The sequence below is a fragment of the Tachyglossus aculeatus genome, chromosome 11 (assembly GCF_015852505.1).
Source record: "Tachyglossus aculeatus isolate mTacAcu1 chromosome 11, mTacAcu1.pri, whole genome shotgun sequence".
Lineage (NCBI taxonomy): Eukaryota > Metazoa > Chordata > Mammalia > Monotremata > Tachyglossidae > Tachyglossus > Tachyglossus aculeatus.
In genome coordinates, this window is record NC_052076.1 from 48625915 (window position 1) to 48731556 (window position 105642).

General features: G+C 47.3%; 2 protein-coding genes across 4 annotated transcripts; both read left to right on the forward strand.

The window, feature by feature from the left end:
• The first annotated feature begins 3823 nt into the window (after positions 1 to 3823).
• SPIRE2 (spire type actin nucleation factor 2) lies at positions 3824 to 61253 on the forward strand. 3 transcript variants are annotated; one of them, XM_038753804.1, is made up of 15 exons: positions 3824 to 4191; positions 32375 to 32418; positions 37996 to 38364; positions 42221 to 42301; positions 43105 to 43269; positions 43715 to 43801; positions 44448 to 44571; positions 46028 to 46206; positions 47714 to 47930; positions 48631 to 48758; positions 54311 to 54445; positions 55060 to 55127; positions 55897 to 55924; positions 57822 to 57937; positions 58792 to 61253. In XM_038753804.1, exons 1-15 carry the CDS (start codon positions 3936 to 3938, stop codon positions 59012 to 59014), a joined length of 2220 nt encoding a protein of 739 aa, XP_038609732.1. In that variant the 5' UTR covers positions 3824 to 3935; the 3' UTR covers positions 59015 to 61253. The 3 variants fall into 3 exon arrangements, with proteins under 3 accessions (XP_038609732.1, XP_038609733.1, XP_038609734.1); XM_038753805.1 differs by having other exon boundaries at positions 47714 to 47891; XM_038753806.1 differs by having other exon boundaries at positions 46109 to 46206.
• Positions 61254 to 68385: 7132 nt separating this feature from the next.
• Positions 68386 to 96521, forward strand: TCF25 (transcription factor 25). Its single transcript, XM_038754066.1, has 18 exons — positions 68386 to 68574; positions 75149 to 75325; positions 76871 to 76945; positions 77586 to 77710; positions 78988 to 79053; positions 79912 to 79994; positions 81316 to 81446; positions 84867 to 84966; positions 85524 to 85617; positions 86971 to 87063; positions 88169 to 88274; positions 89903 to 90062; positions 90832 to 90919; positions 92294 to 92452; positions 93385 to 93475; positions 94255 to 94334; positions 95487 to 95559; positions 96232 to 96521. The coding sequence occupies exons 1-18, from the start codon at positions 68386 to 68388 to the stop codon at positions 96394 to 96396; spliced, it is 2055 nt and encodes a 684-aa protein (XP_038609994.1). The 3' UTR covers positions 96397 to 96521.
• Positions 96522 to 105642: the final 9121 nt, after the last annotated feature.

A 105642-nucleotide genomic window follows, 5' to 3' on the forward strand; every position in this document is an offset into this window, starting at 1 on the left:
CTCTGCCAATTGCTTGCTGTGTGACCTGAGGTGAGTCACTTAACTTCTCTGTGTCTCAGTTCCTCAACTGCAAAATGGGGATTAAATACCAGTTCTCCCTCCTACTTAGACTGTGAGCCCCATGCAGGACAGGGGCTGTGTCTGACCTAATGAATGTGTACCTAGCTTAGAACAGTGTCTGATACAGAGTAGAGCACTTAACAAATACCTTAAAAACAGCTCCAACAAGTCAGCAAAGGATCTCCCAGCAGGATTTTAATAAGGGTTGAATGGGTCTGCCTGTCTGTGGGCAAGTCTCCACATAGCTCAGAAGGCTAAAGATGTCTGAAGGTGGGGCTCCTCTCAGGCAATATACATTTGTTCATCGAGAACTGGGTCAGGCTTATTTTCCATGCAGATCGATCGTTGCTCCAAGGGTATTTTATGTCCATTTCACAGAGGGCTAGTACTGAAGCAGCGAAGTGGCGTGGCGTAGTGGAAAGAGCATGGGCCTGGGAGACAGAAGGTGCTGCTGTGTGACCTTGGGCCAGTCACTTCACTTTTCTGAGCCTCAGTTACCTCATCTACAAAATGGGGATTGAGACTGTGAGCCCCACTTGGAGCAGGGACTATGTCCAACCCAACTGGCTTATATCTACCCCAGCGCTTGCCTGACACATCGTAAGCGCTTAACATTCATTCATTCAATCGTATTTATTGAGCGCTTACTGTGTGCAGAGCACTGTACTAAGAGCTTGGGAAGTCCAAGTTGGCAACATATAGAGACGGTACCTAGCCAACAACGGGCTCACAGTTTAGAAGGGGGAGACAGACAACAAAACAAAACATGTGGACAGGTGTCAAGTCATCAGAACAAATAGAAATAAAGCTAGATGCACATCATTAAGAAAATAAATAGAATAGTAAATATGTACAAGTAAAATAGAGTAAGAAGTCTGTACAAACATATATACAGGTACTGTGGGGAGGGGAAGGAGTTAGATACCAGAAGTATTATTATTACTCTAACTGAAGTCAGAACTAGAACCCGGTTCACTCAGACTCACTTTCCGCCCTGTCAGTGTTGATCTCTTTCTGTCTTTCAATGTGGAAATAAAGTTTGACTAGTAGTTCTCTTTCTCATTCTCTTCATGGGTCACCTTCTGAGGAATCCCTCTCTGCAATCTCTCTTCTACTGCACAGTACTCTCCCATGTGCTTAGTACAGTGTTTGGCACATAGAAAGCTCGTGGAAGTAAACCCCTGTAGACTTAAAGCTAGTCACGGGCAGGGAACCGACTCATATTCTCCCAAACGCTTGGTACAGTGTTCTGCATATAGTAAGTACTCAATGAATGATCGACTAAGCACTCAATAAATACAATTACTTGCTTGATAGAAGCAGCGTGGCTTGCTGGAAAGAGTTTGGGAGTGAGAGGTCGTGGGTTTGAATCCCAGCTCTGCCACTTGTCAGCTGTGTGACTTTGGGCAAGTCACTTCACTTCTCCGTGCCTCAGTTACTTCATCTGTAAAATGGGGGTTAAGACTGTGAGCCCCAAGTGGGAAAGCCTGAAAACCCTGTATCTACCTCAGCGCTTAGAACCGTGCTTGGCACACAGTAAGCGCTTAACAAATGCCATTATTATTATTGATTGATTAACTGATACCAAATCTGTACTCTTAAGGAAGGGGAGTAGAGAGGATGCTCCTCATCCCCTCTCTTCCTAAGCATTACACATTTTTGAGATTTCCCCTTTACATCCTGCCATGTGCATGAGCAGCCCTACTGAGAGCTCACCTCCTCCAGGAGGCCTTACCAGACTGAGCCCCCCTTTTTCCTCTGCTCCCCTTCCCTCCCCATCACCCCCACTCCCTCCCTCTGCCCTACCCCCTTCCCCACCCCACAGCACCTGTGTATATTTTTACATATTTATTACTTTATTTCGTTAATGATGTATCTAGCTATAATTACATTTTTCTATTTTGATGATATTGACACCTGTCTACTTGTTTTATTGTCTGTCTCCCCCTTCTAGACTGTGAGCCCGTTGTTGGGTAGGGACACTCTCTGTTGCCTAACTGTACTTTCTGAGCTCTGCACCCAGTAAGTGCTCAATAAATACGATTGAATGGATGCAGGTGTGCTCGGGCTAGTGAAAATTTCTGCCTGTGCTTGTGAGCCCGGGGTTGGTGATTCTGTTAATCTGACTGTGTGCCTTTGTTTTGAGCGTCTCCCTCTGGGAGGCTGGCTCTAGGCCGCTCTCTTTGTTCGCATTTGGGCGGAGGGGCGCGATCTTAGTACAGTGCTCTGCACACAGTAAGCGCTCAATAAATACGATTGATTGATTGTACTTCCCAAGCGCTTAGTACAGTGCGCTGCACACAGTAAGCGCTCAATAAATACGATTGATTGATCTCTCTCTCTCTCTGTGTCTCCCCTTCCCTCCTCCCTCTTTCCCTCTCCCTCCTCCCGGCTGTGATTCCGTCTCTCTCTGCCCTTTCTTCGCAGCCTCCCGCCCCCTACATACCTGAATAATAATAATCATCATGATGGTATTTGTTGAGCGCTTATTATGGGACTCAGTTCCCTCATGTGGAAAACGGGGATGAAGCCCGTGAGCCCCAAGTGGGACAACCTTCTAGACTGTGAGCCCACTGTTGGGTAGGGACCGTCTCTAGATGTTGCCAACTTGTACTTCCCAAGCGCTTAGTACAGTGCTCTGCACACGGTAAGCGCTCAATAAAAACGAAAAAAAGCCGCTGATCACCCTGTAACCTCCCCGACGCTTAGAACAGTGCTTTGCACATAGTAAGCGCTTAATAAATGCCACCATCATCAGCTAAGCGCTTACAGCTCAGCCAGCCGGTCCCTGACCCGCCCGAGCTCTGGGCCGAGGGATGACACCTGTATATATGTTTGTACGTATTTATTACTCTATTTATTTTACTTGTACATATTTATTCTATTTATTTTATTTGGTTTACATGTTTTGTTTCGTTGTCTGTCTCCCCCTTCTAGACTGTGAGCCCGTTGTTGGGTAGGGACCGTCTGTATATGTTGCCAACTTGGACTTCCCAAGCGCTTAATACAGTGCTCTGCACACAGTAAGCACTCAATAAATACGATTGAATGAATGAATGAAGTGACTTGCCCAAAGTCACACAGTTCTAGACTGTGAGCCCGCTGTTGGGTAGTGACCGTCTCTATATGTTGCTAACTTGCACTTCCCAAGCGCTTAGTCCAGTGCTCTGCGCACAGTAAGCGCTTAATAAATATGATTAAATGAATGTTCTGTTGTCTGTCTTCCCCTTCTAGACTGTGAGCCCGCTGTTGGGTAGGGACCGCCTCTATATGTTGCCAACTTGTAATAATAATAGCGTTTATTAAGCGCTTACTATGTGCAAAGCGCTGTTCTAAGCGCTGGGGAGGTTACCAGGTGACCAGGTTGTCCCACGGGGGGCTCACAGTCTCCACCCCCATTTTCCAGATGAGGGACCTGAGGCCCAGCGAAGTTCAGCGACTTGCCCAAAGCCGCGATTTGAACCCACGCCCTCTGCCTCCAAAGCCGGGGCTCTTTCCACTGAGCCACGTGGACTTCCCAAGCGCTTAGTCCAGCGCTCTGCACCCCGTAAGCGCTCACTAAATACGATTGAATGAACGACCGAGCAAAAGGAGGAAGGAGATGGAGAGAGAGAGGGTGGCCCTGGCAGCGGCTGCTGGGCCTTTAAAGCGTCCCCTCCCTCGCCTGGCCATCCGTGACGTCTCGACGGCTGGGAGGGAGGGAGGGGCGGTGAGTTTAAATGCGGCCCCGGGGGCAGCGAGCTGGCTTTTTTGGCCTTCTCCTCCATCCCCCCGGGTAGGCCCGGGTGCCCTTGCCAGGCCTGCCCCCATCACCCGGGCTCCGCCCGTTGCTATGGAAACGCCCCGGGCCTGGAGGAGGCCATAATGGGCAAGCCATGGCCAGGCCCGGCGGGGGCTGCGGGGGGCCGGAGGCGGCCCCCTGGGAGCTGTCCCTGGAGCAGGTACTGAGCGCCTACGAGCAGCCCATCAACGAGGAGCAGGCCTGGGCCGTCTGCTACCAGTGCTGCGGGGGCCTGCGGCGGCGGCGGCGGGGGGCCCACCCGGCCTCCCTGGGCCGCATCCGGGCCACGGCCGATGTCCTCCTGCGCAAGGATGGCACCGTCAGCGCCCAGCTGGAGCCCGGCCCGGACGGTCAGTGCCACCCTCCCCTTGCAGCGCATTCAGTCGGTCCTGCCTTCGCTCCCTCGTCTTTATGCACGTCTGACAGCTGCATTTTTTTACCTCCTCCTTCCTCTCCCCATCCCCCCCGCCTTACCTCCTTCCCTTCCCCACAGCACCTGTATATATGTTTGTACGGACTCATTACTCTATTGATTTTACTTGTACACATTCTATTTATTTTATTTTGTTAATGTGTTTTGTTCTCTGGCTCCCCCCCATCTAGCCTGTGAGCCCACTGTTGGGTAGGGACCGTCTCTAGATGTTGCCAACTTGGACTTCCCAAGCGTTTAATACAGCGCTGTGCGTATAGTAGACTGTGTGCAGAGCCACCCTCCCCTTTCATCGGATTCATTCGGTCCTTCCTTCGCTCGCTCGTCTTTATGCACGTCTGACAGTTGCATTTTTTAGCTCCTCCTTCCTCTCCCCATCCCCCCGCCCCCCCCGCCTTACCTCCTTCCCTTCCCCACAGCACCTGTATGTATGTTTGTACGGACTCATTACTCTATTGATTTTAGTTGTACATATTCTATTTATTTTATTTTGTTAGTATGTTTTGTTCTCTGTCTCCCCCTTCTAGCCTGTGAGCCCACTGTTGGGTAGGGACCGTCTCTAGATGTTGCCAACTTGGACTTCCCAAGCGTTTAATACAGCGCTGTGCGTATAGTAGACTGTGTGCAGAGCCACCCTCCCCTTTCATCGGATTTATTCGGTCCTTCCTTCGCTCGGTCGTCTTTATGCACGTCTGACAGTTGCATTTTTTAGCTCCTCCTTCCTCTCCCCATCCCCCCGCCCCCCCCCCCGCCTTACCTCCTTCCCTTCCCCACAGCACCTGTATATATGTTTGTACGGACTCATTACTCTATTGATTTTACTTGTACATATTCTATTTATTTTATTTTGTTAATACGTTTTGTTCTGGCTCCCCCTTCTAGCCTGTGAGCCCACTGTTGGGTAGGGACCGTCTCTAGATGTTGCCGACTTGGACTCCCCAAGCGCCTAGTACAGTGCTCTGCACACTGTAGACTGTGTGCAGAGCCACCCTCCCCTTTCATCGGATTCATTCAGTCCTTCCTTCGCTCGGTCGTCTTTATGCACTTCTGACAGTTCCATTTTTTACCTCCTCCAGGAGGCCTTCCCAGACTGAGGCCCCTCCTTCCTCTCCCCATCCCCCCCGCCTTACCTCCTTCCCTTCCCCGCAGCACCTGTATATATGTTTGTACGGACTCATTACTCTATTGATTTTACTTGTACATATTCTATTTATTTTATTTTGTTAATACGTTTTGTTCTGGCTCCCCCTTCTAGCCTGTGAGCCCACTGTTGGGTAGGGACCGTCTCTAGATGTTGCCAACTTGGACTTCCCAAGCGCCTAGTACAGTGCTCTGCACACTGTAGACTGTGTGCAGAGCCACCCTCCCCTTTCATCGGATTCATTCAGTCCTTCCTTCGCTCGGTCGTCTTTATGCACTTCTGACAGTTCCATTTTTTACCTCCTCCAGGAGGCCTTCCCAGACTGAGGCCCCTCCTTCCTCTCCCCATCCCCCCGCCTTACCTCCTTCCCTTCCCCACAGCACCTGTATGTATGTTTGTACGGACTCATTACTCTATTGATTTTAGTTGTACATATTCTATTTATTTTATTTTGTTAGTATGTTTTGTTCTCTGTCTCCCCCTTCTAGACTGTGAGCCCACTGTTGGGTAGGGACCGTCTCTAGATGTTGCCAACTTGGACTTCCCAAGCGTTTAATACAGCGCTGTGCATATAGTAGACTGCGTGCAGAGCCACCCTCCCCTTTCATCGGATTCATTCGGTCCTTCCTTCGCTCCCTCGTCTTTATGCACGTCTGACAGTTGCATTTTTTAGCTCCTCCTTCCTCTCCCCATCCCCCCCGCCCCCCCCCCCCCCCGCCTTACCTCCTTCCCTTCCCCACAGCACCTGTATATATGTTTGTACGGACTCATTACTCTATTGATTTTACTTGTACATATTCTATTTATTTTATTTTGTTAATACGTTTTGTTCTGGCTCCCCCTTCTAGCCTGTGAGCCCACTGTTGGGTAGGGACCGTCTCTAGATGTTGCCAACTTGGACTTCCCAAGCGCTTAGTACAGTGCTCTGTACACTGTAGACTGTGTGCAGAGCCACCCTCCCCTTTCATCGGATTCATTCAGTCCTTCCTTCGCTCGGTCGTCTTTATGCACTTCTGACAGTTCCATTTTTTACCTCCTCCAGGAGGCCTTCCCAGACTGAGGCCCCTCCTTCCTCTCCCCATCCCCACCGCCTTACCTCCTTCCCTTCCCCGCAGCATCTGTATGTATGTTTGTACGGATTTATTACTCTATTGATTTTACTTGTACATATTCTATTTATTTTATTTTGTTGATATGTTTTGTTGTCTGTCTCCGCCTTCTAGCCTGTGAGCCCACTGTTGGGTAGGGACCGTCTCTAGATGTTGCCGACTTGGACTTCCCAAGCGCTTAGCCCAGTGCTCTGCACACTGTAGACTGTGTGCAGAGCCACCCTCCCCTTTCATCGGATTCATTCAGTCCTTCCTTCGCTCGGTCGTCTTTATGCACTTCTGACAGTTCCATTTTTTACCTCCTCCAGGAGGCCTTCCCAGACTGAGGCCCCTCCTTCCTTTCCCCATCCCCCCCGCCTTACCTCCTTCCCTTCCCCACAGCACCTGTATATATGTATATACGTTTGTGCGGATTTATTACTCTATTGATTTTTACTTGTGCATTTTCTATTTATTTTATTTTGTTAGTATGTTTTGTTCTCTGTCTCCCCCTTCTAGACTGTGAGCCCATTGTTGAGTGGGGACCGTCTCTAGATGTTGCCAACTTGGACTTCCCAAGCGCTTAGTACAGTGCTCTTCACAGAGCCACCCTCCCCTTTCATCGGATTCATTCAGTCCTTCCTTCGCTCGGTCGTCTTTATGCACTTCTGACAGTTCCATTTTTTACCTCCTCCAGGAGGCCTTCCCAGACGGAGGCCCCTCCTTCCTCTCTCCATCCCCACCGCCTTACCTCCTTCCCCTCCCCACAGCACCTGTACATATGTATATATGTTTGTGCGGATTTATTACTCTATTGATTTTACTTGTACATATTCTATTTATTTTATTTTGTTAGTATGTTTTGTTCTCTGTCTCCCCCTTCTAGACTGTGAGCCCATTGTTGAGTAGGGACTGTCTCTAGATGTTGCCAACTTGGACTTCCCAAGCGTTTAATACAGTGCTCTGCATATAGTAGACTGTGTGCAGAGCCACCCTCCCCTTTCATCGGATTCATTCGCTCCTTCCTTCGCTCGGTCGTCTTTATGCACTTCTGACAGTTCCATTTTTTACCTCCTCCCGGAGGCCTTCCCAGACTGAGGCCCCTCCTTCCTCTCCCCATCCCCCCCCGCCTTACCTCCTTCCCTTCCCCATAGCACCTGTATATATGTATATATGTTGTGCGGATTTACTACTCTGTTGATTTTACTTGTACATTTTCTATTTATTTTATTTTGTTAGTATGTTTTGTTCTCTGTCTCCCCCTTCTAGACTGTGAGCCCATTGTTGGGTAGGGACCGTCTCTAGATGTTGCCAACTTGGACTTCCCAAGCGCTTAGTACAGTGCTCTTCACAGAGCCACCCTCCCCTTTCATCGGATTCATTCAGTCCTTCCTTCGCTCGCTCGTCTTTATGCACGTCTGACAGTTCCATTTTTTACCTCCTCCAGGAGGCCTTCCCAGACTGAGGCCCCTCCTTCCTCTCCCCATCCCCCCCCCGCCTTACCTCCTTCCCTTCCCCACAGCACCTGTATATTTGTATATATGTTCGTACGGATTTATTACTCTATTGATTTTACTTGTACATATTCTATTTATTTTATTTTGTTAGTATGTTTTGTTCTCCGGCTCCCCCTTCTAGACTGTGAGCCCACTGTTGGGTAGGGACCGTCTCTAGATGTTGCCAACTTGGACTTCCCAAGCGCTTAGTACAGTGCTCTGCACATAGTGTACACAGTAGACTGTGTGCAGAGCCACCCTCCCCTTTCATCGGATTCATTCAGTCTTTCCTTCGCTCGGTCGTCTTTATGCATTTCTGACAGTTCCATGTTTTTTACCTCCCCCAGGAGGCCTTCCCAGACTGAGCCCCCTCCTTCCTCTCCCCCTCTTCCCCCTCTCCATCTCCCCCGCCTTACCTCCTTCCCTTCCCCACAGCACCTGTTTGTACGGATTTATTACTCTATTGATTATTTTACTTGTACATATTCTATTTATTTTATTTTGTTAATATGTTTTGTTTTGTTCTCTGTCTCCCCCTTCTAGACTGTGAACCCACTGTTGGGTAGGGACCGTCTCTAGATGTTGCCAACTTGGACTTCCCAAGAGCTTAGTACAGTGCTCTGCACACAGTAAGCGCTCAATAAATACGATAGAATGAATGAATGAATAAATACGATGGAATGAATGAATGCAGCCCTTCCTGAGTGCTTGGGCTATCCAAGTCGGCCACAGATAATAATAATAACGTGGCATTTATTAAGCGCTTACTATGTGCCAAGCGCTGGGCGGGGGAATACAAGGTCATCAGGTTGTTCCCCGGGTGGCTTAGTGGAAAGAGCCCGGGCTTTGGAGTCAGAGGTCATGGGCTCAAATCCCTGCCCTGCCACTTGTCAGCTGTGTGACTTTGGGCAAGCCACTTAACTTCTCTGGGCCTCAGTTTCCTCATCTGTAAAATGGGGATTAAGACTGTGAGCCCCCCGTGGGGCAACCTGATCACCTTGTATCGCCCCAGCGCTTAGAACAGTGCTTTGCACATAGTAAGCACTTAACAAATACCATCATCATCCCCATTCTCCAGATGAGGTCACTGAGGCCCAGTGAAGTGACTTTTCATCCATTCATTCAGTCGTATTTATTGAGCACTTACTGTGTGCCGAGCACTGGACTAAGCGCTTGGGAAGTCCAAGCTGGCGACATAGAGAGGCGGTCCCTACCCAACAGCGGGCTCACAGGCTAGAAGGGGGAGACGGACAACAAAACATATTAATAAAGTAAATAAAATAGTAAATATGTACAATCAATTGTACAAATTGTACAATTGTACAAATATGTACAATCAATCAATCAGTCATATTTATTGAGCACTTACTGTGTGCAGAGCACTGTACTAAGTGCTTGGGAAGTACAAGATGGCAACATATAGTACAAGTAAAATGAATAGAGTAATGAATCTGTGCAAACATATATACAGGTGCTGTGGGGAGGGGAAGGAGGTAGGGAGGGAGAGGAAGGACTCAGTCTGACTTGCCCCAAGTCACCAAGCTGACAATTGGTGGAGTCGCCATTTGAACCCATCACCTCTGATTCCAAAGCCCGGGCTCTTTCCACTGAGCCACACTGCTTCTCTGAGATGGTCCCTCCCCCACAACGGGCTCCCAGCTGTATCTAGCTGTAATTCTATTTATTTTGATGGTATAGACACCTGTCTACTTGTTTCGTGGTCTGCCTCCCCCTTCTAGACTGGGAGCCCGTTGTGTGCCGATTTGGACTTTCCAAGCGCTTTGTACAGTGTTCTGCACACAGGAAGCGCTCAATAAATACGATTGAAGTGTATCTAGCTATAATTCTATTTATTCTGATGGTATTGGCACCTGTCTACTTGCTTTGTATTGTGGTCTGTCTCCCCCCTTCTAGACTGGAAGCCCGTTGTGGGGTAAGGACCGTCTCTATGTGTTGCCGATTTGAACCTCCCAAGCGCTTAGTCCAGTGCTGTGCACACAGTAAACGCTCAATAAACAAAAATAAATAAATAAAGAGAAGCAGCTTGGCTCAGTGGAGAAGAGCCCGGGCTTTGGAGTCAGAGGTCATGGGTTCAAACCCCGGCTCTGCCAATTGTCAGCTGTGTGACTTTGGGCAAGGCATTTAACTTCTCTGTGCCTCAGTTACCTCATCTGTAAAATGGGGATTGAGACTGTGAGCCCCACGTGGGACAACTTGATCCCCTTGTAACCCCCCCAGCGCTTAGAACAGTGCTTTGTGCATAGTAAGCGCTTAATAAATGCCATTATTATTATTAATAATAATAAATACGATTGAATTAATGATGTGCATCTAGCTATAGTTCTATTTATTCTGATAGTATTAATACCTGTCTACTTGTTTTGTGTTGTTGTTTTCTGACCTCCCTCTTCTAGCGCTTACTGAGAAGACTCTCCTCGGGGTGCTTGACACATAATAATAATAATAATGGCATTTATTAAGCGCTTACTATGTGCAAGGCACTGTTCTAAGCGCTGGGGAGGATACAAGGTGATCAGGGTGTCCCACAGGGGACTCACAGTAAACGCTCAAATAAATGCGATTGAATGATGTGTATCTAGCTATAATAATATCTATTCTGATGGCATTGACACCTGTCTACTTTCGTTTTGTGGTCTGTCTCCCCCCCCCTTCTAGACTGTGAGCCCGTTTTGGGGTAGGGATCGTCTCTATCTGTTGCCGATTTGTGCTTCCTAAACGCTTAGGTCAGTGCTGTGCACACAGTAAGCGCTCAGTAAATACGATTGAATGAATGAATGATGTGTGCCTAGCTATAATTCTATTTATTCTGATAGTATTGACACCTGTCTACTTGTGTTGTCTGTTTCCCCCTTGTAGACTGTGAGTCCATCTAACTGTTGCCGATTTGTACTTCCCAAGCGCTTAGGACAGTGCTCTGCACATAGTAAGCACTTGATAAATACGATTGAATGAATGATGTGTATCTAGCTATAATTCTATTAATCAATCAATCAATCATATTTATTGAGCACTTACTGTGTGCAGAGCACTGTACTAAGCGCTTGGGAAGTACAAGATGGCAACACATAGAGACAGTCCCTACCCAACAGTGGGTTATTCTGATAGTATTGACACCTGTCTACTTGTTTTGTGTTGTCAGTTTCCCCCTTCTAGACTGTGAGTCCATTGTGGGGTAGGGACCGTCTCTGTTGTCGATTTGTACTTCCCAAGTGCTTAGGACAGTGCTCTGCACATAGTAAGCGCTCAATAAATACGATTGATTGAATGAATGACTGAGAGGGAAGGCTGCAGGCCCTTCCCGAACCGAGCAGGAAGCTCTCAAGTCTCTGCAGAGTTTGAGGTGGGGAGGAGGGAGGGCGATGCAGGGGTCGCGGGGGATTAGCATTCGTTCCGTCGTGGTTATTCATTCATTCCTTCATTCAATTGTATTTATTGAGCGCTTACTGTGTGCAGAGCACTGGACTAAGCGCTTGGGAAGTCCAAGTTGTCAACATCTAGAGACGGTCCCTTCCCAACAGCGGGCTCACAGGCTAGGAGGGGGAGACAGACAACGAAACAAAACATATTAACAAAATAAAATAAATAGAATAGTAAATATGTCCAAGTAAAATAGAGTAATAAATCTGTACAAACATATATACAGGTGCTGTAGGGCGGGGGGATGGGGAGGGGGGGAGGAAGGAGGGGGCTCATCCTTGCATCTCACTGATTCTTCCTCTTTGAGTCCTCGGTTGGGACATTGGAGGCCCAGAATTAGTGGCTTTACATCTTCTGGTGCTGCCCACTCACTTCATTCATTCATTCATTCAATTGTATTTACTGAGCGCTTACTGTGTGCAGAGCACTGTACTAAGAGCTTGGAGAGTCAAGTTGGCAACACATAGAGATGGTCTCTACACTACTGGTGCAGAGCACTGGCCTAAGCGCTTGGAAGGACAATTCGGCAACAGATAGAGACAGTCCCTACCCGACAACGGGCTCACAGTCTAGTAGCCCGCTTGGCTTTCCAGGGAAGGCAGGGGAATTGAGAATAATAATGATGGCATTTGTTAAGGGCTTACTGAGAAGACTCTCCTCGGGGTGCTCAACACATAATAATAATAATAATAATGGCATTTATTAAGCGCTTACTATGTGCAAGGCACTGTTCTAAGCGCTGGGGAGGTTACAAGGTGATCAGGTTGTCCCACAGGGGGCTCACAGTCTTAATCCCCATTTTACAGATGAGGGAACTGAGGCCCAGAGAAGTGAAGTGACTTGCCCAAAGTCACACAGCTGAAAAATGGCCAAGTCGGCATTTGAACCCATGACCTCCAACTCCAAAGCCCGGGATCTTTCCACTGAGCCATGCTGCTTCTCTATCCCACATCCCACACCCCTCCCCAAACCATCCCCCCACCCCACTCCATCTCCCCAAAGTTCTAGGCAACAGATTCCCTTAGCCCATCTTAATAATAATAATAACACTGCTCCAAGCGCTGGGGTAGATACAAGGTCATCAGGTTGTCCCACACAGGGATCTCGGTCTGCATCCCCATTTTACCCATGAGGTCACTGAGGCACAGAGAAGTGAAGTGACTTGCCCAAGGTCACCTACCAGACAGGTGGTGGGGCCGGAATTAGAACCCACGTCCTCTGACTCTCAAGCCCGGGCTGTTGACACTAGGACAGGCTGCTTCTCATGTCTTTCCTTGCTCCAAAGACTACAAATACTCATTCATTCAATCTTATTTATTGAGTGCTTCATTTATTCATTCAATCGTATTTATTGAGCGCTTACTGTGTGCAGAGCACTGGACCAAGCGCTTGGAAAGTACAATTTGGCAACAGATGGCGATGGTCCCTATCCAACTACTGAGAGCTCACCTCCTCCAGGAGGCATTCCCAGACTGAGCCCCCTTTTCCCTCTCCTCATTCATTCAATCATATTTATTGAGAGCTTACTGTGTGCAGAGCACTGTACTAAGCGCTTGGGAAGTACAAATTGGCAACATATAGAGACGGTCCCTACCCAACAACAGGCTCCCCACCCCACCACCCTACCTCCTTCCCCTTCCCATAGCACCTGTATATACATTTGTACAGATTTATTACTCTATTTTACGTGTACGTATTTACTATTCTATTTATTTTGTTAATGATGTGCATCTAGCTTTATTTCTATTTATTCTCATGACTTGACACCTGTCCACATGTTTTGTTTTGCTGTCTGTATCCCCCTTCTAGACTGTGAGCCCGTTGTTGGGTGGGGACCATCTCTGTTGCCGACTTGTACTTCCCAAGCGCTTAGTACATTGTTCTGCACACAGTAAGCACTCAATCAAGATGACTGAATGAATGAATCCAACAATGGGCTCACAGTCTAGAGGGGGGGAGACAGACAACAAAACCGAACAAGTAGACAGGCATCAATAGGATCAAAATAGAGAAGCAGCGTGGCTCAGTGGAAAGAGCCCGGGCTTTGGAGTCAGAGGTCATGGGTTCAAATCCCGGCTCCGCCAATTGTCAGCAGTGTGACTTTGGGCAAGTCACTTCACTTCTCTGGGCCTCAGTTCCCTCATCAGTAAAATGGGGATGAAGACTGTGAGCCCTCCGTGGGACAACCTGATCACCTTGTAGCCTCCCCAGGGCTTAGAACAGTGCTTGGCACATAGTAAGCGCTTAATAAATGCCATTATAATAATAATAATAATTATTATTATTATTATAAATAGGATTATAGATATATACACATCATTAATAAAATAAATACAGTAATAAATATGTACAAATATACACCAGTGCCGTGGGGAAGAGAGGGGGGTAGAGCAGAGGGAGGGAGTAGGGAGGATGGGGAGGAATATCTGAGCCGATTGTTCCCTGTAGGCTTTTGGTGGGGAGGGTGTGTAGAGGTGTTTTGAGCCTCTGTCCTTGGCTTCTGCAGTAGCCTCTCCTCCCAGCTTCTTCGCCCTCTAGGCTGCATAGCCATGGCTGTTGTGGTTCTTACTGCCCAAACATAAGCGTAGCCCTGAACCCGGACTTTCAAGAGGCAGAGGTCCCTGTCGGTAGGTTTGTCATCAGTAGTAATGACAAACATTATTAATAACAGGTGCAGTGGGGCTGCTTTTCATCCGCCAATGCCAGGGAGCTTGCAACCTCTTGTTAAAGCCTTCCGTGAGCTCAAGCGTAGCGTACTCCCCTCCTGCAGGAGATCAGTTTCTTCTTGCAACCTCTGACGGTCCTAAAAAGAAAAAAACAAAACATATTTATTACTCTATTTATTTTACTTGTACATATCTATCCTATTTATTTTATTTTGTTGGTATGTTTGGTTTTGTTCTCTGTCTGCCCCTTTTAGACTGTGAGCCCACTGTTGGGTAGGGACTGTCTCTATGTGTTGCCAATTTGTACTTCCCAAGCGCTTAGTACAGTGCTCTGCCCATAGTAAGCGCTCAATAAATACGATTGATGATGATGATCTCTTCTACGGGGAGGAATCTTCCTGGTCCAGAAAGCATGCTCAACCCAAATCTGCCTTGCTAGGGTCTAGTGTGGGGACTTCTATAAGGGAAAAATTTGGCTTCTCCCCTTTTATCCATCAACATATGCAAACAAATAAGCCTTTAAAATGTCCTCAGGTCTAGGCAATGAGACTAGGAGTAGTTGGAGCCATTTTTGTCTTAAAACAACAACAAAGAATGAGTGAACCTAGTGTGGGGCAGCTTTCATCCGACCCCCTAAGTTGATCTCACCTTTGGGGAACACAAAGACTGTTCTGTGTGTTTTGGAGAGGACGGCTGGAAGCTCTCCAGCACTGAAACCTGTAGGCTTAAAGAAGTCAACTCAAACAGGCTCCCGTGGAGGGATGGGAGAGGTGGGACAGGATGAAACCAAACCCAAGCCAGTCACAATGAAGTCGTGCTGTGGCCTCAGGCTGGAGACCTTAGTTCTATTCTTTCCTATTCTTTTCTCCATTTTCTATGAGTGTGTTTCTGGGCAATTCATTCATTCATCCATATTTATTGAGCACTTTGTGCGGAGTTCTGTATTAAGCACTTGGGGAAGTACAATACAACAATAAACAGACACAGTCACTGCCGATCTTTGACCCTAAATTAAGAAATCTGGAAACTCGTCATCTTTTTGCCCTATACTGGGTTATGGAAATAAAACTCCTCTAATGAGAGATTAAACAAGGCCCAGCATACGGTGAAGTGGTAAAGGGGCGACTCTTTGGTAACATAGAGACATCAGAAAACAATTTTAAGGGCAGAATTCTTGAGTTTTTAGTACCCAGGAAGATCTCCCGTGAATGACTTCTGAATGCCTGGGCTTTTCTCTGAAAATGCCACAGCTCTTTTATTAGAGAAATCTATCTCTGGGAGGTCATGGGTTCAAATCCCAGCTCTGCCAATTGTCAGCTGTGTGACTTTGGGCAAGTCACTTAACTTCTCTGTGCCTGTTACCTCATCTGTAAAATGGGGATGAAGACTGTGAGCCCCCCATGGGACAACCTGATCACCTTGTAACCTCCCCAGCACTTAGAACAGTGCTTTGCACATAGTAAGTGCTTAATAAATGCCATTATTATTATTATGTTCAGCCTGGCAGGTGTTCTTTCCAACATGTGTGCGAGGTTGTTGGTGCGCTGAGCTCATCCTCTCGGCCATCATTCTTTAAAATACAAAACTCGGATTAAATCAAGAGATTGTGATTGTGTAGTTTCATCAGTCTCTCTTTTGTTCCAACAAGATTAATGGTGCATCTGTGACCGAGAATCCAGCTCAGCAAACTGAATTCATCAGAGGCTACTGCTGGTAAACTTGGGGTGAATAAATTCAATTCAAATCTAGATCAGGGCCAAAGTTCAGTTTTGCTATCAGTAGTCTGAACTTCGCCCTTTATGGAAAAGGCTCTGCTCCCCACTGAGAGGTCTGGGCTCTCCTCTTCCCTTACTTCCTCCTCCCCTATGTTCAGGAAGGTTGATTTCATTTACTCTGCATAGCAATCCTCCTTTCGATGATCAGGTTTTTACATAATAAAATGAAATCCTTTAGTGGAGGCTGAGAATGTGCTTCCACTTTCCATCCATCACCCAGTCCACCTCTCCCTCCCCAGCTCCCCTAAATCTTCCCCCTCCAACCTGCTGTACATTTTATTCACTCTGAACTTTAATGCTCTTTAAGGTTGAACATTTCAGGTTACTATAATTTTTTAAAAAAAAATCGAAGTAGATGAAGCAAAGGAGAGAAACATGCCTTTTCTCACTTAAAAATAAAATTGTAATGCCTTATCCTAAACAATTGAATGAGTGAGGAAATCAGGCATGAATAACTGAGGTAGGAAAAAGTACATATTTACCTTTGTAGACTGTAATCTTTGATTTTTTTTTTTTTTTGCTTTCTTGTCTGTGCCTTAATTTTTCTACCTGTAAAAATGGTCTTATAGTTATCCATCTTAAAACTCAGTCATAAAATGGGCATATATCTGTCCTAAAAATCAAGCAACAGTATTTGAGTGCTCACTGTATGTAGAACACTTTACTAAGTTCTTAGGGCAGTACGTTAGAATTACCTGCCCTCGAGGAGCATTTTGATTTATAAAGTACTTGATGATTCTAGGATGAAATTAGAGGGTTTTTTTCTTTTCAATTACCATTAACAACTAAACTTGATTCAGAAGGTGGAAAAAGCCCACAGAATATTAAGAAAATTTTTTCGAGTGATGAAATTGAGTATGCTAAACGATTCACCTTCATTTAAAAAAAAATCTCTGGAGGTTAGAGGCATTTACAAATGAGCCTGTTTTCTGCTCTTGGGCTTTAGGACATGAAATTTCATGGAGATTTTTGTTTTTCTTTTTAAATGAAATGAACCCAGCTGTGTGGGAAGCCAACAGGTATCATTTGATGCTACTGCTATGTAATTCTGAGATTGGCTACTCAGTGGGTTGGAACTCAATAGCTCTTCCCAGCTGTCTGCTGAGCTACACCCTTTATGCAAAGTTAATTTGCTAATTTAATCAATCAATCGTATTTATTGAGCGCTTACTGTGTGCAGAGCACTGTACTAAGCGCTTGGGAAGTACAAGTTGGCAACATATAGAGACAGTCCCTACCCAACAGTGGGCTCACAGTCTAAAAGGGGGAGACAGAGAACAAAACCAAACATACTAATAAAATAAATAGAATAGATATGTACAGGTAAAATAAATGAATCCAGATTCGTTGATATGTCACACAAATCTGTAATGTAATTCTTTTTTTTTCCTGGATAGCCCAATCTGAGGGAAATATGTCTCTTGGTAAACACTGCAACAGCCACAGGCTCTCTATTACAGAAAGAACTTTGATCAAGTCTTGCAATTTTTCAGTCACAGTGGGAGTGGGTCCTATTCTCTGTTCACTGGGTTACTCGCCAAGAGAACCCCTTTTGGAGTGGTATCAATTGCCATCAGCCGAAACGGGGGCCCTGAGTCCTGCATCCCAGCTGGCTTTCATTTCCAGACAGGTGATGATGATCCTTGAGCAAGGAATGGAGAGCTTCCTCTCTTACCTCTCCTGACTTCCACGGCCCACCCCTCTCTCTGCCCAGGAAATCTACACACTATCTCTTCTGTCTGTCTGGTTTTGTCCTCTCAATTTTGTTCTTTTTCTCATCCTGCTTCCTACACCTGGAATGTCCTCTCTGCATTATGACAAGAGCCCCCTCTTCTCCTACAAAGACCTTTCCAAACCCACCTCCTCCTCCACAAAGCTTTCCCTCTGGAGCTGGAAATGAAGTGACGATTTTCCCCTCCCCCACTTCTATTCAGGATGCAACTCACACATTCCACAGTACAAACACTACAAATACCAAGGCTGGTATACAATGTCTTACAGTACAGCACTTATTTATTGGCTTATAGTCATGCTTTAGCGTCATCACTCTGAGGAGCAGCTGTAAGAGTGTTAATGTGGCTTTCCAGATAAGTGGCTTTTCCAAACCATCCGTTTTAGAATGCAAACTTATAGTGTGGAGTCCTGGATCTGTCATGTGTATTGTCACTGAATGCAGTCTTGATAATTAGTTCCCTCTGGGAACCACTATGGGATCCTACAGGTGCCATTTACTGAAATCCTGGGTGTCCAAGAGCCCTCACGGACCCCATTAGATCTTCTGGAGGGGCTGGCGGGTGGGCCAGCGTGTTGCTTGTTTGTGGTTGCATTGTACTCTCCCGAGCTCTTAGTATAGTGCTTTGCATACAATAAATATGGTTGAATGAGTGAATGAATGAATTTTCTATGTGCTGGGGTGGATAATAATAATAATGATGGCATTTGTTAAGCACTTACTATGTGCAAAGCACTGGAGGGGATACAAGCCCGCTGTTGGGTAGGGGACCATCTCTATATGTTGCCAACTTGTACTTCCCAAGCACTTAGTACGGTGCTCTGCACACAGTAAGCACTCAATAAATACGATTGAATGAATGAATACAAGGGGATCAGATTGTCCCACGTGGGGCTCACAGTCTTAATCCCCATTTTACAGATGAAGGAACTGAGGCTCAGAGAAGCTAAGCGACTTGCCCAAGGTCACACAGCAGACTGAGAGCTCACCTACTCCAGGAGGCCTTCCCAGACTGAGCCCCTTCCTTCCTCTCCCCCTCGTTCCCCTCTCCATCCCCCCCATCTTACCTCCTTCCCTTCCCCACTGCACCTGTATATATGTATATATGTTTGTACATATTTGTTACTCTATTTATTTTACTTGTACATATCTATTTTATTTATTTTATTTTGTTAGTATGTTTGGTTTTGTTCTCTGTCTCCCCCTTTTAGACTGTGAGCCTACTGTTGGGTAGGGACTGTCTCTATATGTTGCCAACTTGTACTTCCCAAGTGCTTAGTACAGTGCTCTGCACACAGTGAGTGCTCAATAAATACGATTGATGATGATGATGATGTGGCGGAGCCAGGATTAGAACCCACGACCTCCGACTCCCAAGCCCGGGCTCTTTCCACTGAGCCACTCTGCTTGGTTGGACACAGTCCGTGTCCCACATTGGGCTCACCATCTTCATCCCCATTTTACAGATGAGGTACCTGAGGCCCAGAGAAGTGAAGTGACTTGCCCAAGATCACACAGCAGACGAGTGGTGGAGCCGGGATTGGAAGCCAGGTCCTTCTGGCTTCCGGCCCCCTGCTCTATCTGTTTGGCCATGATATTTAGTGTTAGATGGCATTATCTACCTACAAATTATTCAACGGGACTAGGGCCTCCCCAGATCAAGGTTTGTGAGCTGGGACTCTACAGGGACCAGGGTAGAATTTGGGAGTATATAAATAATACTGACTCAAAGCACAATTCCACGAGAAGCTGCTTGGACTATAGGAGCAGCAGGGCAATCCAACCTCCTGCCTGATCATCCTTCTCTTTCTCATGGCATATTCTTTCATTCAATCGTATTTATTGAGCACTTACTTTGCGCAGAGCACTGTACTAAGCGCTTGGGAAGTACAAGTTGGCAACATATAAAGACAGCCCCTACCCAACAACGGGCTCACAGTCTAGAAGACTGTGAATGGCATAGTGAGTAGAGCACTGGCCTGGGCGTCAGGTCATGGGTTCTAATCCTGACTCCGCGACTTTTCTGCTCTATGACTTTGGGCAAGTCACTTCTGCGGGCTCTAGTTACCTCATCTGTAAAATGGGAATGAGACTGGAAGCCCCATGTGGAACAGGGACTGTGTCCAACCTGATTTGCTTGTACCCACCCCAGCGCTTAGTACAGTGCTGTGCACATAGTAAGCACTTAATAAATGCCATTATTATTATTATTATTACAGTGCCTGACATATAGTGCTTAACAAATACCATTATTATTATTACTTTTCTGTCCCTCTCCCAGATGGCCTGGTACTCAGGCCCACATTAGGAAATGCAAGCAGTAGGGTTTGCCAAAAACAGAAACTCAGGCAAAATAGACATCTAATTATTGTGGTATTCACTGAACATTTACTATGTGCTAAACACAAGACATCTGAGCTAGAAGTGAGTTTGGGGCTTTGATGCTGAAAAATCCCACAAAAAAACCCAACACGTTTTGTGGGCAGGGAATAATAGATCCACCAACTCTGTTGCACTGTTTTGTGGGAAGAGCTGGCTGCCCTCAGTGTGCTGGCTATTTAATGTTTCCAATCCTTAAAAACAATCACCATCATTAAGTTGATGTACATGGAGAGAATACAAATCAGGCAGTGATACATATATTTGTAATGGCAGGCATGTATACGGTGGATATCTTTATGGTGAGAGTGTGGGTGTTCGCAGACTGCGTGTGTGTGTGTATGAGAAATGGGTGTGATTGTGTATGATGTGGGTGTGGTTGTATTCTAGCTGGTATCCTGTTCTCACCTCTGACAGGTCAGTAGTTGACTTGATCACAATTTCTTCCTGAAAGCCCCTGGAAATTTTCTAGCATTATGATTCAGGTTCTTACCCAGGAGAGAACTTTACAGTTTTGACCAGTTCAGATTCAGTGTAATCTCTTGAGATCTAAATTCTTTACAGCAAACCTTGTTGGGAAGATTTGATTTATTGTCTGCCTCCCCCTATAGACTGTAAACTCTTTGTGGGTTGAGAATATATCTGCCAACTCTATTGCATTGTACTCTCCCATGCGCTTAGAGCGGTGTTGTACACACAGTAAATGTTCAGTAAATACTACTGATTGATTTGGCACAGTGGTCATATATTCTATATAGAGAGAAACAGCCTGGCCTAATGGATAGAGCACGGGCTTGGGAGCCAGAAAGACCTGGTTTCTAATCCCAGCTCTGCCACTTGTCCGTTGTGTGACCTTGGGCAAGTTACTTCTCTGTGCCTCCATACCTTATCTGTAAAATGGGGATTAGGACTGTGAGTCCTGCTACTTGGGACATGGACTGTGTCCAACCTGATTAGATTGTATCTACCTCAGTGCTTAGTACAGTGTCTGGTACATAGCACTTAAGGAATATAATTTTAAAACAAACATAAAGTCCTGGGGAGAAAATCTTCAGGAGATTCTGTCCCCAAAGGGACAGTTCTAGGTATTATAATGATAATAATAACTGTGGTAATTGTTGAAGTGCTTACTATGTGTCAGGCACTATTCTAAGCGCTAGGGTAGATACATGCTAATCAGGTTGGACACAGTCCCTGTCTCACATCGGGTTCCCAGTCTTAATCTCCATTTTACAGATGAGGGAACTGAGGCACAGAGAAGTGAAGTGAATTGCCTAAGGTCACACAGCAGACAAGTGGCGGAGCAGGGATTGGAACTCTGGTCCTTCTGACTCCCAAGCCCAGGCTCAATCTGCTAGGCCACGATGCTCAGCCGGTATATGGCAGTAGCAGGAACATATCCACGCCGAGAAATCCTAGGAAAACTGAAAAGTGAATCCATGAGGGGCAAAATTCCTTCTCTGCTGCATCCCAGAGCCAGCTCTGCAGGAGTCTCAATTCCCCACCATCCCTGCATGGATGCTCACAGGGAGTCAACCCCTGCCTCCTGCCCTCAAATCAGAAGAACCCCTTCAGGAACCTGTGTCTTTTTTGTCTCGATACTGGATGGGAGAGCTGTATCTGGAGTAGTTAGGGGAAGTTGTTTGCTTTTCCTGCAGTAGTGTTGAGTGGCAGTGCTTCCTACAGCCTCAGAGAACTGGTTGAGCCTGCCCAGGGATGGGCACCATTTATGTAAATATGCTGTTGTGGGACGTCGGGAGCTGACTAGGTGTCAGAAGCATGAAGACATTAGAGTTTCTTCTTTGATTTATTAAATCATTATGACTCCCTAGGGTCAGTTTGGCCTCCAAGCACAATTGATGAGGAGGGAGGGGTGACCTGGAATTGCATCATTTTAATCATCCATGCAAATGAGCACGTGCTTGGGGCCTAAGTGAAATCAGGCTGAGTCCCAAGGAACTCGGGCAGAGAGCTTAAAAGATAGTCCCCTCTTTGCCGGCGAGAATTTGGTGAATGTCGGGTCCCGTTAATGCTCCATTCAGTGCTGATTTAAGGATCCATAAAATGGCCACATGGTTAAATAATTGTTTAATTATCATGATAGTTTATTAAACTCTCCCTGCGCCTCCCGCCATCTAAGCTATTTCTGAGGAGTTGGGTCTTGAAGCTCTCTCATTCCTAACTTATCCACTCTCTTCTCCCACTACATCCCAGCTTGCACTCCTTGCTCCACTCTAACATATTCACCATGCCTCATTCTCATCTCTCCTGCCGCCAACCTCACTCATGTCCTCACCCTTCCCTCTGTCTGGAACTCCCGACCCCCCCCATCCCCTCCTCCGCCCATCAAGTTCAACAGAGTTTGGCTCTCTCCAACTTCAAAACCATCTCCTCCAGAAGGTCTTCCCTGATACATTTCTAGTCTCTCCAGGTTATATCTCCCGCCAGCTGCCACTCGAGCACTTCTACCCATCCTGGGCATCTCTAGTTCGGTGCTCTGCACGAAGTAGGTGGTCAGTAAATACTTCTGACTTTAGGGTGGACTTGGGAACGGCTTGCCTGGGACTTGGAATCCTTGGTGCCTCTGAGTGGGCATTAGGATTGGATTTTGCTGATGGTTTGGAAGCAACCTGCCTGCTCACCTACTTCCTTGAGCTCTGCCCGCTGTACGCATTATATTCCAAGACGCGGAGAAAAAGCAGCTCCTCCAAACAACGTCTGAGAGGCTTTTTGCTCACTCAGCAGGGAGCTGCCATGTGAGATTTTTTTTGCGGTCAGCTTCTGCCTGCTCCCAGGGTTTCTGCCCTTGAATTTTGTGCTAATCAGAAAGGGACCCAAGCTGAAGACACCCTCCTGCCCCCTTCACATCTGGGGCTGCCAGTGGCAGGGGGGTCCTGGGGCCTGTTTCTACTCTCCCTGGATCTACCTCAGGGCCAGAAATGGGCCCGAGGCAATTCCGTACCCCAGCACCTCAGGACGCTGGGCGGGGGCAGGCTAAATATCAATTCTAATATAATTCTCAGAACATCACCTTTCTCTTATCCACCAGTTTTTACCTGGTTTTTGTCACGATAATTAACACTGATAAATTTCTGGAGGAAAATTGAAAAAAATTAAAGCAGAATCAGAACCCTTATGTATAATAATAGTAGCTGATTTGCAGAGTAATTAAATTGTTGTTTTTTTCTGATGCATTTCGCATCAATTATCTCTTTAGCTTCCCTATGAGGCATCCCTATGAGGTAGAAAGAGGCAGATATTATCATCCCCATTTTGCAGATGAGGAAACTGAGGCATTATGAGGCTAAGTAATTTGACTGAGGTCACACGGCAGATCTGTAACAGCTGGAACCATCTGATTCCCAGGTCTGTGCTCTAGTCTTTCTTTCATTCATTCAATCATTTATTGAGCACATATTGTGTGCAGAGCACTGTACTAAGCGATTGGAAAGTACAATTCAGCAATTAAGAGAGACAGTCCCTGCCCACACCTGGCTTACAGTCTAGAAGGGGGGAGATGGGCATTAAAACAAGTAAGCAGGCATCAAAATAAATAGAATTATAGATATAGACATACAAACATAAGTGCTGTGGGATGGCAGGGGGGACGGACAAAGGAAACGAGTTGAGGTGATGTCGAAGGGAGGTGGAGCTGAGGAAAAGGGGGGCTTAGTCTGGGAAGGCCTTTTGGAGGTGAGCCTTCAGTAGGGCTTTGAAGAGGGGAAGAGTGATTGTTTGGAGGATTTGAGAAAGGAGGGTGGGCCAGGAGTCGACAGCGGGACAGGCAAGAAGGAGGCACAGTGGGAAGGTTAGCACCAGAGGAGCAGAGTGTGCGGGCTGGGCTGGAGAAGGAGAGAAGGGAGGGGAGGTAAGAAGGGGCGAGGTGTCGCTATATACCGTGCCATGCTGTTTCTCCATTTGGACTCCCAAACTTACACTCTTTGCTTCAGATCAAGTTGCCACCTCTATATTGGATGTGTATAGCCATAAGTCTATTCTGCGAGAAGCAACAGTGAGGAACTCTACCAAAGTTCAGTGCTAATAAAGCTAGGGGAAGGCCAGTATAAAAAGAAAGACAGAGAATTATTCAATCGACCGTATTGAGTGCTTACTTTGTGCTGAGCACTGGATGAAGCGCTTGGGAGAGTACAATATATGTGCAGAAAACTATATAGAGAGAGATATCTATATGTGTGTGTGTGTGTGTTTATACACACACAATTCAATACTAACAGAGTTGTAAGACACGTTCCATGCCCACAGTGGGCTTACAGTCTAGAGGAAGCTTTGTGTTTCAAAGGAAATATTAAATGTGCTTTAGGAGAGGACAGTTATAACCCTGACTAGTTCCTGGCTGTGTTCAAAAGTGAAGGGGAATATTTGAATTGAGGGGGAAATAGTGGATGTATGGGCTGGGGTCTTCTGTCTGACAGAGAATGAGCAGGCGGGGATTACCAGCAGGCTGTGGTCCTCAAGGCCGGGAAAATCCAAATGGGCAAGTGAAATTCAAGCAATTTTTTTTTTGGGGGGGGGGGGGGGAGAAGGCATAGAGCTCATTATTGGAAATTATGGTGAGAGAAGAGAGATTCTCAGTGAAACATTCTTATTTTCACTGCCCCTGTCTGCGAGGCAGCCATCTGGGCAGGGTGGCGGGGAGAGTGTCTCTTCCTCCTCCTCTCCCTTTTCCTCCTCCCTGTAGGAGTCTTGGGGATCACCCTTGAGGTAAATGTTGTCTTTCCTCTGCACCTGGAGAGGAAGAGAGTGTGCTCAGGTTGCAGAAGAAATTCTGTAGCCTTACGTGGTTGTTGGGATACTCTGCCCAAGGAAGGGGTGTTTGGCAACTCTCCAAAACAGGCAGAACGGGCCGGTCCAGCTTCAAAAAAAAAAAAGTGTGGTCCACTGTGGTGCTGGGATTAGGACCACTGCAGGGTATTTTCAGGAAATCAGTCTGACATTAGGGTGAAGCCAGGTTCACTTCAAGGTTAACCTAGCTATTCTGCCCATCCAGGCCGAAGAAGCTGCTGCACCTGACTTAATCTCTCCTTCTGTGTTGAGCTGGTCTGCTTATATTATCTAGCCTTGCTAAGGTGCAGGATGTTTTTATCTAGTCTGTTCTGGGGGAAGCTTTTATCCTTAACTACCTTCATGGAGGAGGATTGTTTTAAAACAAACTCCCCAGTCCCCTTTGCCTCTCTGTTTGCTGAAATCCATCCAGAATTTCAAAGCTGTTCTCTGTTTCCCTTTAATACGCAGTAGCATATTTCACTGCAGAGAAGAGGATGGAGTAAAGAGCCGCTCACTTGGAGCCTGCGTAGTTCAGGCCACCCAGCCCCCAATTGGAAGCTAGATGTTCCCTCATTCTGACTTACCGTATGACCTTGAATGAGTCCTTAGGTTCTCTGTGCCTCAGTTTCCCCCGGTTGGAACAACACTTACCGTCTTTCCCTATTGAAAGATGTAGGAATAGGAAATGAGAATCTGCAGTAACAACAGGAGGCAGTTTGATCTTGAGGGACCCAAACGCCGTGCACCGAATGGTGAATTGACCAGGTTCGATCCTGGCTCTGCTTATTACTGCTTATTTTCCCACTCCGATCCAAGGGGGAGCTTCTTTAAATTAGGACCAAAGTCTCTCTCTATTGTTGGGGGTGATGGGAGCCTCTGGGAAATCATCCAGAGGGCCCCCAGCTGAATGTCTCCGTTATCAGGGGAGAGAAACAGAGTGGGACTAGTTAGTGGCAGCCTCTCCTTTCTTCTCTTCTCCCAAGTGAGCGCAACTGAGCAGAGCTCTGGAAATTCTCCGGGGAAGGCATGGTTTCCAAAAGTTTCTATAGGCCTTCCCCCAGCCCTCAAAGCCCACATTGGCCACAGACGGACCCTTACAGCACGACTCTGGCAGGCTGTGCTTTCGGCTGCAGGAGGGAGGGAGGCAGAAAGGTTTCCAAACAAAACCATTTCTTCATATGCTATTCAAGGTGAGGCCTGAGACTCGAGGAGTCCGTTACCAGGGTTTGGAGGCTGAAATCTGGATCTTGGAGTGAGTTGGGGGCAGTGTCGGCTCAAGGCTGACACTGTTTTGTTGTCTGTCTCCCCCTTCTAGACTGTGAGCTCTTTGTTGGATAGGGACCGTCTCTATATGTTACCAACTTGTACTTCCCAAGCGCTTAGTACAGTGCTCTGCACACAGTAAGCGCTCAATAAATACGATTGAATGAATGAAAGGCATTTTGATGCTCTATACAAAAGGAAAGATCGCAGGAGGCGATTAGAAGGTGATTTGGAGTATAGAAGACTGGCTCCATTGCTCATCTTTCTACCCTTCCTTCGTAGAGAAGTCAACTGCATTCAAAACGAGACGAGATTCTCAACGGGCGATGAAGTGAATGAAAGCAAAGCGCGACTTTAATTGGATCAAAACTAAGTCCAATTCATTTTGAAAACATGGATGACATTTTGCTAATTGATTTTAATCTGGGGGAAATGAAATGCCATTCATTTAAATGTATGACTTTTATCACTAGCGTACTTATAAGAACGATAGTGTGCTATTCATCAGAGACAATGAGAGCAGTGAGCTTAAATAAAGGAAGCAGTGTGGCTCAGTGGAAAAGAACACGGGCTTTGGAGTCAGAGGTCATGGGTTCGAATCCCGGCTCCGCCAATTGCCAGCTGTGTGACTTTGGGCAAGTCGCTTAACTTCTCTGGGCCTCATCTGTAAAATGGGGATTAAGACTGTGAGCCCCCCAGGGGACAACCTGATCACCTTGTAACCTTCCCAGCACTTAGAACAGTGCTTTGCACATAGTAAGCGCTTAATAAATGCCATTATTAAAGGAAGGACCAGGTTCCCACTTCCGTGTCGGTCTTTCCCGGCCTCCTGTGGTTCATTGATAATTGCAGCTTTGATGAATCTGTTTGTCAACTCTGCTTGGGGCCCACTGTCCCATGTATTTTATATGTAATTACTGAATCACCTTGGCAGAGGAAGCACATGGCATCAGCAGCATTTAGAGGACATCTACTCTGTGCTAGGGGCTTGGGGACATAGACCAGAATTCTTGCTTTCTAGATGCTTCAATCTAATAGAGAAGCCTGTATGGGTAAATGGAGAACTTAGTTTCAGTTTGGGCCGAACTGTGTCCTTCTGGGATGTCTACCAACTCTGTTGCATCATATTCTCCCAAATATGTAATACGGTGCTCTGCTCACAGTAAGTGCTCAAAAAATGAGAAGCAGTGTGGCTCTTGTGGAAAGAGCCCGGGCTTGGGAGTCAGAGGTCATGGGTTCTCATCCCACCTCTGCCATTTGTCAGCTGTGTGGCCTTGGACAAGTCACTTAACTTCTCTGTGCCTCAGTTACCTCATCTGTAAAATGGGCATTAAGGCAGTGAGCCATACGTGGGACAACCTAATTACCTTGTGTTTTCCCCAGTGCTTAGAACAGTGCTTGGCACATAGTAAGTGCTTAACAAATACCATCGTTATTATTATTATTATTATTATTAAAAATGCCATGGATGGATGGATGATGGATGTGTGTTGACATCCTTATTTCCCGTAGCTTCCTTAGCATAGCCTGGAGTTATTGATTAACAGAAATGTCTGACTGCAGAAATTTTGTCATGCCTCTAGGGATATTGCCTAGAGTGTTTTCCTCTCCCTCCCCTCTTTATTTCATTGCTGATATGCCCCTGATTATAATCTATAATTAGCACTGCTTCTGAATCAGGAAAAAAGATCCACCATCAGCAAAAGTAGCATTTATAAGTAGCACCACTTTCCCATCATATCAATATCATCCAAATCTGTGCATTTATCTCTACCAAAAACACAGCCGCAGACTTCTCCTTCGATGTTGTCTTTCTTTTGAATATCACCCCGTGAAGGTAATTCCTTCCATCAGGGCCATACACCAACCCTACTGGGAAATGTCACTTCTCATGTCCGGTTTGTTTGTGTGTCTCTCTTCTTTGACTCTGTTCCCTTTATTGGACTAACGGATGGTAAAAATGGCACCTCCCCCTTGTTGATGATGAATGACCCTGAGTTCTTTTCTTCTGTTTTTGTCCAAATCCAACTGTGACCTGTTTGGCCTTTCAGTGGGGTCTTCAGGCAGCTCCTGAACCACAGTAGTGTGCTGTCTTATGTCTAGTTCTTCCCTTCACATGGAATAGCAATGCCACAGTGGACCAACTCTGAAGCTCTCAACTCTCCTCAGTGTCAATTTGTTCTGCCCTAAGTTTCATCTGATCAGTAGCATGTTGGTTGACACATATACCCCACTAACTTTACTTCAGTATATGCCTAACTAACTTTAAAGCCATGATTTTCCTCACAGGACATCTTCTGTTTTTTCCCGGACGTTATCTTAGTTAAGGGGTCATAGACCTCCATCACCCTTGATGACTTTCATGGCTACCTTAGGCTACTTATCAATTTAAGGTACTTAACAGGAGGCATTTTGAGGTAATCTTTTGGTGGGGTGGAAGGGCCCAGGCTCATTGAAACTTCACTCCAAGAACAAGTCAGAAAATCATGAACCTTTTGGAATTCCCTCCACTCACAGGAAAATACTGTATCCCGGCTCCTGACTGGCCAACCAGATTGGCCATCCCCAGCTGATTTCAATAACTAATTCCTGGCTCAGTGGAAAGAGCCCGGGCTTTGGAGTCAGAGGTCATGGGTTCAAATCCTGGCTCTGCCAATTGTCAGCTGGGTGACTTTGGACAAATCACTTCACTTCTCTGTGCTTCGGTTACCTCATCTGTAAAATGGGGATGAAGACTGTGAGCCTCCGTGATGATGATGATGATGGCATTTATTAAGCGCTTACTATGTGCAAAGCACTGTTCTAAGCACTTGGGAGGTTGCAAGGTGATCAGGTTGTCCCACGGGGGGCTCACAGTCTTCATCCCCACTTTTTTTTTACAGATGAGGGAACTGAGGCACAGAGAAGTTAAGTGACTTGCCCAATGTCGCCCAGCTGACAAGTGGCGGAGCTGGGATTTGAACCCATGACCCCTGACTCCAAAGCCCGGGCTCTTTTCCACTGAGCCACGCTGCTTCTCCCGTGGGACAACCTGATTACCTTGTAACCTCCCCAGCGCTTAGAACAGTGATTTGCACATAGTAAGTGCTTGATAAGTGCCATCATTATTATTATATGCAGTCTAATTCATTGTGCACATATCTTTAAATTATTTATTAGAAATTATTTATGTATTCATGTTAACAACTGTCTCCCCCCTCTAGACTGTAAGCTCATTCTGGACAGGGCAAGTATCTGCTAATTTTGTTGCTCTTTATTCCCTCTAGCACTTAGAACAATGCACTTAAAGCACATAGTAAGAGCTCAGTAAATACTATTGATTGATTGACAATGAATGATCATAGAAAGAGCATACATCGATGTATTTCTCTTTCAACCCTGATCAAGTTGGTTGCTGCTCTCCGCAAGGCAGCTATGACATAGTCTAAGCTGGCACCAACTTGATTCACCCTTTTGGGGTCACAGATTTGTGAGCAGGAGAGGCTTAGTCTCTGCAGCCTGGCAGTCAGAGAAATTAGGGATGAATTAGGATCTAGTGGGTCACATCTGGCTGAGCCTGTTGACCTGGATGCTTCTGTACTCGGGGTATTCCACTAACTTTACCCAGAATTAATTGAAACAACTGATACGATGGAATTTCAACCGTTCCCTCCTCACCACCAGCAACCATTTTTCAGAATGCAGCATGCTAAATAAGGCTGGACATCATTCGAGCATTTACTAGTCCCTTTCTCTTCTTCCCTTATCACTTAAGTGATCCATCTCCCCTTTCCTCCCAATCCATTTACTGCTCCCAGGTCCATTAACTCAATTGATTTATTCTTCTCTTGAAGTTGGTGGCTTTTTTTTCTTTTCCTGGATGTTGATGTTTAATGTGTACGGTAAAAAAATGTTTTTCCTTTGTTGACTAGATTGGCACCCCGTTTGCTTTTGTTCTTGGCATTCTCTTAGGTTCTCAATGACATTTGGAAAATATCTGGAGAGTCAGCAGATTCATTCTGCGGATGCATACGTGATCGTCTAGTGTAATTCTTACTGCTTGCTAGAGGCTGGCCGGACAGAAACTTTACCAAAGCTACAGCTCTTGATTTCCTCCAGAGAGGGAAACCTCACCTTTCTAAATCACTAATAATAATAATAATGTTGGTATTTGAGTGCTTACTATGTGCAAAGCACTGTTCTAAGCGCTGGGGTAGATACAAGGTAATCAGGTTGTCCCACAAGGGGCTCACAGTCTTCATCCCCATTTTACAGATGAGGGAACTGAGGCCCAGAGAAGTGAAGTGACTTGCCCAAAGTCACACAGCTGACATGTGACGGGGCCGGGATTTGAACCCGCAGCCTCTGACTCCAAAGCCCTGGCTCTTTCCACTGAGCCACGCAGCACTAGTTGACTTGAGGTCTGACTTGGAAGGATTGTTTGTACTGACAACATGGTGTAGCGGATAGAGCATGGGCGGATAGTGCATGGGCTTGGGAGTCAGAGGTCATGGGTTCTAATCCTGACCCTGCCACTTATCAGCTGTGTGACTTTGGGCCAGTCACTTCACTTCTCTGGGCCTCAGTTCCCTCATCTGTAAAATGGGGTTTGAGATTCTGAGCCCCATGTGGGACTGGGACTGTGTCCAATCTGATTTGCTGATTAAGAGAAGCAGCGTGGCTCAGTGGGAAAGAGCACGGGCTTTGGAGTCAGAGGTCATGGGTTCAAATCCCAGTTCTGCCACTTGTCAGCTGTGTGACTTTGGGCAAGTCACTTAACTTCTCTGTGCCTCAGTTCCCTCATCTGTAAAATGGGGATGAAGACTGTGAGCCCCACGTGGGACAACCTCATCACCTTGTATGCCCCCAGTGCTTAGAACAGTGCTTTGCACATAGTAAGCGCTTAATAAATGCCATTATCATTATTATTTGCTTGTATCCACCCCAGAGTTTAGTACAGTGCCTGGCAAATAGTCAGCGCTTAACAAATACCACAATTATTATTAATTTAGAGAAGTTGGCTGACCTTCCTGGTAGGCCAACTATAGTCTTGGGTAGCACCGTATCATATCTTAAATTGCAATCGTGAACTCTTGTCATCACTTGGAATTTTCGGTAGTGGCAAGCAAGGTCTTGGGCTTATCCTGAGCTGCAGACTCAGGACAACTGCCTTCTGATACTCGCTCCACCAATCAATCAATCAATCAATTTATTGAGCGCTTACTGTGTGCAGAGCACTGTACTTAGTGCTTGGGAAGTACAAGTTGGCATCATTGATCTGGCAAGAGTTTCTGTGCAAAGTGTGTATCTTTGTGCCTCGGTTGCCCCGTCTGTATAATTGTTTCCATTTCTCAGAGCTCCTCTGTTAGATTACAAGCTCCACCAGGGCAGGGAGTCACATATTACACTTCAGTGTTTCACAAGAACTTAGTCAAATGTTTTGCACACAACAGGTGCTGAATTCAGTCCTTTAATGTAGGGAATATGTGCCGAAGATCTGCACCTAAGCACAGCTGTTTCTTCTGATGTCACACTGCATCTCTCCAGAGGCATGCGTTCTGGGAAGAATAGTCCTTCATTTCCCAACAGATTTTTATCCACACCATTTTTTATGGTATTTAAGTGTGTACTGTGTGCCAGGCACTGTATTAGTAGTAGGGTAGATACAAGATAATTGGGTTGGACACAGTCCATGTCCCACATGGGGCTCAGAGTCTTAATCCCCGTTTTACAAGTGAGGTAACTGAGGCACAGAGAAGTGAAGTGACTTGCCCAAGGTCACAAAGCAGACAAGTGGCAGAGCTGGGATTAGAACCAGGTCCTACTGACTCCTATCCTCTGCCCTATCAACTAGACAACACCGTTTCTCTTTGTAGGGAAACTACACATTATGGGAGAACTAAGTGCACTCTTGTTCATCAGCAACTAACTTAATGACTCTATCAAGCTTTGAAAATATATCGCCATGGATCACTACTCAACCATTACTTCTTTGGCTTATTTTTTGGACGTCACCTAGTTGGGATGCTAATATGGCTAATTTGCACTAGATTAAACTCTCAAGTACAGGATGGGTTTAGGTTCTTCCTTTTTGAGAAGTCCATGATTCAGTGTTCAGGGACAGCAAAGAGTGACGTGCTCAAGGATGGTGAATGAGACCCCCTCCCCAGCCTGAAGACCTGTAAGTTGCAAGGCAAGCCATTTCCACCCCATTAAATTGTCAACTCCTAGAGGACAGTGATTATGTGTCTTGTGCTTCTGTTTACTTTCCAAGTGCTTACTAGTGCTGCATACTCAGCAGGTGGAGTAATGAAAACTCTTGTTGATGATGATTTAACTCTATTTCATTCTCCCACTACAGAATCCACAGAGATGGTGTCACCACCGGCCAACACTGAAGCTCAGGTATGTATCAGTGCTGTTCAAAGAACTTGGGCCGAGTCATAGGGCTATCGGACTCTTCTCTCTTGTTCACCCACTGCCTCCAGGCAAGAAGACACTCCAGCCATTCCACAGATCTCCAAGAGAGGCACTTCCCACACCTCCCACCTTCATCCTTCCAGTCAGGATGACTTTTCTTAAAGATAACATAAATTCCTCCGCCTGTGAATCAATTGATGGCATGTATTGAGCGCTTAATGTGTGCAGAGCACTGTACTAAGCACTAGGGAGAGTACAGTACAATAAAGTTGGTAGACATGATTCCTGCCCAGAAGGAGCAAGACCATTAAGGGCTTAGTAAATGCTGTGCACTCAGTAAGCGCTCAATAAATATGATTGAATGAATGAATCTGATCAACCTGTATTCTGAAGGTGGAGGGTGACTGGCCAGCCCTTGTGATTCATCTTGGATTGTCGATTCAGAGGACGAACAGTGGCCTGAAATCCCACAGGCAAGGCTGTATCTGAGAATGAGAAATCCCTAGAAATCCCTAGAAGAATCCCTGGACCCAGACTCCAGGGATGGGTTTGTTTGGCACTCTTCCAGAAGTTGGGCAACTTTGATTGGAATGGGGTCCCCGGGGAGGAAGAGGATATCAGAGGGGTCAATGAATAACGGTAAACACCGGATATGCAGGATGCTACTTGAGAGGAGCCGTCGGACCAGAAAACGTTTGACATGGGCCTCTGGTGATGCTTTTCCTTGCCACGATATTTGGCGAGAAGGAAAGAGCGGTTGCATGGGCTGTGGGTAGGACATTTCCAAGCTCGACAGCTGCAGCCTCACTTAACTGGGCTGTTTCCCAGCCTCCTGCCCTGAAGCTTTAGGGCCTCACCTGCTTCCCCGGCCCCCTCAGACAGAGAGGCTCAGGTGAAAGAGAAATTGACTGTGAGACCTGGACATTTGGTGGAAAAGGTGGGGTGGGGCCCAAGAGTGGCCCAACAAACAGCAACCTCCAGCACCTGTGCCCCAGGCAGGAGATGTGCCTCTCAATGGCCGGGACCACTGATGCTGGAAATCCTCTGAGGCCTCTCTGGCAGCCCAGGTCTAGTCCTAAAGGAGAAGTCCCTCCCTTCCCATCCACCCTCACCACGGAGGGTAGAGTTAGTAGAAAACAGGGAATCTAGCTCAGCTTCCAGTAGAGGTAGCCCTGCTGCTGCTTTTCTGCTGTTTCATTCCACCCACCTCAAATTTATCCAGGTAGGATTCTGTAGAGAAAGGCTTGATCCTGCCTGCTGCTGACAGGCAGTGGCTATGACAACTTCTCTTCATTCATTCGTTTAGTTCATTCAATCGTTATGTATTGAGTGCTTACTGTGTGCAGAGCACTGTACTAAGCGCTTGGGAAGTACAATTCAGCAACAAATAGGGACAATCCCTGCCCATAAAGGGCTCATAGTCTAGAAGGGGCGAGAGAGACATCAAAACAAGAAAACAGGCATCAGCAGCATCATTATAAATAAATAGAATTATAGATATATGCACATCGTTAATAAAAATAGAATTATAATTATAAATATGTGTGTATATATATATATATATATATATATATATATATATATATATATACACACACCCAAGTGCGGTGGGGAGGGGAGTAGAGCAGAGGGAGCTATTCGGGATGATGGGGAGGGGAGGGGGAGCAGAGGAAAATGGGGGGCTCAGTCTGGGAAGGCCTCCTGGAAGAGGTGAGCTTTCAGTAGGGCTTTGAAGTGGGGAAGAGAGCTAGTTTGGCGGATTTAAGGAGGGAGGGCATTCCAGGCCAGAGGTAAGACGTAGGCCAGGGCTTGATGGCGGGACAGACGAGAACGAGGCACAGGGCGAAGGTTAGCACCAGAGGAGCGGAGTGTGCGAGCTGGGAGTCAGTCAGTCAACTGTATGTATTGAGCACTTACTGTGTGCAGAGCACTGTATTGAATACTTGGGCGAGTAATAATTATTGCATTTGTTAACTACTTACTATGTGCCAAGCACTGTTCTAAATGCTAACCAGCTTACTCTAGAGGGACTACAATCTGCAGTCCCTTTTGATGTGACTCCTAAAGGGAGAGGAGGTGACGTTCCTGATATCATGAGTCAATAGTCGCTCTGTGTAGCTGCCAATTAGAGGATCAGTAGTGTGTGGACTTCACCCAGCGCCACTCTGCGCTCAGTAAACATGAATACTCCTATTACTAAGCAACGGATCAGTGTCTTCCTCTTGCTGCTGTTTCCTCCAGTCTAATTGGTTTGAAATCCAATGAATCCCTTTCCAATACCAATTAGCCTAGCTCGGTTCCCTCCCCCACGTTATTTTAAGGCCTCAAGCCTCTTTGCTTTTGACTCCCGGGGTTAGGATTCTGGAAATTCAGGGGCTGAGGTTAGGAAATGGCCTGAGAAGCAGGACGCATAAGGGGCAATCGTTCCCAGGCACATAGATAGTTAAGAGCGTCTGCTCAGTCTGAATTTCCTCTAGCAGATGCCCAGTTTTTCTTTTGCACAGGAGAATTCTAGCCATTTCACGGAAAGTCTCACTGCTTGGTTTTGTACTTTTCAAAACTCTACATTTTCCCCATTGGGTTCTTAATGAATATTACTACTGCTGTGACTACAGGGAATCTCTGAATCTTTGTAGGACAGTCACCCCTTCGGAAAGCTCAATGCCAGCTTTCATCCCCTGGGATGTGTGTCCTTCTTTTGAGAGAAAACTTGACCTTGGACCACTGGGGAGAAAAAGCAGGTTTCCAGTACCTCTTTTCCTAGTGTATCAGGTGGCCAGAGGACTGGCCCTTTGCAAATTGACTGGGAATAGGACTTTTTATGAGGTTCTTAGGTCCCGATTTGCCTCCTTTGGCCCATAAATTCAGTGACCCCCATCTAAGTGGTCGTTGACCTTCTCTTCTCCACTTTCTCCTTCATAGAAGGGATGCTCTAGGGAGATGGTCACGGCACTACTGTTGTCTCACCCAGATCTGGTTAGCACAGATCTGGTCTGCCCATTCCCTTCACACCCAAGCTTAGCTCAGGTTTCCACTTGGCTCCTACGATAAGCAAAGCCTCAGAAAACAAAGGCTGCTGGTCCACAGGGAGGGAGAGAAGAGCAGAGTCAGTCAGCCTGGTCATTTCAACTGAGCTTAAAGCTTTTTGCCTTTCTTGGCAGCACAGGGTCCTGAGGAGGAGGGAGGCCTGGTCTCTCTAACGTTATTAACTGGAGCAAGGCCGATCCTTTCTTTGGCCACTGAACCTGGTGGTAGGTTGGAAGGGATGCCTGAGGCCAGAGGTTGAGGGTCCACCTAAAAGATAAGTCAGACCAAGAGGCCTAGCCTCGGTAGAGAAGCAGTGTGGCCTAGTGGGAAGAGCACAGGCTTGGGAGTCAGAGGACGTGGGTTCTAATCTCCGCTCGGCCACTTGTCTGCTGTGGGACCTTGGGCAAGTTACTAAACTTCTCTGTGCCTCAGTTACCTCATCTGGAAAATGGGGATTAAGACTGTGAGTCCCATCTGGGACAGGGATTATGTCCAACCAGACTACCTCATATCAGCCCCAGTGCTTAGAACAGTGCTTGGCACATAGTAAGCACTTAACAAAATGCTATAATTATTATTATTATTATGCTGGACAGGAAACAAGGTTGGCCCCTATGCCCACCCTGGTGCTTAACCCATTCAAGATGAGGCCGGACTGTTGTTGTTATTATTATTATTACTATCCACAGGGAAAGTCAGGTCTGATTTTAGGTACCATGGTTTTGACCACACTATTGTGCCACTACAAGAGACAAGGAAATAAGCCCAACATTCAGCCTGGCATTGGCTGGCCCCTCCCGAGTAGCATCTGGAAAAATGGGGAGAGTCTCGAGTGTCTCAAGTGTGGAGAGTGAATGTCTCCTCAAGGCCAGGCTGAGGTCTAGGGCAGTGGCTGCGAAGAACAGGACACCTCTCTTGGCACTGTTCTGAAGATCTCAGTCTCCAGGTCTAAGCTTTCATTACGAAGGCTGCATGTCTCTCTGTCATTCTATCAATTAATCAGTAGTATTGAGCACCTATTGTGTCCAGAGCACTGTACTAAACATTAAGGAGAGTACAATAGAACTGAGACATGATTCTTGCCCTCAAGGAGCTTAGTCTAGTGGGTGAGAGAGCCACTAAAATAAATTACAGCTAGGAGGAAACAAAAGAGTGTAAAGATATCCACATAAGTGATATAGAAGGGTGGGGGTACCCCAGTGTTGAAGTGGTAGTCGGAGGGAGATGAGAGATTAGTTAGGCAAGGCCTCCTGGAGGAGATGTGACTTCAGGAGGGCGTTGAAGTTGGGGAGAGCAGTGAGCCTTTCACTTCCAGAAGTGAAAGGGGAGAGAATTCCTGGTAGAAGAGAGGGCACGAGCCACAGTTTGGAGATGGGAGAGATAATAATGAGGCAGAGCAAGTAGATTGACTTGGGAGGAGCTAAGCGGACGAGCTGGGTAGCAGTTGAAGAAAAGCAAAGATAATAATAATTTTGGTATTTGTGAAGCGCTTACTACGTGCAAAGCACTGTTCTAAGCGCCGGGGAGGATACAAGGTGATCAGGTTGTCCCATGGGGGGCTCACAATCTTAATCCCCATTTTTCAGATGAGGTCACTGAGGCCCAGAGAAGTGAAGTGACTTGCCCAAAGTCACACAGCTGACAAGCGGCAGAGCTGGGATTTGAACCCATGACCTCTGACTCCCAAGCCTGTTCTCTTTCCACTGAGCCATGCTGCTTCTCTAAGATCAGTACAGAGGAGAGAGGTGGAGCAAAGCAAGACTACAAGGACCCCATAACTATGGCATGAAGCTGAATCTCCCATCATCATCAATCGTATTTATTGAGCACTTACTGTGTGCAGAGCACTGTACTAAGCGCTTGAGAAGTACAAGTTGGCAACATATAGAGACAGTCCCTACCCAACAGTGGGCTCACAGTCTAAAAGACTGACTCAAGACAGTCATGACTCAGATAGAGAAACAGCCAAGAGTCAGAATATGGGGAGCTGGAAGAATGATTTAAGCAGCTGGGTTCCTCCACCCCATTATCGTGAGAAGGCAGAAGGGCAAGAAGCCCCTCTCTTTCTGGTCCAGGCATTAACCAAGGCATCCCTTGGATCCTCTGACAGGGCCGGCATCCTGCCCTTCTCCTTCTCCAGCTCTGATCATTCTCATCCATCAATCAGTGGTGTTTATTGAATGCTTAGTATGTACACGGCAATGTACTAAGTGCTTGGGAGAGTACAATACAACAGAATTAGCAGTCACTGTTCTCTGCCCATAATGTGCTTGTAATCTAGAGACTAGATGTCCTCCAGTGAAAGAAGTACACCTGGAAATCTAGGCCCTTCACCCCAGATGGACACCAAGACCTGTGTTTCATGTCCAGGGGAACAGACACACCCCCCCCCCCCCACCTCACCCAAATTTCTGGAACACCGCGACTAATGGGTTGGTAGAGTCCAGGTGACCTTTCCTTTCTTCCTTGTGCCAGCGTGTCCCTACAACTCCCATGTGGCTTCCAGCTGGTCACCCCCGCACCCTCTCTTTGCAGATGGTGCAATCTCTGGGCTTTGCCATCTACCGAGCCCTGGACTGGGGGCTGGATGAGAGTGAAGAGCGGGAGTTGAGTCCCCAGCTGGAGCAGCTCATCGATCTGATGGTCAACAGTGACTGCGAGGACAGCAGCTGTGGGGCGGCCGACGAGGGCTATGGCGGCCAGGAGGAGGAAGAGGAGGCGGCGGCGGCCAGCGAGGGTGGCCCCCGGGCCGTGCGCACCTTCGAACAGGTGATGAGGCTGTGCGCGGCCCGCCTGACCGACCCCCGGGAGGCACAGTCTCATTACCAGGCTGTGTGCCGGGCCCTCTTTGTGGAGACCGTGGAGCTGAAGGCTTTTCTCACCAAGATCCGGGAGGCCAAGGAGGTGAGTGGTCTGAGAAAGGATCAATCAATCATATTCATTGAGCACTTACTGTGTGCAGATCACTGTACTAAGCGCTTGGGAAGTCCAAGTTGGCAACATCTAGAGACGGTCCCTACCCAACAGTGGGCTCACAGTCTAGAAGGGGGAGACAGAGAACAAAACCAAACATATTAACAAAATAAGATGAATAGAATAGATATATCCAAGTAAAATAAATAAGTGGAGTAATATGTACAAACATATATACAGGGACCTCCTCAAAGGGCTGGAGGTCCAGCAGCTGCACATGGAATAATTTACTTTCTAATACTATGCCTGCTCAGTCCTCCCCTCCCACCTCCCTGATGACCCCTGATAGAGATCACTCAACTCTTCTCAGAGAACAGTGGGGTGGACACACTGATGGGCACTATCCTCCACCTAGCACTGTATTGCCAGAAGCCACCGGCACTCGAAAAAGGATTCCTTTCCTGGGAGGAGAGAATGGAAAGAGTGACCTTGACACCCAGACGCACTTTATATTCCCTTCCAGCTCACCCATTAACATAATCCCACCCACTAAGCACTGAAAAATTCACTCCAAAGCAATTACGTACATTATCCTTATACTACGATCCTTCCCTCCTAGTAGCCAGACATGCCATCCCCCAACCCATGGGCAACATCAGAGGAGTCTAGTAGAAAATTCCCTGGGCATCAGGGCAGGGGAGCTGGATTTGAGTCCTACCTCCACCACTCACTCTCTGGGGGACTTTGGACAAGTCCCTCAGTCACCCGTTCCTCCATCTTTTCATGAATGATAATAATAATAATAATAATGATAGCATTTATTAAGCGCTTACTATGTGCAAAGCACTGTTCTAAGCGCTGGAAGAAGAGAAGCAGCGTGGCTCAGTGGAAAGAGCCCGGGCTTTGGAGTCAGAGGGCATGGGTTCAAATGCCGGCGCTGCCCATTGTCAGCTGTGTGACTTTGGGCAAGTCGCTTCACTTCTCTGTGCCTGTTACCTCATCTGTAAAATTGGGATTAAGACTGTGAACCCCCCTGTGGGACAACCTCATCACCTTGTAACCTCCCCAGTGCTTTGCACATAGTAAATGCTTAATAAATGCCATCATTATTATTATGAAACCTGAACAATAATTGTGGTACTTGTTAAACGCTTACTATGTACCATGCACTGTACCAAGTGCTGGGGTGGATACAAGCAAATCGGGTTGGACTCAGTCCCTGTCCTGCATGTGGCTCACAGTCGTCTTCCCCATTTTACAGATGAGATAACTGAGGCATCGAGAAGTGAAGTGACTTACCCAAGGCCACACAGCCGACAAGTGGCAGAGCTGGGATTAGAACCCATGACCTCTGAATCCCAAGCCTGGGCTCTATCCCCTACACTATGCTGCTAATAATAGTTGCGTTTTTTGTTAAGTGCTTATTAACAGTGATACTAGGTGTGATATTTAGGGTGCTCTCCCCTCATGAGCAATACTGATTTCCTAAAAACCAACTTTCTAGTCACCCTTTAGGAGCTGTAGGGTTTTCCCTGTTGCTCTGAGATATTGCTCTTCTCATGCGTAAGGAATCAATCAATCAATGGTATTTATTGAGTGTTTATTATGTGCGGAGCACTGTACTAAATGCTTGGGAGAATATAATACAAAATTGTTGGCAAACACGTTCCCTGTCCACAATAAGCTCACAGTCTAAAGGCAGAACTGCTAAAGTGGCTGCTTCTTCCCGAGTCCCACATCTGGGTTGAATGCCTTAGCATTCGGAGGAAAGATGTTGACAGTGTGTTTTTGGAACAGATCCAACAATCCACCTCCTAATCCTTTCTTTCCCTTATGGTCACAAATCCTGGTCATTCCCCTCCTACCTCTCCCTATGACATTTGGACACAAAAGATTGACCCCCCTGGTTCTCAAATATGGTTGCTGAGTCCCAGATTTCGCTCCCTAGTGTGGGCAGCAACTACTCTTACTTCCCTGTGACCAGTCTAAAGAGTAAAATCTACAATCTGAAGGGCAAGCAAAAGTGGGAAGGGCCAGAATCTGATATAAAAACAGTTCCCCTCCTTTTATTTTCACCTGACTTTCCTCCCCGTGTGCCCTTTGCTCAGAGTTCTCCTGGACAAATCACACGGGAGAACTATTTTTAGAATTCACCACTCCCTGCCCCGTCATGGCTCAGAAAGTCTACATGGGATTCAAGCATTAAATCTGAGCCCAGCCCAGGATAGTGAGCCAGAGTGGCTTGTTCTGCAGAATGTTCCTGAGTGGTAATGGATTCGCTAGATGGAGGATACCAAAGACTGTGGATACCATAGCTTCTTGTGGTGGGAGAAAGGAGGGGGAGGATCAGAAGAGGAATGGCCTCTGGTTTCCCCCAAGGACCACCATAAAATGAGCCTAATTGTTGATGATGGTAATGATGATGGTATTTACGTGCTTACTATATGTCAAACAATGTTCTAAGCAATTGGATTGATACAAGGTAATCAGGACAAAGTTCCTGTCCCACATGGGGCTCTCAGGCTTAATTCCCATTTTACAGATGAGGTAACGGAGGCACAAAAAGGTTAAGCGCCTTGCCCGAGGTCACACAGCGGACAAGTGGCAGAGCTGGGATTAGAACCCAGTCCTTCTAATTCCCAAGTCCGTGTTTTATCCACTGAGCCACGCTGTTTCCTCTTAATCTGCAGTTCAGATTGTGTTGCCCCTTAGCCCAGGTTGGAGGGATCCATGGGTTCCCAGTTGAGAAAACTAATGAAATTGCATGGGGGTGAGATTCTGTTCCTCAGGTTTCTCCCTGCTCCCCAAAGGGTGTCAGTGCTTCCTGGGGGTTCTAAGTGAGAGATTAGTACAGTGCAAGCGCTTACTACAGTGCTCTGCACACAGGAAACAATAAATACACTTGAAAGAAAATGATTAGGGGTTGGGAATGACTGGTTCCTGATATATCACTGAAGTGCTGAGAGACCTATGGCCCACACTGCTCCCCATTAGTTCCCCTTATCTGGCAGAGCACTATCTCCCAGATCCCTGGGCCCTGGTGAGAATTATTCATTAATCAGGAGACCTCAGGTCATCTGTGCTGTGATGTTCTTTCGGTCAGTGCTCTGAAGAGGCAAACCCATGGAGGTCTGTGAACTGCAGAGTTGAACCACCCCAGCTGGATTAAAATGTGAAACCCTGCCCCTGGACACCCCTTCTTATGTAAGCCCAATTCACAATTGACCTGGCTTTGGCAAATTTATCTCATCTCCTCCAAGGAGATGGTCTGACCCTGATAGACTGATTCTCCATAACGCTCAGAGCTAAAGCTAAACTCTTAGGTTGAGGAGTCCCAGTCTTCAAGGAATCCATCTCCTAAAATGGCTACAGGGATCCTGCTCATGAAAGGTCCTGCTACCCCAATTAAGCTAATATTATCGGAAACAAGCTCTAGTTTTGGCTGGCTATGACAAGAGACTTCCTAGACAGGGCTTCCAGATGGGCATCTGATAAACTTCTCCAAGGCAGGACCACTTTTCTTTTTAATGGTATTTGTTAAACACCTAGTATGTGCCGGGCACTAGGGTATATAAAAGCTAATCAGGTTGGACACAGTCCATGTCCCACATGGGGCTCACAGCCTTAATCCCTATTTTACAGATGAGGTAACTGAGGCACACAAGTGAAATAACTTGCCCAAGGTCACACAACAGACAAGTGACAGAGCCGGGATTAGAACGCAGGTCCTTCTGATTCCCAGGCCCGTGCTTAATCCACTAGGCCATGCTGGTTTCCCACAGATCACTTTCCCCTCCTTCCTGTCCCTCGTGAGCTCAGTGTGATTAACATCGGTGTATCATCGCAGATGCTACAGAAGCTGAGGGAGGATGAACCCAAGACAGAGAAGCCTCCGGCTGACCTCGATAACCTGCGGAACACGGACTGGGTAGGAAGACTCTCTCTGAATCAAAATGCTTTAGTCATGCAGAGAGCAGATAACAAGCTAGCTGCTTTAGGAAAAAGGGGAACCAGACAAAGAAAGGGAAGGGTCCAGGGGCAGCTGGGAGACTGTGAAACCGGGCCCGGAGGGGAGCATTTGATGGGTCCTGTCACAGAAGCTTAAGAAAATGTCTCCTTCCCAGAGCAATGTGTGTTGATACATTCAGGCAATAATAATAATAATAATAATGACATTTATTAAGCGCTTACTATGTGCAAAGCACTGTTCTAAGCGCCGGGGGTATACAAGCTGATCAGGTTGTCCCACAGGGGGCTCACAGTCTTCATCCCCATTTTACAGATGAGGGAACTGAGGCCCAGAGAAGTGAAGCGACTTGCCCAAAGTCACGTAGCTGACAAAGTGGCAGAGCCAGGATTCAAACCCATGACCTCTGACTCTAAAGTCCGTGCTCTTTCCACTGAGCCACGCAGCTTCTCATGATGAATTAAGTGCTGGGGTGGATGTATTCCAATCCGGTTGGACACAGTCCCTGTCCCACTTTGGGCTCACAGTCTCAATTGCCATTTTATGGATGAGGTAACTGAGGCCTAGAGAAGGGAAGTGACTTGCCCAAGGTCACACAGCAGACAAGTGTTAGAATTAGAACCCTTGACCTTCTCCTAGGCCTGCGCGCTATCCACTATGCCATGCTGCTTCCCATAGAAGAGGCCCTCCCCGCCCCGCCCCTCACGGGGTCGGGATGGTGAGGTGTCTCCCGGGCTCAAGTTGGCTCTCTCTGCCCACTCTAGGCCCGGCTGTGGGTCCAGCTGATGCGGGAGCTGCGCCATGGGGTGAAGCTGAAAAAAGTGCAGGAGAAGCAGTTCAACCCTCTGCCCACCGAGTACCAGCTGACCCCCTTTGAGATGCTGATGCAGGATATCCGGGCTCGCAATTACAAGCTCCGCAAAGTCATGGTGAGTCTCTCCGCCTGGGATCTACAGGGGGCCCTCACTGACCGCTCCCTCTCTCCAGAGCCGAGCCTTCCCGAAGCAGGTGAGTTGGAAAATGCGATGCCAGGCTGAGGGACTGGCCCAGGAGAGGTATAGACATTCCTGAGTCCCCACCTTCAGAGACCTCCTTGCACTGAGCCTGTGGCATTTTCCTCCCCTACCAATCAATCAATTGTACTTATTGAGTGCTTACTGTGTGCAGAGCACTGTACTAAGCGCTTGGGAAGTACAAGTTGGCAACACACAGAGACAGTCCCTACCCAACAGCGGGCTCACAGTCCAGACAGCCGTGGGCCCTTCCTGAATAGCCTCCTCCCACTGCAGGGTCACATTTCTCTAAACCAGGGCCTCGGCAGACTTTTATCAGCGCTTCTTGCCTCCCCACTACTCTGCCACTTTCTCCTGCCAGGTTGATGGTGACATTCCCCCCAGGGTGAAGAAAGATGCCCATGAACTCATCTTGGATTTCATCCGTTCTCGGCCTCCCCTGAAACAGGTAACCATCTGCCTGGAGGATCCCAAGGCCAAACTCTGGATCCGAGATGGGGAGAGGGAACCAAAGCAACTCAGAGTGGTTCCCCATCCCTGTCTCCTCTGGCCCTACTGGTACCTGAGGGTGGCATTGGTGCCTTGACACAAGGCAACTTCCCTGACCCACAAAGAGAGGAAGGAGCTGAGAGTAGGCACTCATCTCGCCTGGGGAAACCTGCCCCTTCCAGGAAAGCAGTGAATTCTCCTGTTCACTCATCATCATTCCCAAACTGGGGGTCGCCTCCTTGCCTCCGACGCTGTTTCAGGGGGCTCCTGATTAGGGAAGCGCAGTCTTCAAAACTCGGAGGATCTAGAAGCAGATGAGTGAGGAGTCTCTACAGAACACCTCTACCTCGTGGCGGAGTTTGGGGATGAGTGTTTATAGCTCGTCCCTTCACTAGGCCCCTCCTGAGGATTTGAGGAAGATAATTTTAGTATTGCACCTTGTTGCGTTGGCCCTTGTGTCTGTGTTCCAAACTGATGCTTCTATATGCACGTCTCCCAGGCTGGTCCATTTGGACCCATCTGATTGTTGTTTCAGTTGCAATTTCCTCTCAGGACCCCTGGACAAGTTGGGCCCCTCCCAATCTCATCGGTCCCTTTCTCTGCAGGTGTCAGAGAGGAGGTTGCGGCCGATGCCGCAGAAACAGAGGACCCTTCATGAGAAGATCCTAGAAGAAATTAAACAGGAAAGGAAGCTGCGTCCTGTGGAGTCTCCTTCCTGGAATACCAAAGGTGGAGTCCTCCCTCCCCCCCACCCCCCCAGACTATGGAATACGTTGGGAGTGAACTCCCCCATTGTAGTTGAGGGTTATCTTCAAAAGACATTTCTTGAACACCTACTGTGTGCAGAGCATTGTGCTGAGTTCCAAAGCTAGGGAAAAGATGCAATCCCTGGGTTCAAGGAGCTTGCCATTCGAATGGGAAAGATACGACAAGCTGATGATGATGATGATAATGATGGTATTCGTTAAGTGCTTCATATCGGAGGAGCAGTCGGAGGTCATGGGTTCAAATCCCGGCTCTGCCACTTGTCAGCTGTGTGACTTTGGGCAAGTCACTTAATTTCTCTGTGCCTCAGTTCCCTCATCTGTAAAATGGGGATTAAGACTGTGAGCCCCCCCACCGTGGGACAACCTGATCACCTTGTAACCTCCCCAGCACTTAGAATAGTGCTTTGCACATAGTAAGCACTTAATAAATGCCATCATTATTATTATTATTATTTTGTGTCAGACACAGTACTAAGCACTGGGGTGAAGACAAGGAAGTTGAGTTGGACGCGTAACTAATACTTAGACACGTGCATACACCTAAGTTTGAAAGGACACGTTGTCACAATGGGGAGAGGAAGCTGTGCCTGTCAAGAGGAGATGGTGTTTGGAGAGGAAGCTCTGATCATCAGGGACAGCTTAAAGGACGGTCTTAAAAGATGAAAAGGAAGTAGCTTGTTGGGTGGAAGGAGGTGGGGCGATCCAGGGAGGGTGCAGGTTTGGAGGTCAGAAATCGGTGAATCAAGGGAGGGGAAAATTAGGGTGCAGGCAGAGGAGGAGTAGGGAGCCACTTGGGGTGATCAGGTGAGTTTAGTCTGGTTTAGTCTGGCTCATCTTACCTTTCCAGGCCTTTGTGGCCGGCCTCTTACTCGGGGCTGGGGATAGTTTTCTCCCAACAATCACTCAGTCGGTCATATTTATCGAATGCTTGGGAGTGTGTGGTATAACAGAGTTGGTAGTTATGTGGCCTAAACGAAAGGAGCTGACAGTCTAGAAGGGGTGATGGTTGTTAAAATAAATTAGATATGGACCTAATTGCCATGGTGCTGAACGAAAGGAGCTGACAGTCTAGAAGGGGTGATGGTCATTAAAATAAATTAGATATGGACCTAATTGCCGTGGTGCTGAAGGCGGGGTGACTATCTGAAAGGGTACAAATCCAAGTGCAAGGGGGAACAGAAGGGACAGGGAGTAGGGGAAATGAGGGCTTAGTTGGGGAAGGCCTCTTGGAGGAGGCCTTAAGAAACGGTGAGAAATTCTACCTCCACTATACTCCTTTGCTCCTCATTTCCGTGCCCGGGAGCTAAGTTTTCCTTACTCAGACCTCCCAGGGTTGCCACTAGGCCCGGGATCACCAGTCCCCCCTCAAACAGCCCTCCTGGGCCACCCCGCCTCTGGTCTGGGCTTCGTTCCTCCAGGCTTCGGATCCCTGCCCTGCCTGCTCAATGCCTGCTCCAGCGACGCCAAGTCCACGTCCTGCATCAACCTGTCTGTCTCAGATTCCGGCAGCAGCCACGGCAGCAGCCAGCGCCCGCGGCCCCGCGTCCTGCTCAAGGCCCCCACCTTGGCTGAGATGGAAGAGATGAACATTTCCGAGGTCAGAGCAGATCAGGTCTCTCAGCGGAGACCAGGGAAGCGACCGGGAGGTGGTGTTCAACGTGCAGGGGAGTGGGATGGGCGGGGAGAGAAGATGAGGAGGGTGAAATAGGAATCCCGGGGCAGAATTAGAACTCCTTCCTGTCCGAGGGACAGAGGGGCCCTCCTTCCCGGAAGACACAAGCCCACACGGTGACTGGCAACTCGAGGACACGAGAACCAGCAGGTTCTAATCCCAATATGTAAATCCTTTGTAAATCCTGGTCTCAATGAGTTTGTGTCATCCCTTCTGTGTTTGACAAATGCAGTAGAAAGCCTCCCTTCCCCCTTGGGGATCCCCTCCTTGGCCTGGCTGGGGACCCCTGAGCTGTCAGAAACTTGCAGGACCAGACCAGCACTTTTCAATTTTTTGTGGAGGGGGGAAAAAAAAGAGCCGTTCCCTCCTCTAGAACTCTAGAGCTTTCAAACCACCAGCAACTAGGGGCGGCTTTCTTTGCTCCCCCTTCTTGCCGTGGCCCTGAGAATAATAATAATAATAATAATATTGGTATTTGTTAAGTGCTTACTATGTGCCAAGCACTGCTGTAAGTGCTGGATAATTATGGTACTTGTTAAGCGCTTACTATGTGCCAAGCACTGTTCTAAGCACTGGGGTAGACACAATAATAATGATGATGGTTTTTGTGAAGCGCTTACCATGTGCCAAGCACTGTTCTAAACACTGGGGTAGACACAATAATGATAACGATGGCTTTTGTTAAGCGCTTACCATGTGCCAAGCGCTGTTCTAAACACTGGGGTAGACACAATAATGATAATGATGGTTTTTGTTAAGCGCTTACCATGTGCCAAGCACTGTTATAAGTGCTGGGGTAGATACAACCATGTGGGGCTCACAGTTTTCATCCCCATTTGACAGATGAGGGAACAGAGGCCCAGAGAAGTGACATGACTTGCCCAAAGTCACACAGCTTAGTGGGGGAAGCAGGATTAGAACCCACGACCTCGGAGTCCTAAGCCCAGGCTCTTTCCACTAAGCCACGCTGCTTCTCTGGTAACCATGAGGATCACAAGGTAATCACGTTGTCCCATGTGGGGTTCACAGTCTTGATCCCCGTTTCACAGACAAGGTAACGGGCCCAGAGAAGTGAAGCGACTTGCCCAAGGTCGCACAGCAGACAAGTGGCGGAGCCGGGATTAGAACCCATGACCTTCTACTGTGCCACTGTGCCATGGGTTTAGGGTTCTCTGACCTGTTGAGTCCCTGTAATCGAGGCTGTGCTACAAGTCTCAGTCATTCCAGCCGGCTTCTCCGACAGTCCAGCTTCTGGGTTTGCGTGCCCAACGGGGAACTCTCCCCTCCGATGATGCATCGCTGCCCCAGATGCTGTCTTGAGGGTACCTTGCCCCAAAGCCAAGTGCTCCCCGGGGACTTTGAGGAGTCCCTAGGAGAGCCAGCCAGACTCTTCAGTCAGCCTGGGTGACCAGGGGTGCCCATGTCTCCCCAGGAAGAGGACTCTCCAAATGGGGAGATGAAGAGGGCGACCAGTACACTGTTACCCCTGAAGCGTGACCGCTCCTTCTCGGAGCGGGACCTGGCCCAACTCCAGAGCGAGATGGCCGCTGGCCTGCAGCCTGACAGCGGGCTCGTGGGAGCGCAGAAGCTGGAGCCGCGACCACGCTCAGGTAGCATGTACGCTGCAAGGCCGGAAACCAGAGATCAGGGCAAGTTCTACCTTTTCTTTCCTCTTTCCTCAGGGGGGACTGCTCAGACTTCATCGATGGCATTTACTGAGCGCCTACTGTGTGCAGAGTGCTGTACTAAGGAGCCTGCAGGCGAGGGAGGCCTGCTTCAGTAAACTAGAGCTAGAAGGAATAGGATATACAAGACAGACATAAGTACTACAGGGGTTGTGAGAATCTAAGTGCTCAGGAGGCAAGGGAGGGCTGAAGCGATGGTTGGGGAAGGCCTCCTGGAGGAGATGTGATTTCAGGTGGGGAGAGAATCTGTCGGATGTGAAGAGGGGTGGGGGTCCGGGCTTGGGGGAGGGCATGCAAGTGGTCGGTGGTGGGAGAGGGGAGGAGGTGCAGTGAGTCTTTTAGCTCCAGTGCCCGTTCTCTCCCCAACGTTAGAGGGTACCCACCCAGCCTTAGAACCAAGAGCCCAGGTGCCCCGTCTTTCCCTCAATTCAGCAAGGCCCCCAAATCAAAGCCAAACATCACATCCTCAGCCCTCCAGAGCCTGAAAAGTCTTCCTACCCTTCCAATGTCTTCCTTTGTTGACGTCTACCCGCTCAGAGGCGTCCTTCCTGCGCCCTGGGGCTAGAAGGAGGGAGACGGTTCTTCCCTCCTACATCCCCTCAGAGAAGATGGGGATGGTTGCGGCTGGCTATACTGACCAAAGATCCCCGCTGTCCTTTTCCAGGTTCATTCCCCATTAACTACCAGGGCCTGCCCAGCACTGCTTCTGCCGCACACAGCTCCCTCGGGGCCGTGGAGGAGAGACCGGGGGTTAGTTCCGGCTCCGACTGCCGCTCCAAACACCTGTGGTTGGTGAGTAGCTGACGGTGCCCTGAGAATCGGTGAGGGAGTCATCACTCGAGGGCTTCTGGAGGCCTTGTAGTCCCTGCCTGGGTGGGACATCTCCTGGATACCCAATTCTAGCCCTCGCCGCGGGGGCAAAGTAACCCATGTGGAATTCAGACATAATTACTGACCAACCCCGTCCGGGGTGTGGTTGGTGTTGGGGTGCAGCGTTTATGACGGGGAAGTTATGAGGGGAGGTGAAGAAATGGTTTCTGTGTCAGTTGGGCACTGCTGCCAGTGAGTATAGCATTTTTGAACCCTCTTTGTACCAGTGTACAGGGGTTACTGATGATGCAGGAGGTGAAATAACTTTATGTGGAACAGCTCAATAAGCCACGATTGATTGCTTTACAGTCTGTTTGCGATAAAGCATTTACTGAAACAAATTTCGCAAAACTAAGAGATCGGGAAACTTGGATTATCCCTCTATCATGTCTGCATTTGTTTGAAATCTTCCCATTTTTATACAGTCGGGCTCTTTACCACGGTATTCTTTGTATTCTTAGATGGGGCGAATGATTCTTGGAAGTGAATTTAGGGCACATGAAAAGTTCTGGGATGAACACTCTTAAAATGGGGCCAACATAAAAAATAAGCAGCGTGGATCAGTGGAAAGAGCATGGGCTTTGGAGTCAGAGGCCATGGGTTCAAATCCTGCCTCTGCCAATTGTCAGCTGTGTGACTTTGGGCAAGTCACTTAACTTCTCTATGCCTCAGTTACCTCATCTGTAAAATGGGGATTAAGACTGTGAGCCCCCCGTGGAACAACCTGATCACCTTGTAACCTCCCCAGAGCTTAGAACAGTGCTTTGCACATAGTAAGCGCTCAATAAATACGATTGATTGATTAGTAGTAGTATTATACCATAGGAACTATGTAAATGCTATTGACTGATAGGCAGATGGCCTCCTTTTCCCAGCCCCATCTCATCTGTTTCCTAGGATGTGTATTAGGTTGGGCCTCAGGGAGCTATGCCAATTGAAATGGCTCAGATTCATTCATTCATTCAATCGTATTTATTGAGCACTTACTGTGTGCAGAGCACTGTACTAAGCGCTTGGGAAGTACAAGTTGGCAACATATAGAGATGGTCCCTACCCAACAACGGGATCACAGTCTAGAAGGGGGAGACAGACAACAAAGCAAAACATGTGGACAGGTGTCAAGTTGTCAGAACAAATAGAATTAATTATAATTATTAAATCTCAATCCTTCTTCAGAAGGAACATCACACAGCTGTGACTCACAGTTTAACAAAAGTCCAAAGTGTTTCAGAGTGTTTCAGCACAGGCTAGGAATGACCCTGAAATTCTGCATCAGTTCCAGAGCAGATCCAAGATTTCAGATTTGCTCTCAGGTCTGCCCGTGGAGTCTTTGATCCCTGTTGACCCACCCTAACAAGACTCAAAACAAAGCTATTCTTTAGGGGTCCCCCAAGCTACACACGATCCAAGGTCGAATGGCCAACCTTATATGTTGTTATAACATACGTATGTTATAGGTTGCCAACTTGGACTTCCCAAGCGCTTAGTACAGTGCTCTGCACACAGTAAGCGCTCAATAAATATGATTGAATTGAATGAATGAATGAATCTGTTACCTCATTCTGTAAAATGGGAATTAAGACTGTGAGCCCCCCGTGGGACAACCTGATCACCTTGTAACCTCCCCAGCGCTTAGAACAGTGCTTTGCACATAGTAAGCGCTTAATAAATGCCATTATTATTATTACTATTATTAATAAATCCGATTGATTGATTGAATGAATTGAATGAATGGGCGCGGTCTTTGCTGCCACCTGCCGAACAGAGGTGGTGCTGCAGTTCCAGCAAGAGGCGGTTGAACGTGGCTTTTTGTTGGGTGGATAACAATAATTGTAGTATTTAATCATAATAATTGTGGTATTTAAAGCAATTACTTTGTGCCAAGCACTGTACTACGCATTGGGGTGTATACATTCATTCATTCATTCATTCGTATTTATTGAGTGCTTACTGTGTGCAGAGCACTGGATTAAGCCTAGACTGAGCCCCCTCCTCCCCCTCAATCAATCAATCAATCAGTCGTATTTCTTGAGCGCTTACTGTGTGCAGAGCACTGGACTAAGCGCTTAGGAAGTACAAGCTGGCAACATATAGAGACAGTCCCTACCCAACAGAGGGCTCACAGTCTAGAAGGGGGAGACAGACAACAAAACCAAACATACTAACATCCTCCCTCCCCATCCTCCCCGCCTTACCTCCTTCCCCTCCCCACAGCACCTGTATATATGTATATATGTTTGTGCGTATTTATTACTCTATTTTATTTGTACATATTTATTGTATTTGTTTTATTTTGTTAATATGTTTTGTTTTGTTCTCTGTCTCCCCCTTCTAGACTGTGAGCCCGCTGTTGGGTAGGGACCGTCTTTATATGTTGCCAACTTGTACTTCCCAAGCGCTTAGTCCAGTGCTCTGCACACAGTAAGCGCTCAATAAATACGATTGAATGAATGAATGAACTAAGCGCCTGGGAAGTCCAAGTTGGCAACATATAGAGACGGTCCCTACCCAACAACGGGCTCACAGTCTAGAAGACAAGCAAATCAGCGTGGCTCAGTGAAAAGAGCACGGGCTTGGGAGTCAGAGGTCATGGGTTCAAATGCCGCCTCCGCCACCTGTCTGCTGTGTGACCTTGGGCAAGCTGCTTAACTTCTCTGTGCCTCAGTTACCTCATCTGTAAATTGGGGATTAAGACTGTGAGCCCCACGTGGGACAACCTGATCACCTTGTATCCTCCCAGTGCTTAGAACAGCGCTTCACACATAGTAAGCGCTTAACAAATACCATTTAAAAAAAAATCGAGTTGGACCCAGTCCCTGTCCCACATGGGGCTCACAGTCTCCATCCCCATTTTACAGATGAGGGAACTAAGACCCAGAGAAGTGACGTGACTTGCCCAAGGCCCCACAGCAGACACGTGGCAGCGTCAGGATTAGCACGCCTGATCTTCTTCCAGGCCCATGCTGTATCCACTATTCCATGCTGTCTCATAATCAAGTCAGATATATTCATTCAGTCTGTCGTATTGACTGAGCGCTTACTGTGTGCAGAGCACTGTACTAAGCGCTTGGAAAGTACAATTAGGCAACAGATAGAGACAATTTCTACCCAGCAATGGGCTCACAGTCTAGAAGGGGAGAGACAGATAAGAAAATGAAGTGAAACGGACTGGCATCAAGAGCATCAATATAAATAAAAAGAATCATACTGAGAGCTCACCTCCTCCAGGAGGCCTTCCCAGACTGAGCCCCTTCCTTCCTCTCCCCCTCGTCCCCCTCTCCATCCCCCCATCTTACCTCCTTCCCTTCCCCACAGCACCTGTATATATGTATATATGTTTGTACATATTTATTACTCTATATTTTACTTGTACATATCTATTCTATTTTATTTTGTTAGTATGTTTGGTTTTGTTGTCTGTCTCCCCCTTTTAGACTGTGAGCCCACTGTTGGGTAGGGACTGTCTCTAGATGTTGCCAACTTGTACTTCCCAAGCGCTTAGTATAGTGCTCTGCACACAGTAAGCGCTCAATAAATACGATTGATTGATAACATCATTAATAAAATATAGAATAATATATATGTACATACATACACAAGTGCTGTGGGGTGGGGAAGCGGGTAGAGATATAGTCCCTGTCCCACATGGGGCTCAGTCTAAGTAAGAAGGAGAGTGGGAATTTAATCTCCATTTTACAGTTGCTAAACTGTGGTCAGTGAAGGAGGGGCCGGGACAAGGAGTTCCCAGATAGAGTCCTGGGCCGGGAGTCAAGATTCCCGGATACATTCCCATCTGCCTCTGACTCCCTGGAGACCCTGGGACAGGTCGCTTTCTCTTAAATCCCTGGGCCACAGTTTCCCCGTCTGCAAGTGAAAGGTTGCCACTGCCTTAATATAAGTTGTGGGAGGGACAGGTTAGAAGGGTTCAAAATGCTTGATCTCTAAAGTACTTCTGAGGTGTTTATCACATACTGGAAGTTTACATCAATCAATCAATCAATCAATCGTATTTATTGAGTGCTTACTGTGTGCAGAGCACTGGACTAAGCGCTTGGGAAGTACAAGTTGGCAACACATAGAGACAGTCCCTACCCAACAGTGGGCTCACAGTCTAAATGGGAGAGACAGAGAACAAAACCAAACATACTAACAAAATAAAATAAACAGAATAGATTTGTACAAGTAAAATAAATAGAGTAATAAATATGTACAAATGTATATACAGGTGCTGTGGGGAAGGGAAGCAGGTAAGATGGGGGGAATGGAGAGGGGGACATCATTGTTCTGGTGACACTACTCAGGCTTTTCTCCATCAATTGTATTAAGCACTTACATTAGTACAGAGCACTGTACTAATACTAATAATGGTATTTGTCAAGCACTTACTATGTGCTAAGCACGGGGGTAGATACAAGGTACTGGTTAGTTGTATTTGAGGATTTACTGTGTGCAGAGCTTGGGAGAAAACAATATAACAGACACATTCTCTGCCCACAATGAGTTTACAGTCTAGAGGGAGAGAGTACTCTGCACTTGGAAGAGTATAATAAAACAGAAGGACCAGCCTTATTAACTCTGCTCCTAAGGCTGAAGGTGCTCAAACATGAGGAAAATAATTTAGGGAAGTAGTGTGGCCTAGTGGAAAGAGCTGGGTTCTAATCCCAGCTCTGCCACTTTCCTGCTGTGTGACCTTGGGATTCAATACCTGTTCTCTCTCCTACCTGGACTGTGAGCCCCATGTGGGTCAGGGACTATGCACGACCTGATTGATCTGTATCTACCCCAGTGCTTAGAACAGTGCTTTACACATAGTATGTAACAATTACCATAAAAAGAAGTTTTGAGCTTCTCAGACACCAAAGGCATATCAGTTGCTTTGCTGGAGGGAGTGGAAATCAGGAAACTCAGGGCTCTGTTCCCAACTCAAGCATTTACTCAGTGAGGTTCCTGGCTCTATCATCATCATCAATCGTATTTATTGAGCGCTTACTATGTGCAGAGCACTGTACTAAGCGCTTGGGAAGTACAAATTGGCAACACATAGAGACAGTCCCTACCCAACAGTGGGCTCACAGTCTAAAAGGGGGAGACAGAGAACAAAACCAAACATACCAACAAAATAAAATAAATGAATAGGATAGATATGTAGGCTCTAGAGTGTTTTGATCTTCCCAGCTCAACACATGTCCCCCTGAAGGGTCTCTGGATGTGGTTCCTGTCTCTGAACAAGTTTGAAGCCCCCTCCCTGAAGTCTGTTGTTAAAACGTTTTGAGAGAAATATTTCTCTGCCTCCCTTTGTTTTCCATTCCGGAGTCTCACAGTCCTCACTGTTGGGAAACTTGACCAAAATCCTTGATGATGCTCCTTCAGCCCGTTTCCTCTTGTTTTGTCTTATGGAGAGGGAAAACCATTTCGTGCCATTGAGCCCAAGCACCGTCTAAGGTGATAACTCTTTTTCTCCCTCCCATCCCCAGGAGTTCAGCCACCCTGTGGAGAGCCTGGCCCTCACAGTGGAGGAAGTCATCAACGTGCGCCGGGTGCTGGTGAAGGCTGAGATGGAGAAGTTCCTGCAGGACAAAGAGCTTTACAATGGCCTGAAGAAAGGAAAGGTGAGGGGTGGTTTGGGCTCCCCAAATTTCAGCTACAGGGAAGGGTAAGGGCAAGTATAGACACAGCACGGGCTAGTGGAAAGAGCACGGGAATCGCAAAACCAGGGTTCTAATCCCTGCTCTGCCACTTGGCTGCTGTGTGACCTTGGGTAAGTCACTTAACTTCTCTGTGCCTAGTACCTCACCTGGAAAATGGGGATTAAGACGGTTAGCGCCACGTTGGATGCGGAACTCTGTCCAACCAAGAGCACTGGCTTTGGAGTCAGAGGTCATGGGTTCTAATCCCCGCTCCACAGTCGTCAGCTGTGTGGCTTTGGGCAAGTCACTTAACTTCTCCGTGCCTCAGTTACCTCATCTGTAAAATGGGGATTAAGATTGTGAGCCCCCCATGGGACAACCTGATCACCTTGTAACCTCCCCAGCGCTTAGAACAGTGCTTTGCACATAGTAAGCGCTTAATAAATGCCATTATTATTATTATTATTATCTATCCAGTACCGAGGATAGTGACTGGAGCGTATTAAGCACTTAACATTTTTTTTAAAAGTCTCTAGGATTATTGTAATAGGCTTGTGCCTGACCTGTCCTCTTTTCCTTTTTTGATTTTTTTTCAGATCTGCTGCTGCTGTAGAACCAAGTTCCCTCTGTTTTCCTGGCCTTCAAATTGCCTCTTCTGCAAGAGGTGAACCAAGCCTTCTTGACCATTTTTTTTGCTAAAGAAAGAAGCAGGGTTTACCTAGGTAGAGTTTAGGATGACAACCGGTTCTGGGGCAGCTAGAACTATCCCCACTTTGGGCCCTGGAGTGTCAGCCTTAGGAACCGAGACAGATGGTCCCACCCTCAGAGCCCTGGTCCCCCCGCAATCCAGGTTTCTATCTAACAGGAATTGATCACTCACCTGGGCAACCGAGAGCCACCTGCATCCCATGTTGTTCATGCAAGGTCTTTAGACTATATCACCTTTGGAGATGGTCGGAAAGGGGGATTAGAGACGGGGGAAAAAGGAATAGATATCAGAATGCAAGTCTTGAGAGAACTTTTTCAGGTAGAAGACCAACTGGAGAAAGAACTGGAACCATCGTGAAAGCAAAGTGCCTTAGCTGTAGGGAGGGGGAAATCAATTTATCAATTTTAAAAATGAAAGGAGGCTGTTCAGTTTAGTCAGATGCCTCTGCATGGAGTTATTCTTCCCTTGATCTATATATGTTTGTACACATTTATTACTCTATTTTATTTGTACATATCTATTCTATTTATTTTATTTTGTTAGTATGTTTGGTTTTGTTCTCTGTCTCCCCCTTTTAGACTGTGAGCCCACTGTTCATTAGGGACTGTCTCTATATGTTGCCAATTTGTACTTCCCAAGTGCTTAGTCCAGTGCTCTGCACATAGTAAGCGCTCAATAAATACGATTGATGATGATGATCCCTGCCATTGTCTTTCCATTTTAGAGCTGTCTGCACCTCCTGTAGCATAAAGGTAAGGATGGCTTTCTTTAAAATCCAGCAGGACTAACAAATGGGCTAAGGTGTTTTGTGAGCATAATGGGTTCTGTCTGTCTGTCTGTTTCGGGCAGATTCTAAAGCTTTGCTTGCTCCCCAGGGTGGGATTTGAGAATTTATCTCGCCTCAGGCAGGGTAGACGTAGATCACTTCAACCAGACCCATGAGGATTTCTTCTGTTTTTAAAGATCTTGGTTGTTAGCTTTCATCATCTCTTGTGGGTTGTTATTCATCTTCCCCACTCCAAAAACTCCACCTCCCACAACAAATCTTTTATTACTTGGTGTGGAGGGCAACAGAGCAAAGTGCGGTACGTGCAGAAGTACCTCTTTGAGTAGGAGCCCTGTTTCCCAGTTCACTAGTAGAAGGCCCCACATGCTTCTGCTCAGAGCAGCTTCCAGTTACCATGCTCATTATCTTCAGTATTTATTGAGCACCCAAGACACCACAGCTCTCCCCATATTCCAAACCTTCCTGAAAGCCCAGCTCCTCCAGAAGACATTCCATGGTTATTGTCGACTGTAAGCTCGTTATGGGCAGGGATCGGGTCTGCTCATTTCTCTTGTGCTGTACTCTCTTTAGCACTTAGAACAGTGCTCTGCACACAGTAAGCCCTCAGTATATATCACTGATTGATTGATTTCCACCACCTCAGATCATGCCAATCCAAAGCCACCCATGTTACATTTATTCAGTCACCCTTAGCACTTACATTTCTATTGATTCACACATACTCATTTTTTTATTCATCTTTTCATATTTCACAACCAATTCCTGGTTTGTTCCCTCTTCATTAAAAATCTGACCGCCTGTTTTTCCCCCACTAGATGTAGGCTCCTTAAGGGGAAGGACTCCGTCTTTTGTTTTTATTGTACTCTCCCTAGCACTCAGTACAGTGCTCTGTACACAGTATGCACTCAAATAGGATTGTTTGATACAAGCCTTGATCTCTGCCCTTTTGTTAACATGTTTTGTTTTGTTGTATGTCTCCCCCTTCTAGACTGTGAGCCCACTGTTGGGTAGGGACTGTCTATATGTTGCCAACTTGTACTTCCCAAGCGCTTAGTACAGTGCTCTGCACACAGTAAGTGCTCAATAAATACAGTTGAATGAATGAATGCCCTTGGCATTGGCACATCATTACCTTCAATCTATTCAATTGGGCTGTCCTAACTCCTCAACAAGAACTACTTCCTCTGGATTTTTTCCCTGTTCTTCACCTCTACCTATTCTCTCCTCACTCTTCCCAGCTGGTCCTGGAATTTCTGGGTTGATTAGAGGTTAGGGAAGGTTGTGGGTACAAGATTTTTAGCCCTTAGGCTTTCAGTCAGTGGTGTTTATGGAGTGTTTACTGTGTGCAGAGCACTGTACTATGCGCTTGGGAGGCTACACGAGAAGCAGCGTGACTCAGTGGAAAGAGCCCGGGCTTGGGAGTCAGAGGTCATGGGTTCGAATCCCGGCTCCGCCGATTGTCAGCTGTGTGACTTTGGGCAAGTCACTTAACTTCTCTGAGCCTGTTACCTCATCTATAAAATGGGAATTAAGACTGTGAGCCCCACGTGGGACAACCTGATCTCCTTGTATCCCCCCCTCAGCGCTTAGAACAGTGCTTTGCACATAGTAAGTGCTTAACAAATACCATCATTATTATTAGTAGTATAGTACTATAGAGTACTATAGAGTGTGCTCTGCACACAGTAAGCGCTCAATAAATACGATTGATTGGTAGGCACAATCCCTGCCCACAAGGAGCTTACGGTCCAGGAGTTGGTTCTGGAGAAAGTCCACTCATTATCAAAAAGGCGTCCTGCCCTAGTGCAGAACGCCTTGCCCAAAGTAACCTGTATTCTCTTCACCTCACCAATCTGTTGCAGATGAAGATGCCTTCCAAGAAGTTTGCACACATTCCTGTCTACACTCTGGGCTTCGAGAACCTTTCAGGCTCTGCAGCTGCCAAAACAATGCTGACCCGGAGGAGAGATGTCTTCCAGTGAGTTCCTTCCCCCTAACTTCCATGACTCAGTGGCTCTCGCAACAGCCAGACATTTTTCCCGATGAAGCAGAGGCATTCAAAGATTTAGTTTGGCATCTGGGCTTGGAAAGATGCCAAAGAAGAAACCATCCCATATGAAGCAGCCTGGCATAGTGGATCGAGCATACGCCTTAGAGTCAGAAGGTCATGGGTTCTAATCCCGGCTCTGCCACTTGTCTGCTGTGTGACCTTGAGCAAGTCACTTCACTTCTCTGTGCCTCAGTTACCTCACCTGTAAAATGGGGATTGAGACTGGGAGCCCCTTGGGGGCACGGACTGTGTCCAACCTGATTTGCTTTGTGTCCACCCCTGCACTTAGTACAGTGCCTGGCACACAGTGCTTAAGAAATAATAACAATAATAATTGTTATTATTATTGTGGTGGGCTCTGGGACCTCTAGCAGGGTTATCAGTGGGGACGGCAGGGGAGTCTTGAAATGTTGAGTACCTTTGACTGACTCCAATATAATAATAATGTTGACATTTGTTAAGCGCTTACTGTGTGCCAAGCACTGTTCTAAGCGCTGGGGGAGATACAAGGTAATCAAGGTTGTCCCACGTGGGGCTCACAGTCTTCATCCCCATTTTACAGATGAGGCCCAGAGAAGTGAAGTGACTTGCCCAGTCACACAGCTGACAAGTGGCAGAGCTGGGATTAGAACCCATGACCTCTGACTCCCAAACCCGGGCTCTCTCCACTGAGCCACGCTGCTTCTCAATATGTGGCATTGGGTTGACGTTCTGCCTCCCTGTAAGTAGAGGGAGATTCCCGATCCCAGACTCCTCTCCTGAGCCTTGCTTCTGCTCCCCAGGTCCCTGCAAGGGACGCCATGGAGAAGCGTGGAGGACGAGTTCCCCCACATCTACACACACGGCTGCATCCGGAAAGATGTCTGCAATGACTGCACCAGCTTTGTGGCCGACGTGATCAGCTCCAGCAGGAAGAGTGTGGACATCCTCAACACCAGCCCTCGCAGGAGCCGCCAGACTCAGTCCCTCTACATCCCTCCCACCTGGACCTCCAAGCACAACTGACCCACCGTCTCCACCGCTTGCTCCACCTGGTGTGGCTTGCGGGGCCCGGGGCCCCGATCCCCAAACGTTCAGTGTCACGAACCTTTCTGTAAGTCAGCCCCAGGCTCCCTACGGACGTATCTCCCAGCTCCAGATTCAAGTCAAGATGGTCCGCCTTCTGCACGGCTCCCCCAGCCTCCGCCGTCACCGCCGTTCTGGCCCCTGTGTTGGTGGAATCACTCTGCTTAGAGTTGTGCGTGTACATATATACATATATAGATACATTTATATACATATATCCACGCCTATATATTTATATATATTGTTTACCGGGCATCGGGAGTTCCTTTCCACTAGGGACTCACCACGATGTGCTTAAGGCCCTGGGCAGCCTCTGGCATGGGACCATGAGAAAGACCCATTCTTCGCTATCGCTCAAATTAGCTGAGGGGGTTGGGGTGGAGAAAGGAAGCGTTTTTCTGAGCATCGATAGGAGTTAGAGCAGAGCGTCCAGAGCTAGAAATTCCCGGTGCCATTCTCCTATTGAGTTGGAGGGAACGTGACTGGCTTCAATCCTCCCCCTAGGTGGTTCAAGGTCATCCTCTCTCCCCGTCTTCCTTGCGCATGCCTGTTTGTAAAAAGACGCCTCCTCCCCGGGGGATAATCACCGCGTGGGAGTCCCTCAGTGAAGCGGCTCCTCTCGGCAACATTTGCTTTAATTAAAGCCCCAACGCTAAGGGAAAGGAGCTCTTAGAATAATGGAGCCTCCGTGTTAACTTTTCAGACCTGGGCAATACTCCACGCTCCTGCAGGCTCAGGTGGTAGCTCTTGGCTTTCTTGTAGCTTCTCTGGCTCTGGAAAAGGGCAAGAGGGACATGGGGTGAGTAGTGGGCAAGGGCTAACAAAAATCTGTCTTCACCTTCCTTTAGCCTTCATCATCCGGTGAGCCTCTAGAAGGGACACACATAGGGTAATCCTTCAGCACCTCCGTCTGCTCTAGTGCCTCCTAGCAATGAGTCTTTGGGGGCAGAGACAAGGGGAGCTGCTGGCCTCCTCTCCCTTGCTCCCAACTTGGAAATCTTTAGAGAGAATATTTATTCTCCCTTCTGCTTTCCCTGGTTTCATTTACAGCTCAGATCTAGAGCTTTGCCTACTATACATCCCACCTCCCTCCTTGTTTCTCTGCAATTTTCCTCCAAAGTTTTTTTCTCTCTGTCCCATCCGATCTCTGAGCTCTTTCCGCCAACCTGCTTTCTTGGCATTCCCAGCACTCCATCTCTTGCTCTGGCTCAGCGGCGCCGTGTGCTTCGTACCTTCTGGAGGGGCTCGGAAGTATTTATTTAGATTCCAGTTTCATATCAGACATTTGGCTGTGAATGGGTATTTAATGTCACCGAGCAGGTGAAATGAGAAGCTGGGGAAAGCTTTTCATTTTTCCACGTTAGGAAGGGGCCCAGGGCTCAACACTGTGACTATGAATCCTCTGCAGAGGGAAAGTAGGACTCAGGTAGGTCGAAGCTCTCAGCACATTGGGCACATTACTGTGAATCTGTGCCTGTTCAAGAAGCCACTCAATATAGTCTTCCTGCAGGGGTTCGTGGTGACCCTGTTGGAAACAGAGGGGCCTGGATGTCCGTTAGGATTGTTCAGTTCTCATGACCACTCCCCGAATCTCATCCCTCCCTTCAGCCAGGATCCTGTGTTCTAAGTATTAGGGTTGGAACTTGCTCCCTTGGGGACAAAAGCGGGTTTGTACACCCAACCCGAAAACATTCCCGTGGCCGGTTACTAAGGCCGCTTCGGGAATGGAGGCACATAGGAAGTCATGGAGAAACCTAACCTCCTCTACAAATGCAGCTCCAGAGGCTGCCCTGCCCAAGATCATAGGAAAGTCAGAAAGCCTTCAGGAAAGCCACCCCATCCTCAAAATAGGGCTCCTTCAGGACGAGAAACCACATCTGCCAGGAAAACTTTATATCAACAGTTGCTTGGGGATCGGTTACCCTACCTTGGAAGGCTTTCAACTCCCTCCTCATCGCATTACCCTCCAACTCTCACCTCATGCCTGGCTGCCCCGGGTCTCAATCTCCTTCATTTACCACAGACACTCTCTACCACCAAGCAGGAGCCTTGGTGCCTGTGTGGTTGTGATGAGTAATGGGATCGTGCTTGAGAAATTGTATCACTGTAAATACTTCACAGGCTCTCCTCTGTACATAAAGGTGTTCCCAATGTAATAAAGATTTACTGGCTGGGGCCATATCAGCTGTTATAGGGGGATTCGTAACGACAGGCTCCCAACTTGGAAATCTTTAAAGTATATTTATTCACCGACATGAATTTGTAAGCAGGTGCAAACCACTCTTCCAAAAATGTACCAGAGATGCTCACTGTGCAAGATGTCCAACTCAGCCTTTGTCCCCACTCACACATCTTTGGATTTTTTTTCCTGTCTTCCAGCCCAATTTTCCTCCTCCAAAGAGAGGCCTTTCAGCATAAAAGGAAACTATTCCATTCCTTTCTCCATCAATATCTTTAGGTCTTGGACTCTCATACCAGATTGGTGTTTGCCTACCTGAAGCCCTACCCCTAGGCTCCTTTCTGGTCACCATGAAGGTTTTCAAATAAAAAACAAAAGAACACCAATCACACAGACACATATACAGTAGGATCCAGGGAGAATGAATGGAAAAAAAAAGGACTATGTGGTTTTGAAGGCAGCAGGATTTTGAGGGAGAAGATGGGGATGAAGATTCTTTGAGGGAAAAGTGTAGGTTGTGCAGAATAGAGAAAAGGGAAACATTAAATGAGATATACAAGCTCAGAAGAAAAAATGTCATATACATCCAGGTACTATTGACTTTTTTTGTATTTTGTGTTAAGACCAGCTCTGTGACAGTTTGAAGCAAGGGTGTTGAAAGCACGTGGCTCAGTGGAAAGATCCTGGGCTTTGGAGTCAGAGGTCATGGGTTCAAATCCCAGCTCTGCCAATTGTCAGCTGTGTGACTTTGGGCAAGTCACTTCACTTCTCTGGGCCTCAGTTCCCTCATCTGTAAAATGAGGGTGAAGACTGTGAGCCCCCCGTGGGACAACCTGATCATCTTGTAACCTCCCCAGTGCTTAGAACAGTGCTTTGCACATAGTAAGCGCTTAATAAATGCCATCATTATTATTATTATATTTAAATCACTAATGTGATGGTTTTGCCCAACCCATTCCCTGATGTAACACAGCTTCCTCAACAGGGGAGAATTAATCATTTCTATGCCAAAATTTGAAAGAGGAGGAAGGGGACCTGGAAAATTTAGTGAAAGGATAACACGGATCCTGAAAAGAAAGCTTTAGGAACCATTGAACAAGCTGAGAAGGGAGAAAAAAACTATTATCTGCCCACATCCTATTCAATCCCACAAGTATCCCATTCATTTGAGACCTCAGTTGGAGTTTGGAGGGAATGGAAAGTTGGAGGCTGAGGATTTTTAAAAAGCTGTTCCCTGCAGGCTCTCACGGTTGATAGGCGACACTGGGGAGTAATGTGAGTATGAGATTCTTCTATTTTTCAGAAATTTGAAGCTTAGCAAAGCAGGATGGGGCAGATGAAGGGATGGCAACGGGCTTGGACTAGATCTACCTCGCCCTAGAGCTGTGTCCTGGGAAGGCCATGGTGGGCTCCTAGGTGGTCGGCTTCAGCATGAGTGCAGTCAAGAGTTCTCAAAAATGATGATGGTTTCAAAAGAACAGCAGGAAGCCTACAGAAATCAATCATTATCAGGGGGACTGCCAATCGCACCCCATTCCAGCTCCCCCACTGGATGTTTCTCCCAGGAAAATGAGCTCTGGAAAAGCCCTTTAATAGGGATCTGAACTTACGTCCCTCGACTCCCAGAAGGATTCTATCTAAACTACCCCCAAAAGAAATTCTGGAAAGTCTCCAGGGAAGGCACCTCCATTGTTGGATCTACTTCTTTAGTTTACCTTATATTTCTAAACTCAGAATTTCTTGAAGCAATTTATACATATTTTCTCCTGTTCTACATTCAGCCTAGACACGTTGCTCCAGAGCCAGTGTGATAAGAGCTCCCAGCTCCACCACAAGTCTGCTGTGTGACCTTGGGCAAGTCACTTCACTTCTCTGGGCCTCAGTTACCTCATCTGTAAAAATGGGGATTAAGACTGAGCCCCCCATGGGACAACGTGATCACATTGTATCCCCCCAGCGCTTAGAACAGTGCTTTGCACATAGTAAGAGCTTAACAAATGCCATCATCATCATCATCATCATCATAAGAACTACCCCACAGGACTTCTTCCTGGATTCAAATCCCACCCTGAGAAAATCCAGTCCCCAAGATCTGCAAGTAATCCCACACTGACTCTACAGGACCAAGGAACACAGCCAACGAACACAGTCTTTAGTGCCCTTTTAATCCTAAACCAGTTGCAATACAATAATGATAACTTCTCCCCTTTATACATTCATGAACTTTATCTCTTCGGCACTGTAATAAGCACTTGTGACGGCATAATACCACTTAGTTGGTAACCACTATCTCTGCCCTCAAGGATCTTACCATCAAGTAAGCTCCTACAACAGTTTAACCTTATCCAATTGCTCCCTCCCTTTTGTGGCTTCACTATATGATTTGTGCCCACTGGGCAGGTGAAGTTCATCCCAGGGCACCAAACAGGGACTTCACAGCCCCTTTAGGTCTGTCCTTGGCTACTCAAAATTACCCCCAGCTCTTTCCATATTGACTGGTTCACCAAATCTTACCTACAACTACCAGGCCCTCCCTGATTTTCCAATTTGACTATCCTCTTCCCAGTTGGTTCATTAAATCATTAATTCAATTAAATCAGTGGTAGGTAGACTGTTTCCCGATACCGGTCCATTGTCTAGGCAACACAGGAGTCTACACATATAAAGTGGAATTGTCGCCATCTGACTAAGCCCCGTGATCTCCGAGTGAATTGCACATGGCTCCCAATTGGAGTATGTGTGGAAGAGCTTGGGACGGGAAGACCCTTAAGCATAACACACTTACCCCATCCCCTCTTCCTTCAACCGTGTCACCTGGAGGAGCAGGGCTACCCAAATAATGGCCCTGGGAAGGATGGAGGGGTTGGGGGAGGTTGATACCCTAGCAGTTGGTACCTTAATGCCCTCTCCTGCTGCCACAAGCTTCACCGCATCCCACCCTCTGCAGGAATGGGGACAGGACTAGGGCCAAAGACGAGCCATAAAAACAAGAGCCATAAAGAAAAGCAGAGTGGGAGGGTAAATCTCAATCAAACCAGTCTCTGGGGTTTATAAGAGGGTGAAAAATGGGGTGGATTACAGTACTGTTTGCTGCATATTCTCTTCGGTGTTAAACATCCATATGTTGTATACAATCAATCAATAATATTATTGAGCGCTTAATCTGTGCAGAAAACTGGGAGGGTTCAATAGAGTTAGTAGAGGCAGTCACTGCCCTTAAGGACCTTACAATCTAGTGGGGATTTTACAATCTAGGTGATAGTTTATACTATATATTTACAGCTCACTTCGTCATTCAGTATGATGTCCGTCAACCGCTACAGTCAGTTGGGCTTCAGGATCTTGGAAGTTTGATCTACATTATTTTAAGAGAATGCTCAGAAAGGTCTTCCCTTCCCTGCCCCATTACTTCAGACCAAATCTTTCCAAAATGTTGATATAGTGCTTAGGTCCCAATGTAGCGGAAAAGGGGTGTTTAATCTAGGTACTCTTAATAATGCCCATAAATACTTTTGATTTACATATATACTATATTGTACTATACTGAGAAGCAGCATAGCCTAGTGGCAAGAACACGTGCTTGGGAGTCAGAGGGCATGGGTTCTAATCGCGGCTCCACCACTTGTCTGCTGTGTGACCTTGGGCAAGTAACATCTCTGTGCCTCAGTTACTCCGTCTGTAAAGTGGGGATTAAGACTGTGAGCCCCACATGGGACAACCTGATTACCTTGTGTCTACCCAAGTGCTTAGAACAGTGCTTGGCATATAGTAAGCACGTAACAAATACCAAAATTATTATTATTACTCTCTCAAGTGCTTAGTACGGTATTTTCCACACAGGAAGCACTCAATAAATACGATGGGGGTGAATTAATTTGATTTAGGTAAACATAGTTTACTGACAATCAAGAGAGTAAGGAGGAAAGGCAGTTGGAATATTAAGAGTTTGTCATAGTCCCGGAGAATTGGGATAATTAGGTTGTGGATAATGGAATTTATGGAATAAATCAGGGTTAAATCAGGGTTATAGGAGACAGAGATGACAGGAGTCCAGCACATCCGGAGGCCCGTCAGGGTTCATCTTCACTCTGTTATCTACCTTGCCTGCTGAATACTGTTCATGAACTCAACTGCTAAAGGAATTTGAGAAAAGAGCGTTTACTAAACCTCAGAGAAAAATATCAGATGTACTGAATACCAATAAATCAATTAGTTGCTAGAAAAGCCACAAACACCTTGAACTCCAGCGTGGCTTAGTGAATAAGAGCACGAACCTGAGAAACAGAAGGACCTGGGTTCTAATCCCATCACACAGCCACGTCTGCTGTGTGACACTGGACAAGTCACTTCATTTCTCTGGACCTCATTTACCTCATCTGTAAAATGGGGATTAAGAGTGTGAGCCCCATGTGAGTGAGGGACTGTGTATCTTCCACAGCACTTAGAACAGTGCTTGGCACATAGTAAGCACTTAACAAGTACCATCAGGTCACGGGTTCTAATCCCGGCTCCGCCACTTGTCTGCTGTGTGACTTGGGCAAGTCACTTCACTTCTCTGGGCCTCAGTTCCCTTATCTGTAAAATGGGGATGAAGTCTGTGCGCCCCACGTGGGACAACCTGATCACCTTGTATCTCCCCCAGTGCTCAGAACAGTGTTTGGCAGATAGTAAGCACTTAACAAATCCCATCATTATTATTATTATTCTCTGGGCCTCAGTTCCCTCATCTGTAAAATGGGGATGAAGTCTGTGAGCCCCACGTGGGACAACCTGATCACCTTGTATCTGCCCCCACACAGGGCTTAGAATAGTGCTTGGCACATAGTAAATGCTTAACAAGTACCATCAGGTCAGGGGTTCAAATCCCGGCTCTGCCACTTGTCAGCTGGGTGACTTTGGGCAAGTCACTTCACTTCTCTGGGCCTCAGTTCCCACATCTGTAAAATGGGGATGAAGACTGTGAGCCCCACGTGGGACAACCTGATGACCTTGTATCCCCCCCAGGGTATAGAGCAGTGCTTGGCACATAGTATATATGTATATATGTTTGTACGTATTTATTACTCCATTTATTTTACTTGTACATATTTATTCTATTTATTTTGTCTTTTTAATATGTTTTGTTTTGTTGTCTGTCTCCCCATTCTAGACTGTGAGCCCGCTGTTGAGTAGGGACTGTCTCTAGATGTTGCCAACTTGGACTTCCCAAGCGCTTAGTCCAGTGCTCTGCATACAGTAAGCTCTCAATAAATACAATTGAATGAATGAATGAAAAGTAAGCGCTTAACAAGCCCCATCAGGTCAGCGGTTCTAATCCTGGCTCCGCCACTGGGTGACTTTGGGCAAGTCACTTCACTTCTCTGGGCCTCAGTTCCCTCATCTGTCAAATGGGGATGAAGACTGGGAGCCCCATGTGGAACAACCTGATGACCTTGTATTCCCCCCCAGGGCTTAGAACAGTGTTTGGCACATAGTAATAGCTTAACAAATCCCATCATTATTATTATTATTATTCTCTGGGCCTCAGTTCCCTCATCTGTAAAATGGGGGTGAAGAGTGGGAGCCCCACGTGGGGACAACCTGATGACCTTGTATCTCCCTCAGGGCTTTGAGCAGTGCTTGGCACATAGTAAGCACTTAACAAGTCCCATCAGGTCAGGTGTTTTAATTCTGGCTCCTCCACTTGTCAGCCGGGTGACTTTGGGCAAGTCACTTCACTTCTCCGGGCCTCAGTTCCCCCATCTGTCAAATGGGGATGAAGACTGGGAGCCCAATGGGGGCCAACCTGATGACGTTGTGTCTATCCCAGTGCTTAGAACAGTGTTTGGCACATAGTAATAGCTTAACAAATCCCATCATCATTATTATTATTATTCTCTGGGCCTCAGTTCCCTCATCTGTAAAATGGGGGTGAAGAGTGGGAGCCCCACATGGGGACAACCTGATGACCTTGTATCCCCCTCAGGGCTTAGAGCAGTGCTTGGCACATAGTAAGCGCTTAACAAGTCCCATCAGGTCAGGTGTTTTAATCCTGGCTCCTCCACTTGTCAGCTGTGTGACTTCGGGCAAGTCACTTCACTTCTCCGGGCCTCAGTTCCCTCATCTGTCAAATGGGGATGAAGACTGGGAGCCCCATGTGGAACAACCTGATGACCTTCTATCTATTCAAGTGCTTAGAACAGTGTTTGGCACATAGTAAGCGCTTAACAAGTCCATCGGGTCAGGGGGTTTAATCCTGGCTCCTCCGCTTGTCAGCTGGGTGACTTTGGGCAAGTCACTTCACTTCTCCGGGCCTCAGTTCCCTCATCTGTCAAATGGGGATGAAGAGTGGGAGCCCCACGGGGGGACAACCTGATGACCTTGTATCCCCCTCAGGGCTTAGAGCAGTGCTTGGCACATAGTAAGCGCTTAACAAACCCCATCATTATTAGTATTATTCTCTGGGCCTCAGTTCCCTCATCTGTAAAATGGGGGTGAAGACTGGGAGCCCCACGTGGGGACAACCTGATTACTTTGTATCCCCCTCAGGGCTTAGAGCAGTGCTTGGCACATAGTAAGCGCTTAACAAGTCCCATCAGGTCAGGGGTTCTAATCCTGGCTCCGCCGCTTGTCAGCTGGGTGACTTTGGGCAAGTCACTTCACTTCTCCGGGCCTCAGTTCCCCCATCTGTCAAATGGGAATGAAGACTGGGAGCCCCATGTGGAACAACCTGATGACCTTGTATCCCCCCAGGGCTTAGAACAGTGTTTGGCACATAGTAATAGCTTAACAAATCCCATCATTATTATTATTATTATTCTCTGGGCCTCAGTTCCCTCATCTGTAAAATGGGGGTGAAGACTGTGAGCCCTAGGTGGGGACAACCTGATGACCTTGTATCCCCCCCAGTGCTTAGAACAGTGTTTGGCACATAGTAATAGCTTAACAAATCCCATCATTATTATTATTGTTATTATTCTCTGGGCCTCAGTTCCCTCATCTGTCAAATGGGGATGAAGAGTGCGCGCCGCGGGCGCTGAGGCGCCGCCGGCCGGGCGGCCTGCGGGTGGCAGTGCGCATGCGCGCGGGCCCGCGCCCGCCTTCTGCGCATGCGCGCGCGCCCTGTGGTAGTCGTCAGCGGCTGTCGGGTCCCATGTCGCGCCGGGCCCTCCGGAGGCTGCGGGGGGAACAGCGGGGCCAGGAGCCCCTGGAGCCCGGCGCCTGGAAGCTGGGACCCGACGGACACGATGGCGGCGACAGCGACGACGACGACGACGAGGTCGGTTCCGGCCGGAGGCGACCGGGGCCGGACGGGACGGTGATCAGGAACCTGTACGAGCTGGTGAGGCCATGGGGCCCGGGGCACGGGGCACGGGGGGGGGGGGGGGCGCGAGGGAGCCTGGGAAACCCAGCGTCAGGCGGCGGGGGGGGGGAGGGGCGGGCGGAGGATGAGGCCGGGGGCGGCGCTTCTGAGGGGGACCGATGGGCGGGGCTTCGGGAGAGGGGCAATGGGTGGGGCTCCTGAGGGACGGAAGGGGCGGTGGGCGGGGCTTCTGGGTGAGGACCAATCAATCAATCGTATTGATTGATTGGCCAATGAGCGGGGCTCCAGAGGGAAGGGTGATGGGTGGGGCTCCAGGGGGAGGGGGCGGGACAATTGGGGGGTTCCTGAGGGAGGAGAGGGGCGGGGCTTCTGGGTGAGGTAATGGGCGGGGCTCCGGGGTGAAGACCAATGGGTGGGGCTCCAGGGGGAGGGGGGCGGGGCTTCGGGGTGAGGACCAATGGGCGCGGCTTTGGGTGAGGTAATGGGCGGGGCTCTGGGTGAGAACCAATAGGTGGGCCTTCGGGATGAGGACCAATGGGCGGGGCTCCAGGGGGAGAGGGGCGGGACAATGGGGAGGGGTTCTGAGGGAGGAGAGGGGCGGGGCGCCTGAGGGAGGGGCGGGGCTCCGGGGGAAGGGGGCGGGGCTTCGGGTGAGGACCAGTGGGCGGGGCTCTGGATGAGGACCAATGGGTGGGCCTTCGGGGTGAGGACCAATGGGCGGGGCTCGAAGGGAGAGGGGCGGGGCTTCGGGGGTGGGACAATGGGGTTCCTGAGGGACGAGAGGGGCGGGGCTTCGGGGGTGAGGACCAATGGGCGGGGCACCTGAGGGAAGGGCGGGGCTTAGGGGTGAGGACCAATGGGTGGGGCTTTTGGGTGAGGTAATGGGCGGGGCTCCGGGGGGAGAGGGGTGGGGCTTCTGGGGGAGGGACAATGGTGGCTCCTGAGGGAGGATGGGGCGGGGCTTCTGGGGGAGGTAATCAATCAATCAATCGTATTTATTGAGCGCTTACTGTGTGCAGAGCACTGTACTACTAAGCGCTTGGGAAGTACAAGTTGGCAACATATAGAGACAGTCCCTACCCAATAGTGGGCTCATAGTCTAGAATGGGCGGAGCTCCAGGGTGAGGACCAATGGGCGGGGCTCCAAGGGGGAGTGGGGCGGGGCTTCTGGGGGCGGGACAATGGGGGCGCCTGAAGGAGGATGGGGCGGGGCTTCGGGGTGAGGACCAATGGGCGGGACTCCTGAGGGAGGTGGGGGCGGGGCTTATGGGTAAGGACCAATGGGCGGGGCTCCTGAGGGAGGGGCGATGGGCGGGGCTTCGTGGGTGAGGGGCGGGACTCCTCCATTCGTTCATTCAATCGTATTAAGCGCTTGCTGTGTGCAGAGCACTGGGCTAAGCGCTTGGGAAGTACAAGTCGGCAGCATGTGGAGACGGTCCCAGCCCAACAGCGGGCTCACAGTCTAGAAGGAAGGGGGAGACAGACCACAAAACACAACATGTAGACCGGTGTCAAAATCGTCAGAATAAATAGAATTACAGCTATATGCACGTCATTAACAAAATAAATAGAATAGTAAATGTGTCCAAGTAAAATAGAGTAATAAATCTGTACAGACATATATACAGGTGCTGTGGGGAGAGGAAGGAGGTAGGTGGGTAGGAGGGGATGGGGAGGAGGAGCGGAAAAGGGGGGCTCAGTCTGGGAAGGCCTCTTGGAGGAGGTGAGTTCTCAGTAGGGCTTTGAGGGGAGGAAGAGAGCTAGCTTGGTGGATGTGTGGAGGGAGGGCATATGTTTGGTTTTGTTCTCTGTCTCCCCCTTTTATAATAATAATAATGGCATTTATTAAGTGCTTACTATGTGCAAAGCACTGTTCTAAGCGCTGGGGAGGTTACAAGGTGATCAGGTTGTCCCACGGGGGCTCACAGTCTTCATCCCCATTTTACAGATGAGGGAACTGAGGCCCAGAGAAGTGAAGTGACTTGCCCAAAGTCACACAGCTGACAATTGGCAGAGCCAGGATTTGAACCCATGACCTCTGACTCCAAAGCCCGGGCTCTTTTCCACTGAGCCACGCTGCTTCCCACTGTTGGGTAGGGACTGTCTCTATATGTTGCCAACTTGTACTTCCCAAGCGCTTAGTACAGTGCTCTGCACACAGTAAGCGCTCAATAAATACAATTGATTGATTGATAGGGACGATGAGTGGGGCTCCAGGGGGAGGGAGGGGACAATGGGGGGGCTCCTGAGGGAGGGGCGATGGGCGGGACAAGTGGAGGGGGTGTCCAGGCAGATGGTGGGAAGAGGTAAAGCAAACTGGGTCTGGGGGCTGTTCGTGCAAGGGAAACCGAGGCTGAGAAGAGAGGGGGTTCAGGAGGGGCAAGAAGGGAGAAACGAGATAGGGTCATGAGAGAACTCATTCATTCAATCATATTTATTGAGTGCTTACTGTGTGCAGAGCTCTGGACTAAACGCTTGGGAAGTACAGATCGGCGACAGATACAGTCCCTACCCAACAATGGGCTCACAGTCTAGAATCTGTTCCCTTTGCCGCTACTGCTGATAAAAATAACAATTGTGGGCTTTGTTAAACCCTCGCTAAAGGCCAAGCGCTGCAATGATAATAATTGTGGTATTTGCTAAGCGCTTACTATGTGCCAAGCACTGTACTTACTGCCGGGGTTGATACAAGCCAATTGGGTTGGACAAAGTCCCCGTCCCACCTGAGATTCACAGTCTCAATCCCCATTTTACAGAGAAGGTAACTGAGGCACAGAGAAGTAAAGTGTACAAAACACTGAGATAGATAAATTTACTGTCACGTCAGACACAAGCCCTCTCACATGGGGCTCATAGTCCGAGGGGAGCGAGAATGGGCATTTCATCCCCATTTGACAGGTGAGGAGACTGAGACACAGAGAAGCAGTGTGGCCTAGTGGATAGGCCAAGGAAACAGCAGGCAAGAGGCAGAGCTGAGATTAGAACCCAGGTCCCCTGACACTCAGGCCTCTGCTCTTTCCACTAGGCCATGCTGCTTTCTCATCTTTGTGGAGTCTTGGGTAACCACCTAACCCCAGTCCTGTGCCCTATCCTGCCTTTTCAACATTGCTGTAAACGGGCAAGGAGATATAATTAACTCATTTGTTCACCCTCCTTTATCCCTAGTCCATGGTTCAGTGGGTCTGTTAGTTCATTCGGTCTGTCCTCCATTTCAGGATAAATAACGTGTACAAGGACATCTTCCAAGTTCAGAGTGTAGGCGGAACAAAATACAATCTGCACAGAGTAGAGTGTTCAGTCAATACTGTTGATTGATCTATATTCTCTGCCTTTATCCCCAAGAAGGAGAACTATTGGAGGGATGGTAACTTCCAGAGAAACATGGTAGGGACATATTCAACCCATATATTCAATCCATCAATTGAATATCAGTTGAACTGTCCATCCCATCTTCACGACATTGCTCAAATCCTCCCTTTCCTCTCGATCCAAGCTGCTACCATGTTAATACAGCCCTCATCTTATCCCTCCTGGATTACTGCATTAGCCTCCTTGCTGACCTTCCAGCCTCTTGCCTCTCCCCACTCCAGTCCACACTCCACTCTGCTGCCCGGATCGTTTTTCTACGAAAGCGTTCAGGATGTGACACCCCACTCCTCAAAAAACTCCAGTGGTTGCCCATCCATCTCTGCATCAAACAAAAACTGCCCACCACTGGCTTTAAAACACTCCATCACCTTGCGCCCTCTTACCACAACCCAGCCCGCACACATTTCTCCTGTAATACAACCTTCTCAATGTGCCTTGATCTCGCTACCACCCCCTCGCCCACATCCTGCCTCTATCCTGGACCGCCCTCCCTCCTCAAATCCGACAGGCAGGTACTCTCCCCCTCTTCAAAGCCTTTTGAAGACACATCTCCTCCACCAGGCCATTCCTAAATTCCCCCTTTCCTCCTCTCCCACTGCCTTCTGCATCACCCTGACTTGCTCCCTCTGTTCTTTCCCCCTCCCAGCTCCACAGTACTTATGTAATTTATTTATTTATATTAACGTCTGTCTCTCCTCTAGACTGTAAACTCATTGTGGACAGGGAATGGGTCTGTTTATTGTTGTATTGTTCTCCCCTGAGCACTTAGTACAGTGCTCTGCATGCAGTAAGCTCTCAATAAATACAGTTGAATGAATGAATAAAACAAAAGTGATGAGAGCAAAAATCTTGCAGCAGGAAGGAGGATGGACAGATATGATTGATTGAGGAGTATGAGGGGGTGGAGGCGAGTGGAGGAAGTAGAAAAGAGAATAAGTGGATGGGAGGAGAAAAGAGCAATTCAGAATTCATTCTCCAGCACCAGTCAACTCACTGTACCTCAATCCTCTCTCACCTTGAAGCTCCTTCCACCTACCTGGAACTCCCTCCCGCTTCATACCTGAGAGACCACCACTCTCCCCATCTCCATCCCTCCTAAAATCATCTCTCCTCCAAGAAGCTTTCCCTGACTAACCTCTCATCTCCCCACCCTATTCAGTCTCCCTTCTCTGCTGCCTAGGAACTTGTGTCTGTACCCCTTCAGTAGTTTGGTAACTCACCTCACTCCCAGTCCCACAGCACTTAGGTTCATATCCTTAAACTCTGCTGTTTCCCCTTTCTGAATTTTATCTGTAATTTGTTTTAATGTTTGTCTCCCCAACTCGACTGTAAGTTCCTTGCGGGTGAGGGTAGAGTCTCCCAATTGTATTGCATTGTTCTCTCCCAAGGGCTTAGTACAGTGACTAATGCACACACCAAGCGCTCAGTAAGTATGATTGATTGATTCTGAAGATTACTTACAAATGGCCCTCCTAGGCTATGTAGGAGGCCCCTCGTAATGCAGTTTGCTGTATCTGTGAATTGGTTTTGTTCATGTCATCCAGATTCTCCCTCCCATCCTTTTCCCAGGATCTGGTGTAATATTCCCAAACATAAAATAGTGCTAGCTTGCCAGCTGTTATTTTTTTTTCCCTTATAGAAACGACTGTAAAAGAATGTTAAACTTGTCAAAGACACAGAACTGCCAAGACAGGGCACATAAGCTTGGTACATATCTAAACTCATTACTGTTTCAATCCACACCATGTTTCCAAGCCAGGAAAGTGTTCCATTCGTTCGTGCAGAACACTGGGCATCACGAGTCTGTGACTGTCTTCAAAGTTCTCTACTGACTGACTCTGCCTAAGGCAATTCCTTAAATTCCCTGCATTTTCTAGTTTCTCCGTCTTTAGAAAAGAAATTAATTTTGCCAGGTTTTCTGTAGGTGAGAAGTCTGTGGTTTAATTGTGTGAGAGACACTTTTAGATTCCCTAGATGAGAAGCACTACGTTAATATAAAGCCACCTTGCAAATAAGTAGAAAAAACTGTATAGTGTAGCATATTTTTCTAGCATAAAATTGTTAGCCTTCAGTAAATGGCCTACAGGCCAGATAGAGTAGTAATGAACCATTTTACAAGACATTTGACTGCTATTGGATAAGTCACAAAATTTCCCCCTCATAATGATATAGCCAGCATCACATATCACTCTCCATTCCTGCCATCTGTTTTCATTTGTTTATGTTATTCCCAAGAGCCCCAATAACTAGCTCCTAGGTTTACTGCACCTGTAAAGGTATTGTGGATTTCAGAAGTAATTCAGTTCTTATCTAGAATTATGCTGATTGAAAGAGAAGAGTTAATTAATGGAAAGAACACAGAACTGGGAGTCAGGAGACCTGGGTTCTAGTGTCAACTCCTCCACTTAGGAAAGTCACTTAACCTCCAGTGTACAGATTAAGAAAAACTGAGAAGATAAGTACCTCTCTTTTCTCCCTCTTAGATTATATGAGCCCCATATTGGACCGAGACTGTGTCCAATCTGATTATCTTGCATCTGCTCCGGAACATAGCAGAAAATAAGCACTTAATACGATCATTATTAATACCTAAGAACCCTCATATTCTGTGTCAGGAAAGAAAAAACTCCCCTTTCTCTTGTATTCAGTTACTATAATGCCGTTCGTCTCCAGACTACCCATATAAATGCAGCCCTCCAAAAGTGCTACATTTTGGCTTCTTATTGATTAATATATACCCAGAATGTTCGGAGGTTTGTTCCAGATCTTGCTTTAGATGACTACAGTGCTGCTGCATTCCTTTGTCCATGGCTCAAGACTGCTTTTACCGTGAGACAAGATGGTCACTGTCGAACATCAAGCGGGCAGCTCGTTGGCCCTGATTTGTCAGCAGTGAACACCACTAGTGTTTACCACTCTGACATGCTGAATACCAGTTTACAAGATCATTGAAAGTGGCAGCCAAAGGGGTGCCATGCAAGAACACTTCCAGTCATAACTGTTTTTCCTCCTGTTGCCACTGAATGTATGCAACGGATGTCTGCCCGTCTCCCCCATTAGATTGCATTCAATCGATTGATTGAGGGCCAGGAGCATGTCTTTCGATGTGCTCTCCACAGTGTGTCATTTCGCCCTCCTCACGCAATAGGCATTCAATAACATCTAATGAATGAATGACTGTCAACCTAGTGGATTTGCCTATTGGCCTCATTTCCTTCTCCAGATAACCAGGGAAGAGCCCGAGGATGAGCCACTCTCCAAAGGGGGAAAAACAGATTCCAGGCTGAAGGAGCATGAAGGCCCAGGGGACAGTGAAGAGACTGAAGATGGAGCAGTAGAGGGTAGCAAGCAAGGAAATGGAAAAGGAAAACAGGAGGACCAGAAAAAATGCAATTCTCAGGTATACTCAATTTATTTATTTATCTTGTACATATCTATTCTATTTATTTTATTTTGTTAGTATGTTTGGTTTTGTTCTCTGTCTCCCCCTTCTAGACTGTGAGCCCGCTGTTGGGTAGGGACTTTCTCTATGTGTTGCCGACTTGTTCTTCCCAAGCGCTTAGTACAGTGCTCTGCACACAGTAAGCGCTCAATAAATATGATTGATGATTGACTTATGGAAAACTCATTGAAGGGGGACTCAGCATTTAGATATCAGGGTTGGTTCCTTCTTGACATTTTTAAGGCATGTCCTCTTTACTGTCTCCCTACTTTCTGGAGCATGCCAACCCACAGCTGTACATCCTTAACGATACAGCAAAAAACTTGGAGAATTTTCTCAGAAGGTGATATTCTGTGTCATTGGGAATTGTAGAGTTACAATGCCCAGGTCTGTGTGGGGCCATGAATGGGTAAACACAAAATTCCTAGGATTTTAGGGAAGGTGGCAAAGTACAGTGAATGTCAAAGAATCAGAATTCTTTGAACCTTGTGTTAATTTAGTATACCCTGACTTCTTTGGCTATTGCGTACTATTCCAGGCCCTGGGAGGTTTGCATGAACCTCCGTGAATAATTAGGAGCCTTTCCACACCTGTTTCAGCAGCATTTTAGCTGGAACCACTGGTGTTTTGTCTCTGGGGTCAGCATAAAAATCATGTCCTGGCTCTGCCACTTGTGCCTGTGTGACCTTGGGCAAGTCACTTAACGTCTCTGTGCCTCAGTTCCCTCATCTGTAAAATGGAGATTAAGACTGTGAGCCCCCTTTGGGACAACCTCATTACCTTGCATGTACTCCAGTGCTTAGAACAGTACTTGGCACATAGTAAGGGCTTAACAAAAACCACCATTATTATTATTATTAGGTCTTGGATCCGATGTTAAAATGTTTAGTTGCCTTCTCATGTGCGCTTCTCACAAAAGCACATGTCTTGACTGAAACATGTCATCAAAACTGTGAGTAACAGGGCTTCTAGGGCACCTGGCCATAATAGGGTTGCTTATCCATCCTCATATTCAGAAATACAAAATTAAATAGGATCTTGGGCACCTGAAGGTAAGTTACATTTCCTTTCAGAATTATTATCCCTATATTATGCAGTGTGTAATTTATGTTGAAGGGCTTTATTGTGATTTTAATGATGGCTGTATATGGAGCCATTGCCATTCTTCTCCCACCAATGAGTGTGCTCATTAGAGCTGGCTTACATGCTTTGTTACCCCTTTTTAAGTGATTAATACGCTGGGGGAAAATATGTAGGTCAGCTGTAGGGCTTATTACCACCTGATTTGGGCTATATTTCAGAAAACTTCATCCCTTTAACATTCCTATTATTCTTTTTGATCCTCATCTTTTTTATCCAAACTTATCCCTTTTGTTGCTACCATGGAATTGAGAAGGAATGATTGTAATAGTTATGTTTCAGGTATCATCTTGGCCTTTTCCCAACTTCCAGCACTTTTGATCCTGCCCTGTAGAATTTACTAATATGTACCTCTGTGGTTAGTCCAATTCAGGTAATAAGCTCAGGAAGAAAAAAAAGAAACAGAAAAACAAGAAAACTACAGGAGGCCAAACTCTGGTAAGTTTGTGAAAAGCTGACTTCATTCTCTTCTTTTGTGTTTCTTCAGTTTCTTGGCAGTTTGTAAATTCATGGGCCTACCTTATAGTTAATTATCTTTGCATTAGCTTCTGAGGTTCAATGAGTTTAGAAACAGCAAAGGCATAAATTCTGCCACCCATGTTGTTTCTGGGGAGCCTGCTCCTTTTTTTTCTGATTTTTATATTCTCCTCCAGTCTTTGTTGAATTGTGGTTCTTCTGTCAAATATGGAGGCTTGGGTGACAGCCCTCTGATCCTCATTAATTGCTGTAGCTTTCCTCTTCCCTGATGCTAATTTGATCAATGTAGAATGATGTGAGGGAGAGGTAAAAATCATGATTAGAGTCAGGTGTGGTATCAGGACCTGCTTTTCAAATCAGTGACTTCTGGTGCTCTCCTCCCTGACAATAAGATTGTACTATCCTTTCTTTTACAAGCTGTTGTATAAAACTAGGCCTCTTTATCTAGATCTTTCTCTTTAGGAAAAAAAAATCCTGATAGCATATAGGGACTGCAGTTTTCAAGTTACTGATCTTTAAGGAGAAGTTATGGGCATCTCACTCTCATAGTGGTGAATAAAGTCGAAATAATGTGAGTACCTTATCTTTCTGGTACTTAAAGGAAGGTGATGGGTTGGAGGATATTGACAGGATTCTTGAGAAAATAGAAGATTCCAGTGAGCTTTCAACCCAGCCCCAAATTGGCGTCATCACAGAGAGCCGGCCCCTACTCTATGTGGAACACAGGTAATCTCTCATCCTGACATTCCTTCCTCCTCTTGCCCTGGACTGACTTTGTTGTAACTTAGAGCCACGTTGGACTACTGTTCTGAGAATGTTCGAGGTTATTTTGCCCATCTTAATGAGCTCTTTTCTGAAAGCTTTTTGCGCTAGCTCACCCTCCATTTCAGGCCAAATTATTGGTCTTCCAGGCAGCCAGAAATTTCCCATTCCTACTCTGTAGAAGATTGTCTAAAAAGCCTCTGGCAGCCTCCGAAAAAAGCAGCTGGGCCGAATTAATTCATACTTCTCTAATAGCAATATTCTGCCAATGCATTAACCCAGCCATGAAAATGGGCAGGTACCCACCCACATGTCCAGGCCTGATTGCTATCTCATTTTGCCTTTAAAAAAAAAAAATTAGAGGTCTTTTTCTTTTATTTCTGCTTTTGTTGTCTTCCTTTTCAAGCCTCTGCCCTCACTCTCCATATCTGTTTCTCTCTTTCCTTCTCCGTACGTGTGAAAAATCCTTCATCTGCCTATCACCCCTGTGTCATTCCTTTTTTCCCCAGGAGCCATTTCTCCCCACCCCTTTGAGACTTAAAGAACAGTCTACTTTCTAGAGAGAGGTGGGAAGGGCAGCAGCTAGTGCCTCCTCCCTCTCAGTCCTTGCCAGCCCGTAACGTTTGCTAATGGTACTGGTTGGTTGGTTTTTTCATGAATTATACTACATTAGCTATCAATCACTTTCACCCTAGTTCCAATCTCCTTCACTCTACAGTGCTTCAGTTCAAAGTGTAACTTATCCATTTTTGGGGGGATGGATGGATTTCATCACCAAGTCCTGTGAGCTGGAAATATATTGAGGTCACAAGCCAGTCACCTTAGTTGTATTTGTGAGTGACACTGACAGAAGTTAACTCCAACTTCTGCTGGAATGGCTTATTAAGAGAAGTTGTGGAAGCATCTTTCTGGAAAAGATAGGACATCCCCTAACAGATTTGGATGAGGTGCAGCTATTCCTGTTGATTATATGGGATCATTAGTGGCTCTGAATCCAAATGTTCCAGAGTCTCTTCCGGCTCTAGGACTCGGTGCTTTTCTGATTCTTGACCAGTGGCTCTCTGGATGAATGCTCTTTACTGGATAGATTTTTCCATCCTGCAGAGGGTGGAAACAAGACAACAAGGATTATCCTCAATTTGGAGTTATTAAGCTTCACTGTCATTCTTGCTAGAGTCAAGAGAGATGCCCATACTTTGGGGATTTATTGTACGGTTGATATTTCTATCATATTTTTCTAGAAACTTGAATCCGGAGACAGAGTTGAAGAGGTATTTTGGAGCTCGGGCTGTACTTGGAGATCAAAGGTGAGGTCAAAGCTAGCAGGCACAACTGCTTCCCTTTCTGGGTAATTTAACATGGGTTAGTAGAGACTTATGAACAAATGGAAGTCACAGTTCTCTTCTTGGAGATGTTTTGAAGAGAATAATTAAAGCTTCCCTGAATTTGTAAACCCTTTGGTGACTCACAGGGTAAGCTGAAGAGAGATGACCCTTGATGTGGTATTGTTACGTGAGTCTATGAAGTGTCTTTCTGTTGTTTTCTTTGATCCTCGCCTCTTGCTCTTGGACTCTGCTTACTTTATATGGGTATTAAGGATTCTGAGTCTTCACCCTCTGAGGAACTGGGATTTGCTCCTACAGCTGACTAATGGCAACATTCTGCTCTATGCAGTTTGTTTTCTGAGTGCAATTAGGTCGTTGGAACAGAAGCCTGATCTTCAGCCTGCAGAATTTCCAGACTGTGATTAAATTTTGTTCCGAGAAGGTGGAATCCACTATACAACGATGCATTCCAATTGAGACCTTTTAGTCCAAACCATGAGCAAGCAAGTACTTCCTCCGAAAACATGAAATAGTTATGAGTTCTTGACATTTAATCTATTCAGGCTCCTGGAGTTCCCATTACTGCTTAAAAGTGGTAAGCTTGAAGGGAAATTGTTGCAGGGCCAGAAGCCCAAAATGCTTTCTCTAACATGAGGCCTGTTGGTCATGTGTCATTGTGAATAGTTGAACAGTAAATCTGCTGTTGCCGTGGCTCTACCGTGCTCTGTTTTACAGATTCCAGAGCCTTGGTGTTTTCACCGCTCACATTGCAGTGTCCTAATAATCAATGCAGGTAGTACCAGAAGCTAAAGTGTGTGTGTATGCTTCGTTCCCTCCCAGGCCCCGACAGAGGCAGCGCCAGTATCACCACAGCACGTGGTTGACAGCCCCCAAGGACACCTGGCCCCGGTACAGCAAAACAGGTGAGGGCCCTGCTGCAGTGCTCAATGAGTAGGGTTTTGTTTTGTTTTTTTGAAGCGGCCATTACGTTGCCTTTGAGGAAAGCATCAAAATCCACTCAGTGAAAATTCCAATTGTACGATCTCTTGCTAGTACTATTACTACTCTCACTACTCCCATGGAAGCAATTTTCTCAATTTTCACCCTGTTTTGTTTTCTGAAAGAAGTGCCAAGTACCTTAACTGGGCGAGGGAGTGAAGTCCCTGCCTGGGCATTGAGTGAGCCGGTATTGATACCCGAAATGGCTCTGATGGTTATAGTCTCCGGATTTCCCTCTCAGATCCCCCTACCCACAGCTTACCATGACGGGCCACCTCCAGAATGGACGGGGTTGCATCTCCGTGGTCCAAAATGGACAACAGGGGGGTCGGTCATTATTACTAGAAACCGAACCTCTTGATGAAGACTGAGAACCACCAAACTAATAAAATCAATCAATCAATCAATCGTATTTATTGAGCACTTACTGTGTGCAGAGCCCTGTACTAAGCGCTTGGGAAGTACAAGTTGGCAACATATAGAGACAGTCCCTACCCAACAGTGGGCTCACAGTCTAAAAACACTAGGAAACTGGATTTCTCAGGTTGTGAAGAACAGATGAATTGCAAAAGGTGGTTGATTACTTGGCAAGACCCAGGTCCTTGGTAGCTAGGGAAGTTGAGAGAAACTATTCCAAATTCTGAGTTCTTCTGAGTCGGGGGACCCAGGGGCTTTGTTCCCCTGTAACTCATCTTAGCAGAAAACAAAAATGCTGGACAAATGAAGAGAAATATAATATTTTGAAAGAGATTCTGATTTTGAGCAGTCGAATGTGAATTAAGTCCCAGGGGGACTTCAGAGAAGGATTTATCTTTGGTCTTTGTATTTTACATATCAAAAGTATTTGTCTCTCTCTCCATCCCAATAGATTGTAAGCTTATGGAGGACAGTGATCCTCTGTCTCGCTTCTTTTGTACTCTGTCGTGAGCTTGGACAATGCTTCACAGTCAGTAGGTACTCAGTAAATACCATTAATGATGATACCATTAGAATTTAGAAGGACCTTGGGGTGAGAGAGGGCTTGGGAACACAACACAATTCTCTTTAATGAGTCATGAAAGCAGATTTTATTTACTTAATAATTGAAAACTTATTAACCGTGACATTCTGTATTGTGGAACCCTTGCACCCTCTGGTCCGAGAGGGGCTGTGGGAGTTGGAGCCGTACCGAAGAAACTCCTCTTAATTGGCTGGCAGAGGCTGCCACTAAAAGGATCCACATCCATTTCCATAAATGTCTTCTAGGTATCACAATGCGTCTGCTGGAGATGAAAAGAGGAGTCCAGTACTTTACATTTGAACATCATCGAGAGTATCAGCAAGTGCAGTTTAAGTTCCTGGATGCAGTAGAATCATTGGATCCCAACAACATTGTGGTATGTTTGGTAGCAAAGTAATAATGATAATAACCGTGGTGTGTGTTAAGCACTTACTGTGTGCCAGGCACTGTACTAAGCGCCGAGGTGGATACAAGCAAATCGGGTTGGACCCAGTCCCTGTCCCGCATGGGGTTTACAGTCTTAATCCCCATTTTACAGATGAGGGCACCGAGCACAGAGAAGTGACGTGACTTGCCCAAGGGCACGTAGCAGACGAGTGGAGGAGCCGGGATTCGAATCCACGACCTCCTGATTCCCAGGCCCGTGTTCTATCCAGTGTGCCATGCTGCTTCCCCTCCTCCCCAGGGGTATAAAAATGTAGCATGCTGCCGTGGTGCCATGCTGCCAGGATGCCATGTTCTGTATTTCCCAACGGTGCCCGATGTTGTAGCCTGACGAGATGGGGGAAGAGCATTTCTAACCTTTTCATAAAATGTCCCTGAAAGTGGCAACCTTGTCAGAATGTTCATTCATTCATTCATTCATTCAGTTGTATTTATTGAGCGCTTACTGTGTGCAGAGCACTGTACTAAGCGCTTGGGAAGTCCAAGTTGGCAACATATAGAGACGGTCCCTACCCAACAGTGGGCTCACGGTCTAGAAGGGGGAGACAGACAACAAAACAAAACATATTAACAAAATAAAATAGAATAAATATGGACAAGTCTGGGCAGGAGGGTCCAAAACACCACCTCTTTCAGGAAGCCTCTAATCCTGGCTCCACCACTTGTCTGCTTTGTTACCTTGGGCAAGTCCCTTCATCTGTAAAATGGGGAACGAATCTGCGAACCCCATATGGGACAGGGACTCCATTTGCTTGTGTCCATCCCAGTGCCTAGTACAGTGGCTGGCACATAATAAGCACTTAATACCACAGTTATTACTGCTACTCCCCAATTAGCGACTTCCATCGCCCACACCGAATCAAAGGGCTGCTTGGAGCACTTCTGTATGACGATAGTGGTATTTGTTAGCCGCTTACTTTGTGTCAAGCATTGTTTTAAGCGCTAACGATTGACATAAGCTAGACAGGTTACAGTCCCTGTCCCACGTGGGGCTCAGCGTCTTAATTCCATTTTACAGATGAGGAAACTGAGGCCCAGAGAAGTGAAGTGACTTGCCCAAGCAATGTTGACTTTCCAATACAAAGAGAGCCATGGATTTTGAAAGATCAGTCATTTCGTACTGTTGCCGGAGGATAGGTATTAAAGAGCGAGTCTCCGTGCTGAAACGAGTTAATGAGGCCTCTGTGTTAGCCCTATCAGCTGAAGAAGGGGGTCAAAAGATTATATAAATAAATGTAAAGTGACCTTTAGAGCGTAAGATCTGACAACCAGCTGTTCTATTTTGTGGCAAAAAGCAGAGCCATTTTTGGCTATTTTAGTAGTACAATTACAGCATTGAAGTGTTTTATGGGACATTCCCACGTTTGTTAAACTGGATAGAAACATTTGTGACACTCAAGACTGAGGTTGAACTAATGCGGTTAAGCTTCAAGATGTCCGAAGTATTGCGCAACCGGAGCAGTACTGAGCTCGAATAATCTCTGAATGGGTCCATTCTGAAAGCCACTGTTCAAGACCCCCTTAAAATATTAACCTAGGATTTTGGAAAAGATTCATGCTCTCATTTGTGAGGTGACTCAGTGCTGATGGAGCAGAAATTTACCAATACTCAAGATAAAAACCTGCCCATTTCTGTATCAGAAGCCCTAACCATCCCTTCCCTCATTTCTGATTTGGTGCCATATTAGGTGCATCACACACACACACACACATACACACCAAATCACACACCCACACACACCCACCAAACCACACCCACACACACCACATCCCCATCCCCAGTTCAGAGAATGCAGGACAGAGAAGCCTGAAGGCCCAGCATGAATCCTGTAAACTGGCCAAAAGCTGTTGCTTGCATTTTGGCTTTCCATTCATTCATTCAATCATATTTATTGAGCGCTTACTGTGTGCAGAGCACTGTACTAAGCGCTTGGGAAGTACAAGTTGGCAACATATAGAGACGATCCCTACCCTACAGCGGGCTCATCATCTTTACTGCCATTTCAACTCTTTAAGAACCCCCAAAACTCAATGCTATGCTCCTCCCCCAGAAAACAGCTACAGGCTGGGTCCTGTTTCCCCATTCCTTAGGGCTGAACTGTTGGTTTTTTTTGTGGTGCGAAGGAAAAGAATGATGGCAGGGCCATCCTTGGGCTGGCTTTTCTATGAAGAAGAGGAACCATGGAATGGGTCTTCTAGCATTGTGGTTTCCATGAACAACTCTGGATTTCCATATTCTCTGCTGCTGATCCACTGTTGTGATAAATGGATCATTTGAAGAAGGGAAGAGCATTTACTTAAAATCTCATCCGAAATATGATTCTCCCAATACATGTCACTATGTGTCACGCTAATTGTTGCTTTCTAATGTCAGTGCTCTGGCCCAGAGGTAAACTGTTAGAACAAAAACTCCCCTGCAGTCAGCTCCAAGGTTCTCCACCATCAGCCCCTTTGTAGTCCCTGCCCTCGTCTCATGTTAATCCCCAACTCACTGCCTTCATTCCTCCCTGACCAACCCTTTAGCCATTTTAGAGAAGCACCGTGACGGAGGGGAAAGAGCACAGGCTTGAGAGTCAGAGGACCTGGGTTCTAATTCTGGCTCTGCCACATGCCTGCTGAGTGGCCTTGGGCCAGTCACTTGACTTCTCTGGGCCTCAGTTCCCTCTTCCGTAAAATAGGGGTTCAATACCTGTTCTCCCTCCTACTTGGACTGCGAACCCCGTATAGGGCCTGATTGTCTTGTATCGACCCCAGCGCATAGAACAGTGCTTGGTGCTTAGTAAGTGCTTAACAAATACCACAGGTATTGTTATTATTATTATTGTTATTATTCAGCCTCCAGTCTCCCTCCCCCATCATTTCAGCAGACCACGGCTCTCCCCACACTGGAATCCCTACTTGAATCCCCACTTTCTCCAACTAATCTTCCCCAGTTAATATCTCAGCACTCTGAGCCGTATCATCCCTTTGACCAGCTCTAGCACTTAATGAGCTTATTTACGCCTTCCTTAGCACTCAAGTCTGTGTAGTAATTATGCTATTTAAGCACTTATGTCTCAAGCACTGTTCTATAGGTCCACCTTAGAATTGTCCTCTCTAGTTGTAATTATTTTTATGTTTGTAGGTTTCCTAATGGCCAGGGACTGTGTCACTTCGTATTTCTGTATTTCCCAAGTAGGTAGTACAGTGCCACCGTACTAAGTGGGTGTTCAATAAGTGCTACTATTTCTGGTGTTATTAACATAACAATGAGCCGGCCTTTTCCTCTCTCAGACCAATTCCTCGAGCAGGTTTGCCTTCAGCGGTGTTTATTTCTGTTATCAAGCTCAGTTTTTTTTCCTTTGCTTTGTAGCTTCTGCTCCAGATGAACCCCTATCATATAGACTCGCTGCTGCAGCTCAGTGATGTATATAGACTCCAGGAGGATCAGGAGATGGCTCGAGATCTCATAGGTAACAGTTAGCAACAGATGGCATTGTGCAGGAGGAGTGAAAGTTGTAAGAGTTGCTGTTTGCCCTCTTGGGCAAAAATCTATCTCCCTGTGCCATTGGCAACCGAAGAAAAATAGGTTATGGTAAAAACTTGTGTTTCCAACATCAGGGATTGCTAATTGTTTTTGTCAAGCTAAAAAAGACCAACTCACCCTGATGCCCTTGGTCTGCTTTCCCAATTGTAGTTGGTGGTTTTTTTTAGCACTTTGGAATCTTTGGATTAAATAAATATAAAGAGGTATCAAATATATGAAATTGCCCTCATAAATCTCACCAAGGTTATGGCAGAAACCCAAAATGGCTGTGTCTTTTGCTCATTATTACAAACAAGTCAGTAAGGGGGGTGGCAGCCTGCTGATTTGCCCACTCATCCCCCCCCAGGGAGTTGGGATCCAGGTTTCTTTGAAGTCATTAGGACTAAAGAAGAGGGGAGAATCCAAACTCCGTCAACCATGAGAACCTCACCTCTGAGCTCATTTAACTGAGTTCTGAAAATGCTGCGTCTCTTTTGCCTTCAGAAAGGGCTCTGTACAGTTTGGAATGTGCGTTTCACCCCGTGTTCAGTCTCACTAGTGGAACCTGCCGACTGGATTACCGCAGACCTGAGAATCGGTCAGTGGCTTCTTTTGTTTTTAAGCTTTGCTAGTTGCGAAATGTATAGGCAAAGTTCTCTTAATTCCTTTAGTACCCTTTACAGACTCACAAATCCAAGGTCATAATGGTAGTATCTTCCTCCAGGTGGCCTTCCCTGATTGATCACTCCTATCCCCACCCTATTTCCCTCACACTGGTGCCACCACCCCGGGCCACCATTACCTTAATACCTGGGGACTCCTCTCACTCCCTTTACACTCTTGCTTCTCCCTACCTGTAACTTATTTTAGTTTCTCTGTCTCTTTTTTCCCCCATGGTGTAGTACCTTGAGGGCAGGGACTAAGTATACTAGGAAAGCAGCATGGCCTAATGGAAAGAGCTCCGGCCTGGGATTCAGAGGACCTGGGTTCTAATTCTGGCTGCTCCATTTGCTTGCTCTGTGACCTTGGGCAAATCACTTAACTTCTCTGTGCCTCAGTTTCCTGAACTGTAAAATGAGGATTAAATGCCTGTTTCCCCCCTCCTGCTTAAGCTGTGAGCCAGACTGTGTCTGACCCCATAAACTTGTATATACCCCAGCACTTAGAACGGTGCTTGATGCATAGTAAGCGCTGAACAAGTATAATAGTAATAAAAATATCTCTGCACAGAAAAAGAGATCAATAAATACTATCGATTGATTGATTGACATCATAATTTCCCAAAGAATCGTTGCATCTTTAGGAGTCACTGGGAAAGAATGTTAATGTATGAGGTTTCAGCTAGGCTGTGGACATCAAATGTTACATTTAATTAGAATCAGAAGTGTATGTCCTTTTTAGTGGTAAAAAGTGATTTTCCTCTTCTGGAAGATAGTACAGAGGGGTTTTTTTATTTCCTTAGTCAGTAGATCCGAAGGTGGAAAGAGGCAGTTGGGATTAAATTGGAATTAAATCCTAAGTGTCATTGTCCTGGGTGCCAACTTTTCATTTCGAGTGTAGGAGTGGAAAGGGAACAGGGTTTTTAGTGGGGGCGGGCACTGGGAGAATACAAGATTCACAGAGCTAATAGCCCTGAAAGCTGTTTGGAAAGTCTCAGGACTCGTCGGAGACGTGGGGTGAGCAAGGCAAGAGGCCAGCTCTAAAAGCCGTGGGGACTGTCACCCTAGTGACCGGATAGGACTGGGCACTTGGGGTGCCGGGAAGATAGCCAGCATAGTGTGACACCAGAGTACCAGGCCGGAGGTGGCAGAGGGGGGAGAGAGACTGTATTCATTCGAGATCTATATTGCTGGGAACTCATCTTGCTGACCGTTGTGGCTCTTCGGTAATGTAGTTACGTCACTCTTGCTGTGTATTTTAAAACTTAGCTCTTTTTACTCCTCCCCTGCAGAGCTTTCTACCTGGCTCTGTTCAAGCACATGATTTTCCTAGAGAAACGAGGCTGTCCTCGGACAGCCCTGGAGTTCTGCAAGCTTATTCTAAGGCAAGTATCTGCGGTGGTTGTAGTAAGTTGCTGTTTTCAGAAATCCAAGGCTTTGTTCCAGCCTCTCGGAGCTGGAGTCTTGAGATCATCATCATCATCAATCGTATTTATTGAGCGCTTACTGTGTGCAGAGCACTGTACTAAGCGCTTGGGAAGTACAAATCGGCAACATATAGAGACAGTCCCTACCCAACAGTGGGCTCACAGTCTAAAAGATCAGACATTTTTGCTGTTTCAAATGGTTGCACTGCGATCACCAAGCTAAGAGCTAGGGTTGGGGGGATTCATTCTTGCGAGAGCGAGCAAGGACCTGAACCTGGGGGTCAGACGGACCTGGGTTCTAATGCCAGCTCTGCCAGCTGCTTGCTGTGTGACCTTTGGCAGATCCCTTAAGTTCTCTGGACCTCAGTTTCCTCAACTATAAAATGGGGTTATCTGTTCCCCCGCCTGTTTAGGCTGTGAGCCCCCATGCGGGACAGGGACTGTGTCTGACCTGATTTACTTATACCTACCCCAGCACTTAGAACAGTGTCTGACACATAGCAAGCTCTTAACAAATACCATCAAAAAAGAGTGGTGTATATTGTCTATCTCCCCCTCTAGACGGTAAGCTCATTATAGGCAGAGAATGTGCGTACTAATTGTGTTGTACTGTACTCTCTGAAGCACTTAGTACAGAGCTCTGCAAATAGTAAATACTCAATAAATATCATTGATCGGTTGGTTCTGAGTGGGTTTACACTACAGTTGTGAAGCAGCGTGGCTCAATGGAAAGAGCCCGGGCTTTGGAGTCAGAGCTCATGGGTTCAAATCCCGGCTCCGCCACTTGTCAGCTGTGTGACTTTGGGCAAGTCACTTCTCTGGGCCTCAGTTACCTCATCTGTAAAATGGGGATTAAGACTGTGAGCCCCCTTGGGACAACCTGATCACCTTGTAACCACCCCAGCGCTTAGAACAGTGCTTTGCACATAGTAAGCGCTCAATAAATGCCATTATTATTATTATTATTACAGTTTGTGAGGTAGCTATGAATTATTTTTATTTTTAATGTGATAACAGCTATTCTCTTTTTGTTCCTTGATCGTTCCTTTCTCTCTCCTGAAAGCCTTGATCCAGAGAATGACCCTCTATGTTTGCTGCTGATTATTGATTTGCTCTCACTCCGGGCCAGGGACTATGGGTTTTTGATACGCATGTTCCAGGAATGGGAGGTGAGTTGGAAAACCTTCAAGACTGTTCATTTGGCAAGGGCCTTGGAAGTGAGCCCACTGTTGGGTAGGGACTGTCTCTATATGTTGCCAACTTGTGCTTCCCAAGTGCTTAGTACAGTGCTCTGCACACAGTAAGCGCTCAATAAATATGATGGAATGAATGAAAGTGCCTCGCCCAGGACCAGTGCATCTAGTCGACATTTTGTTCGGGAGTCTAGATATACAACCCCCCACTGAGACATTCAGAGTCCACCCAGTCTGACCCACTGGCCCTCACGCCAGTCTCCTTTGTCTCTCACCTGAGCTCTGCCATCCGTTCCGTTCCCCCAACCTGAATGTAGTCCAACCTGCCATTCAATCAATCAATCAATCAATCGTATTTATTGAGCGCTTACTATGTGCAGAGCACTATACTAAGCGCTTGGGAAGTACAAATTGGCAACATATAGAGACAGTCCCTACCCAACAGTGGGCTCACAGCAATTCTTCCACTGCAAAATTCAGTCTCCCCGCCGCCATTCCTAGCAGAAGGGTGAATGGCGAAGCAGCAGATTTCTGAGAATCCAGGGGTGAACCGCGGAACAACATGGCCCAATGGAAAGAGCCCAGGAAGGGAGTCAGAGGACCTGAGTTCAAGTCCCAGCTTTGCCATTTGCCTGCTGTATGACCTTGGGCAAGTCACTTCACTTCTCTGGGCCTCAGTTTCCTTGCCTGTAGAATGGAAATTCAATACCTGTTCTCCCTCTAACATAGACTGTGAGCCCAACGTTGGGTAGGGACTGTCTCTATATGTTGCCAACTTGTACTTCCCAAGCGCTTAGTACAGTGCTCTGCACACAGTAAGCGCTCAATAAATACGATTGATTGATTGATTGGCTGTGAGCCCTCTGTTGGACATGATTAACTTGTGTCTATCCTGGCGCTTAGAACAGTGTTTGTCACATAGTAAGCGCTTACTAAATAATAATAATAATGGAAGTAAGCACTTAATTATTATGTGCCAGGCACCGTACTAAGCACTGGGGTGGATACAAGCAAATGGGGTTGGACACAGTCCCTGTCCAACGTGGGGCTCACAATCTCAATCCCCATTTTACAGTTATGGTAACTGAGGCCCAGAAAGTGAAGTGACTTGCCTCCTAAAGTCATACAGCAGACAAGTGGCGGATCCGGGATTAGAACCCATGACCTGACTCCAGGCCCGAGCTCTATCGACTACATCACGTTGCTTCTAATAATTATTAGACTAATAATACCATAACTATTATGCTCAGTCTCACAGGGAACAGTGGTAGTGGCAGTCTGAGGTTCTGACCTTCTAGACTGTGAACCCGTTGTTGGGTAGGGATGGTCTCTGTATGTTGCCGATTTGTACTTCTCAAGCACTTAGTCCAGTGCTCTGCACACAGTAAGTGCTCAATAAATACAATTGAATGAATGAATAAAGAAGAATCGTGTCATATGATCTAGTTGGCTAAATCTTGGTGTGGTGCTGGTTAATTTGAGCAGCATGTATAGGCCAGGCTGCTTTTAGTGGTTGATTCCGGAGCATTGTCACCTAGTTGGGACTTAACCTACAACGGTTTTCACGGCCTAAAGTTCGCTTCATTTTTTTCAAAATCCTTCAGAGTCACCGCAACCTGTCCCAGCTTCCCAACTTTGCCTTTTCCGTGCCCTTGGCGTATTTCCTTCTGAGTCAGCACGAAGACCTCCCGGAATCAGAGCTTAGCTCTGCAAGGGAAAGTGCCTCTTGCCTAATCCAGAGGGCACTCATCATGTTTCCCGGCGGTGAGTATGGTCAGCAGACCCCCAGGAGGGGAACTTGTCTGGATTGTTACTACATACCCATCCGTAATCTGTCTGTATTAATGTCTGCCTCCCCATCTAGACTGTAAGCTTGTTGTGAGCAGGGAATGCGTTCACCAAATCTGTTATATCATACTCTCCCAAGCGCTTCGTACGGTGCTCTGCACACAGTAAGCGCTCAGTAAATGCCATTGATGGGTTGATTACAAAGTCCCGCAAAGGATTGGAGACCCAGTGTTAGCCCCAAAAAGGTGTAGCGATGGATGCTTGAGTAGGTTTTCTCAGTCAGTCGTATTTATTGAGCACTTACTGCATGCAGACCACTGTATTAAGCGCTTGGAAGAGTACAATATAACAATAAACAGACACATTCCCTGCCCACAACGTTGCCAGTTATTAACAGATGTGTTCACCTACCATCAGGGATGGAATTAAGGTTGGCCCGTGTGTGTAAGCTCTAGGGGTAATTAGCAAAGCCAGAGCAGGAGACAAAGAGGTGACGAGAGAGGACCTCAATTAAAGGTAAGTCAGAGGATGCAGACGTGGGAGAGGCAGAGGGCCTGTGTGACAGTTTTGTTTGACCATGGTACCAAGCCAGAATTTATTAGGCCATGTGCATCACTTTAAGTCCCTTAGAGGAGATAGGGACAGCACGCAACGAACCGTGAGTGGTTGTGACAACAGTGAACTCACTTCTCCCCGGAGGTGGGGCATAAGTTTCGAAGTTGAATGTCTCCGGTTTCCTTTGCAGTTCTCATGCCTATGTTGGATCGTTGTAGTGTGCAGCCGGACGATGCTGTTCTGTCCCATCCTTTCTTTGGACCCAACACTCAGATAAGGTAACCGAACCGTCTCTAAACTTCTAAATGATCTGAAAAAAGGTAGCAAGATGTTCCATACATTTATATTCCTTTCCCTTATAGCCATCACTGAGTCCCTCAGGGCCAGTGTGATTTGTCCTGCTTTACAGCGGGTTTATACTGGGGCTTAAACTTGCGTGCTTTCACTTGGATGCAGGTGGAAATGTCAAAATCCATCTATTTTATAAGCAAACCATGTCCCCTTCACGGACCTTGTTACTTTCTCAGATGTCAGATCAGAGAAGAGAGTGGGGTCCCCAAAGGCGTAGATTAGAAAAGGGAGAAGGATCTAAGCAGGAAGCAAAAGTAGATTGGGACCAGTCGTAGTTCCCACAGGCTTAGACACCCAAGGGTGAAAAACATCACTGGCATACAGTTCTATTCAGTTGGGTTTTGTTGTATCCACTCAAGTTGAGTTAGTACCCATCTTACCCAGATCTGCCTCAACCCCTGAAGGTTCAGAGTAAATTTGCTGGGGTTTTGTGGACAGACTGCACAAGTTCTAGCTATAACCATTAGACACCCTTTGTCTGTAGTAAAAATAATAATAATTGTATTTGTTAAGGACTTACTCTATGTCAGGCACTGTACTAAGTGCTGGGGCGGGTACAAGCAAATCGGGTTGGACACAGTCCCTGTCCCGCATGGAGCTCACAGTCTTAATCCCCATCTTGCAGATGGGGGAACTGAGGCCCAGAGAAGTGAAGTGACCTGCCCAGGGTCACCCAGCAGACAAGTGGCAGAGCCAGGATTAGAACCCACGACCTTTTGACTCCAAGCCCTGTAGATTTGCTACATAGACCTGAGTTGTGGGGGTTGGCAAGTCGCATGAACTGAAGATCTGCAAACCAAAAATTTAACCTGACCGAAAGCCGCGGGAGCCAGGTTCCTGGGGCGGGGCCAGTGGGTGGCAGGAACTGGTGGTCCGCCGCCGCCCAAGGGGCTGAAGTAGCGAGGCCCTGCCATCCCCGGCTGAAACCTCAGCAGCCAAATAATAGTAGAGAATACGGGCACGAGCCACACAGCAATCGGAGAAGCCGATTGCTCCTCGTGAGCTGCAGTTTCTTAGGTATGGGAACTACAGGCCTCTGTATGCATGCATGTATGTGGGGGCCACAGCACTGATGAAGCTGCCCAGTATAAAGGCATGTGCTTTACACCTGCACATGTGAGCCCCCGTGGGACAACCTGATCACCTTGTAACCTTCCCAGCGCTTAGAACAGCACATAGCACTTAATAAATGCCATCATCATCATTATTATTATTATTCTGGGTTTGGCCGAGGAGGGAGGCATTACTGGACAGGAGGCCATAAATGTGTTTGTTGAAATAAGACTCTCTCTTTTCTCTAGCCAACCTCCGGCCTTGACCCAGCTAGTCGCCCTGTACCTAGGGAGGACTCACTCCTTCTGGAAAGACCCCACCGTCATGGCCTGGCTGGAAACAAATGTCAGAGAAGTGCTACGGACGGTTGATGCTGGTGAGCCCATAGTGGAGGCATCTGAAAGAAAGTGAGTCTCGCGTTCAGTCTGAGGGGCCCAGCTCGCGTTTCCTACCATCCGCTCAGACCGTTGATTCTGATTTCCCACGAGAGCAAAGCTATAAACTCTCGGAGACATTCAGCATCCTCCTCAATAGCAGGGGCTTTTTTGTGGTATGGGTCAGCTGAAAGGAAATTACCGGTCTCTACCTTGTAGGAGCATCCTGTCTAAGGAGATAAGACAAACTCCACTGCCCTGGCTGCTAGGGCTTAGGACTGTCACCTTCATATAGCTGAGAGGTTTATCCCCATTTGCTGCCTATTTCTGTGTTCAAGAGCATGTCCTTGCTTTCTTTCCCGGTGTGACAGGGCTGGGAAAACTCGACAAAACCATTCTGTTCACAGGGACCCTCTGTGAGGTTTTATTGTTTAGCAAATGCCTGGCTCTTGGAGACACTTTCTAGCCAAAGTTGTGTCCCGATGACTGCAGCATCTTCTCTAGGGAACCTATTTGTTAGCGTCATACTCCCAAACATCGTTCTCTTGATCTTTAGGGGGGGATCTGGGGAAATGTATTTACTTGGCTCCCAGCGGTTCATCTGTACGTAGGTTACCAGCCCCTGAGAGGCAACAGGCAGCGTGATCTCTGCCACCCAGAAGGGGCACCTTTATCAGCATGGGCCAGAGGATAAACCCGCTTTGTCTCAAATTAGTTTGAGTCAACGTATGTGCTTGGGGATAGAGGAACTGTAGCCACAATGAAGGGTGCAGATTTGAAAGGAGAGAAGAGAAAGTGATGATCTGAATCCTGGGCAAACTCACCATGACGAGCAGATCCTTATGGAAACTGGGAAAAAACACGTCTCCCAAGTCAACTCTGTTCTCCCATACTGTGGTGGGCTGGGTCTTGCCAGATGTGGCACGGTTTCGTTTGTGATTGTCTGCCCCCCTCTCCCACTTTAGGCGGAAGGTGCGGTACCAGAGCGCACCCAGAAATATCTACCGTCATGTGATTCTCTCCGAGATGAAGGAAGCCACCGCGGCACTGCCTCTGGTAAGGACCCCTAATGGACCTAAGTGCTGAAAATGGAGGCTTTGTGTACTGTCTGTCACATGTCCACTTGGCCCCCTTCCCTCTCCCCACAAATGAGAACCTTCCACTCGCTACTCTCCTGGCCCCAGTCGGTGCAAGGCCCAAACCACTGGCTTTCTGACAAGCCCTCAACTGGGTTTTAGTCCCCTCTCTGAGGAGCAGGGAGAAAACACAGCAGGACTTTTCTCCTTGTAGCTAAAAGCCCCAGTGCCTTTGGGATTTTAAGGGACAGGTCCACCCAGAGCCTGACCGGGCATGGAACCGAGGCCTGCGTTCCTGAAATAGGGGAAAGAAAGCAAAGCTAAACAGGGGAGGAATTCCAAAGTTGAGAGAGAGCAGAGCAGCTGGGAAACTGAGCATTGGTGATCCGTCCTGCTGTCCAAGCTCGCTAGCCTCCAGACCACCCATTCTTTGTGGTGTGTGGTCACTGAATGCAACCATCATCAAACCTTCCTGTTTCTGCACAACCCTGTTAGCACATAGAGTCAGTCAGTCTTCTCCGAGTCAGTCCCTCTAGACTTTAAGCTCATTATGGGCTGGGAATGTGTCAGCTTAATTCCCTCGTTTTATACTCTCTCGAGCCCTGAGTACAGTACTCTGCACATAGTAAATGCTCAGTAAATACCATTGACTGCCGTGTTCCAGATTGGCGTGACTGGGTGTTGGGTTTGGGAGGCCACGAGGGATTAAACTAACCAAACTTTTGTGGCTATCTCCTTTTTTTGTGCTCCTTTCTGAAGGAAGTGACATCCCAACCTGTGATGGGGTTTGACCCTCTGCCTCCCCTGGATTCCATCACATCTTACTCTAGACCAGAAAGGTACCCGTCCTTTTCCTTTGCTCTCTCGTTCTGCCACGCTACTGACCAGGCCGTCCTGCCTTCCGAGCGCTTAGGGGCAAAGAGTTGGACTGCCTCCTAGATGCAAGGTTTAGTTGGGGTTTGGGGTTTTTTTCCACAGAAAGAGAGATGAGAAAACCTAACCTGGCTAAAATGCCGCAGGTACGAACAGGCAGGTGCATTGGCTGTCCTTTTATGGATTCCCTTACTGCTGGGTTTCTGAGTCTCCATCAGCAGGGCCTCCCTCCTCTCTTCCTTTATCTCTTGAAACTGGACAAGTCCGTGTATCCGATGACACAGCCACCCTCATAATGAGCACTGATTGTGGAATGGTAGGTTGAGCCCTTCCCTGGTTATTGGACCCATGTTTTCAAGAAGGAAGATGTCAAATAATGGCCATTTTCCTCCAACCTCGACTTTGGGAAACCTGGCTTTTTCCTTCATTCCAAGTTGGCCGACCCTGTGGGATTCTGGCCTGCCCTAGACAAAAGTGAGATTAAAGCAGCCTGAAAAAGAGACCCTGATCCTCCCTCTAGACTGTGAGCTCGTTTTGAGCAGGGAATGTGTCTATTCTGTTGTTATATTGTATTCTCCCAGGCGCTTAGTACAGTGCTCGGCTTACAGTAAGCACTCAACAAATCCGATTGATCGACTGACTGATCCCAGTCCATGGGAGCATCTGAACCTTATTCTTCCCTCTCCCTTTAATGAGTGTCTTCTGCTGCTGCTGTTCAGGACTGAGCAGTCACTGAGCGGGCTGCCCACTGCTGCTTTCTTCAGAGGAGCCCCTCCCGGTTTAGTTTTTTTTTTAGCAGGGAGGGTATTAAGCACTTACTATGTGCCAGGCACTGTACTAAGCGCTGGAGTAGACACAAGCTAATCAGATTGGACACAGTCCTTGTCCCTCATGGGGCTCACTGGCTTAATCCCCATTTTACAAATGAGGCAACTGAGGCACAGAAAAGCAAAGTGTCTCACAGCTGACAGGTGGCAGAGCCAGGATTAGAACCAGGTCCTTTTGACTCCCGGGCCAGTGCTCTATCCATTACGCCACCCGGCTTCCTTCTGTAGAGCCAGAAGAGGTACCACTTGAGAGCTTCATTTCCTGAAGGTCTTTGGTCTTTTCTCTTTCAGGACAAACCACCTCTCCAATGAAAGCACATTATCGCTCTTCTTTCGATCCCTGTTGCCAAATTTCAATCTACAGGTAGGTCCCGTGACCCTGCAGCCGTTTCAGCCAGGGTGGTAGGCCTTCTCCCTAATGGAAGGGCCATATTGAATTTTCAAGCCACAGAATTGCTTCAGCTCAAATGCAGCAGCCGAGAACCTTTCTTTCTAAAGATATTCAGCGGGTGTGTGTGTTGGGTTGGGGCGAGGGAAGAGGCGAGCAAGGGCAGGGGTCCCTGCTTTTGTAAGTATCCTCTGTGCAAAACCACAGCCTCTTTAGGGGAAGTATAAAAATGATACTGTAGATTTGAGGATTTTTTTGGCTTTTTTTCCACTACAGCCCCATCCAAAGACAGGTAATCCCTCTCTCTCTCTCTCTCCATCCCCTGGCTAAGGGAAGAAGAATCCTGGGGTGTCCAAATTCCTGTTGGCATTCACAGTGTCAGTGATGGGGGTGGCCACGGCTCACCCAGAAGGGTCACGTAAGCAGTGCTTCATCTGGGGCACACACCCCCACACCAGTCAGTGGCATTTATTGGGTGCCAACAGGTGCAGGGCATTTTCCTAAAGTAGCAGGAGAGCCTAGGGTTTAACCACTATGGCTTGCGTGGGCACGACCATGCCAGAAGAGCAGGGGTGACGTCCCTCTCTGCCGAGAGCGATGCCACCCGGGACCTGGTGATCGCCAGCCTCACTTCTCACTGTCTTGCAGGGAGACATTCGAGCCGACGAAGGGGAGGAGGAGGCCGGAGCAGGGCGGGACCTAAACCAGGGTGTGAACAGACTGATGGCAGCCATGCGGGATATGCTCGCCAACATCCAGTTCCAAGAGCCTCCTCGGGAGGACAACCCTGATGGGGAAGGAGACTGGGACTAACCCCGGAGCCTCCTGACTCTTGTTGAAATGCTGTAAAGTTATGTTTATGATTTTTTTCGGGGGGGGCGGGGAGTTGAAATGGATTAAATAGTTCTCTAAAGTAGAAGCGCTTAATTTGTGAAGCCCACCCGTCTCTTTCTTCTCTCTTCTTCACCCGACTCCGCCATCTGTCCACTGGGAGATCTCGGGCAAGTCACTTGACTCTCTGTGCCTCAGTCACCTCATCTGTAAAATGGGGGTTGAGACTGTGAGCCCCAAGTGGGACAAGGACTGCGTCCAACCCGGTTTGCCTGTATCCACCCCAGCACTTACTACATAAAGTACAGTAAATTTAAGAGGTTTAATCCTTGGCTTGGGTGGGCCCTGTAGGCGGGTCACTGTGACTGAGTTGGAAATGGGGGGTTTCTTACCGTGGTCCTGGCATGCAGCCTAAAAACTAACAGAAGCTAATAATAAAAATAATAATTGTAATATTTGGTAAGGGCTTGCTATGGGCCAAGTGCTGGGGTAGATATAATCAGATCAGTCAGTGTCTGTGCCAAACAGGGCTTATGGTCTAAGAGGGCTGGAGAAGTGATATTTATAGTCAGCTAATGGCTGATTTTTGGAAATAAATCCCACTGTACCGTCCTCTGTTTCAGTGGTCATGGAGCTTGAATTCTCCAGCTTTAGCCCTCTGTGGAGAACATTTCACAGTGGGTTTGTTTGGAGACAACTACCAAAGATTTGTGTGGCCCCAATTGATTGGCTCCATCTTTTAAGAACTACCTACCCTTTGCTGCGTCTGTATTTGCCAGGCTGTTTGCCAGGGTAAAAATCCTAGGATTCCCAGCTCCATAGCTTTGCTGTGTGGGGGGGTCGGGAACACTATTTGCTCAGAGCTGAAACCCCTGTAAAATACAAATGCCATCTAAACACGGGGAGGTGAACGGGAGGAGGCCGCAGGTAAAGGCATGGCTGAAGGCACAGAGGAAAATCTGGAGCTGATCAATCAATCAATCAATCGTATTTATTGAGCGCTTACTGTGTGCAGAGCACTGGACTAAGCGCTTGGGAAGTGCAAGTTGGCAACATATAGAGACAGTCCCTACCCAACAGTGGGCTCACAGTCTAAAAGGGGGAGACAGAGAACAAAACCAAACATACTAACAAAATAAAATAAATAGAATAGATATGTACAAGTAAAATAAATAGAGTAATAAATACGTACAAACATATATACATATATACAGGTGCTGTGGGGAAGGGAAGCTGATGCTTTGACTGGCCGCATTATTCCAACAAGACTGGGTCTGAAGTTTTCCGAGCGGGTAGATTCCAGACCCCTTTTAAAGAGCAACCGATCCCAAGGGGTCCCGGGGGACTGCCAACCTCGAGTCTCTCACCGGTCTATACTACCTGCTGCTACCCAGATCACCCTTCTAAAGCATCTGTCGCTTCTTCCGAAACCTCTACCGGATACCCATTTCCCTCCCATCATCAACCCCAAATTCCTTTCTATTGGCTTCCAGGTGCTCCCCTAGCTATCCTCTTACATTTCAGCTCTCTTCCCCGATCACCCCCTCTGCTTCTCACAGCTACACCTAATTATACATCTCCTTTCACCCTCCCGTGTTCAACCCTTTGATCATGCTGTTCCCCCCAACCCGAAACCCCCTTCTCCCCTCAAATCCACCAGATTGCCATCCAAGATCTTGGGCAGGGAATGTGTCTACCAACTCTGTCGTAATAATAATAATAATGGCATTTATTAAGCGCTTACTATGTGCAAAGCACTGTTCTAAGCGCTGGGGAGGTTACAAGGTGATCAGGTTGTCCCACGGGGGGCTCACAGTCTTAATCCCCACTTTACAGATGAGGGAACTGAGGCCCAGAGAAGTTAAATGACTTGCCCAACATCACACAACTGAAGCCGGGCTCTTCAGTTGTGACCTCTGACTCCAAAGCCCGGGCTCTTTCCACTGAGCCACGCTGCTTCATAGTCTCCCAAGCACTTAGTGTAGTACTCTGGACACAGTTTATTGATTGATTTTTGTGTTCTTCCAAGTGCTTAATATGTGCTCTGTACCCAGTAAGCACTCAGGAAATGCAATTTGATTGATTGGCTGTGGGGTGGAATGAGGCCTGCCTCAGTTCTAGGAACCTCTAGAATGTCCCTGGGCCACGGTGTAGACTTCAGCTGGAGGGAAAATTTCAGCCCATCGTGATACCTGGGTCAGAAACGATAACTCTTCGCCCCTATCTACAGCCTTCTTAACCCGCATTTCTTCCCTTTAAAACGGGGAATTGGTCTCCGACACAGTCCGCCGTGCTTGTAGTGAACGTGGCACCGACCTACGAGTCAGGAGCCCTGGATTCAAATCCCAGCTCCACCAGAAACTAACTCTGTGACTTAAATCCCATAATCTCTGCCTCCCCCACGTGTAAAATAGGAATAACCCGTGCCCTCCGTTACCTAGCAGGGATGTTGTAGCAGGGATGAAAATTAACAAAATATATCGGTGGTATTGAGCAACTGCTGCAATAAGCGCACTGGAGATTATACCAGAATCAGGGCATGGCCCCTGCCTTCTAGGGGCTTTTGTTCCAACACATAGTAAGCGCTTAATAAATGTCATCATTAACACTAAAATCATTCTGAGGCTTGAAGAACCTCTTCTAGCAGTCCCCAGGGAAGGATGTGGCCTAAATAGCAAATAGTAATGGCATTTGTTCTAAGCACTGGGGTGGGGAGGGGGGGGGGGGGGTTACGAGGTAATCGGGTTGTCCCAGGTGGGGCTCACAATCTTAATCCCAGTTTTACAGATGAGGTAACTGAGGCACGGAGACTTCCAGTGCTGGTGGCAGCTTTTCATTTTGACCCTCTGGAGGGTGGACTTGGGGCTGGACCTTGAGATGGTAAGTTTGGAGGAAAGGGAGAAGAGGAGGAGAGGGAGGAGAAAGAAATGGAGTCTGTGTGGGAAAAGGTAGGAGAGAAAGGTAAAAGCATTCTGACCCTCTTTGCTGCAGTCTCTGCCACTGCAGCCCAGTTTTTCTTGCGAGCCAGGCCAGAGGCTCCTCTGGATCCCGGCGCAACTTGTACTTCCCAAGTGCTTAGTACAGTGCTCTGCACACAGTAAGCGCTCAATAAATATGAATGAATGAATGAATGAGACATCCATCAGCCCACTCGCTCCTCATCCCCCTAGCCAGCCTGGTAGCTCCAAAGCCACTGTCATCAATCGTATTTACTGAGCGCTTACTATGTGCAGAGCACTGTACTAAGCGCTTGACTGTGACAGTGACACCGGCTTAGTGAAGCCGGCCTCTTGGCTCCATTTCCAGCTTTCTCCCGGTTTCAAGGGGTGGGGTAAGTTAGCTACAGCTGGCCGCCCAGGCCAAAAAACTATGGGAGTGAAGCTAATGGCGATTAGCTTCGCTCCTTCGGTGCCAAACCATGGGATGATGCCCCCGCCCACCCGACCCCCCCAGAGTTGGCGCCTCTGGTCTCCGGGGAATTAACGGATGTAGAGGAGGAGAGAGGATGCTGCTGCCCTTCTAGGCACAGGCACAGGAAGCATTCCCACGTGCTGTGACCGTGAGACCGGCAGGGAAGAGGATGGGCCCACAAAGGACGTTGCGGGCAATTCCTTGCCCGCTTCTTTAGCGAGCGGGGAGAGAAGGAATCCACACTCCACTCTAAAACACACCTAGTTGCTACAAAAATAAATGAGACACCGCTCTATTGCCAAACATTGTGTGGGGTCTAACTGGAACATCCGTGCCTAGGTTGAAAGGGACCCGTGTTTGGATGGTGGATGTGATGGGACTAAGAAAGCGGGGATCCTCCAAGCTGACTTCAGAACTGAATTGCTGAGACCGTTTCCTTCTCTTCCTCCTCCTCTTTCTCCTCCCCTTTAGCCATTAGTGAGAGGTACTGGAGGATGGGCAGGCGGCATTAAAAAGAACGTGGAACTTGGATCGATTGCTATTATTCTTTGGCGGCAGTTCTAATCCAGAGTTCGGTGAGGAAGGATGTTGAAGCTTTCGGCTGACATCCGGCCTTTCGATCTCACGGCGTTTGATTATCCGTGTTTTCCCTCACCCTGACAGTTGACTGCTTGCTTTCCCCACATCTGCCACAGTCTTTTAGACTGTGAGCCCGCAGTTGGGTAGGGACTGTCTCTATATGTTGCCAACTTGTACTTCCCAAGTGCTTAGTACAGTCCTCTGCACACAGTAAGCGCTCAATAAATACGATTGATTGATTGATCTGCCAGCAGTCTCAGTCTCAGTCAAGCTGCCATCTTAAAGCCCGAGTGAGAACTAGGGTTGTGTGGCCACCCCAAATGTTCACTGGCCCGCGTCTTGCCACGAAGAAGCCGCAGCCAATTTTGCTGCAAAAGGTTGATTTTTCACGGTCTTTGGAAGTTTCTGATCTAGGGCCGGGGAGAGAAGAGGATTGGGGTTAGCGGACTCTATCTCAAAGGCCCCTTTTTCCATTGGCAACTTAGGCAGGAAGGCAACAGGGGAAGGATAACAAGCCTTTGGGGACAAACAGCTCCGTCAGCCAGGAACTTCTTGGCTGGCACAGACTGTAGGCTGTAAGCTCATCTGTAGACTAAGCTCATTATGTGTATTGCACTCTCCCAAGCACTTAGTACAGTTCTCTGTGCATAGTAAGCATTCAATAAATACCATTGATTGATTGATTGATAGAGCCTGGAATTGGAGTGCCTAGCTCTGGGCCCTCAGATTCACAATCTGACTGGCTTTCAGACAGCTGGCTTTCAATGTCAGACACTCAATAAGCAATTAAGTCAATATTTTAGCATCTCTGGCCATAATCAGCTATTCCCTTACTCTTGGAATGCCTTCTCTATTGCCCCAAGTCCACACAAGAGGAGTCTGTAGTTTATAGCTCAATGAATGCCTCGATTTGCTCTCAGAAGCCAGGGAGGCTTTAGAAAATAGACATGGGGGCTGGAGGAGAGGGGGTGTGGGCTGCCAATTCACCCTCCAGTCTTTGCTAGGAGCGCTAATCAATCAATCAATAGCGTTTATTGAGCATCTATTCTCCCTACTTGGGTGATTGCAAAGAGTTAGATGAGGCAATTGCGGTCCTCAAGGAGCTTACAGGATACCAGGGAGAAGGGCATTCTGAAATGGGGGTTAAAAAGGGTGTGGGGTGCATATGGTTGTGGTGGTGATGAGAGTGAACAAAGAAGGGAATTCAGGAAGGGGGGAGAAGAGGATGCTTCCAGGGACGGACACCCGGAGAGGCCTTTTTAGTCACTACTCTCCAGGAGGCTTTGGCTGCAGCAATTGGGGTTTCAAGTTTAGAAGAGTGTGAAAGTAGGAAGTAACTGGCAAGGGGAAAAGTACCTTTGTTGGTTTATGATATTCGTTAAGCGCTTACTATGTGCCAAACACAGTACCAAGCCCTGGGACAGTTACAAGCTAATGGGTTCGAATCCCGGCTCTGCCAGTTGTCAGCTGTGTGACTTTGGGCAAGTCACTTTACTTCTCTGGGCCCCAGTTACCTCATCTGTGAGCCCACTATTGGGTAGGGACTGTCTCTATATGTTGCCAACTTGTACTTCCCAAGCGCTTAGTCCAGTGCTCTGCACACAGTAAGCGCTCAATAAATGCGATTGATGATGATCTGTAAAATGGGGATTAAGACTGTGAGCCCCACGTGGGCCAACCTGATCCCCTTGTATCCCCCCCAGCGCTTAGAACAGTGCTTTGCACATAGTAAGCGCTCAATAAAAATACGACTGAATGAACTGAATGACAGATACAAGCTAATCAGATTGGACCCAAGCAATGCCCCACATGGGGCTCCCACACTTAGTCCCCATTCTACAGATGAGGGAACTGAAGCACAGAGAAGTTGAGTGGCTTGCCCAAGGTCACACAGCAGACAAGTGGCAGAGCTGGGATTAGAACTCAGGTCTTCTGACTCCTAGTCCCGTGCTCTCTCCACTAGGCCACTCGGCTCTTCTTGGCAGTTGGTCTTCGTTTCTGAAACACACTTCGCCTTGTTGGTCCCGCAGAGCTGGAAAGCTTTTGTCTCCCTTGAGTCTAAGGCAAGATTCTGCGGGGCCTCGTCTCCACTCTGGGCTTTCGATTCTTCTCCTCTACCCGACACCAAAACCCCTCCTCGCTTAACTCCAGAGACAATTTAAGAGATGAGGGGAGAACTAATAATTGATAATAATAATAATAACGATGGTATTTGTTAAGCACTTACTATGTGCAAAGCACTGTTTTAAGCGCTGGGGAGGTTACAAGGTGATCAGGTTGTCCCACAGGGGGCTCACAGTTTTAATCCCCATTTTACAGATGAGGGAACTTCGGCACAGAGAAGTGACTTGCCCAAAGTCACACAGCTGACCGTTGGCGGAGCCGGGATTTGAACCCATGACCTCCGACTCCAAAGCCGGGGCTATTTCCACTGAGCCACGCTGTTTCTACAGAAAGACCTTCTGACTCTTCGTCTTTGGTGTGCCCCATGCCTGGGGGTGAGAGGGGTGGTCTTACCTGAGCACAGCATCTTTTACCTTCAGTCTCCTGCCTCAACGTTGCAACCTCTTAAACCTCTCAAAGCTCAGAGGCTTCTTCATGGCTCAGTGGAAAGAGCCTGGGCTTTAGGAGTCAGAGGTCATGGGTTCAAATCCCAGCTCACACAACTGTCAGCTGTGTGACTTTTAGACTGTGAGCCCACTGTTGGGTAGGGACTGTCTCTATATGTTGCCAATTTGTACTTCCCAAGCGCTTAGTACAGTGCTCTGCACATAGTAAGCACTCAATAAATACGATTGATGATGATGATGATGATTAAAACTATGAACCCCCTGTGGGACAACCTGATCACCTTGTAACCTCCCTAGCGCTTAGAACCGTGTGGCTCAGCGGAAAGAGCCCGGGCTTTGGAGTCAGTGGTCATGGGTTCAAATCCTGGCTCCGCCAATTGTCAGCTGTGTGACTTTGGGCAAGTCACTTCACTTCTCTGTGCCCCAGTTACCTCATCTGTAAAATGGGGATTAAGACTGTGAACGCCCTGTGGGACAACCTGATCACCTTGTAACCTCCCCAGCGCTTAGAACAGCGTGGCTCAGCAGAAAGAGCCCGGGCTTTGGAGTCAGAGGTCATGGGTTCAAATCCCGGCTCTGCCAATTGTCAGCTGTGTGACTTTGGGCAAGTCACTTCACTTCTCTGTGCCTCAGTTACCTAATCTGTAAAATGGGGATTAAGACTGTGAGCCCCCTGTGGGACAACCTGATCACCTTGTTACCTCCCCAGGGCTTAGACAGTGCTTTGCACATAGTAAGCGCTTAATAAATGCCATCATTATTATTATTATTATTTATTATTAACAGTGCTTTGCACATAGTAAGCCCCTTTTAGACTGTGAGCCCAATGTTGGGTAGGGACTGTCTCTATATGTTGCCACTTTGTACTTACCTAGCGCTTAGTACAGTGCTCTGCACATAGTAAGCGCTCAATAAATATGATTGATTGATTTATAGTAAGCGCTTAACAAATACCATCGTTATTATTATTATTATTATTATTATTCTGTGCCACTAGGTGGTGTAGTCTAATGAAAAAACCTGGAGACCTGAGTTCTAACCTCACTTAATAATAATAATATTAATAATTATGGTATTTGTTAAGCACTTACTAGGTGCCAAGCACTGTTCTAAGCACTTAATGTCATTTTAGCAAGTCACTGCGGGTCGCTGCCTTTCAGTCAAACGTATTTATTGAGCGCTTACTGTGTGCAGAGCACTAAGGCTATACTGCCTTTGTGACATTTAACTATTTCGGGCCTCCAGTTCCCATCTGGGAAATGGGGAAGCTAATCCCCACCTCCCCCTGCTAAACGGGGAGGCCGAGGGGATGCGTGACATCCGATGAGAAAGGGCTTTGAGCTCTTTAGAAGAAAAGCGCTATGGAATCCGCAGAATGAGTTGTAAGGGGTATCATTCCCCAGTGTCACACCATACTCCCCGGGGGCTCGGTCCTGCCTGCCATGAATGACTTGCACTGTACCAGGCCCGGTTGCTCGTTGACCAACCCTGGAGACGGGAAGTCTGGGCCCGATGCGAGGCTGTGGTTGGGGGCAGTGGGCCCGTCTCATCTAATGGACATGGGAGAAACTCAAAAGCTGCCACGGAGCTTTATCTCCACTCCGCCCTCGGTTCCAGATCATCATCATCATCAATCGTATTTATTGAGCGCTTACTGTGTGCAGAGCACTGGACTAAGTGCTTGGGAAGTACAAATTGGCAACATATAGAGACAGTCCCTGCCCAACATCATCATCATCAATCGTATTTATTGAGCGCTTACTGTGTGCAGAGCACTGGACTAAGCGCTTGGGAAGTACAAATTGGCAACATATAGAGACAGTCCCTGCCCAACATCATCATCATCAATCGTATTTATTGAGCGCTTACTGTGTGCAGAGCACTGGACTAAGCGCTTGGGAAGTACAAATTGGCAACATGTAGAGACAGTCCCTGCCCAACAGTGGGCTCACAGTCTAAAAGGGGGAGACAGAGAACAAAACCAAACATACTAACAAAATAAAATAAATAGAATAGATATGTACAGGTAAAATAAATAAATAAATAGAGTAATAAATATGTACAAACATATATACATATATACAAACATATATACATATATATTCCCAGATCAATGGGAAGGGGAAGAGTGTGGACTCAGGGAGCAGGGCAGAGAAGGATGTGGGGGCGGTGGGGTCCCTGCAGAGACCAAAAGGTCCAATCAATCAACCAATCATTGAGTGCTTACCGTGTGCCGAGCAATCAATCAATCAATCAATCAATCAATCGTATTTATTGAGAGCTTACTGTGTGCAGAGCACTGTACTAAGCGCTTGGGAAGTACAAGTTGGCAACATATAGAGACGGTCCCTACCCAATGGTGGGTTCACAGTCTAGAAGGGGGGGAGCATCATCATCATCATCATCAATCGTATTTATTGAGCGCTTACTGTGTGCAGAGCACTGGACTAAGCGCTTGGGAAGTACAAATTGGCAACATATAGAGACAGTCCCTGCCCAACATTGGGCTCACAGTCTAAAAGGGGGAGACAGAGAACAAAACCAAACATACTAACAAAATAAATAGAATAGATGTGTACAAGTAAAATAAATAAATAAATAAATAGAGTAATAAATATGTACAAACATATATACATATATACAAACATATATACATATATATACATAT

What these genes read in the sequence shown, in the direction of transcription:
- SPIRE2 (XM_038753804.1), top strand. Translation starts at nt 3,936, where the DNA reads ATGGCCAGGCCCGGCGGGGGCTGCGGGGGGCCGGAGGCGGCCCCCTGG. An exon ending in CGGCCAACACTGAAGCTCAG is followed by an intron (nt 32,419 to 37,995) that starts GTATGTATCAGT and finishes CTCTCTTTGCAG; the next exon opens with ATGGTGCAATCTCTGGGCTT. An exon ending in AAGAGATGAACATTTCCGAG is followed by an intron (nt 46,207 to 47,713) that starts GTCAGAGCAGAT and finishes ATGTCTCCCCAG; the next exon opens with GAAGAGGACTCTCCAAATGG.
- TCF25 (XM_038754066.1), top strand. Translation starts at nt 68,386, where the DNA reads ATGTCGCGCCGGGCCCTCCGGAGGCTGCGGGGGGAACAGCGGGGCCAG. An exon ending in TTCTGCAAGCTTATTCTAAG is followed by an intron (nt 87,064 to 88,168) that starts GCAAGTATCTGC and finishes CTCTCCTGAAAG; the next exon opens with CCTTGATCCAGAGAATGACC. An exon ending in ACTCATCATGTTTCCCGGCG is followed by an intron (nt 90,063 to 90,831) that starts GTGAGTATGGTC and finishes TTTCCTTTGCAG; the next exon opens with TTCTCATGCCTATGTTGGAT.